This window comes from Panthera uncia, chromosome X (assembly GCF_023721935.1).
Source record: "Panthera uncia isolate 11264 chromosome X, Puncia_PCG_1.0, whole genome shotgun sequence".
NCBI classification, from domain to species: domain Eukaryota; kingdom Metazoa; phylum Chordata; class Mammalia; order Carnivora; family Felidae; genus Panthera; species Panthera uncia.
This window is the reverse complement of record NC_064817.1, coordinates 41,537,488-41,677,116: the sequence shown is the minus strand read 5'-3', so window position 1 is coordinate 41,677,116 and position 139,629 is coordinate 41,537,488. Positions and strand designations below refer to the sequence as shown.

Sequence of the window (139,629 nt, the reverse complement as noted above, 5' to 3'; positions counted from 1 at the left end):
AAAAAAAAAAAAAAAAAAAAAAAAAAAAAAAAAAAAAAAAAAACTGGAAACACCACAAATACTTGGAGGTTAAAGAACACCCTACTAAGGAAAGAATGGATCAACCAAGAAATTAAAGAATAAATAAAAAAATACATGGAAGTAAATTAAAATGAAAACATGATAGTACAAAACCTTTGGGATGCAGCAAAGGTCATCCTAAGAGGGAAGTAAATTACAATACAGGCCTACCTCAAGAAGCAAGAAAGATCTCAAGTATACAACCTAAACGTACACCTAAAGGAGCTCAAGAAGGAACAGCAAATAAAGCCTAAAGCTAGCAGAAGAAGGGAAATGATAAAGATTACAGCAGAAATAAATGATATAGAAACCAAAAAAAAAAAAATCCCAATAGATCAGATCAACAAAACTAAGAGCTGGTTGTTCAAAAGAATTAACAAAATTGATAAACTCCTAACAAGAGTTATCAAAAAGAGAAAGGACCCAAATAAATAAAATCACAAATGAAAGAGGAAAGATCACAACCAACACCACAGAAATACAAACAATTATAAGATAAAATTATATGTCAACAAACTGGGTAATCTGGAAGAAATAAATTTCTAGAAACTTGCAAACTATCAAGACTGAAACAGAAAGAAATAGAAAATTTGAACAGACCCATAACCAGAAAAGAAATTGAAACAGTAATAAAAAATCTCCAAACAAACAAAAGTCCAGGGCCAGATGGCTTCCCAGGGGAATTCTACCAGACCTTTAAAGAAGAGTTAATACCTATTCTTCTCAAACTGTTCCAAAAAATAGAAATGGGAGGAAATCCCCCAAACTCTTTCTATGAGGCCAGCATTACCTTGATTCCAAGACCAGACAAAGGCCCGACTAAAAAGAATTATAGGCCAATATCCCTGATGAACATGAATGCAAAAATTCTCAAAAAGATACTAGCAAACTGAATCCAATGGTACATTAAAAGAATTATTCACCATAATCAAGTGAGATTTATTCCTGGGATGCAGGGCTGGTTCAATATTCACAAATCAATCAACGTGATACACCACATTAATAAAAGAAAGGATAAGATGTAGGAAATAGATGTAGGAAAAGAATTTAACAAAATATATGTAGGAAAAGCATCTGACAAAATACAGCATACTTTCCTGATAAAAAGCCCTCAACAAAGTAAGGATTAGTTGAACATACCTCAAGATCATAAAGGACATACACAAAAAACCCACAGCTAATATCATCCTCAATGGGGAAAAACTGAGAGCCTTTTCCTTACTGTCAGGAACAAGACAAGAATGTCCACTCTCACCATTACTATTTAACATAGGACTGGAAGTCTTAGCCTCAAGAATCAGAAAACAAAAAGAAATGAAAGGCATCCAAATTGGCCAGAAAGATGTCAAACTTTCACTATTTGCAGATGACATGATACTCTATATAGAAAACTGGAAAGGCTCCGCCAAAATTGCCAAAACTACAACATGAATTTAGCAAGGTTGCAGGATATAAAGTTAATGTCCAGAAATCTGTTGCATTTCTATAATGAAGCAGCAGAAAAAGAAATGAAGGAGTTGATCCCATTTGCAATTGCACCAAAAACAATTAGATACCTAGGAATAAACCTAACACCAAAGAGGTAAAAGATCTGTACTCTGAAAACTATAGAACACTTATGAAAGAAATTGAAGAGGACACAAAGGAATGGAGAAGCATTCCATGCTCATGAATTGGAAGAACAAACATTGTTAAAATGTCTATATTACCCAAAGCAATCTACACATTTAATGCATACCCATAAAATACCACCAGCATTTGTCACAGAACTAGAAGAAACAATCATAAAATTTGTATGCAACCATAAAAGACTCCAAATAACCAAAGCAGTCTTGAAAAAGAAAAACAAAACTGGAGGCATCACAGTTTCAGATGTCAAGATATACTATAAAGCTGTAGTCAAGACAGCATGGTACCAGCAGAAAAACAGACACATAGATTAAAGATACAGAATAGAAAACTCAGAAATGGACCCACTATTATATGGTCAACTAATCTTCAATAAAGCAGGAAAGAATATCCAATAGAAAAAAGTCTCTTCAACAAATGGCGCTGGGAAAACTGGACAGCAATATTCAGAAGAATTAAACTGGACCACTTTCTGACTCCATACACAAAAATAAATTCAAAATGGATGAATGTGAGACAGAAAACCATCAAACTCCTAGAGAAGAACACAGGCAGCAACCTCTCTGACCGCAGCCATAGCAACTTCTTTCTAGACATGTTGCTGGAGATGAGGGAAACAAAAGCAAAAATGAACTGTTGGGACTTCCTCAAGATAAAAAATTTCTGCTCAGCAAAGGAAACAACAAAATTAAAAGGCAACCTATGGAATGAGAGAAGATACTTACAAATGACATATCTGATAAAGGGTTAGTATCCAAAATATATAAAGAACTTATAAAACTCAACATGCAAAAAATGATCCAGTTATAAAATGGGCCGAAGACATCCAGATGGCCAATAGACACATGAAGAAATACTCAACATCACTTATCATCAGGGAAATGCAAATCAAAACTATAATGAGATATCACCTCACTCCTGTCAGAATGGCTAAAATTAACAACTCTGGAAACAATAGGTGTTGGTGAGAATGTGGTGAAAAAAAGGAACCCTCTTGCACTGTTGATTGAAATGCAAACAGGTGCAGCCACTCTGGAAAACAGTATGGAGTTTCCTCAAAAAGTTAAAAATATTTTCCCCTTCCCTTCCCCCATTGTCTTCTGTTAAGTTTCTCAACTTTCTTTTTTATTTTATTTTATTTTTTTAATATGAAATTTATTGTCAGAGAGGGAGGGAGACAAACCATAAGAAACTCTTAAATACAGAGAACAAACTGTGTGGATGGAGAGGTGGGGGAGAGGGGAAAGTGGGTGATGGGCATTTAGGAGGGCGCTTGTTGGGATGTGCACTGGGTGTTGTATATAAGTGATGAACCATGGGAATATACCCCCAAAACCAAGAGCACACTGTACACACTGTATGTTAGCCAATCTGACAATAAATTATATTATAAATTTTAAAAAGTTAAAAATAGAACTACTCTATGATCCAGCAATTACACTCCTAGGTATTTATCCAAAGCGTACAAAAATACTAATTCAAAGGGATACATGCACACTGATGTTCACCAGCAGCAATATCTACAATAGCCAAATTATGGAAACAGCCCAACTGTCCAGCAACTGATGAATGGATAAAGAAGATATGAGATATAGATAGATGATATATAGATATATATCTCATACACACAAGAATATTACTCATCGATAAAAGAATGAAATGTTACCATTTGCAATGACATGGATGGAGATAGAATATTATGCTAAGTAAAATAGATCAGTCAGGAAAGACAAATATCATATGAGTTCACACCTATGTGGAATTTAAGAAACAAAAGAAACAAGCAAAGGGGAAAAAAAGAGAGAGGCGAACCAAAAACAGCTTCTTAACTATAGAGAACTGGTGGTTACCAGAAGGAAGGTGCATGGGTAGATGGGTTAAATAGGTGATGGGGATTAAGCAGCACACTTGTGATGAGCACCAGGGGATGTATGGAATTGTTGAATCACTATATTGTACACCTCAAACTACTATTACACTGTATGTTGATCAACTGGAATTTAAATAAAAACTTGGGGAGAAAGGCTTCTTTTATGACCTACTAAATAGTCTGTCTTGGTGAATGTCCCACATGCACTTGAGAAGAATGTGTATTCCTGCTGTCATTGGGTGTAGTATTCTATAAATGTCAGTTGGAGTCAGTCAGTTGATGGTGCTGTTCAAATATCCTTTCTGGGGCACTTGGGTGACTCAGTTAAGTGTCAGACTTCAGCTCAGGTCATGATCTCACCGTCCGCGTGTTTGAGCCCTATGTCAGGTTCTGTGCTGACAGCTCATAGCCTGGGACCTGCTTCAGATTCTGTCTCACTCTCTCTCTGCCCCTCCCCCAACTCACGCTCTGTGTCTCTCAAAAATAAAACATTAAAAAAATTTAACCTATAAAAAATCCTTTTTGATTTTGTCTGCTACTTTCCATCAATTACTGAAACTATAATTATAGATTTGTTTCTTCTTTCAACTATGTCAAGTTTTGCCTCTTGTATTTTAAACTTGTTATTAAGAGTAAACATAATTTGGGTCATTATGTCTTCTTGGTGAATTGACATTTTTATCAATATATAATATCCCTCTTCATCCTAGGCAATTTCTTTGTTCTGAAGTCACCTTTGATGTTAACAAAACACTCTAACTTTATTTTGATTAGTTTTTTGAATGCCATCCGTTTTCATCCTTTTGCTTTTAACCTATCCATGTAATTAACTATTTTTGAAGTGAGTTTCTGTAGGTACCATATGGTTGGGTCTTGTTTTTTAATCCATTCTGACAATCTATTAATTGATGTGTTTACCATTTAATATAATTATTGATATGACTGGATTAAGATTTGCCATTTTACCTTTTGTTTTGTTTGGTCTCTCTGATTTTTAATCCTGTTTCCCTTTTCATGCCTTCTTTTAGATTATTTGAATATTTTTTGTATCTCATTTTAATATATTTATTGTAACTTTAACATCTCTTTTTATAATTTTTAGTAGTTGCTCTAAGGATTACAAAATACAAACCTTTCACAGTTTACTTAGAATCAATATTTTACCACTTCAATTACAATGTAAAATCCTTATCAGCATATTGGGTCCTTTACCGTCTCCACTTTATACTGTCATTGTCTTACATACTACATCTACATACACTGAATATCCTATCAGAAAATGTTGATAAGTTTTACTTTCAATCAAAACTCAAGAGAAAAAAAATAGTTGATTACATTTACCTAGGTATTTACTACTTCTGTTGCTCCTCAATTCCCAATGTTCCAATTTCCCTTTTGGTATCATTTCATTTCTGTATGAAGAAATTCCTTTAACAATTCTTTTTCACCAGGTCTGTTTATTACAAATTTTCTTAAGTTTTTCTTCATCTGAAATTTGTTTTAAATTTAATATTCATTCCTAAAAAATATTTTTCCTGGATGTTGAATTCTGGGATGACAAATTTTTCAATACTTGAAATATTTTGTGTTGCTTCCTTCTGATCTAGAGTTTCTGATGAGAAATCTGCAGCCATTCAAATCACCATTCCCCTATACATAAACCATCATTTCTCTCTTGATGTTTTCAAGATTTTTCTGTCTTTATTTTTCAGCAAGTTAATTATGATGTATCTATCTATGAATTTCTTTTAGTTTATCCTGGTTGTAATTTACTCATTTTCTTGAATCTATAAATTTGTGTCTTTCACCAAAGTTGGCAATTTTTCAGACACTATTTCTTCAAAGATTTTTTTCAGCACTTCTTTCTGTCTTTCTGGGACTCCAGTGCTGCAACTGATACATTTTTTATTAAACAGTCCCATATGTCCTTGAGACTACTCTTTTTTCACTCTGTTGTTTATATTGCATAATTTTTATCTACCTTCAAGTTTACTCTTTCCTCTGACATCTCATTTTTTAATTTTTTTAATTTTTATTTACATACAAATTAGTTAGCATATACTGCAACAATGATTTCAGGAGTAGATTCCTTAGTGCCCCTTACTCATTTATCCCATCCCCCCTCCCACAACCCCTCCTGTAACCCTCAGTTTGTTCTCCATATTTATGAGTCTCTTGTTTTGTCCCCCTCCCTGTTTTTATATTATTTTTGTTTCCCTTCCCTTATGTTCATCTCTTAAAGCCCTCATATGAGTGAAGTCATATGATTTTGTCTTTCTCTGACTAATTTCACTTAGCATAATACCCTCCAGTTCCATCCACGTAGTTGCAAATGGCAAGATTTCATTCTTTTTGATTGCCGAGTAATACTCCATTGTGTGTGTGTGTGTGTGTGTGTGTGTGTGTGTGTGTGTGTATATATATATATATGCCACATCTTCTTTATCCATTCATCCATTGAGGAACATTTGGGCTCTTTCCATACTTCGGCTATTGTTGATAGTGCTGCTATAAACATGGGGGTGCATGTGTCCCTTCAAAACAGCACACCTGTATCCCTTGGATAAATGCCTAGTAGTGCAATTGCTGGGTCGTAGGGTAGTTCTATTTTTAGTTTTTTGAGGACCTCCATACTGTTTTCCAGAGTGGCTGCACCAGCTTGCATTCCCACCAACAATGCAAAAGAGATCCTCTTTCTCCGCATCCTCGCCAACATCTATTGTTTCCTGAGTTGTTAATGTTAGCCATTCTGACAGGTGGAAGGTGGTATCTCATTGTGGTTTTGATTTGTGTTTGCCTGATGATGAGTGATATTGAGCATTTTTTCATGTGTCAGTTGGCCATCTGGATGTCTTCTTTGGAGAAGTGTCTATTCATGTCTTTTGCCCATTTCTTCACTGGATTCTTTGTTTTCTGGGTGTTGAATTTGATAAGTTCTCTATAGATTTTGGATACTAACCCTTTATCTGATATGTCATTTGCAAATATCTTCTCCCATTCTGTCGGTTGCCTTTTAGTTTTGCTGATTGTTTCCTTCGCTGTGCAGAAGATTTTCCTTTTGATGAGGTCCCAGTAGTTCATTTTTGCTTTTGTTTCCCTTGCCTCTGGAGATGTGTTGAGTAAGAAGTTGCTGCAGGCAAGATCAAAGAGGTTTTTGCCTACTTTCTCCTCGAGGATTTTGATGGCTTCCTGTCTTACATTGAGGTCTTTCATCCACTTTGAGTTTATTTTTGGGTATGGTGAAAGAAAGTGGTTTAGGTTCATTCTTCTGCATGTCGCTGTCCAGTTTTCCCAGCACCATTTGCTGAAGAGACTATCTTTATTCCATTGGATATTCTTTCCTGCTTTGTCAAAGATTAGTTGACCATATGTTTGTGGGTCCATTTCTGGGTTCTCTATTCTGTTCCATTGACCTGAATGTCTGGTCTTGTGCCAGTATCATACTGTCTTGATGATTACAGCTTTGTGGTATAGCTTGACATCTGGGATGGTGATGTTTCCTGCTTTGGTTTTCTTTTTCAAGATCACTTTGGGTATTCAGGGTCCTTTCTTGTTCCATAAAAATTTTAGGATTACTTGTTCTAGCTCTGTGAAGACGGCTGGTGTTATTTTGATAGGGATTACATTGAATATGTAGATTGCTTTGGGTAGTATCAACATTTTATCAATATTTGTTCTTTCTATCCAGGAGCATGGGATCTTTTTCCATTTTTTTGTGTCTTCTTCAATTTCTTTCATAAGCTTTCTATAGTTTTCAGTGTATAGATTTTTCACCTTTCTGGTTAGATTTATTCCTAGGTATTTTATGGGTTTTGGTGCAACTGTAAATGGGATCAATCCCTTGATTTCTCTGTCACTTCATTGTTGGTGTATATGAATGCAACTGATTTCTGTGTGTTGATTTTATATCCTGCCACTTTGCTGAATTCATGAATCAATTCTAGCAGTTTTTTGGTAGAATCTTTTGGGTTTTCCATATAGAGTATCATGTCATCTGCAAAGGGTGAAAGTTTGACCTCCTTCTGCCTGATTTGGAGGCCTTTTATTTCTTTGTGTTGTCTGATCGCAGAGGCTAAAACTTCCAATACTATGTTGATTAACAGTGGCAAGAGTGGACATCCCTGTCTCATTCCTGACCTTAGGGGGAAAGTTTTCAGTTTTTCCCCATTGAGGATGATATTAGCATTGGGTCATACATATATGGCTTTTATGATCTCGAGGTATGCTCCTTCTATCCCTACTTTCTTGAAGGTTTTTATCGAGAAAGGATGCTGTATTTTGCCAAATGCTTTCTCTGCATCTATTGAGAGGATCATATGATTCTTGTCCTTTCTTTTATTGATGTGATAAATCACATTAATTGTTTTCCGGATACTGAACCAGCCCTGCATCCCAGGTATAAATCCCACTTGGTCGTGGTGAATAATTCTTTTAATGTATTGTTGGAGCCAGTTGGCTAATATCTTGTTGAGGATTTTTGCATTCATGTTTGTCAGGGAAATTGGTCTATAGTTCTCCTTTTTAGTGGGGTCTCTGTCTGGTTTTGGAATCAAGGTAATGCTGGCTTCATAGAATGAGTTTGGAAGTTTTCTTTCCATTTCTATTTTTTAGAACACCTTCAAGAAAATAGGTGTTAACTCTTCCTTAAATGTTTGGTAGAATTCCCCTGGAAAGCCATCTGGCCCTGGACTTTTGTATTTTGGCAGATTTTTTATTATGAATTCGATTTCCTTACTGGTTATGGGACTGTTCCCATAGAAATTTTCTATTTCTTCCCGTTTCAGTTTTGGTAGTGTATATGTTTCTAGGAATTTGTCCATTTCTTCCAGATTGCCCATTTTATTGGCATATAATTGCTCATAATATTCTCTTATTATTGTTTTTATTTATGCTGTGTTGGTTGTGATCTCTACTCTTTCATTCTTGATTTTATTTATTTGGGTCCTTTCCTTTTTCTTTTTGATCAAAGTGGCTAGTGGTTTATCAATTTTATTAATTCTTTCAAAGAACCAGCTTCTGGTTTCATTGATCTGTTCTACTGGTTTTTTTGGTTTCGATAGCATTAATTTCTGCTCTAATCTTTATTATTTCCTGTCTTCTGCTGGTTTTGGGTTTTATTTGCTGTTCTTTTTCCAGCTCCTTAAGGCATAAGGTTAGGTTGTGTATCTGAGATCTTTCTTCCTTCTTTAGGAAGGCCTGGATTGCTATATACTTTCCTCTTATGACCGCCTTTGCTGCCTCCCAGAGGTTTTGGGTTGTGGTGTTATCATTTTCATTGACTTCCATATACTTTTTAATTTCCTCTTTAACTTCTTGGTTAGCCCACTCATTCATTCTTAGTATGTTAGTCTCCAAGTATTTGTTACCTTTCCAAATTTTTTCTTGTGGTTGATTTTGAGTTTCATAGCATTGTGGTCTGAAAATATGCACGGTATGATCTCGATCTTTTTGTACTTAGGGATGATTTGTGTTCCAGTATATGGTCTATTCTGGAGAACATTCTATGTGCACTGGAGAAGAATGTACATTCTTGTGCTTTAGGATGAAATGTTCTGAATCTATCTGTTAAGTCCATCTGGTCCAGCATGTCATTCAAAGCCATTGTTTCCTTGTTGATTTTTTGATTAGATGATCTGTCCATTGTTGTGAGTGGGGTGTTGAAGTCTCCTACTATTATGGTATTACTATCAATGAGTTTCTTTATGTTTGTGATTAACTGATTTATATATTTGGGTGCTATCACATTTGGCATATAAATGTTTACAATTGTTAGGTCTTCTTGGTGGATAGACCCCTTGATTATGATATAATGACCTTCTGCATCTCTTGTTACATTCTTTATTTTAAAGTCTATATTGTCTAAGTATGGCTACTACGGCTTTCTTTTGTTGACCATTAGCATGAAAGATGGGTCTCCATCCCCTTATTTTCAATCTGAATGTGTCTTTAGGTCTAAAGTGGGTCTCTTGTAAACAGCATATAGATGGATCTTGTTTTCTCATCCATTCTGTTACCCTATGTCTTTTGATTGGAGCATTGAGTCCATTGATGTTTAGAGTGAGTAGTGAAAGATATGAATTTTTTGCCATTATGATGCTTGTAGAGTTGGAGTTTCTGGTGGTGTTCTCTGGTCCTTTCTAATCTTTGTTGCTTTTGGTATTTATTTATTGTTTATTTATTTCTATATACAAATATATTTTTTTTCATCTTTTCTCCCCTCAGAGAGTCCCTGTTAAAATTTCTTGCAGGGCTGGTTTAGTGGTCACAAACTCCTTTAATTTTTGTTTGTCTGGGAAACTTTTTATCTCTCCTTCTATGTTGAATAACAGCCTTGCTGGATAAAGAATTCTTGGCTGCATATTTTTCTGATTCAGCACACTGAATATATCCTGCCACTCCTTTCTGACCTACCAAGTTTCTGTAGATAGGTCTGCTGCAAACTTGATCTATCTTCCCTTGTAGGTTAGGGACTTTTTTTCCTTTGGCTTTCATGATTCTCTCCTTGCCTGAGTATTTTGTGAATTTGACTATGATATGCCTTGTTGATTGTCAGTTTTTATTGAATCTAATGGGGGTCCTCTGTGCTTCCTGGATTTTGATGTCTCTGTCTTTCCCCAGGTTAGGAAAGTTTTCCACTATGACTTGCTCACATAACCCTTCTACCCCTATTTCTCTCTCTTCCTCTTCTGAGACCCCTATGATTCTGATGTTGTTCCTTTTTAATGAGTCACTTATTTCTCTAATTCTTAAATCGTGCTCTTTTACCTTAATCTCCCTTTTTTTCTGCTTCATTATTGTCTATAAGTTTGTCCTCTATATCACTGATTGTCTGTTCTGCCTCGTCCATCCTTGCCGCTGCTGCATCCATCCATGATTGCAGCTCAGTTATAGCATTTTTAATTTCATTCTGGCTATTTTTTACTTCTTTCATCTCTGCAGAAAGGGATTCTAATATATTTTTGACTCCAGATAGTATTCTTATTATCATGATTCTAAATTCTGCTTCAGACATCTTGCTTGTATCTGTATTGGCTAAATCCCTGTTGTTTTTTCCTGCTCTTTCTTTTGGGGTGAATTCCTTGGTTTTGTCATTTTGAAGGAGAAAAGGAATTCATGAGGTAGAAAAATTAAACTTAAAAAATAAAATTAAAGAAATTTTAAAATTAAAAACACACACACACACAAATTGAATAAATGATGCTAGATTCTAGGTGTGTTTTGTCTGGGTGTTGAAAGTGGTTTGACAGGTTAGAGAAAAAAAGGGGGGGAAGAAAAAAAGGAAATCGTTTGAGAATTTGAAAAAATGAATACACTGAAGTAAACTAAAATGAGATGATGGGAATAAAATAGAATTCGAAAAAAAGATACACAAAAGTAAAGAATAAAGTAGAGGGGCACCTGGGTGGCTCAGTCGGTTAAGCGTCCGACTTCAGCTCAGGTCACTATCTCACGGTCCGTGAGTTCGAGCCCCGTGTCAGGCTCTGGGCTGATGGCTCAGAGCCTGGAGCCTGCTTCCGATTCTGTGTCTCCCTCTCTCTCTGCCCCTCCCCCGTTCATGCTCTGTCTCTCTCTGTCTCAAAAATAAATAAACGTTAAAAAAAAAGAATAAAGTAAAAACAAATTTTAAAAATTAATAAAAATAAAAATAAATATGAATCTTTTCCTGTATTCAGGAAGGAGAAAAATGAAAAAGAAAAAAATATTAAAAAAAAGAAAAAAAAGGAAATCGTTTGAAAATTTGCAAAAGTGAATACACTGTATTAGACTAAAATAAAATGATAGAAGTAAATAGAATTTGAAAAAATTTACATAAGAAAAATATAGTAAAAAAACAAAAATATTTTTAATAGAAATTGAAAGTAAAAATGAAGTTTTTCTCTTTCTGCATTCAAGATAAAGAAATGAAAAAGAGAAAAAAAAAGAAAAAGAAAGGAAAAAAAGGAAATTGTTTGAAAATTTAAAAAGATGAATACACTGAAGCCGACTAAAATAAAACGATGGAAGTAAAATAGAATTTGAAAAACTTACACAAAAGTAAAAATTATAGTAATAAAAATTAAAGAAAAATATTTTTAATAAAAATAGAAAATAAAAATGTTTTTTCTCTTTCTGTATTCAAGAAAAAGTGTAAAAGAGAAAAAAAAAGAAAGAAAGAAAATTGAATAGATGGACCTGCTAACACATTGAAGTAGGACTGAAATTATTTCGTTTTCCCCTAGAAGTCAGTGTGTGTAGTGCTTTATAGTCCGTAAACTAAGCCGGTGGTGAGACTTGTGTTCTTGAGAGCGAAGTTGGCCCAGTTGGGCGGGGCTCGTGTATCGGCTCTGTTCTCCACTCGATGGAGCTGCTAGCCTACTGGGGTGGATTGTTGCAGCGCTAGTAGGTGCATATGCGCATGTGCAGTAATAATGAGGACACCCAGCTACCCAGTCTGTTCTCCCAGATCAGCAATTGCACACCTGTCCTCTATCTTCAGCTTTTGTCCACTCCCTGCTTTTTCACTCTCTGTGACCAGGCCCCAGGCAGTACCTCTCTCCTGAGTTTTGTCTCAGATGTGGCTGTCTTCCCCGGCCCCTGACTTCTGAAGGACTGCGGCTTTGACCTTTTCCGTCCCTCTGCGGAAGGGTCTCACCGAGCAATGCCTGAATGAGCAATGACCAAATGTTGGCTGCACCCAGGAATGCTTTCTGGACCCTCCTGCTGCCGGTGCCCCAAGACTGCGGCCAGGTGGCAGCCCGCCCTAGAAAATGTCCGCGAGATAATGTAGCAGCAGCGTTTCAGGGATTATGGAAAATCACAACACACACCTGGCACCAGGCTTCACCCTTAACGACCCTGTTCCAGCACCAGCGAATGTGGCCATTTTCCAGGGTCTGCTGGGACCAGGTGGCTTCAACAGTTTCTACTAAATGTCCTTCTAGCAGTGGAACTGCTTCTCCCCGTGTGGCCCAAGAACCTCCCGGACCCCACTCTGCTCCTGGGGATTCACTCTGCCCACCAAAGCACCACCAGGTATTACGCTGTGGAGTTGCAGACTGCGCTCCCCTTGTTTACAGTCTTAATGGAATTTAAACCCTCTCCTTTTTCCTTTCTCCCTTTTTAGTTTAGTCCCTTCAGCTGTTTCCAATTTTCCACTTTGTCTCCAGCTGCTTTTGGGGAGGGGTGCTTTTTCCATATTCTCCCCCCCCCACCAGTCTCCATCCTCCCTCCGCTCGCAAAAGCACCTCCCTTCCTGTGCCTTCTCACTCCCCAAGTTCACTTCTCCGTGCCGCGTACCTGCTGAATTCTGTGGTTCAGGTTGTGCAGATTGTTGTGTTAATCCTCCAGTCAGTTTTCTAGGTGTGCAGGATGGTTTGGGGTTGATCTGGTTGTATTTCATGGACGCAAGATGCACAAAAAACTTCCATGCTCTTCTGCCATCTTGGCTCCTCCTATGACATCTCATTTCTGCTATTAAGTCTATTCATGATGGGATTTTTTAATGTTATTTTTAATGTTTATTTAATTTTGAGAGACAGACCACAAACAGGGGAGGGGCAGAGAGAGAGAGAGACACAGAATTAGAAGCAGGCTGCAGGCTCCAGGCCAGCACAGAACGTCACATGGGGCTTGAACACACAAACCATGAGATCATGACCTGAGCCGAAATTGGACGCTTAACTGGCCGAGCCACCCAGGTGCCCCCATGAGGTGTTTTTAAGTTTCAGTTATTGTATTCTTCAATTCTGAAGTTTCCACTTAATTTCCACTTCCTTATATATTCTATTTATTGGATGAAACTTTGTATTTTAACATTTGTTCCAGGAGCATTTGCAATTGTTTTTTAATAGTAGCTGATTTAAAGTCTTTGTCACATAATTGCTATATCCATATCCTCTTGTAATTGATATCTTTTGTCCTTTTCCATACAAGTTCAGACGTTCATGGTTCTTTGTATGCCTGTTAATTCTGGAGTATCTCCTGGATATTTTGAGTATGACATTATAAAACTCTAAGTCTTGCCTAAATTGTATGGAAAACACATTTTTGTTTTAACAATTTGACTACGTTCAGGCCATATGCTTCCATCAGCCTTCTGTGGGCTGATGGTCCAATGTCAATTCAGTTTTCAATTGCAGTGTTCTTCAGATCTGTCTAGTGTGCATCAGTCTGGAACCTAGATGGATGTCCATTAACTCAGTTCTCAAATTCTTTGGTATGCTAATTAGGACCTAATCAACACATACACAGGTTAGTGGTGCATAGCCAGAAGCACATAAAAAAAAAACTTTGAGGTCACTTTCCTGAGTTCCAATCTCTCCATGTTCTCCCCAATACTGTCTAATTCCTGGGACTTCCTTTCAGTCCTGTGGTTGGAAATTGTTCATTTCTGCAATTGTGTCACCTCTGAAGACAAACAGTGGAAGGACAGAGATATAAAAAAGCAACAGTGTGTGTGGCTCTATTCACTGTGGCCACAGATCCATCAAATAAAAATGAAAGGTCCTTTGTCTAAGAGTATTGGTTCCAGAAAGTTCCCATTGCCACTACATAATTGCCTGGGGATCGAGATGTGAGGGAAGAGACAAATAAAGAAAAAAATGGGGAATTTTTGTCCCCCTCACTTTTCTAACCAGAACTAGAGCACTCTCCTGGAGTTCTCCGTGTCTGTACACACTTCCAGGTTTTAAGCTGCATTAAGTTCAGGATGGAGCTTTTGAGAGGGGGGGTAAGAGTAGGAAACTCTCCACTGGTTTGCTGGTTCCTCAAATTTTGGTGTTCTCCAATCTGCCTTAAGCTGTTTACTTTTCAGAATTCTCAAATAGCTGGGCCATGTACTCTGTCCAGGTCTTATGATTGTGTTCAGTGAGAGACAAAGAGTGGCAGGCACTTAATGGTTTTAACCAGAACTGTACTCAAGAAGTGAATTAAAAAAAAAAATCATTCTGGTCATTGTATGGAGGGTGAATTTGAAGGGAACAAAATTTAAGATAGGGAGACCAGTTAGGAAAGTCTCGTAAGTAATCCACAGAAAAGACAAGATCTCAAGCCTGGGCGGTGGTAGCAGATATTATGATGAAAATGTCAATTCAAGAAATAGTTGGGAGGTGAAATTGGCAAGACTTAATGAGGTCATCCTTTTATAAGGGCATAATCAAAATATGTAAGCAAGAAATTCAAAGTGATCAGGACTGATGGATCCATTAAAAAAATACTTAGGAATGGGGCACCTGGGTGGCTCAGTCAGTTGAGCATCCGACTTCAGCTCAGGTCAAGATCTCACAGTCTGTTAGTTCGAGCCTCACGTCAGGCTCTGTGCTGACAGCTCAGAGCCTGGATTCTGCTTTGGATTCTCTCTACCCCTCCCCTGCTCGCACTCTATCTCTGTCTCTCAAAAATAAAGATTTTTTAAAAATTTAAAAAATACTTAGGAACAAATAGAATAGAAATAAAAAAACTTATACTTTGATAACTATAAAACATTGTTGAAAAGAATTAAAGTCCTAAATAAAAGACATACCATGTTGTAATGCAATCCCTAACAGTTGGGTTGTTGTGGTTTTGTTTTTCATAATGCAAGTGCCTGACTTAAACACACTGCTAGTCCCACCCCCTCACCTCTCAATGGTTGATTTTGATAACTGATCATTTCATCCAATTGTTTTTCTTTTTTTTAATCTTTTTTTGATGTTTATTTATTATTATTGAGACAACAGGAGAGACAGAGCATGAGCATGGGAGGGGCAGAGAGAGTAGGAGACACATAATCTGAAGCAGGCTCCAGGCTGTGAGCTGTCAGCATAGAGCCCAACGTGGGGCTCAAACTCACAAACTGCAAGATCATGACCTGAGCCAAAGTTGGACGCTTAACCGACTGAGCCACCAAGGCACCCCAGCAAAATGTTTTTCTCTTTCCATAATTTAAATTCTTGCTCTTAGGTTTTAAATTCGCCAATAAAGAATGAGCTCACAATACCCTAGGTCCCCACCCTGACCCCATCAACCTAAATAGAAGCAGAACCCTAGTCCTGTGCACACAAGTGCTCTCCCTTTGCCCCTCCCTCTTCCCCCAGCATCCCTAGACCTTGCTGTGTGACTCTACATGTGCTGTGTAATTTCCAAGTAATAAACCTTGTCTCTTTTGGAGTTTCTTGATGGTTACTGCTAAGGGTGTATTGTAATCATAATAAGAACCACAAGGATCAGAGCAGGTCCAAACACAACACTGGTTATCAAAAGGCTGAGACTGGCACAAAATACACATTCATAGATTAGAAGATGTAATATGGATAAGATGGAAATACTCACTAAATTGGCCCACAAATTCAATGCAATCTTTATCAAAATCCCAGCTTTCTTTTCAGAAATTGACAAACTGATGCTAAAATTCATTTAGAAATGCATAGCCAAAACAATACGGAAAAAGAGGAGCAAAGTGTGAGAACTCACAATTTCCCAATCCCAAAACTTATTAGAAAGCTACAATAATCAAGATGGTATGGTACTGGTATAAGGATAAACATATAGGCAAACAGGATAGAATCAAGAGCCCAGAAAAAAGTGGAGAAAATATTAGTCTTTTAAAGAAATGGTGCTAGAACAACTGAATATCTACATGTAAGAAAATGAAGTTGGCTACCTACATTACAACATATAGAAAAATTAATTCAAAATAGATTTAAGAATTAAATGTAAGAGTAAAACTGTAAAACTCCTAGAAGAAAACATGGGGATAAATCTTCATGGTCTTGGACTAGGCAATGGTTTCTGAGATGTGACACAAAAGCCAAAATATCAAAAAAAAATGGATAAATTTGACCACCAAAATAAAAAACTTTTACGTTTCATTTTTTAAATTTTTTAATGTTCATTTTTTTGAGAGAGACAGAGTACAAGCCAGGGGAGGGACAGAGAGACAGGGAGACGGATTCTGAAGCAGGCTCTAGGGCCTGAGCTCTCAGCACAGAGCCCGACTCAGGGCTCAAACTCACGAGCTGTGAGATCATGACCTGAGCCAAAGTCAGACGCTTAACTGACTGAGCCACCCAGGTGCCCCAAAAACTTTTACGTTTCAAATAGAACTCTCAAGACTGTCTTGATAATGACAATATCAAGACAATATCAATTGTGAAAAGACAATCCACACAATCAGAGAAAATATTTGCAAATCATCTATATGATCCAGAATATATAAAGAATTCTTACCACTCAGTAATAGACAAATAACCCAAGTAAAGATCAGTGAAGAATTTGAATAGACATCTCTCCAAAGAGGATAAACAAATGGCAAATAAGCACATGAAAAAAAAAATGCTCAACATCATTAGCTGTCAGGGAAATGCAAATCAAAACCATAATCACATACCACTTTACACCCAGTAGGATAGCTATAATTAAAAAGACAAACAACAAGTGTTCAAAAGAATGTAGAGAAATTGAAACCCTCATATACCGCTCATGGGGATGTAAAATAGTGCATAATCCAGCAATTCCACTTCTAAATATATTGACAAGAGAAATGAAAACGTACATCCACACAAAAACTTGTTCATGAGTGCTCATAGAATTACTCATAATAGCCAAAAGTGTGGGACAAGATAAAACAAAATGTGGTATATTCATACAATGGAATATCACTCAGCAATACAAAGAAGTGAAATACTAACACCTGCTGCAACACAGATGAACTTTGAAAACATGCTAAGAGAAAGAAGCCAGACACAAAGGGCTACACATTGTATTTAGTTTATATGAAATGTCCAGAATAGGCAAATCAATAGAGACAGAAAAATTAGTGGTTGCTTGGTGCTGGGAGTGGGGGAGTCGGGGGTGGGGGGGACTGGGATTAACTCCAAGTAGGTATGGGTTATTTTTGGGGGGGTGATGAAAGTGTTCCAAAATTAGATTATGGCTATAGATGTACAACTCTGAATATGCTGAAAACTATTGAATTGCATACTTTAAATGGGTGAATTGTGCAGCATGTGAATCGTATCTCAATAAAACTTTTACAAATACCTAAGGTTACAAAGAAAACTAGTTACACAGATGTAGGTTCATCAAAATTAAAAACAAAATTCTTGGGGTGCCTGGGTGGCTCAGTTGGTTGAGCGTCTGACTTTGGCTCAGGGTCATGACCTTGCAGTTCGTAAGTTCAAGCCCCACATTGGGCTCTGTGCTGACAGCTCAGAACCTGGAGCTTGCTTTGGATTCTGTGTCTCCTTCTCTCTCTGCCCCTCTCCCACTCACGTGTGAGCGCTCACTTGCTCTCTCTCTCAAAAATAAACATTAAAAAATTTAAAAAGACAAATTCTTGATAAAGAATTAGATGTGCTTCTTTAAAAAAGAACTAAATAACAAGATCCAGGTCTCATAGCTATCTTCATTTTGATGTAATAAGTATAAATTTTGAGACATGTGCAAGGACAACACCACAAATGATTGATGGTTTCATTATCACCTCTAAAGAACAGAGTTGAAAACAGGTGTGGGGCAGGGTGGGGGGTGGAGGGCAGAATAATCAAACCAGTTCATGTTTTCCTCTGATGAAGCTCCAGCATTAAAAAGCAGGTATAAGACACTTCCTTTTAGTGAGGCTGGAATTTGCAAGAGGGATTCCAGCCTAGTGCTTTCAGCATGTTTATGCCAAGTTGGCTATGCAAGCTGAATCACTGCCAAGCTGCTTAGATCTCTAGCTGTGCCCTGTAGTCACCTTGAATACAAGTGGAACAGGGCAGGTGGGAACCCAGTGATGTCTGGTTGCCAGGGAAAAGCAGGTTTAGAGGGGGAATGGAAAACTGACACAAAGAGAAAAGAAAGCACTAAGACATCTAAGGGCTCCGAATGCCCTCCCTCCTGTCCCCAACCACAAAAGGTGATGCGACCAGAATAGCATGGGGCATCTGGGGCTAGAATTGGTGTGGTATTTCCCCCCAAATTTCTCCACTGATTGTCCCCTCTACCAGATTCCTACCCTCAGGACTGATATTCAAACATTTGACAAGTGGTAACAAATGAGCACAGACCAAGACTGGCAAATGCCAGTCATAGTACTAGAATAGGGTCCTAGAGGTCTTCCGCTGTGACACACATTACTTAACTGCAGTCACCAGATTGTGGGGGGGTCCCAGAGGTCTTAGAGGCAGGATTAAGGCAGTGGCTCTTTGTCATCTGGCATGAAGTAGATTCAACTCCTCTGCTAACAACTAAGATAGCTGTACTAATACACATCACCCCAAAGGTAGGATGGATAGGGAGAGAGAGGTGGACCTCCTTAAGGCTTTATAAATTAACGTTGTGCAAACAGTTGATGCTTGCATTCATAGGACATCTCACTGATTGAACAGGTGGAAATTTTCCCTCTTGACAGAAGATAAGGTCCAAAAGAGGTTCTGGTGTGCCACTCCAAGCAGCTTTTCAAATTTAGACTCGAGAAAGCTGCTTAACTATGAAAGTAGGGTTATATTTGGGTTAAAAATCTGTTCCCCACCTTTTCATCATCTAGGAAGAAACAAAGCAAGCAACTTGAGATGGGGACCAAAGATTACTGGCTCACACTCCCAGCTTCCCCAGATCTGAACACTGAGACCTGTGTGTCCAGTAGGGCTCTCTCTCCTTGGACTGGGCGCTAACCCCCCTAGGATCCTCCTTCCACAGACTCATCCTTCAATTCATACCCTAGGTTCAATTCTTCTTCCCATAAAGAGCAAGTCTCCAACAGAGAAGGAAATTGGATAAGCTAGATCCTTTAGGCACAGGGAAAACACATCCCTGGACTATGCATGGAGCTCCTGAGCAGTAAGAGAGGAGGTGAGCCATTTTAATGATAAACATTAATTTTTTATTAAATTTCTAATCAAATACAACAATAATTTCTTTTCCTTCATTAAAAAAACAACTATTTACAACATTACCAATTTGGGAAAAGATAAACAAAAGAGTAAAAAGAAAGAAAAGTGATTAAAAGACAAATTCCAAGACAGAATAAATAACAGCTTACTTAAATGCCTGCCTGGCCCTGGCTGCTGCCAGAGTGCCAGATCCTCAGCCTCAGAATTAGCAGTAGTTCAAAATATCCTCCAGGTTCAATGTGTCCAAGGGGGGGATTTGGGTGACTTCAAAGAAGACCCTGCAAAAGGAAGAGGGGCCTGCTCAGTGTAAAATGGGCCAAAGCAAACAGGGTCCATGGACTAAGTGGGACATAGGGCTCTTGGTTCCCTATCTTGCTTTAACCCTAAACCAAAAAGTAAAGTGAACAGTACTAAATCTTTTTCCTTAAGTGAGGCTAGCCTGCCTCCCAATGGCTAAGCACAAACCCATCCTCACTGGAGCTTGGTACTTACCGGTGAGAATACTTGGAATGCACAGTCTTGAGCCTACTGCAAGGATGCAAAGTCAGCAGGATGTTTAGCTGCTTGACCAAGGGGTGAAGATCAGAGGTCTTGTAGCCACTGCAATACTCCAGGGCAGGAGCCTGGAAGAAGCAACATGAACAGTGACTTTTACCACAGGAAGTAGACCCTTCCTCTCTCTCTACTACACCAAGTCCAAACTTCCTATACATGGTATAGGTAGGGAAGATAGTCAAACATTTCAAAAATGCATACAGTGCAGACACTGACCAACAATTATAGAGTACTTCCTAGAAGACTAGGTTCCAGCTGTGAACTAGTGGTATGGCTATCCATAGTACGTATGTATCATATACCTATACTTACCAGTTGAACATTAGCCCCGTGGTAGGTATTCATGTAAGTCAAAGTCCACTAAAGAATCTAAGGAACATGACTGGCTTTGTAATGTACTTGCTCTCAGGTGAAGAGCGGGTGGCCAGGCAAACCTCAGAATAAACTTAAGGTCCCAAATCAACAGACCACAGGAATTTAAGGCAGCTCCTCTTCCCTGGCTCTAAGAGCTATCATTCCATGCATTTATTTTCTCATTCAATTTTAAGGCTTCCCATTATGTGGCAGAAGTAATATAGCAGAGCATTTGAGAGCAAAGGTTCCAGAGGCAAACTGCTTGGGTTCAAATTCTAGCTCTACCAACAGCAGGAACTTGAGCCAGTTATTAATTTCTTGGCGCCCCAGTTTCCCACCATGCCAAATGGTGATCATTACAGTAATTACATCATAGGATTAAATGAGTTAATATACACAGTGCATACGGAACAGAGTCTAGCACACCGTAAGTGCCTGAGACATGCTAGCTAGGATTAATATTACCAAGTCCTGCATAGGCTGCTGTGAATGCAAAGATAACCCAGGTTCCTGCCCCTAAGGAACCTGTAGTGGGGGAGACAGACATGCATGCAGAGAATTACAGAACATGTGGGAAAGGCTATAATGGAAGTGAGAATGGGACACTGGAGGAGCAGAGCAGCAGGACCCATGAACTTTCTCCAGGAGTCACAGAAAGCTTTGTGGAGGAAGGCACACCTGCAATGGGTGTTGAAAGTCAAGTGGGACCTCCACAGGTAGAGAAAAAAAGGTTTATTCTGTAAGGCAGTGGTTTTCTAAAAAATGTCTTAAATTATTTTCCCTGAACTCCTTTTTTTTCAAACATCTTATCTGGAAGCCCAAATATCTTACCTGCAATTAGGGGTGGGAGCTGACAAACCCACCAGTTTGTATCCCTTTACCTTTTACATGGCCCCTGAGACACTTCTAAAGGAATCCCAGGGCTCTGCTGAATACTGTTTAGAAACAACTGCCACAGGGAAAGGGGAATCATTGGCATGCTGAGCAGGGTAGTAACACATAGGGGTAACACATTATATTGAGTGTGTCAAATAAGATCAATGGCCCCATTGTCACTGCACAGGCTCAGACCCCAATGCTTCATCTTGACTATTATGAAAGCCTACTCACTAGTGTTCCCACTTTTGCACTCTCTCATTTAATTCACTTTCTATACTGCTATACCGGTGCTGTTTCCAAAACACAGAAACAGGAGTAGGTCACTCCTCTGCATAAAAACTTTCCAACGCCTTAGTATAGAGTGGGTCTCAGCTTGGTATCAAAGGTCTCTCACAATCTGATGACACCCTATTATTCTGGTCTCATCTCTCACTATTCCCTATTAATATATCCTCTGCTCTATCTATAGAAAGTGCCTTATTCTACCCTGAAAACATCATACTTTTTTCTTATTGCCTTCACATCTTTTCAATTCTCATTCCCTCTACCAAGAATGTCTTCTCTCACACGTTCCTACGAATCTTTCAAGACCCAACTTAAAAGTACCCTCCTCTGTGAAGCCTTTCTTATCTATAGAAGCAGTATACACAGCACAGAGGACTGTGGAGCCATACTACCTGGATTCAGATCAGGGTTGACATTTAGCCAATACTCACTGGTAGAGACATGCCAAGTATTAAAACACTGATATATTTCTGTAGTGGTTAGCAAGCAGTTTGCTTCCCTGAGCCCCTCAACTGTCTCCCTCAGCACCTATCACATTTTCCCAGGATCCAAAGGTCAAAGCCTGGCATAGCATGGGGCATCTGGGGCCACAGTTCCAAAGCTATGGCCACATCACCTCTGATTACACAGTAGGTATACAATGTGAACACTGCTCCTAATCCCCAAAGACTAGCTCTGCCCCTCATTAGCAAAATCTGGGAAGTTATTTCTTATCTGTAAAGTAGGGATAATTGTACTGATTTTGTGAGGATTAAACATTAATAAACAAAGTACTCACATCACTGTGTAAGCACTCAATAAATGCTAGCCATTTTTTTCTTTTTCATCAACATCACTGCCATTTGTTGAATGCTTTCTCTGTCCCAAGAAATTTCAGTATGACTTGTCGAGTTCACACAACTGTTTATAAGATTCTTTCTCAGTACACATAGCTTTTCCCAACAGTAGTAGTTCCAGGATTTCTAGGTTGGAAGAGCTTAGGAGTTTCATTTTGTACTGGAGAAGAAGGCTTTAGGCACCTTCCTCTTCAGAGAAGAGCACCATACTGTACCTCTGAGTCCCCCATTAGACACATGGACAGTTGCTTTCACAACTCTGTTTTCTGGGTCTGTGCCTCTCAAATTCTGTTCGAATAAGCTCCCTCAGGGAAGTGGAGAGCAACCTTGCTGAGGGGACTGCATGGGGCAGGGATAAAATGGGGCTAGGTGAGAAGGGGGCCCATCCTACCCTCTGCGGCAACCAAAATAACTTCAAACGAGTCTGTTTTGTGAAATTGGGCTTTCTTTGGAACAAGGGGTACTGTGACTAAGAAAATAAAATAAAAATTTAAAACCATTGCTGTAAAAGCCCTTTAGGCAGCAAGCTCCTAACACATTGAGATGTCAAAGAATTTATAACCATGGGTATGCAGCGGTTTTGTCACTGAGTTTCCCATGACCCTAATTTACACCTTCCTCCTGAATGGACCCTGTGTTTTTTTTTTCTTTTTAATTGAAGTACAGGCAACATACAATACTACATTAGTTTCAGGTGTATAACATAGTGATTCAACATTTACATACATTATGAAATGTTCACCAGGATAAGTGTAGCTACCATCTGCCCCCATACAACATTATTACAATATGACTGACAATATTCCCTATGCTGTACTATACATCCTATGACTTATTTATTTTGTAACTGGAAATTTGTACCTTTTAATACCCCTCACCTATTTCATCCATCCCCTCACCCCTCTCCCCTCACCAGTTTGTTCTCCATATTTATGAATGTTTGTTTCATTTTTTTTAGATCCCACATATAAGTGAAATAATACAGTATTTGTCTTTCTCTTAATTCACTTAGTATAATATCCTCTAGGTGTATCCATGTTGTCACAAATGGGAAGATTTTATTCTTTTTTACAGCTAAGTAACATTCCAGTGTGTGTGTGTGTGTGTGTGTGTGTGTGTGTGTGTGTGTGTACACACCACATCTTCTTTATTCATTCATCCATCAAAGGGCACTTAGGTTGCTGACTCTGTGCTTTTAAATCTCAACCCCTTGCCCCCAGCAAGTGTTTGTTTACCCAATGTCCGAGCTTCTTCATGTAGAGGGCCAGGAGGAAGGAGCCAGCAGCTAGCTTGGAAGCCCTCTCCTGGATATAGTCGTATTCCTGCAGAGTCAACTCACAGATGAAGCGGGACAAAGTCAGCGTCTTCATGCTGGCATGGAGGCACTAAAGGCAGCAAGAACACTGGCTCAGCAACCAATTCAGAAAACCAGCACCAAGCAGAAGACCCCCTGTACCCATTCTCTCTAGTTATCCGAACTCAGGCCTAAATGGCTCTCTGCCTGAACAAGTTACCTCTCCTGCTACCATGACTTATATGAAGGACCCTACCTCCCAAAGTACAGAATCTTTAGTAGGGGTGGGATTCTGAAATTGGCAATGGGATTTGCTCCCTTTAGGGTTTTTAGCCAATTTATCAATTTATCCAACTGTAACTCTGCACCTGGCTCCACCCTAGAAATATTCCATGCCTCAAAAGAACTTCTCTTTTCTTGTTTGACTCTTTTTAAAAATATATATAACCAATAACACACAGACAAAAGTACACACGTGTACTTGTATAATACAATAAATAATTACAAAGTGGCCTCCCCTGTAACTAATACTCAGATGAAGAGAGCTTTACCAGCATCTCCCCCAAATATCCCACATATTCCTTCCTGATCAAGGAATCTTCTTCCCCTCCCCTACGCTGCCTTTACCTAAACTTAAGGGCACGCCACGAAAATCTGCAATTTTGTTACCCCCAAACTTCATAAAGATTGCCAATCTAGGAGGACAGATTGAAGAAGAAATTCCCTAGCACCCCCCCACCACCACAGCCCCTTTCCCTTTTCCTGCCACTCAGGCGGCCACTCTGGGTATGGAAAAGACTAACCCAGTAGTGGGGAGAATGCAGATGTGCCCCCTCCCTCTTACCCTAGCATATCTTCGCAGAAAATGATAGGCAATGGGAATGTTGATATCAAATTTGAGGGTCTGCAGGATGCTGATTTCCATGGTGAGCATCTCATCTCGCTGATAAATATCATCACAGATGTACAGGAAGTCATCCACACAAGGTGGGCAAGATTCCTATGGGTGGAGAGGAGAGACAGTCATAACCAGGCAAAGACAGCTCACTCCTCTCTGCTTTGAGGTAAAAGGCAGTGGGGGAGAGAAGTGAAGGAGAGGAGGCAATAACATGTCCCAGCATAAACCTTCAGGGTAGCTCTGAGAGCAAACTTCTGTTGACTTCAGTAGCCCATCTGAAAAACAAAATCAGAGACATAGGAGAAGTCTGCCCCCAAACTGTACTACTGGAGAGAGAACAGGGCCTCTTGGGGTATATTCTTACTGTTAGAAGTGGTATAATATGACACAGGAACTGGGAGCAATGATCTCTCTATTAATGAGTGAAAACCTGGAATGGAAATCTAAGACTTGCTCTGGGGGAAGGGAGGGAAGGGAGGAAAGGAGACCATGGAAAGTGGAGCTAGAGAGAGAAAATAAGCCCATACTTTGTTTCCTAGTCTAAGAAATTAACATGGCTATTTGGGAGGGGCACTACTAGGGTAGTAGGCAGTGAGAGGCAGGCAGCCACAGAGAGAGCCTAAACAGAGACTGAGGAAGGACTGCAGGGGGTGAGAGGATGTGCTTGGGGGCTAGACTGGGAAGATCCAGACCAGGCCAAGGGTGAGAAGAACCCAGATCCAGGAGCACCTTAACATGTTCTGCCCTCTGCACGTTGAAACTTGGTTGTGGGGAGAAGACTAGGAGGCAGGAAGACCCCCTGAATCTTTTATGCAGCTACACCTAACTGCCCACCCCAGTGTTCTTCCCACATCTTTCTCTATTTTTAATTTTTTTTTTTTCAACGTTTTTAATTTATTTTTGGGACAGAGAGAGACAGGGCATGAACGGGGGAGGGGCAGAGAGAGAGGGAGACACAGAATCGGAAACAGGCTCCAGGCTCCGAGCCGTCAGCCCAGAGCCTGACGCGGGGCTCGAACTCACGGACCGCGAGATCGTGACCTGGCTGAAGTCGGACGCTTAACCGACTGCGCCACCCAGGCGCCCCCTCTATTTTTAGATCTCAGACTAGACCAAGCCTCTAGTCTGCAGACAAGGAAATTGAGGCACAGAAAGAGTATGCAAATAGCTCAAGTTAACACAGCACCTAGCACCAACACCAGGGCAAGAAACTCTCCCTTTCTTTGCTCTACTCACCAGTGGTTCCTTCCTTTCTTCTCTTCTCATACCATTTCCACACCTCCCCTTGCAAAAGTCTTTCTGTATTTCCCTACCCCCCACAGGAGGGGAACACACCCCTTCTCCAAAAACATAGTGGGGCCCTTCGTCCTGATAACCAGAAGAGGAGTGCTCCTGGTTCCAAGATTTGCTAAGTAGTGCCTCTTTGCACTCTGCTCCTCCTTCTGCTGTTGGCCAGTGACTCCCAACTTCTTTTTAACCCCCTTGGGGCTGAGGCATGGAGCACTTGCTAAGCCATAAAGATGGCCCTAGGTAGGGGAAGGAAGGAGGAGGGTGAGGAGGGAAGGAGAGAGGGAAGGAGAGCAAAGAATGAACCAGGGAGTGAGTGAACAGGGAAGGAAATAAGCCACACAGGGAAGCAATAAACGAGAAAGAAAGAGACACAGTGAGGGAGGAAAAAAGGAGAGAGGGAGAAGGGAAAGGAGGCTAGGGATAAAGGAAGGGATGGAGGGAGGAAGTGAGTCAGAGAAGGTGGGAAGGAAGGAGAGACCTAGAGAGGGAGGGAAAGAGGATGAAGGGAGCATGGGTGGGAGGAAGTGAACATGTTAGAGGGAGCTATCAAGAGGTAGAGCTTAGAGGGAGCAGACAGTGAGGGGGAACAAGAGAACCAGGGAGCAAGTGAGTAGGGAAGGAAGTGAACCAGAGAGGGAAGTAGGAAAAGAGTAAGGGAGGGCAGGAGAAAAGAGTGGAGAAGCAAGGGAAGAAGATGGGAGGAGGATGGGAAATAGCTAGAATTAGAGACAGTCATGGTGCCAGAGTACCAGGGAGCAAGGGTGGGAGATAGGGTGGGAAGGAGCCCTCAAGGAAGGGAGAGAAGGCATTTACAGAAAAGGGAGGAAGAGAGGATGGGAGGGGGAAGCAAAAGAGGAGGAGGGAGGAAGCCTGAAAGGAATGAGGTGGGGACTAAGGAGAAATGGGACAGGGGAAGAGAGCAAGGGAAGGGAAAAGAAAAGGAGGGAAGAAGTAAGGGAGGGTGGGAAGAAGATTGAGTGGAACAGAGTAAGGGGTTATGGCAGAAAGAGAGACACAGAAGGAGGGATGGATGGAATTAGGTTGGGAGGAAGGGAGAGAGGGAACTAGGGAAGGAGAGAAACAGTGATAGAAGAAGTGATGCAGGAAGGAAACCCAGTTTGGAGTGGATGAGTGCATAAGGCAGGGATGGAGGAATGAGGGAGGGATAGACAGAAGGCTGGAAAAAGGAAGGGAGCTAGAGAGCAAGGGCAGAAGTGAAACAAGGAGGGAAGTGAAGCAAGAGCTGTAAGAAAGGGAAGGAGAGAGGAAGCAAGGAGCAAAAAAGGGAGGACTGAAATGAGGGAGGGAGGTCCGTGATCACGGTAGGGAGTGAAGGAGTGAAGGAGGGAGGGAAGCATGAAGCAAGTTAGGGATAAAGTTGGAGAGGGAGTGAGCGAGGGATCACAAAAACAAACCTACAGCTCTAAAGCTCTTTGAATGCAGTAAAAGTCACTATCTCTCTGCTTCTAAACCCAAGGTTTCACACAACTAGCCTATCTATAGAAAAATAAGTTGAACAAGATCATTTAGCATCTAAAGAAGAGGAAAGAACCAGATAAATGAGATGGATTATGGTTATAAAGGAAAGGCCTGCTACTTGCTTTTATAATGCTACTTCAAAAATAACTATTTTACCTGGACTCATTACCATCTACATGAGGTCATTTTCTCTTAAATGTCTCCAGCACTCAGGTTTGGAACTGCTTTCTTATACATGAAGTTCAAGACTCCACTAGGTAGAGATGGAGTTGGCAGAAGAAAAAAAGGGTGTGGTAGGAGGGCACAGAATTATGGATCAACAGGAAGATTTACAAAGAACAACCTATTTACCTAGGCACATAACCACATACACACGTCTTCAAAGAGGAAATGAAAGAACTCTGTGGACGCCAGGAAACAAACACACCGCGACTGCCACCTAACACAAGCTTCATTGCTAAGAAAGAGACCAAAAAAGGTAGGCAATATTATTTGTGTTTGTATGTATGTATCTGTACACACACACACACACACACACACACACACAGGCACACGTATATGCAAGTATAAACATGTATGTGTTTGTGTGCATATACATGTATATGATACATGCACACATATGCATACATACATACTGATTTTTGTAAACATACACGTACATACACATCTGACTCAGACAGAAACTTGATTAATTTTCTCCAGGCTCTATGAACTCGGGCTCACCTCAAATTTTGCTGCAATCAGAAACGCAGTGGAACCAAGGAGTTGGAGCTTGTCCCTCTTGCATATTACCTCCATAAGGTAGTGATCCACCAGTTTCACTGCCAAGTACAGGGTCTCATGACTCATCTCAAAGGTCATCTGGAGTAATACACAAACAGGAATCTGCATATTGTCCCACCCCAAAGCCACACCCAGCAGATCTAACCACCTGGTCTGCAGCATGGTGGACAGTGGAGCTACCAGGCCTGGCCAGCCTACACTCTACTATGAATGTGGGCATTCCTTCAGCTAGGTGCCTGGCCATATCTCCTGTGCCTTTGAGGACCTGGATAATTCTCGCCTTACACAATGAGGTAGATGATCAGTCTTACAAAAGAGATGCTCTGTCTTCTCTATGAGCACCTCGAGTGAACACACCCTCTTGCCTTGGTCTCCAATACCTAGAGTCTTGCTTTCCCCACTTGCTACTACATTATATGGTGAACTCCCCCAAAGAGATCATGTTTATTTAGCTCTAAAGTACAGAGACCTGTTTATTATTCGTTCATTAGTGTTTCTTCCCAATTAGATATACTATTAGAATATATGAATTGGGAACAAGTACCAATAGCACCATTTGGAAGTGAGCTGAGGGACTAGAGAAGCCAAGATGAGATTAAAGCATTAGTACTATAATCCTCCTTCCCCTTTTTCTCTTATCTATCCTTGTCTTGCCTTCACCAGCTCGAGGAAACCACCTCCTATAACTCTAGACCCAGTGTTAGTGCTGGCCCATATGGCTTACCTCACAGAGGTATCATCCTCAGAGAACTGCTACTTTCCATTATTACCTTTTTTTCTTTCAGTAATTATTTGACCTCAATTTCTTAATACTTAAGGTGGTAGTCATTACCTACTTCATTTGCATGAACTCTGTCCATCTCTTTCTTATGACATTGCTTTGGAAAATGTGGTAGGCAGAATAAAATGTTCACATTCCAATCCCCAGGACCTATGAATATGTTACTTTACATGGCAAAGGGAAATTAAAATAGAATATGGAATTAAGATTGTAGTCAACCAAATTTAAAATAGGGTGATTATCCTGGATCATCTGCATGGACCCAATGAAATCACAAGGGCTCTTAAAAGTGGAAGAGGCCGGAGAGAGTAATGCAGCTTGAGAAAGACTCTTCTGGCCATTGCTGGCCTTGAGTTACCTCTGTGAGTAAATGACAAAGCCAATGGGTGCATAGCCTCTTTCCAGTACCTCACATAGGCACATGGTTACCCATGTGGCACACTGTTACAACATGGTAACATCTAAAGTGTAGGTAATATCTGAATGAATGGTTGAAATTTGGAGTCAAATATTCAAATGAGCAGCAGTGTCAGTTATAGTAATCCTCCTTCCTTGAATGTAAGACAGTACTCTTCTAAAATAATTCTACCACCTGGGACTACATAGAACAAGTCTAATTGTTCTTGTGACAGCCCTTCAGCTACTGAAGAAACTTATCACGTCTCCTATAAATTTCCATTCTAGACCAAATAACTTGATTTCCTCTATTCTTCACATGATATGGTTTTCTGTCCCTCAGCATCAGGCTCAAAATGAGGAGCCTAACTTTGTGCCAGTTAGAGAAAAGTGGCAGTGCTTTGGATAATTCAAGTAGCTACAATAAACAAAGACAAGAAGCCTATAGCAAGGTTCTCTCCCTCACAACTGCCTTTGGCTAGCACACCCTTCTAATTAATTGTTCATAAATGATTATGCTCCTTATCTGGGGATAAGCAAGAAACAAGAGGGAAGTAATAAATTAAAAAACCTATAAAAAATATAAAGATTACTCTTAGTCTCAAACTAGGAGACAAATCTGACAAAATTTATCACAAATTCCAAAACTCAAAGACCATCCTCTGCAAAGATAAATAAATGGAGAAAATTGCCCAAATATATGGAAAAGACCAACTAATTTTTCAAGGGGAAATGTTCTGAGAAAACCAGAGCAAGTGTCTATTTATGAAGCCTTTTCATTGCAAAGAACTGAAATAAACTTTTTAAAAGCATATCCTCGACAAGATCTGAGAGGACACTGAATCTAAGAAGAGAACACTCTGGGATCCGGAAAGACTAGTTTCTGATGAAAAATCACTTAATTAAAAAAAAATGTAATAGAGAAAGCGAACAGTACATTCAGTTATGACAAAAATCAAATCAATTATTCTAAAGGCTGCTTTAAGAAATTCTCCCAGAAATGAGAGACGAGAGAGTTGAAAATATGAAAGAAAAGTTGAGATACAAAAACAAATTATGGAATTACACATGCACACATGCACATACACACACAGAATGAGAGAAGAGGCAGAAGAGAAATAATAAGTAACAGATAGATAGATAGATAGATAGATAGATACAAATTTCTCTGAGCCAGTCTCTCCTCTACCCATCCAAGATGCCAAAAGGCAAGAAGACTAAGGGGAAGAAGGTGGCCCTGTCCCCTGCTGTGGCAAAACAGCAGGAGGTCAAGAAGATGGTCAATCCCGTTTGAGAAAAGGCCCAAGAATTTTGGCATCAGATAGGACACCCATCCCAAAAGGGACCTCATTCACTTGTCTAATAGCCCTGCTACATCCGGCTGCAGCAGGAAAGGGCTATTCTCTCTATATAAATATCTAAAAGTACCTCCTGTGATTTACCAGTTCACCTAGGCCTTGCACCACCAAACAGCTACTCAACTGGTTAAGCTGGCCCAACAAATATAGACCAGAGACAAAGCAAGAGAAGCAGCAGAGATTGTTGGCCCAGGCTCAGAAGAAAGCTGCCAGCAAAGGGGATGTCCCCACTAAGAGGCCACCTGTCCTTTGAGCTGGGGTTAATACTGTCACCACCTTGGTGGAAAACAAGAAGGCTCAGCATGATGTGGCTCCGATTGAGATGGTTGTTTTCCTGCCTGCCCTGTGTTATAAGATGAGGGTTCCCTACTGCATCAAAGAGAAGGCCAGGCTGGGCGTCTGGTCCACAGGAAGACCTACATCACTGTCGCCTTCACACAAGTTAACTCCAAAGACAAAGGAGCTCTGACTAAGCTGGTGGAAGTAATTAGGACCAATCACAATGACAGATACGATGGGATCCGTCGACGCTGGGGAGGCAACATCCTGGGTTCAAAGTTGGTGGCTGCATTGCCAAGCTGGAAAAGGCAAAGGCTAAAGAACTGGCCACTACACTGGCTAAGTGTATGCTGTTGAATTTTATGTACACCAAAGTAATGAAAATTCTATTATGTCAAAGTAATGAATTTTATGTACATCAAAGTAATGAAAAAAACTCTTTTTCAAAGAAAATTTCTCTGAAGCAAAGACAGATTTATTCTTCAGACTGAAAGGACTCACAATATAATGGACAAAGTTAAGGAAAACAGAAATGTCAAAAATAATTCTTTGTAGGGAAGGTGATGCATTAAACAACAATAATATGGATCTAAGTCTCAATTATATTGACTACACATAGAAGCAAAAATAAACTACAAGTGTGCAAATTATCTTACTTGAGAGGCAATTAACAGATCAGGTTCACTAAAGGAGTTGATTTTTTTTAATGTTTATCAATTTCTGAGAGAGAAAGAGAGAGAGAGTGAACAGGAGAGGAGCAGACAAATAGGGAGACAAAATCAGAACCAGGCTCCAGGCTCTGAGCTGTCAGCACACAGCCTGACCCGGGGCTTGAACTCACAGGCCAAGAGGTCATGACCTGAGCTGAAATCGGCTGCTTAACTGACTGAGCCACCCAAGCACCCTAAAGAGTTGATTAAATAATAGACTCTATCCGTATAATAGAATATTATGCAACAGCTGGAAAAATTGCTAAGACGTTCTAAAAGAGCAAGTTGCAGAGCAATGTGTACAGCATGACCTATTCATGTAACAAAAATATCACAAAACCCACACTCAATAAAAAGTGGTATTTTTAGGGACGCCTGGGTGGCTCAGTTGGTTAAGTGTCCGACTTCATCTCAGGTCATGATCTCACAGATTGTGGGTTCAAGCCCCGTGGTGGGCTCTGCTGACAGCTCAGAGCTTGGATTCTGCTTCAAATTCTGTGTCTCCCTCTCTCTCTGTCCCTCCCCCACTTACACTCTGTCTCTATCAAAAATAAACATTTAAAAAAAATTTTAAGATAAAAATTTAAATAAATTTCAAAATGGTATTTTTATATGTATACATATGTCTATATATGTGTGCATTCATGTATTCCTCATAAAATGTAAGATTTTTAAAGAAAGATAGGGTGAGCTCGAGCCCCCCATCTGGGCAGCTCGAGCCTCTCTGCCAGTAAGCACAAGCCCCGCTTCAGTTTGCAGAGAAGATGGTGGCATAGGAGGACGCTTGGCTCACCTCGTCCTGCTGATTGCTTAGATTCCACCCACATCTGCCTAAATAACCCAGAAAACCGCCAGAATACTAGCAGAATGGACTCTCCAGAGCCAAGTGTAGACAAGGGGCCCAGGGAAGAGGGTAGGAAGGGTGGAGAGGGGGCGCATGCTACAGGGACTGGCAGGAGGGAGCTGGGGCAGTGGAGGGGCAGCCCAATGGGCGAGGCAGAACCCCCGAGTCTGACTTGCAAAAGCGGAGGAGCCAGACGGAGTGAGTTCTGACAGCCAGCAGGACTTAACATCTGGAATATTAAAAGTCAACAGCTCTGCTCTCAGAGAGCAGGGAGGGCGGGAGGATACCAGGACGGAAAGTTGTTGAGCCCCAGAAGACAGAGCTCAGTTCGGCGGGGAATAAAGGCGCTGGCCAGCGCCATCTCCCTCTCCCATCCCCCAGCCAAAATCCCAAACGGAACCAGTTCCCATCACCGAACTTGCTTGCACCATGCAAACTCCCAATGCTGTGATTCTGTGGATCCATCCCTCTGACGGGTCTGCCTCCCTCCCAGGGCTGCAGGGACCCTCCCGAAGCAGTCCAATGATGGCAAAGTGAGCTAAGCCTGCCCCTCCCGCCCCTGTGCACCTTGCGGATCCACCCATCCACCCCGGCTAATATGCCAGAAGCCATCAAAGCAGCACCACAAGCCTGGCAGTGTGCAAGTAGCCCAGACAGGGGCCACACCACTCCACAGTCAGTCCTGCCCCTGGGAGAGGGGAGATAAGCTACACACCAGTCTGACTGTGGCCCCAGCGGTGGGCTGGGGGCAGACATCCGGTCTGACTGCAGCCCCGCCCACCAACACAAGTTACTCCAGATAGCACAGGGGAAGTGCCCTGCAGTTCCACGCCACCCCAGGGACTATCCAAAATGATGAAACGGAAGAATTCTTCTCAAAAGAAACCCCAGGAAGTAGCAACAGCTAACGAATTGATCAAAAACGATTTAAGCAATATAATGGAACAAGAATTTAGAATAATAGTCATAAAATTAATCACTAGGCTTGAAAAAAGTATACAGGACAGCAGAGAATCTATTGCTACAGAGATTAGGGGACTAAGAAACAGTCATGAGGAGCTAAAAATGCTATAAATGAGGTGCAAAATAAAATAGAAAGGAGCACAGCTCGGATTGAAGAGGCAGAGGAGAGAATAGGTGAATTAGAAGATAAAATTATGGAAACAGAGGAAGCTAAGAAAAAGAGAGATAAAAAAAAATCCAGGAGCATGAGGGGAGAATTAGAGAACTAAGTGATGCAATGAAACGGAACAATAGCTGTATCATAGGAATTCCAGAAAAGGAAGAAAGAGAGAAAGGGGCTGAAGATATACTTCAACAAATCATAGCTGAGAAGTTCCCTGATCTGGGGAAGGAAAAAGGCATTGAAATCTAAGAGGCACAGAGAACTCCCTTCAGATATAACTTGAATCAATCTTCTGCACAACATATCATAGCGAAACTGGCAAAATACAAGGATAAAGAGAAAATTCTGAAGGCAGCTAGGGATAAGCACGCTCTAACATGTAAGGGGAGACCAATAAGTCTAGTGGCAGATCTATCTACTGAAACTTGGCAGGCCAGAAAGGAACCACAGGAAATCTTCAATGTGTTGAACAGAAAAAATATGCAGCCGAGAATCCTTTATCCACCAAGTCTGTCAATCAGAATAGGAGAGATAAATGTCTTCCCAAACAAACAAAAACTGAAGGAATTCATCACCACTAAACCAGCCCTACAAGAGATCCTAAGGGGGATTCTGTGAGTGAAATGTTGCAAGGACCACAAAGTACCAGAGACATCACTACAAGCATGAAACCTACAGACATCACAATGACTCTAAACCTATATCTTTCTATAATAACACTGAATGTAAATGGACTAAATGCTCCAACCAAAAGACATAGGGTGTCAGAATGGATAAAAAAACAAGACCCATCTATTTTCTGTCTACAAGACACTCATTTTAGACCTGAGGATACCTTCAGATTGAAAATGAGGGGATGGAGAACTATCTATCATGCTATTGGAAGTCAAAAGAAAGCTGGAGTAGCCATACTTATATCAGACAAACTAGACTTTCAATTAAAAGCCGTAACAAGAGGTGAAGAAGGGCATTATATAATAATCACAGGGTCTATCTATCAGGAAGAGCTAACAATTATAAATGTCTATGTGCCGAATACGGGAGCCCCCAAATGTATAAAACAATTAATCACAAACATAAGCAATCTTATTGATAAGAATGTGGTAATTGCAAGGGACTTTAATACTCCACTTACAGCAAAGGATAGATCATCCAGACACAGGATCAATAAAGAAACAAGGGCCCTGAATGATACATTGGATCAGATGGACCTGACAGATATATTTACAACTCTGCATCAAAAAGCAACAGAATATACTTTCTTCTCGAGTGCACATGGAACATTCTCCAAGATCGATCACATACTGGGTCACAAAACAGCCCTTCATAAGTATAAAAGAAGTGAGATCATACCATGCACACTTGCAGACCACAGTGCTATGAAGCTTGAACTCAACCACAGGAAAAAGTATAGAAAACCTCCAAAAGCATGGAGGTTAAAGAACACCCTACTAAAGAATGAATGGGTCAACCAGGCAATTAGAGAAGAAACTTAAAAATATATGGAAAATGAAAATGAAAATACAACAATCCAAACGCTTTGGGATGCAGCAAAGGCAGTCCTCAGAGGAAAATTCATTGCAATCCAGGCCTATCTCAAGAAACAAGAAAAATCCCAAATACAAAATCTAACAGCACACTTAAGGAAATAGAAGCAGAACAGCAAAGACACCCCAAACCCAGCAGAAGAGAAATAATAAAGATCAGAGAAGAAATAAACAATATAGAATCTAAAAATATTGGAGAGCAGATCAATGAAACCAAGAGTTGGTTTTTTGAAAAAATAAACAAAAGTGATAAACCTCTAGCCAGGCTTCTCAAAAAGAAAAGGGAGATGACCCAAACAGATAAAATCATGAATGAAAATGGAATTATTACAACCAATCTCTCAGAAATACAAGAAATTATCAGGGAATACTATGAAAAATTGTATGCCAACAAAATGGACAACCTGGAAGAAATGGACAAATTCCTAAGCACCCACACACTTCCAAAACTCAAACAGGAAGAAACAGAAAACTTGAACAGACCCATAACCAGGGAAGAAATTGAATCAGTTATCAAAAATCTCCCAACAAATAAGAGTTCAGGACCACATGGCTTCCCTGGGGAATTCTACCAGACATTTAAATCAGAGATAATACTTATCCTTCTCAAGCTGTTCCAAAAAATAGAAAGGGAAGGAAAACCTCCAGACTCATTCTATAAAGCCAGTATTACTTTGATTCCTAAACCAGACAGAGACCCAGCAAAAAAAGAAAACTACAGGCCAATATCCCTGATGAATATGGATGCAAAAATTCTCAATAAGATACTAGCAAATCAAATTCAACAGCATATAAAAAGAATTATACACCATGATCAAGTGGGATTCATTCCTGGGCTGGAGGGCTGATTCAACATTCACAAATCAATGTGATACATCACATTAATAAAAGAAAATATAAGAACCATATGATCCTGTCAATCGATGCAAAGAAAGCATTTGACAAAATTCAGCATCCTTTCTTAATAAAAACCCTCGAGAAAGTTGGGATAGAAGGAACATACTTAAACATCATCAAAGCCACTTATGAAAAGCCCACAGCTAATATCATCCTCAATGGGGAAAAACTGAGAGCTTTCTCCCTGAGATCAGGAACACGACAGGGATGTCCACTCTCACCGCTGTTGTTTCACACAGTGTTGGAAGTTCTAGCATCAGCAATCAGGACAACAAAAGGAAATCAAAGGCATCCAAATTGGCAAAGATGAAGTCAAGCTTTCACTTTTTGCAGATGACATGATCTTATACATGGAAAACCCGATAGACTCCACCAAAAGTCTGCTAGAACTGATACATGAATTCAGCAAAGTCGCAGGATACAAAATCAATGTACAGAAATCAGTTGCATTCTTATACACTTAATAATGAAGCAACAGAAAGACAAATAAAGAAACTGATCCCATTCACCATTGCACCAAGAAGCATGAAATACCTAGGAATAAATTAACCAAAGATGTAAAAGATCTGTATGCTGAAAACTATAGAAATCTTATGAAAGAAATTGAAGAAGATATAAAGAAATGGAAAAACATTCCATGCTCATGGATTGGAAGAATAAATATTGTTAAAATGTCAATACTACCCAAAGCTATCTACACATTCAATGCAATCCCAATCAAAATTGCACCAGAATTCGTCTCGAAGCTAGAACAAGCAATCCTAAAATTTGTATGGAACCACAAAAGGCCCCGAATAGCCAAAGTAATTTTGAAGAAGAAGTCCAAAGCAGGACGCATCACAATCCCAGACTTTAGCCTCTACTACAAAGCTGTCATCATCAAGACAGCATGATATTGGCACAAAAACAGACACATAGACCAATGGAATAGAATAGAAACCCCAGAACTAGACCCACAAAAGTATGGCCAACTAATCTTTGACAAAGCAGGAAAGAATATCCAATGGAAAAAAAGACAGTTTCTTTAACAAATGGTGCTGGGAGAACTGGACAGCAACATGCAGAAGGATGAAACTAGACCACTCTCTAACACCATTCACAAAAATAAACTCAAAATGGATAAAGGACCTGAATGTGAGACAGGAAACCATCAAAACCCTAGAGGAGAAAGCAGGAAAAAACCTCTCTGACCTCAGCCTCAGCAATTTCTTACTTGACACATCCCCAAAGGCAAGGGAATTAAAAGCAAAAATGACCTATTGGGACCTCGTGAAGATAAAACCTGCTGCACTGTAAAGGAAACAATCAACAGAACTAAAAGGCAACCAACGGAATGGGAAAAGATATTTGCAAATGACATATCAGACAAAGGGCTAGTATCCAAAATCTAAAGAGCTCACCAAACTCCACACCTGAAAAACAAATAATCCAGTGAAGAAATGGGCAGAAAACATGAATAGACTCTTCTCTAAAGAAGACATCCAGATGGCCAACAGGCACATGAAAAGATGCTCAATGTCACTCCTCATCAGGGAAATACAAATCTAAACCACACTCAGATATCACCTCATGCCAGTCAGCGTGGCTAAAATGAACAAATCAGGAGACTACAGGTGCTGGAGAGGATGTGGAGAAACGGGAACCCTCTTGCACTGTTGGTGGGAATGCAAACTGGTGCAGCCACTCTGGAAAACAGTGTGGAGGTTCCTCAAAAAATTAAAAGTAGATCTAACCTATGACCCAGCAATAGCACTGTTAGGAATTTACCCAAGGGATGCAGGAGTGCTGATGTAGAGGGGCACTTGTACCACATTATTTATAGCAGCACTTTCAACAATAGCCAAATTATGGAAGGAGCCTAAATGTCCATCAACTGATGAATCTGTGAAGAAATTGTGGTTTATATGCACAATGGAATACTACATGGCAAAAAGAAAGAATGAAACATGGCCTTTTGTAGCAACATGACTGGAACTGGAGAGTGTTATGCTAAGTGAAGTAAGTCATACAGAGAAAGACAGATACCATATGCTTTCACTCTTATGAGGATCCTGAGAAACTTAACAGAAGACCATGGGGGAGGGGAAGGAAAAAAAAAAGAGGTTAGAGATGGAGGGAGCCAAAACATAAGAGATGCTTAAAAAACTGAAAACAAACTGAGGGTTGATGGGGGGTGGGAGGGAGGTGAGGGTGGGTGATGGATATTGAGGAGGGCACCTTTTGGGATGAGCACTGGGTGTTGTATGGAAACCAATTTGACAATAAATTTCATATTTAAAAAAATATAATAATACAAAAAATAAAAAATATCTGGAATGATACACACTAATTTATTGTTGTTACCTCTGAGGAATAAAAGCGTTGTTGATTTTATTCATATATATATACACAAATATATATGAAAACATACACACATATTATAAACATTTATTAATTTTGCAGTTAAAAAATTGTATAGGGCAGAGTTTAAAGTGAGAAGGAGGGGTTGAAGAAATGTCAGGAGAAATGAACCAAACAATGATTGTCAATGGTTATCACACTTCCCTTAGACTTTGATAATATAAGCAGAAAAATAAGTTAGCATATAAATTATATAATAAAGTCAAAAATAATTGATACAATGATCTATGTATTCTAAAGAGAATCCTATTTTCTACAAACATCAGTGAATCATTTATAAAAACCCATTATATTTAAATCCATGAAGAAAATCTCATTAAGAAAAACAGAAATTATTCAAGTCACTTTCTCAATATACAATACAATAAATCTAGAAATTGGCAATAAAAGAATAAACCAAATAAAGAAAAGCAAAGCATTTGAAAAAAATGGTAAGAACTATTTTTGACAATATAGAAAGAAACAAATCCTAGGTCAACAAAGAAATAAAAATTGCACTTGCAGATTATTGAGGGAAAAAAACTAAGATAGCTACAATGCTACTTTTCAAAATTAATGGAATGTAATCAGAACTGCTACTCAGAAGAAAACGTATGCCTTTAAAGCTTTTATCATGAAGTCAGAAACAATTACAACAGACTAAGCACTCATTTCAAGAAGATAGGGAAAACATAAATTTTAATAAACTAAGAGTAAAATAAAGATGAAAGCAAATGTCAAAAATTTTTAAAAAGGAGAAGTTATACATATATCCATGAGCTGGTTCTTTGACCAGAAAACTGAATGAAACTTTTGCAGGAACACTAAAGACAGCATGCACATGCATGCAAACACATGAAAGCAAGCTAACACAACACACATTTTTAATGAGAAAAGAAATAATTACAAAGGATTAATTAAAAATACCATAGATAGACTATGATAATGACTGTCAAAATATCTAGAAAATAGATTATTTTGGGGGGTACCTGGTGGCTTAGTCAGTTAAGCATCCAACTCTTGATTTCAGCTCAGGTCATGATCTCGTGGTTTGTGGGTTCAAGCCCTACACTGGGCTCTGCACTGACAGTATGGAGCCTGCTTGGGATTCTCTCTATCTCCTTCTCTCTCTCTCTGCCTCCCCAACTCTCTCTCTCTCTAAATAAACTTAAAACTTTTTTTTCAAAAATAGATGATTTTTTAAAGAAAATATAAAGTACAAAAATGACTCATGAGGAATAATAAAACCTTAATAGGCCAGGGGCACCTGGGTGGCTCAGTTGGTTAAGTGTCCTACTTGGGCTCAGGTCATGATCTCGCGGTTCATGAGTTCAAGCCCCATGTCAGGCTCTGTGCTGACAGCTCTGAGCCTGGAGTCTGCTTTAGATTCTATGTCTCCCTCTCTCTGTCCTTACCCTGCATGTGCTCGCTCTCTCTCTCCCTAAGAATAAACATTAAAAAAATTTACAGAAAAAAACCTTAGTAGGCCAATAACCATCAGTGTTATTAGAAAGAAAGGGTTATCCGAGAATGACTATTATCCGAGAATGACTAAACGGTACCTTGCATCAATAAATTCATGGGCAAGTTCATAAAGGAAAATAATTATCATGTTAAACTTAGTACTGTAGGAAAATTTCTCCAATTATGTTAAGCTAGAGTAGGTCTGGCACCACAACTTAACAAACACAGCACCCTTGATCAAACATTTACAAAGGAATCTTATTTGTGAATATAGAAGCAAAAATTCTAAATAAAGTAAAAGCATATCCAATCCAAGAGTAAAGTCAATAAACCATGACCAAGTTCAGAAAAGTAGATGAATGCAAAATAAATACAGAAAACATACTGCTTTCCCAATATATGAATAAATTTAAAAATTAAAAGGATAGCACGCATAACATTAAAAAAATTCCTCAGTACCCAAGAAAAACCTTTTCACATCAGTGAGACCAATACGAAGACGACTTTTTTAAAACTTAAAATTGTAAAAGAAGACCTGGTAACTAAACAGACACAACATAACTGACTTGGAAAATTTGGTACCGTAAAATTTGTGAATCTCCGTAAATTAATCTGAACAGGCTATTTCTGAAAAGTTGACAAAACTACTCTACAGCCCACCTGGAAGAATTAATGTGTAAGAACAATGATGAATATTTTGTAAAGTAAGTAAAGAGGTAATAAATGTATTACAAAGCCATAATAATAAAAACAGCATACTACTGATATTAGCATAGACAAATGTACCAAAGAATAGAAATGGAAACACCATAAACAAACCCAAGTATATGTGATTAAACATTAAGAGGTCCAAACTTCCAGTTATAAAATAAGTTAAGTTACAGAGATGAGAAGTACAGCATAGGGAATATAGTCAATAATATTGTAATAATGCTGTATGGTAAGAGATGGTGAGTACACTCATTGTAGTGAGTGCAGAGTAATGTACAGAATTGTTGAATCACTGTGTTGTACACATGAAACTAATATAACATTGTTTGCCAACTGTACTTCAATAATAAAAAATATATCATTTCAAACTGCTAGATAATGAAAACAAATAAATGGTGTTAGAATGACCGGATAATCACTGGGGGGAAGTGTATAGGTGCTAACACCAAAACCAAAATAAATTCCAATTAAAGATTTAAATGTGAACATGAAACTATAAATGTTCTAGAAAAAAATTCAGAGAAATATTTATATAATTGTGACTGGATAAGACTTTTCTAGGCAAGAAACAAATCTTAAAACCATAAAAAAAAAAAAAAAACTGATGGGCCTGACTACTTAAAATGCCAATGCATCAACCTAAAGAAACACACTAAGTGAGGGGAAGGTGGGTGATGGGTATTAAAGAGGGCATCTTTTGGGATGAGCACTGGGTGTTGTATGGAAACCAATTTGACAATAAATTTCATATATTTAAAAAAAATAACAAAAAAAAGAAACACTAAAATTTTTCATTCATCAGATGGCAAAAAAACATAACACCCTATGTTGGTAAGATTGTGAGAAAACAATCACTTTCATTCAGTAAAAGTACTATGGGCATGATATTTCAGAAGGACAGTGCCTATATGTATAAAACTCTAAATGTGTACTGCTTTGGCCTAATACTTCTATTCCAAGTAATTTATTACAGAAAAACAACAGTACAATTGTCTACAATGTAAGCATATGCATGTTCACTACAGGGTTATTTCTAAGAGCAAATTTTAGAAATAACCTAAATGTCCATTAATAGGGGGTTGGATAAATAATGACAGTTGAAGAACAGAATACTATATAGTCAACAAAACTGATATAAAAATACATCAATTTAACTGGAAAGATGTCACAATTACATGAACACTGTTACATGAGAAAAAAAGCAAGTCACAAAACACTATAAAGAGGATATAACAATCTTCAATGTGTATGTTCCTAATGTATTTTCAAAATACACAAACCAACCAATGACAGAACTGGAAAAAGAAATATACAAGTTCACAATTACAATTGAAAATTTCAGTACTATTCTCAGCAACAGAATTAGTACACAGAAAAACAACAAGGATAATTATGAAACTAACAACATTAACCAGCTGGACCCAACTGACATTTATAGAACACTTCCAACATCAACAGCATACGCATTTTCTCAAGTGCACGTGGAACAATCACCAAGACAGATCATATCCTGGGTGATAACCCTTGAAATTTTTTAAAGAATTAAAATCATAGTATTTTCCTTGATCACAATGGAATTAAACTAGAACTGATAACAGAAAAATAACAGTGAACCCTCCAAACACTTGGAAATTAAAAAAAAAACAAAAAACACTTCTAAATAGTCCAAGGATCAAAGAGGATGTCTCCCAGGGTGCCTGGGTGGCTCAGTTGGCTAAGCATCTGACTTTGGCTCAGGTCATGATCTCGCAGTTCGTGAGTTGGAGCTCCACATCAGACTCTGCACTGACAGTGCAGAACCTGCTTGGGATTCGCTCTCTCTCCCTTCTCTCCCTGTCCCTCCCCCACTTGTGCGCGCGCTCTCTCTCTCTCTCTCTCTCTCAAAACAAATAAATTTAAACAAAAGATAATAAAATTTCCTTAACAAAACAAAAAAAGAGGATGTCTCCCAAATTTTGTGGCATGCAGCTAAAGCAGTGCTTAGGGAGAAATTTATAGCATTAACTGCTTCTATTTAAAAAGAAGAAAAGTCTTAAATCAATAACCTAAGCTTCCACTTAGAAACAAGAAACTTCCACTCAGAAACTAGAAAAAGAAGTACAAACTAAACCCAAAGTAAGAGAAAAGGAAACTATATAAATTGGAGCAGATGCCAACAAAACTGAAAACAGAGGGGCACCTGCGTGGTTCAGTTGGTTAAGTGTCTGACTTTGGCTCAGGGAATGATCTCACCCTTCATGAGTTCGACCCCAAGTCGGGCTCTGTGCTGACAGCTCACAGCCTAGATGAAGTCTGCTTCGGATTCTGTGTATCCCTCCCTCCCTCTAAGCTTCCCCAATTTGTGCTCTCTCTCTCTCAAAAGTAAATAAACATTTTTTAAAAATTTAAAAAACTAAAAACAGAAAAACAGTAAGAAAACGAATGGAATGAAAACCTGGTTCATTGAGATCAATAAAATTGATAAACTTCTAGCAAGATTGATAAACAAAAAGAGAGAAGACACAAATTACCACATATCAGGAATGAAATAGTGAATAATAATAGAACACATGAAGAACTCTATGCATATAAATTCGACTTAGATGAAATAGAACAATTCCTTGACACCCACAAACTACCAAAAGTCACCTGAAACAAAATAGGTAACTTGAATCATCTTATAACCATTAAAGAAATTATATTCCTAGTTAAAATCTTTCAGGAAAATGAAAATAGAAAACTTCAGTCCCAAATAGCTTCACTTGTGAATTCTACAGAACATTTAGAGAATAAATAACATCAATTCTACACATCTCTTCCAGAAAATAGAAGAGGGGGATACTCTCAAATTATTTTATGAAGTATCATTCTCATACCAAACCAGACAAAGACAGTACAAAAAGAGAACACTAGAGAGAAATGTCCATCATAAACATAGATACAAATATCCTCAACAAAATATTAGAAAATAAAATCCAGCAATATATAAAAAGAATAACATACCAGGACCAAATGGGGTTTATCCCAGGAATAAGACTGCTTCAATATTTGAAAATCAATCAATGTAATCTACCATATTAATAGTCTAAAACAAATAAAATTATATCAGTAGATATCGGAAAAAAACATTTGACAAAATTCAACATCTATTAATGATAAATATACATCAGCAGACTAGGAATGGAAAGTCAATTTCTCAACCTGGTCAAGGGTGTCTACAAACACTCTATAGTTAAGATCATACTAGTGGTGAAAGACTACCTGCTTTCTTCCTAAGATCAGGAACAAGGTAAGGTTGTCCACTCTTACTGCTCCTATTCAACATTATAATGGAAGTCCTATGCAATGCAATAAAATCCAAAAATGAAATTGAAAGCATGAATATTGGAAAGGAAGAAATAAATCTGTCCCAATTGCAAATTACATGATCATCTATGTAGCTAATTTCAAGAAATCTATAAAAAAAAAAAAAGAGCTCCTAAGAATTAACAAGTGGTCCAGGTTCGATCTTCTGCATGTCACTGTTCTTACACCATACACAAAAATACTCAAAATGGATGAAATAGCTAAACATAAGACAGGAAGCCATCAAAATCCTAAAGGAGAAAGCAGGCAAAAACCTCTTTGACCTTGGCTGCCGCAACTTTTTACTCAACACATCTCAAGAGGCAAGGGAAACAAAAGCAAAAATGAACTATTGGGACCTCATCAAGATAAAAAGCTTCTGCATGGTGAAGGAAAAATCAATAAAACTAAAAGGCGACTGACAGGATAGGAGAAGATATTTGCAAATGACATTACTAGATAAAGGGTTAGTATCCAAAATCTATAAAGAACTTATCAAAGTCAACACCCAAAAGCAAATAATCTAGTGAAGAAATGGGCAAAAGACATGAATAGACAACTTTCCAAAGAAGACATCCATATGGTTAACAGACACGTGAAAAAATGTTTAACATTACTCATAATCATGGAAATACAAATCAAAACCACAATGAGATATCACCTCACACCTGTCAGAATGGCTAAAATTAACAACTCAGGCAATAGATGTTGGCGAGAATACAGAGAAAGAGGAAACTTTTGCACTGCTGGTGCGAACACAAACTGGTGCAGCCACTCTGGAAAACAGTATGGAGGTTCCTCAAAAAATTAAAAATAGAATTACTCTATGACCCAGCAATTGCACTGCTAGGTATTTATCCAAAGGATAAAGGTGTGCTGCTTCAAAGGGGCACATAAACCCCAATGTTTATAATAGCACTATTGATAATAGCCAAAGTATGGAAAGAGCCCAAAATGTCCATCAATGGACGAATGGATAAAGAAGATGTGGTACACACACACACACACACACACACACACACACACAATGGAGTATTACTCGGCAATCAAAAAGAAGGAAATATTGTCATTTGCAACAACATGGATAGAACTAGAGTGTATTATGCTGAGTGAAATTAGTCAGAGAAAGACAAATATCATATGACTTCACTCATGTGTGGAATTTAAAATACAAAAGAGATGAACATAAGGGAAGGGAAGCAAAAATAATATAAAAACAGAGAGGGAGAAAACATAAGAGACTCTTAAATATAAACAACAACCTGAGGGTTGCTGGAGGCACTTTCGGTGGGGGGATGGGCTAAATGGGCAAGAAGCATTAAGGAGGACACCTGTTGGGATGAGCACTGAATGTTATATGCAGGGGATGAATCACTGTATTTTACTCCTGAAATCATTATTGCACTATATGCTAACTAACTTGGATGTAAGTTAAAATAACAATCATTATCATCATAATATAAATAAATAAGAAAATAAATAAATAAATAAAAAGAATTAACAAGTGAATTGTAGCAAGGTCATAGAATACAAAGTCAACATATAAATACCAATATTTCATACTGGCAGTATACAAATGGAAAACTAAATTTTTAAAAATATCATTTATAATAGCTATAAGAAAAGAAAATATTTTGGCATAAATCTAACAAAACATCTATGGGATCTATATGGTAAAAAGACAGAGATGAAAGAAAACCTAAATAAATGAGACACATACCACATTCATGGATTGGAAGATTCAACACAGAAAAGAGTCAATTCTTTTCAAATCAACCTACAGATGTGTATCAGTGGTCCTCAAGACCACCCCATGGTAAAGTGATTCCTAGCCACAGGACTTGGCATATAGTCATACTCATGGCTATGATTCATTATAACAAAAGACAGAAAGTAAAATCAAAAAAGGTTAAAGGAACATATACAAAGCTTGCCAAAAGCCAGAAATAAGCTTCTAAGAGTCTTATCCCAATAGAGTCACTCAGGATGCACTTAATTCCTCCAGGAATGAGATGTGACAATACATGTAAAGTATTGTCTATCAGGGAAGCTCATTAATGACCCAATGCCTAAGATTTTATTGGGAGCTAGTCACATAAGCACTCTCTGCCTAGCATATGCCAAAGTTTCAGACTCACAAAAGGTAAGGTGTTCACAATAAATCACATTGTTTATATAAAGAGTTTAGGCACAGTTATCATTAAGGGAGGGTTTTATAGCAGTGTAGGGAACTTTTTACCACTCAAGTTCTCAGATGCCCAGACAAGGGCCAACTCTGCAAACAGGACTTTTTAAGGAGAGCAGTATTTGGCCTGTTAACTCTTTTTTGCACAAGATATGTCACTTCTAATCAAACATTCAGCACGATTTTTTTTTGTAGAAACAAAGTGATTCTAAAATATATAAAGATAAAGGAACTATAATAGCTAAAACAATTTTGAAAAAAAAGAACAGAGTTGGAAGGATCATACTACCTAGTTTTAAGACTTAACTATAAAACTACAGGAATAAAGACAGTGTAATATTGGCAAAGTGACATGGAAATCAATAAAAAAGAATAAAGTATAGAAGAATAGAAATAGATCCTCACAAATAAAGTCAATAGATTTTTGACAAAGGCGCAAAAGCAATTTAATGGAAAAACCCTATTTTCCCACAAATGGTGTTAGAACAATTGAACATCCATATGCAAAAATATGAACTTTGACCTCAAAAACCTCATACTATACAAAAATTCACTCAAAATGGATTACAACTTTAATGTTAAGCCTATAAAACTTTTAGATAAAATATAAGAAAATATTCATGACCTACATTTAGGTAGAGAATTCTTAAAAAGCACAAACCACAATAGAAAACATTGAAAAACTAGACTTTATCAAAATCGAAAACTTTTGCTCTCCTTAAGACTCAAATAAGAGAATAAAAAGGCTAGAGACTGGTAGGATGTATTTTTAAATAACATCCAACACAAGATTTGTATCCAGAATACGTAAAGAACTCTCATAACTTGACACAATGAAAATAAACTACTAAATTTAAAAAGTAAGTAAGACTTAAAATACTTCACCAAAGAGAATATCTAGATAACAAGTATTATATTCAACATTATTAGCCCTTGAGGAAATAAATGCGAATTAAAACTATGATGAGAGGAGAGGAGTTAAGATGGCAGAATAGTATAGGGACCCTGTACTTGTCTCATCCCTAAAACACAGCTAGATAAACATGAAACCATTTTGAACACCTAGGAAATAGAACGGAGGATTAATGCAACAATCTGCATAATTTGAGCTACAGATCTTGACAAGTATGAAATGCAGAGAGATGAATTGAGGGAGAGAAGTTTCAGTGCCAGGTAAGGGTAGGTGTGGGGAATAAGTTCAGGAATTCCCTGAGCTTGCACCAATGGGTTAACAAGGCTTAGGATGAAAGCATCCAAGATTAGGTAAACAGGGTGAAAATGCCCCTAGCATAGTACAAAAGCAGAACACTGCTTTCACAGGATGAAGGTCCAGAAAAGGTAAATAGGTAAATAGGGCTATAGGCTACCGCAGCAGGATGAAATTGCCCAAAGCAGAGCTAATTAGCAAAAGAATAGTGCCTTGTTGACCCTGAGGTACCATGCTCTATCTGCCTTATCCCCTAGGCAAGTTAAGATAAACAGACCCATGATTTTGTTTTGTATTGACCCAAACCCCTAATACTGCATATCTTCAAAACTCCCTTTTTCTCACACACATGAATTGATGTTCCCTGTTTCATTGTCTCTGCAAATGTATCACGTTTGTAAGCCTTCTGATGCTAAGAACAAGGACCCTTACTCAGGGCTCTTGTCTCCTCCCAGACATTAGCCTCTCTAGCATTTAATTCTGCATCTGCTCTCTTGCTGGACAAGAGAGAACTCCAGACTCAAATTCTGCAACAGGTAGGGAGCTGTTTTTGTGGGAGAGAGGATAGAGAGAGAAAGAGAAAGGGGGACAGAGTATGGCGAGTCAGGAATGTGCAAGAAAAGCACTCTCCCAGAAAGCTAGAGAGAAAGAAAGAGTGAAAACACTTGAAAACAAGAAATCTATTCCCCAAAACCACTGAAGGGGAAAAAAGAAGAGGGTTCAATACTGTCAGTTTTATATAAATAGCGGAGCACAGAGTCTGAAGTTTTGGAGCTCAGTGCCTGGCAGTGCTCTAATGAGGGGGCAGAATGAATCCCCAGGAACAGGTAGCACAGTCTGAGGGGGCCTGTTTGCCACAGGGGGAGAAGCAGTTCCCCTGCTTAGAGTGCATTTGGTATAGGAGAGATTGCCTCTCCACAGGCAGAAGTCTCAGTGGGACCCAGAGAGTTGCCACTTTTACTGGTATAGGAACAAAGACACCTGCTGAGGGCAACAAAACCTGATGCTGGCTGTGTTGCAATTTACCATAAACTCTGAGCCTCTGCCACTCCACGGTCTTGTGTATGCTTTCTGGAACAAACCAGAGTCTCTCCATTGCTTGGACAGACTCTCTCCCAGAGGATCAGCACAGGTCTGAGGTGGGGGTCAAGGGGGTTTCTGAAGTGTGGAGTTTTGAAACACAGTGCCATCTGAGATAAAACTCTGGAAGAAGGCACTGCCTGGGAGGCAGACAGCTTGGACACAGGGTAAAGGCAGGGAGCAGATGGAACCCTGAGACAAAGGAGGCGTGATTGATCATGCATCTGTGAGGGTGTGAAATTCCCACTCCAGAGACTAGAGGGTGGGGTGAAGCAATTTTCATCTCTAGCACGCCCATACTGGTCGACCCCAGTGAGCTAAGCATAGCACCAAGGGGAAAATGGAGCTGTTACATTATGCCCCGCCCACCTGTGCCATCCAGACACATCCCCCAGAAGACCAACACAAATCCCTTCCACCCACTTAGTCTATAGATCATAGTGTGCTACCCAGATTCAGTTCCAGGGGAAACTAGATCTAGCTTCATTTGTGTTTTTGTTTGCTTGTTTGCTCATTTTCTTTGCTTCTCTTTTTATGTTGTTTTTTTTCTTTCTTTTCATTCTTGAATATAGAAAGCTCAAATTTTTTATTTCATCCTATTTTATTTAAAAATTTTTAAATTTTTGGTTTTTTTAAGTGTTTTTTTCTTTTCTCTGTTTTCTCTTTTCTATCAAGCTTCTCTTAATAAGCAGACCAAAACACACCTAGGATCTAGATTCCCTCATTCTAATTTTTTGTTTTGTTTTTCATTTTTCATTTTTATTTATTTTATTTTATTAATTTTTTTTTCATCCAACAAAATGACAAGATGGAGGAATTCACCCCAAAAGAAAGAACAGGAAGGAAAGACAGCCAGAGATTTAATCAATACAGATACAATACTAGCCAGGGTTGAAAAAAGCATGGAAGACACCAGAGAGTCCCTTTCTGCAGAGATAAAAGAACTAAAATCTAGTCAGGCCAAAATTAAAAATGCTATAACTGAGATGCAATCTCAAATGGATGCCATGATGGTGAGGATGGACCAAGCAGAGAAGCGAATAGGTGATATAGAAGATAAAATTATGGAAAATAATGAGGCTGCAAAAAAGAGGGAAACAAAGGCAAAAGATTACGATACAAAACTTTGTGACTTATTAAGAGTAATAACATTCCTATCGCAGGAGTCCCAGAAGTTGAAGAGAGAGAAAAAGGGGCAGAAGGTTTATGTGAGCAAACTATAGCTAAAAACATCACTAATCTGGGGAAGGACACAGATATCAAAATCCAAGAATGACAGAGAACTCCCATTAAATTCAACAAAACCGACCATCACCAAAGCATATCATAGTCAAATTCACAAAATGCACAGACAAGGAAAGAATCATGAGAGCAGTAAGGAAAAACAGTCCTTCACCTACAAGGGAAGACAGATCAGGTTTGTAGCATTTCTGTCCACAGAAACTTGGCATGCCAGAAAGGAATGGCAGGATATATTCAACATGATGAATGGGAAAAATACGCAGCCAAGAATTTTTTATCCAGCAAGTCTGTCATTCAGAATAGAAGGAGAAGGGAGCCTGGGTGGCTCAGTCAGTTAAGCATCGGACTTTGGCTCAGGTCATGATCACACGATTCATGAGTTTGAGCCCTGCATTGGGCTCTGCGCTGATAGTTCAGAGCCTGGAGCCTGCTTTTGGTTTCTGTGTCTCCCTCTCTCTCTGCCCATCCCCCACTTGTGGTCTGTCTTTCAAAAATGAATAAACGTTTTTAAAATTTTTAAATAAAAAAAGGAGAGATAAAGAGCTTCCCAGACAAACAAAAACAAAAGGAATTTGTGACCACTAAAGCAGCCCTGCAAGAAATTTTAAGGAAGACTCTTTGAGTGTAAGAAAAACAAAACAAAAAATGACCAAAAGCAACAAAGACCAGAAAGGACCAGAGAACATCACCAGAATCTCCAACTCTACAGGCAACACAATGGTAAAAAGTTCATATCTTTCAGTACTCACTCTAAATGTCAATTGACTAAATGCTCCAATCAAAAGACACAGGGTATCAGAATGGATTAAAAAAACAAGATCCATCTATACGCTGCCTACAAGAGACTCATTTTAGATCTAAAGACACATGCAGGTTGAAAGTGAGGGGATGAAGAACCATCTATCATGCTAATGGATGTCAAATTAAAGCTGGAGAAGCCATATGTATATCCAACAAACTAGATTTTAAAACAAAGACGGTTAACTAGGGATGAAGAAGGGCATTATATCATAATGAAGGAGTCTATCCACAAAGAAGATCTAACAACTGTAAATATTTATGCACCCAACATGAGAGCACCCAAATATATAAATCAATTATAACAAAAACAAAGGAACTCATTGATAATAATACAATAATAGTAGGAAACTTTAATAACCCACTTACAGCAACGGACAGATCATCTAAGGAGAAAATCAACAAGGAAACAATGGCTTTGAATGACACACTGGACCAGATGGACTTAACAGATATATTCAGAACATTTCATTCTAAAACAGGAAAATACACATTTTTTTGAGTGCACATGGAACACTCTCCAGAACAGATCACATAGTGAGTCACAAATCAGCCCTCAACAAGTACAAAAAGATTGAGAGTATACCTTGCATAGTTTCAGACCACAACACTATAAAACTTGAAGTCAAACCGTAAGAAAAAATTTGGAAAGACCACAAACACTTATAAAGAACATCCTACTAAGGAATGATTGGGTTAACCAAGAAATTAAAAGAGGAAATAAAACAGTACATGGAAGCCAATGAAAATGAAAACACGACAGTCCAAACCCTTTGGGATGTGGCAAAGGTAGTCATAAGTGGGAAGTATATAGCAATCCAGGCCTTCCTAAAGAAGGAAGAAATATCTCAAATATACAACCTAACCTTACACCTAAGGAACTGGAAAAAGAACAGCAAATAAAGCCGAAAACCAGCAGAAAAAGGGAAATAATAAAGACTACAGCAGAAATCAATGACATCGAAATAAATAACAACAGAACAGATCACTGAAAATACAAGCAGGTTCCTTGAAAGACTAAATGAAATTGATAAACCTCTAACCAGACATATCAAAAAGAAAAAGGACCCAAACAAATAAAATCACAAATGAATGAGGAATGATCATAACCAACACTGCAGAAATATAATTATAAGAGAATATTATGAGCAATTATATGCCAACAAATTGGGCAATCTGGAAGAAATCATTAAATTCCTAGAAACATATAAATTACAAAAACTGAAACATGAAGAAATAAAAAATTTGAACACACCCATAACCAGTAAACAAATTGAATGGGTAATCACAAATCTCCAAATAAATAAGAGTCCAGGGCTAGATGGCTTCCTGGGGGGAGTTCTGCCAAACATTTAAAGAAGAGTTAATACCTATTGTTTTGAAACTGTTGAAAGCAATAGAAATGGCAGGAAAACTTCCAAACTCATTCTATGAGGCCAGCATTATTACCTTGATTCCAAAATCAGGCAAAGACCCCACTAAAAAGAAATACAGACCAATTTCCCTGATGAACATGGGTGCAAAAATTCTCAACAAGATACTAGCAAATCGAATCCAACAATACATTAAAAAAAATTATTCACCACAATCAAGTGGGATTTATTCCTGAGCAGCAGGGGTGGTTCAATATCCACAACTCAATCAACATGATATACCATGTTAATAAAACAACAGATGAGAACCACATGATCCTCTCAATAGATGCAGAAAAAGCATTTGACAAAATACAACATCCTTTCTTGATAAAAACCCTCAAGAAAGTAGGGATAGAAGGAACATACCTTATCATCATAGAAGCCATATACAAAAGGCCCACAGCTAATATCATCCTCAAGGGGGGAAACTGGAACCATTCGCCCTAATGTTAGGAACATGACAGGAATGTCCACTCTCACTACTGTTGTTCAACATAGTACTGGATATCCTAGCCTCAGCAATCAGACAACAAAAAGAAAATAAAAGGCATACAAATTGTCAAGGAAGAAGTCAAACTTTCATGCTTTACAGATGACATGATACTCTACATGGAAAACTTAAAAGACTCCACCAAAAAAACTGCTAGAACTGATAAATGAATTCATCAAAATCACAGGATATAAAATTAACATACAGAAATTGGTTGCATTTCTATACACCAATAACGAAGTAGCAGAAAGAGAAATCAAGGAATCAATCCCATTTACAATTGCACAAAAGACCATAAGATACCTAGGAATAAACCTAACCAAAGAGGTAAAAGATCTATTGGCTTAAAATTATACAATGCTTATGAAAGAAACTGAAGATGACACAAAGAAATGGAAGAACATTCCATGTTCATGGAATGGAAGAACATTGTTAAAATGTCTATACTACTACCCAAAGCAATCTACACGTTCAATGCAATCCCTATCAAAATAACACCAGTATTCTTCACAGAGCTAGAACAAACAATCCTAAAATTTGTATGGGACCAGAAAAGACCCCAAATAGCCAAAGTAATGTTGAAAAAGAAAACTGAAGCTAGAGGGATCACAATTCTGGACTTCAAGCTGTATTACAAAGCTGTAATAATCAAGACAACATGGTACTGGCACAAAAACAGACAAATAGATCAATGGAACAGAATAGAAAACCCGGAAATGGACCCAGAAATGGCCAACTAATTTTTGACAAAGCAGGAAAGAATGTCCAATGGAAAAATGACAGTCTCTTCAGCAAATGATGTTGGGAAAACTGGATAGTGACAGGCAGGAGAATGAAACTGGGCCACTTTCTTACACCATACACAAAAATAAATTCAAAATGGATGAAAGACATAAATAGAGACAGAAAACCATCAAAACCCTAGAGGAGAAAACAGGCAACAACCTCAGCCACAGTAACTTCTCGCTAGACTGTCTCTAGAAGCAAGGGAAACAAAAGCAAAAGTGAACTACTGGGACCTCATCAAGATAAAATGTATCTGCACAACAAAGGAAACAATCAACAAAACTAAAAGGCAACTGATGGAATGGGAGAAGATATTTGCAAATGACATATCAGATAAAGGGTTAGTATCCAAAATCTATAAAGAACTTATCAAACTCAACACCCAAAAACAAAATAATCCAGTGAAGAAATGAGAAGACATGAACAGACACTTTTCCAAAGAAGACATCCAGATGGTAACAGACACATGAAAAGATACTTATCATCACTCATCATCAAAACCACAATGAGATACCACCTCACACTTGGTAGAATGGCTAAAATTAACAACTCAGGAAACAACAGATGTTGGAGAGGATGTGGAGAAAGGGAAACACTTTTGCACTGTTGGTGGGAACGCAAACTGGTGCAGCCACTTTGGAAAACATTATGGAGTTTCCTCAAAAAATTAAAAACAGAACTACCCTACAATCCAGCAATTGGACTACTAGGTATTTATCCAAAGGATATAGGAATGCTGATTTGAAGGGGTATATGCACCTCAATGTTTATAGAAGCACTATCAACAACAGCCAAAGTATGGAAAGAGCCCAAATGTCCATCGATGGATGAATGGATAAAGAAAACATAGTATGTACACACACACACACAATGCAATATTACTCAGTGATGGAAAATAATGAAATCTTGCCTTTTGAAACAATGAAGATGGAACTAGAGAGTATTATGCTAAGCAAAATAAGTCAGTCAGAGAAAGACAAATATCATATGATTTCAAATATATTATTTCACCCATACGTGGAATTTAAGAAACAAAACAGATGAATATAGGGGAAGGGAAGGAAAAACAAAATAAGATAAAAACAGGGAGGCAAACTATAAGAGACTCTTAAATACAGAGAATAAACTGAGGGTTGCTGGAGGGGAGGGAGATGGGGGGATGGGCAAAAGGGCGATAGGCATTAAGGAGGGCACTTGTTGGGATGAGCACTGGGTGTTATATATAAGTGATGGATCACTAAATTCTACTCCTGAAACCAATACTATGCTATCTGTTAACTAACTTGAATTTAATTTTTTAAAAAGTCAACAAACAAAATTAAAAATAAAACTATGGTGAGATTCCTCTACCCATCTGTTACATGGCTAAAATAAAAAAAAATACTAATACCAAGTGCTGACAAGGATATCTGTAGATATCCTTGTGTAGAACTCTTACACACTACAGATGGATCTCAAGGGAATTATGGTGAATAACAAAAGTCAATCTCAGAAAGTTATGTACTGTATGATTCCATCCATATAACATTTATGAAACTACAAATTATAGACACGAACAAATTAGGAGTTTCCAGGGACAGGAAGGTGAGGGGAGGATGATGGATATTGATATAAAAGGGTAACATGAAAGATCTTTGTGGTAATGGAACAGTTCTATATCTCAACTTTGGCGGTCATGCTTACAAAATTTACATGTGCGATAAAACTATATAGACTAAACACACACAACAAATAAGTACAGGCAAAATTGATGAAATTTAAATAAATTTAATTATGACACTGTATTATAGTTCTGCAAAATGTTATCATTGAGAAAAAGTAGGTGAAGGGTACACAGAACCTCCCTATATGGTTTTTAACAACTTCTTGCGAATCTTATTTCATATCAAATGTTAAATTTTCATATAACTATATACCTAAAAGTCCACTTTACTGTTTACTTAAAAATGCAAAAATTAAAGTTATAAAAACACTACGTATATTTTCTAGAACTGTGATTCTCTATCAAAAGGTGTACATTAATATCACTTGTGGAGCTTTATAAAAATATGTGTGCCCCTTTACCCAAAACATACAAAAACACTAATTCAAAGGAATACATATACCCTGTGTGTGTGTGTGTGTGTGTGTGTGTGTGTATATACACACACACACACACATATACATGCCTGAGCCACACCCCCACAATTCAATTCTGATTTGACAGTATATGGGACTTGGGCATCTATGATTATATGATTCGTGCACTAGAGGTACACCCCTAAAGTGGATGACCACCACTTTAAAAGTGGAGGGATAGGGTCGCCTGGGTGGCTCAGTCGGTTAAGCGTCTGACTTCAGCTCAGGTCATGATCACACGGTTCATGGGTTCAAGCCCCTCCTCAGGCTCTGTGCCGATAGCTCAGAGCCTGGAGTCTGCTTCGGATTCTGTGTCTCCCTCTCTCTCTACCCCTCCCCCGACTTGCACTCTTGTCTCTCTCTCAAAAATAAACATTAAAAAAATTAAAAGTGGAAGGATAATATACACACACAAATATGAACAGTAGCTGTGAGTTGTGTGATCACAGGTAATTATAATTTATTACTTTGCTATAACAAATGTGAATTTTTGTGCAATTAAAATAACAAAAGCTTTTTAAAATTTTTTTTAATGTTTATTTATTTCTGAGACAGACAGAGACAGAGCATGAGTGGGGGAGGAGCCGAGAGAGAGATGGAGACACAGAATCCGAAGCAGGCTCCAGGCTCCAAGCTGTCAGCGCGGACCCCGACGCAGGGCTTGAACTCACAAACCGTGAGATCATGACCTAAGCCAAAGTTGGTTGCTCAACCGACTGAGCCACCCAGGCGCCCCACAACAAAAGCTTTTTAAAAAAAAAAAAGATTCAGTTCATCATTCCAGCTAGTATAGATATTTTATCTCTGATATCCATTTATGTGCTATCTCTATTCCCAGTTTCATTGCATGCAATATCTGATGAGTAGATCTTTTCTGTTCTCATCTACATCACGACTAAATATCAATTAGAACAAAGTCCACTGGCAGTCCTTCTACCTTAATAATGATCAGCAACCTTTGGGATCACTTTTACTTACATAAGATCTACCCAAATTCTACTTTTACCTAATTTACTATTCTTCATCATTTCCATAAGACGAGAGGTATTTTCGTGCTCTGCTGATATCTAAATATACCACATCATCCACATTTTCCTGGTCTGTTACTTTGAAGTGACCCTGAACCACTCCTCTGGTACTCAATAAAGGATATTAAACTATATTACCTTTTCATATTACCCAATTACATAGTCAAGACTCTTCTGGGAATAACCTATACCTTGTAATTCCTCACAAACTCCATAGCAAGTCATTCATTTCCATTAATTCAAGAAATACTTACTGATATTCCACTATGTGCCAGGTACTTCTCTGGACTATCCTTCCTTAAAGTGGTAATTAAGTATTCATGGCAGTATTGCCTCAACATCCAACCCTGCACAAACAGCTACCTGCCATGTCTAGTTCTGCCATGTCTGCCACACTGTCCTTCCTGATCCCACCCGAAGCTTGAAAGGCTTTCTCACTGACCTCTACCCAAATTACTAGATAGACTTTTACAAAATTTTGAGAATGATTAAACTACCATACCATCATTGCCTTTTCTAGAAATAGTCTCTCCTTCTACTGGGTTCTCACAGTATCTTATATATAACATTCTTATAGTACTTAGGGTATTCTACTTTTTATAATACTTATCTGTCTGCATATCTTATCTTGTCCCCTAGATCATAAGCTCCCTGAAGGCAGGAACCATGGTTTACTCAGCTCTGTACACCCAGAAAAGTTTTACCATGCTTGGCATCTGGTGATGTTGAATGATCAATAAAGAGAAGAGCAGCCCCTTAAAGCAGCAGTTGTCAGGCTTACCTGCACCTCTACCAACCAGTCCACAAGAATGGCCCTCATGCAACTGCTGATGTCAGTCTGCCTGTGCATGTATTTTGTAAGTATGAACTTTTCCTGGCAGCAATAAAAAAGAAATATTAACAAATAAGCACTTCTTTTGTTCAAAAATGGTAACTTAGAAAAAAATACTGCAACTAATTTCTCAGAAAAATAAATTATAATAACATAATTAATTTCTTCACAGTTCTACCTCATTATTTTCAGCTGGTATCAGATAGGGGAAGATCAAAGTATCTTTTTCCAGATGAGTTCTAGTTATCCTTGGGAAATGGATGCACATTATATTCAAGTGTCAGGGTGGACAATGAGGAGTCCAGGATGTATATGGAATATGGGCAGGAATAGGCCTATGACTATAGAAAAATACCAAAGAGGTTTTGCCCCTTCTTTGCAATTCAATCCAATGCACAATCCCACACTATGTAGAGCAGTGCTTCTCAAACTTTAACATGTGTACCATTTGGGATCTTTAAAATTCCCATGCCAATTTAGAAGGTCTGGGGTGGGGCTAGGTTTCTGCATTTCTAACAAGATCCCAAGTGAAACTGACAGTGCTGAGCTAAGGCCCACACTTGTAGTATAACAAAGTTATCTCTTACTTCCTCCAAGATATACTAGAAAAAGTGAAGGATCTGGAGTCAGTTAATCAAACATTACGTCTCTAGAGAAAAGACAAGATATTCATCCTCCCTTTTATGTATGGCCTGCTAAAATTGTTAGCTGGTTGGTAGATAATCTTGGCCCCATCTGTTCCATTGAGAGAGAGAGAGAAGAAAATTGGGAAATCAATGAATTTTAGTGGTCAAGGAGACTGGCAGATTTCAAAGGAGGAAGAAAACTTCACCAGGCTGGAGAGTGATTTTACATATGATGCCAGAAACTTGGATAGAGAAGGGAAAAGATTGCTAAGAGCAGCCGCCCAGAAAGAGACTACTATTTCTGTGTCTGAGACTGTCTCCTCAACAATTACAGGTGCAGGCTTATGGTCTTCAAAGTAATCAGACTTTAGCCCATATCCCAGCTCTACCATATACTAGTTATGTGATTCTGAGCAGTTTCTACAATCTACAAAAAGGGGGTAATAATACCTACTATCATGGAGTTACTGGGACAATTAAACAAGATAATGTGTATAAATCCCTTAGCATAATGTCTAACTTATAATAAATTACTAGTAAATGTCAGTTGCTGTTGTTGTTATTTTAATCATCATTACTTCCCCTTCAACTTGCATTTTAAGGATGGAGTGATGAGAAAATGAGACCTAGAAATCATTCTTCTCCAACAGCCACCTACATACCTCTCTCTCCTTCATGTAACTGAAGATATCCTTGGCATATATTGAGTTGAAAAATGGATCATTATGGTTCTTGTCAATATCCTCCAATGGGGTCATCTGCTTGGAAATCACCAAAAAGACATTAGGGAGAGAAAGATTCCAAGGAAGGCTTAGCACATACACATAAATGATACACTCCTTTCTTCCCACTGTCTTCTGCTAAGTTTCCTAAAGCCTTATATATCCTGGGCCATAACAGAGCACTGCTTGGTCCTTCAATACTCATACTGCTAACTGACCAAGAAATGTTTAGTCCTCCTTGTACATGTCTGCTCTGCCCTAGCAAATAGACACCATTTTTATAAAATGGTAAGTTCAAGACTCTCCAAGAAAAACACTTTTATTTTACTATTTCAACTTATGTTGCCTGTCTTCTTAGGTCACTTGTTTTGTCCCAATGCTTTGATCTAACCCAATTCATTTTCTTGGTAGCCTTTTCCTCCCATCTACACATTTACCCAGGTTGTTTTGCCTACAAGAAAGGTATTTCTCCTCCTGCTTGCCAAATCTCATCCCTTCATCCTTCCAATTTACAACTTAAATACCATTTTCCTTGGGAAATACCTCTGTGGACTTTACCCATCTTTGACTGGAGCCCACTACAAATGCAGATTGCAATTACTAAGAAAGGCAATTTCCTGAAGGAAATTGGCTAACCACTACTGTAAAGACCAATTTTATACATACACACACACATACATTCCAGATCCTTGTGGGTATTCTTGGAATAAATACTTTCTGTTTGGGTGTATTTCTATGTCAGTTGGAAAGTCAAGAGATCCCACAAGGCTAACTTTATTTACTATAGCTTACTATATACAGATCAATTGCTTAGGAAGGCAAAAAAAATCTCTTTACTGACAGCCACCTACAGGATAACAAAGAACACATTATCTAATTTAAGAAGGAAGAGAACACAATACCTCCTTCTGTGAACTCTTGCTCCAAGGTGAGAAAGGTCTATTAGAACTGGATTGACAAGCACTGGACTTGTTTGTAGTACTGAACTTGCCCACACTGGACATGGTAGCATTGCTGGACATGCCTATTCTGGATTCGGGGGCAGTGCTGGACACATGTGAGCTGGTTTCAACTTGGAGGATCAAGAAATCTTCAAGAAAGGTGTCTTCCTTGTGGATGGGATTCTCTTGCAAGGCCAGTGGCTCCTTCAGGGACAACTCCTTATCAGTGGTGGATTTCTCATTCAAGGCACATATATCCTTGAAATGGAATGTCTCATTGAGAGTAGGCTTCTCCTGTATGGCCAAGGACTCCCTTAGGATGGTCTTCTTCTCAATGCTGGGCTTCTCCTGCAAGGCCGAGGGCTCCCTCAGGGTAGCTTCTTCCTCAATTGTGGGATTATCCTGCAAGGCCAAGGACTCCCTTAGGATGGTCTCCTCAATTCTGGGCTCCTGAAAATCCAGTGGATGCTTAATAAGGGATTCTTCTTTGGTGATATTCTCTTGCAAGGCCAACTCCTTCTTCAAGAGGAACACCTCCCCCTGAGCAGTGAGTTTCTTCTTTAAAGATAATTGCTTCTCAATGCTTATTGTTGCCACCTCAGTAGAGAGCTCCTTCTTCAGAACCAATGTTTTATTTAAAAGGGATGCCTCTTCAGTAGTGCTTTTCTCCTGCAAAGCAAACAGCTTCTTCAAAGAGTAATCTTTGGTATCAGTCTTCTTCTGCAAGCCCAAAGCCTTCCAGAAGAGGGACTCATCTTTGTTGGTAGGTTTAACATGCAGTGAAAATGGATCCTGAGAGAGGAATCCCCCCTCAGTTGTAGGCTTCTCCTCTAAGGCCAATGGTTCATTAATATAGGATTCTTCTTCAGTGGTGGTCTTTTCTGCCAAGGCCAATGGCTTAGTTGAGAGCGACACCTCCTGCAGAGTGGTGTGCTTCTCTTTCAGTGCAGATGGATCCTGGAAGAGGAACTCCTCTTCAGTTATAGACTTTCTATGAAAGGTCAATAGATTCTTAAAGGATGACTCTTCTTCAGAGGTGGTATTCTCTGAGACCAGTGGCTTCTTTAAGAGGAACACCTTCCCCTGAGTGATTTGCTTTTTCTTTAAAGATAAAGGTGTCTTGGTAAGGACTGCCTCCTCAGTTGAAGACTTATTCCTAAATGACACTGGCCTCATACAGAAGGAATCTTTATCTTTGCCAATCATATTCGGCAAGTCCAACAGTTCTTTGCACATGGACATCGTTATATGAGTGGCACACTTTTTCTTCTTTAAAGATAAAGGCTCCTTGGTGGAGACTGCCTCATTTATGCTATGTTTCTTCCTAAAGGAAACTGGTTGCATAAGAAATTCATCTTCACCATCGATATTCTCCTGCAATGACCATGGCTTCTTCAAGAGAGCCACCTCCCCCTGAGTGGTGTGCTTCTCTTGCAAGACAGAGGATTCCTTGAAGGGAGACTCCTCCTCAGTGGTAGGCTTCTTTTTAAAGGGCAATGGCTCCTTAATCAGTGACTTCTCTCCAGAGGTGGTCTGCAATACTAGTGGCTTCTTCAAGCAGGACATCTTAACCTGAGTAGTACATTTTTTCTTCTTTAAAGAAAATAGCTTCTTGGTGGGGGTTGCCTCCTTGATGGTACATTTCTTCCTAAAAGCCAAAGTCTCCTTTAAAAGTGATTCCTCCTCAGTTGGAGTCTTTTGCAAGGTCAATGGCTTCTTCAAGAGGGACATCTCCTCCTGAGAGGTGTGCTTCTCTTGCAACATGGACGGGTCTTGGAAAAGGGACTTATCAGTGGTAGGCTTCTTCTTGAAAGACAGTGGCTCTTTAATAAATGACTTTTCTCCAGAGGTGGTCTTTTGCGATTTTAGTGGCTTCCTCAAGTGGTACATCTTCCTCTGAATGGTGCACTTCTTTACAGGTAATGGCTTCTTAGTGGAGTTTGCCTCCTCAGTAGTATGTTTCTTCCTAAGAGACATTGGCTCCATAAGAAGTGTATCCTTACTGTCTTTTTTCTCCTGCAATGCTTGTGGCTTTTTCAAGAGGACCTCCTTCTCATCAGTGGTGTGCTTCTCTTGCAATACAAAGGGCTCCTGGAAGAGAGACTCCTCCCTACTGGTAGGTTTCTCTTTAAAATACAATGGCTCCTTAATGAGTGCCTTCTCTCCAGAGGTGGCCTTCTGCAATTCTAGTGGCTTTTTCGAGTGAGTCATCTTCCCCAAAGTAGTACACTTCTTCTTTAAAGATAATGGCCTCAAGGTGAGGAATGCCTCCTTGACAGGTTTCTTCTTGAAAGCCAGTGTCTCCTTAATGAGTGACTCCTCTTCAGAGTTGGTCTCCTGCAATACTAGTGGTTTCTTCATATGGGATATCTTCCCCTGAGTGGTATACTTCTTCTTCCTTGAAGATATCACCTTCTTGGTGGGGGTTGCCTCCTCTGTTCTAGGCTTCTTTCTAAAGTTCATTGGCTCCATAAAGAAGGAATCCTCTTCAACACTGATGTCCTGCAAAACCAAGTCCCCCTGATATATGCACATCTTCTTTAAGGATAATGTTCCTTTGGTGATGGCTTCCTCCTCAGTTTTATTCTTCTTCCCAAAATTCATTAGCTCTACAGCAAATTCATCACTACTATCAGCCTCCTCCTGTAAAGACGGTGGCTTCTTCATGAGGGATACCTCCCCCTGATTTGTGGACTTCTTTAAAGATAATGACCTCTTGATGAGGGTTGTGTCCTCAGTACTGGGTTCCTCTTCTAAAATTATTTGCTTTTTGAAAAATGATGCCTCTTCAGTAGTGGTTGTTTTGGAGATGGTCGATATCTCCACATTTGGTACCAAGGTAGTAGAGACCACTACTGGCAAAGGTTCCAGCTTATAACTGTAAAAGACACAATGTCTGGGTAAGAAGAATGTAGTTCCTAGAATCTTCACCTACCATCTCATTTTGTTGCTGCAGTTACAAAAGGTATAGAAGGGGAAAGGGCTTCAACATCAAGAGACAGATTAAAAGGTAAAAATCAATGGGTACCATACTGAACCAACTAGGTAGCATATTGTATAGTTCTATGGCCTAGGTTCTCACACTTTTCTGAAAAATTTCTCCGAAAATCCATGTTATGTTTTCCTATATATGACTTATTTACTTTATTTATATACAAAGCCTTTATTATAATACTACCACATTGTACGAGTTATATGCTATATAGTATCAGTCTCCCTCACTAGCTGCATTTATTTTTGTCTATCAGCATCAGGCATCTGGCAAAATGCAGGCTGAAATTAATATTGTTTGAAGGCTTATGAGAGAATTATAAGAGAGAAGCTTATGAGAGGTTTATGAAGGCTTATAAGAGAAAGGTGGGCTGGCACTTAATATTGGTGGTGTCTTTTTTTTTAAGTTTGAACTACAGAATATTTTATTTTACATTATGTTTTTATTAATTTTTTTCAAGTTAGTTAACATACAGTGTTGTCTTCACTTCAGGAGCAGAAGCCAGTGATTGTACTACTAGGAATTTATCCAAAGGATACAAAAATGCTGATTCACAGGGGCAAATGCACCCCAATTTTTACAGAAGCACTATCAACAATAGCCAAATTATGGAAAGAGCCCAAATGTCCATTAACTAACATTGGTGGTATTTAACCACATCCCCTTCAACCTAGGCTATTCATGAGATACTTTCCCAGTGGAGATAATAAAAAAACCAAAATAGACATTTGTTCACAAGTGTCAGACTCAAAACTTTGTTCTAAACAGGATTTCATGACCAAATCACTGGAAGACTCGAAATCAGAATAAAAGAGAATTGCAGAATGCAATCATCAATCTGAACAAAAATAAGTCTCTCCAAAAGACTAGGTACCATATGATTCCACTTATATGAAATGTCCAGAATAGACATACCCATAGAGGTATATCCATAAAAGAAAGCATATTTGCGGTTGACTATGGCTGGAAAGGGGTAGAGAGGAGACTAGAAAGGGGAACTGGCAAAGGAAAGGGACTGCTAATGGGTTCAAGTTTCTTTGGGGTGGGGGTGTTGAAAAGTTCTAAAATTAGATAGTGGTGATGGCTGTACAACTCTATGCTTATAATTTAAAAACCACTATATTGTTTTAAAAAAGAAAGTGTTTTGAGAGGTTCCACATGGCCAGATAGATTCCAGGTCCCTCCTGATGAGAATTTTTAAATGTAGTCTTCAGATAATCTAGTTATGATTAAAAGTATGCATTCTGGCTAGACTGCCTGAATTCAAATCCTGGCTCCTCCACTTACTAGCTGGGTGACCTTGGGCAAGCTGATTGTCTGTGCTTCACTTTTTTAACCCATACCATGAGAATCATATTACCTCCTTTGTAGGGTTGCTGTGAAGATCTACTTAATATGCAATAAAAACATGTAAAACAAAAAACTGTTTGAAACAACTGTATGCCAACAAATCAGGTAGTTTAGATGAAATGGACAAATTCCTAAGAAGACACAAACCAGCAAAACTGGCTTAAAAAGAAAATAGGAAGTATGAATAGACCTATAACAAGTAAAAACACTGAATTAATAGGGGTGCCTGGGTGGCTCAGTCAGTTAAGTGTCCAACTTTGTCTCAGGTCATGATCTCATGGTTTGTGATTTTGAGCCCCGCATGGGGCTCTGTGCTGACAGCTCAGAGCCTGGAGCCTGCTTCGGATTCTGTGTCCCTCTCTCACTCTCTCACTTCCCTGGCTCATGCTCGCTCGCTCACTCTCTCTCTATTTCTCTCAAGAATAAAACATTAAAATTTTTTTAAAAAAAACACTGAATTAATAATTGAAAACTACCCACAAAGTAAAGTCCAGACCCAGATGGTTTCACTGGTGAATTCTACCAAACATCTAAAGAAGAATACCAGTTCTTCATGAACAACCCCAAGAAATAGAAGATATGAGAACAGTTCCCAACTCATTCTAGGAAGCTAATATTACTCTGATACCAAAAACAAAGACATCTCAAGAAAAGTATAGTCTGATATCTCTTATAAATATAGGTGCAAAAACATCCACAAAATACTAGCAAACTAAATCCAGCAACACGTAAAAGGATTATACACCAAATCGGATTTGTCCCAGGAGTGCAATATTAGTTTAACATCCAGAAATCAATTCATGGATTAAGCCATATTAACAGAATAAAAAACAAAAGCCACATGATAATCTCAATAGATCCAGAAAAATCATTTGACAAAATACAACACCCTTTCATGATAAAAGTACTGAACAGACTAGGAATATAAAGGAGATTCCTCAACTTGATAAAGGGCATCTACGAAAAACCCAAAGCTAACATCAGACTTAATGGTGAGAGACTGATGCTTTCCCCTTAAGATCAAGCAAAAGACAAGGATATCCAACTCTTCTTTAGGGGATGGGGGATTGGTCAGGTAGCAGTAGATAACTCATATAGCACTGCTGACACTTTAGGACTAAACCCCTCTATTCTCTGAATAAATTCCAAACTCTTTGCCATGATCTGCAAGGTCCTGGTGACCTGGCTCTTATCTGCCTCTCCAAGTCCATTTCTTAAGAAACATTGGCATGGGAAATAAATATTGAGTATCTACGATATCGTAGATCAGAGTAGGGTGATCAGAGTAGGGGTGATCAGAGTAGGCTTTCTTGATAGAGTGAACAATGGTCTTTGTGACTGAGAGGGTTCCTGGGATGCAAGACTTTCAGTATTAAAATTGGGCAAATCCTATGAAAACCAGAATAAGTTGGTCACCCAATTATTAGAAGACAAGAATGTCCACTATTGACATTTCTATTCAACAAAGTACTAGAGGTCCTAGTCAGGGCAAGAAAATAAAAGGCAACCAGATTGGAAAGGAAGAAGTAAAACTATATTAGCAGATGACATGATTTATACAGAGAAAATCCTAGGAATCCACATAAAAACTATTAGAACTAATATATAAGTTCAGCAAGGTTCCATGATACAAGATCAATATACCAAAATCATACATATATCTATATCCTTGCAATGAACAATATGAAAATGAAATTAGGAAAATAATTCTATTTGCAATAATGTCAAGAAGAATAAAATGCTTACAAATAAATTTAACAAAAGAAGTACAAAACTTATACTCTGAAAACTACAAAAATGTTGAAAGAAATTAAAGATCTAAATAAGTGAAAACACATCCCACGTTTGTGGGTTGGAGGACTTAGTATTATTAAGATGGTAATACTCCCCAAATTGATTTACAAGTTCAAGGCAACTTCTATTAGAATCCCAGCTGGCTTATTAGTGGAAATGGACAAGCTGATTCTAAAATTTATAAGTAATTGCAAGGAACCCAGAATAATAAAACAATCTTGAAAAAGAAGAACAAAGTTAGAGGAATCACACTTCCCAATTTCAAAACGTACTACAGAACAACAAGAATCAAGACAGTGTGATACTGGCATAATGATAGACATGTAGATCGATGGAATAAAACAGAGTTCAGAAATAAACACTAATATTTACAGTCATTTGATTTTTGACAAGGATGCCAAGATAATTAGGTGAAGAAAGAGTAGTCTTTTTAACAAACAGTGCTGGGACAACTGGACATCCACATGCAAAAAAATAAAGTTAGATCCCTAACATACACTACCAACAAAAATTAACTCAAAAAGGAATAAAAATCCTAAGAGCTAAAGCTTGAAAACTCTGAAAAGATAATCTTAAATCTTTGTAACCTCAGATTTGGCAATGAGCTCTTAGATAGGACACCAAAAGCATAAGTAACAAAGGAGAAAATAAACTGGACTTCATCAAAATTAAAAATTTTTGTGCATCAAAGGATATGAACAAGAAAGTAAAAAGACAACCCATAGAATAAATGAAAATATTTGTAAATTACGTATCTCATCAGGGACTTGCATCTAGAAAATATAAAGAACTCTTACAACTCAATAACGAAAAGCTCAACAACCAATTTTTTTTTAATGGGCAAAGAATCAGGGGCACCTGTATGGCTCAGTCGGTTAAGTATCCGATTTCAGTTCATGTCATGATTTCATGGTTCATGGGTTCGAGTCCCACATCGGGCTCTGTGCTGTCAGCTCAGAGCCTGGAGCCTGCTTCAGATTCTGTGTCTCCCTCACTCTCTGCCCCTCCCCCACTCGTGCTCTGTGTGTGTGTCTCTCTCTCAAAAATAAACATTAAAAAAATCTAAAAAAAATAAATGGGCAGAGGATCTGAATAGACAAGCCTCCAAAAAAGTATACAAGTGGCCAATAAGTACATGAAAGATGCTCAACATCAATCATCATCAGAAAAATGCAAATCTAAACCACAGTGAGGTATCACTTCACACCTACCAGGACAGCCATAATTAAAAAAAATAGTAAGGGTTGGCAAAGATGTGGAAAATTGGAAACCCTCATACAGTGCTGGTAGGAATGTAAACTAATGCAACCACAATGGAATACAGTTTGGCAGTTCCTCACTGAGTTCACCATAGAATTACCATATGACCCAACAATTACATTCCTAGGTATATACACAAAATAACTGAAAATAGGTGTTCAAACAAAAACTTGTATACAAATGCTCATAACCACACTATTCACAATAACCAAAAGGTCAAAGCAACCCAATGCCCATCAACTGAAGAATGGATAAGAAAAGTACAGTATATTCATACAATGGAATATTGCTGGTCCATAAAAGGAATGAAGTACTGACACCCGAAACAACATGGATAAACCTTGAAAACACTATGCTAAATGAAAAAAGGTAGACACATAATACCACACGTTGTATAATTCCATTTATACAAAATTTCCAGAATAAACAAATCTATGGAAATGGAAAGTAGATTAGTGATTACCTAGATCTGGGGAGGATGGGGGAACTGAGAGGTGACAGCTAAAGATACAGGGTTTTGGGGTGTTTTTTTTGGATTGATTAAAATGTTCTAAAATTCACTGCAGTGATGGCTGCATAATTTCAAATATACTGAAAGCTTTTGAACCATATACATTAAATGGGTGAACTGTATAGTATGTAAATTATATCTCAATATAGAAGTTAGCAAAAAAAAAAAACCTCACTTAGAATAAAATGTGATTATAGTGAGCTCTCAATAAATGTCAGCTACTAGCTCTAGTGCTATTATTAAGGTCCATTCCACTGAATCCTAAGTGAAGGCAAGAATGTTTACGGTATTTTGTCAGGATTTCTCTGCTAAAGTTAGAATTATAAAAGAAATTCAGGAGAAAATAATGCAGGGAATTAAAGTCAAAATACACATAGAAATCCCAGGAATTCATTTCAGCAAGAAACTAAGTAGGGATAAATACTAATCTGGTTTGATTTCTTTCTGCTAGGTAATTAGAAAAAGTGACGCATGGACCTAACATGTTAATTGTCTAGAGTTACCCAAGCTTTTTCTCTTGCCCTTTGGAACTCATGCTTAGGCCTGCTGTATCTGTTCAGCTAATTTATTCTCTTCTTTCCTGAAAGTAATTCCCACTGGGATGAGGAGAGGTTATAAAAAGGCCTCACTCCACTTTCTAACTCTTCTTCTAATAAAAGTTTTTCTAGGGGTAAATCCTTTTTCTAACCCAAATAAGAATACTCATACCTACTTGCAAAACCTATGAACAGTTCCCTGTAACATCTGGAATACAAATGTTTTGGGCCTAGAGAGAGAGCAATTTCTCTCCAGTAACAAGGAACAAGCCTCTCCCAAAAGCTTCTAATGAGATAAGCAGATTGGCAAACTATCAACCAGCGGCTGAGTATCCCCTGAAAAGTTGCCACCATATTCTCAATAATAGACTAGCTCAAACAGGGACTGAATTACTAAAAGAGAGAAAAGATGAGCCCAAGATCTTTTGGCAAACTTCCCAATGACAACAGCTCTTTCAATACGCACACACCACGGAAGGAGAGAAGAGGCCTATAACACTTCAGCAACCACAGCTGGGCCTACCTCAGCACCCAGGGGTTAATGTATAATCACCACTGTGGCACACTAAACATGTCTCAATGGGGGACAAAAGGAGGTCAAATGATGTCACATACTCTCCTTTACCATCTAAAACAATGCCATCAGAGTCACTTCTTACTCACCTTTCCATGTCCATCTCATTGTTTTTGGTCAACCCAAGAGCAGGTGTGTTCCCTTTTATCTTCTTGGAAACATCTTTAACAAACTCCTTACTGGCTTCTTTCTTGATCTGGGCAGGTTGAATTTGAGAAGCCTGTGAAAAAAATGAGGTGGGGGTGGGCAGGGGAAGAAGGAAGCAAGGAAATCTAGAGAACCACAAATTATCTAATAGGTAGCTCTTATAGGAAAATTTTGACTCACATCCCCACCTTGTTTGGGTATTCCCAAGAGTAATAATAGAAACATCTCACAACCAGTGTGGTACTGGTGCCAACTAATCACAGCAGAAGCTAGCAGTACAATAGTACTGCTAAATATTAGCTAAATAGCAGCCTTAAATGATTCCAAGATACAAAAAAAATGTAGTTCTAATCTCCATGTCAGGTATACTGGCTGGCAAATTCCCAGAAAGATGTTTTGTTAATCTCACATTCCACTTTGACTCTATAAGATATTCAGAGGGAGAAAAAGGTAATATAACTGGCTTGGCTGCCTGGGTATACCAAAATCAACTAGCTTTTCAGGTAGACCTCTGCCACATCACTACCTGCAATACATCTATCCCATCTCATTGAGGGGAAATTTATTTAACATGGGGCTTTGGGGAGCTCTACCATAAACTCTAATCATGACTAATTGTATTAAACAAAAGAGATCATGAGACTGTGAATATTTTCAGTAAAAATAAATTTAAAAGTTGTGCCTTTAAAATGAAACAAACTGAACATAATTGTATTCCAAATAAATGCCATAACCACATTAAGGGAAAAAGAAAAAAGAAAACAGAAGAAAATACAACAACTAATCCAAATAAACACAGAATTAGACTATATACCCTTAAGATACACATCTTCAGTCAGGATGGGTTTGTGGGGTGGCAAAGAACATTGCAAATAAAGCTGGAACTATTTTTAACAGGTTTATTATGGTGGTATGAATGAAGTAATTTTGAAACCCTTTTAGATGGGTTATAGTATTGAGTAAATGTGTTGATGTCCTTGGTTACAAGAGTTCTCACTGTAGGAGAAAGAAAATACAAATATGGATTAGGGAATGCAAGAAAAATCCCTGAAAAATCCCTGTGTATTGGAATAGGAACTGTCCAAATCCATGATTTCTTAAATAGGTGTATGTATATACATCTGAGTATATAGGTATATGTATACATGTGTGTGCATCTGTGTATACAGATATATGTATATGTATGTTTAAGTACACATATGTGTGCATGCATAGGCATATGCAGATATTTCCTAGTTCTGTCTGCTGAAAGGGCAGAAAAAGTAGGTGCTCCAGTAGCACACTTAGCACTGAGATCTTGGTCTCTAATACCATTCCCCACTAAAAGGAACCAGAGTTCTTTGGAGAAATGGTTGACTCCAGGGCTGAGAAAAAACAGATGCAAGAGGAACCTAGAACATCTTGCTATGGTGGAAAGAAGAGGCTCAAAAAATTTCTGAGATGGGGTGCCTGGATGGCTCAGTCAGTTAATCATCTAACTCTTGATTTGAGCTCAGGCCATGATCTCATGGTTTGTGAGTTTGAGCCTTGCATTGGGCTCTGTGCTGGCAGCATGAAGCCTACTTGGTATTCTCTCTCTCTCTCCCCCTCTCTCTCTGCCCCTCCCCCACTCATTCTCATTCTCTCTCTCAAACATAAACATTAAGAAAATTTTTTAAAAATTTATGAGAATATGTCACAAAGACACAGCAGTCAGATTGAGGGGAACTCTACTGGCCAAATCTGGGACAATTTGAGCACCAAAATAATTAAGTACAATAACGAACAATAAACCACTGAAAAAATGGGAATTTATAAGTCCACACTAATAATAAATAAACAGGGAAGGAGAGAAGGCTCACACTTTAATAGAATACCAAGGGCAGACTGGTAAATGTGAAGTGAGTGCTATAGCTGGAAAAATCATCATAAAGATTTGGTTTAGACAAAAATCATCAATGGATGTTAAATCTAGGGGAAAATTTTTATGTAGAGCAGATTATTTGCAGGCTCTTAAGAGTGTGTCCCACAGACCACATATTAGTTGCAAGAGGAAAAATTATAAATAGTAATTACACAGTGGGAAGCCAGACAACATCTTGACTGGAGCTCCCCAAAGCCCCATGTTAAATAAATTTCCCCAGACAACATCTTGACTATCACCAGTGAGGGACAGATGGACATCATATGCCTCCAGATGTGATATCCTAAGGACAGAACATCACCTACACAGTACCCCAGCCAAGTATGTATAATATCAATCTAGTCACATAGAAGCATCAGACAAACACAAAATGAGGAATGTTCTATTTTTAAAAAGGTGTCTAGGTGGGACTGTATTCTTCAAAAAATGTCGATGAAAAACAAAGAAAGGCTATGGAAATGTTCCAGATTAAAAACAGCTAGAGACACAACAAGTAAATGATACTACACTGGATCTTTTACAGGAGGGTAAAAATACTTATAACATTGACCTTATAAGGTCAACTGAAAAAATTGGAATATGGATAATAGGTGACATAAAAATATATCAATGTAAATCTATAAAGTTGTTAATAGTACTGTGGTTATACAATACAATTTCTCTGAGGAACTATATACTAAAGTACTTAGGGGTAAAGGACCATGATGTATATAAGCAAATGGGATAAAATGTTAACTATAGGTTAAACCAGGTGAAGGGTATATGTATATTATTTGTACTACTTTGTATTTTTGCAACTTTTTGTAAACTTGAACTTATTTCCAAATGAAATATTAAAAAATATGCCTTTGTATCATCAGATCATAATAAGCAACCACAATTCAATAGGGAATTCTTTCCTAGGTCCCCAAGTCATCCAACTCTGCTCCTCAAATAGCTTGGCACTATTTTCATTTTAACTTCTTACCTAAAGTTTTACAAACTCCCTATATGTGCAACCGAGATTCAGTATTGGAAAAGAAATGTATTCTTGGCAGAAGAGAGGTGGAGACCCCAACACTTAGGGTGAAACTCTCTACTTGCCATATGTGAAAGTTAAAAGCACTAATATTCTCAGATTTCAGCTCAAGGGGACCTTAATCTGCACTTCCTTACAATTGTTTCATTAAAAAAAAATACGAAAATTGTGTCCTACTGACACAAAATCATTTAGGTAAATGTGGATACAGACCCTATCTCCTTGTCTACTAGCTTAGGATCAGTTCTTACATATCAAAAGTCCTTCCCATGCTTGAATGATAAAGAGGAAAAGAAAAATACAGCAGATTAATTACAACAGATAGATTCCTTTGGCAGGCCAGGACCTCACTGGTGAATGCTGAGGAAAAGATAGATGTGTGGACATGGAGACTTAGTAATACAGACAGAAAGAAGCAAATAATCATATAGGGAATCCCCAAAATTCTGAGAGAAAGGAGCCCTCACCCCTCAAATAGATGAGCTCAGACATAGGAATGATTTAGGCACATTGTAATGATGGAACTTTCTCTGGCAAGTACCAAAGACTATTCAGGGGGACCAAATTGAATCTTCAGAACTTATATGCAAAGGGGAATTCTGGTTTCTGAGTTTCTGGAAAGCTAGGGGTAGAGCTACTGCTGAGAGATGCCTTGCTTCTCCCACTCCAACCCTATATAAGGATGTGGCCTAATAGATAGTGCATTCAGTTGGAGAACCAGAAGGATTCTGCATGATTTCTTTTCTATTTATTTGTGTTTGTTCTTTATGAATTGCAGTATAAACTTCATGGAGGGAAAAAAAAACGACTTACACACAGCCAGAAATTTTCCCATATGCTGTGAGACCTTGCTTTGCACAGTGTCATAATTGCTCTCCCATCAGAGACTCTGGGGGTCAAGAGAAGCCACACTAACATGGGCTGCATCCGCTTCCTATTTGTGTAGCTATCTTATTTCAGCTAAGTTTCTAGATCCATGGCTAAATAAGTCAGGAAACAAATCTAACCCTATAGGTCTGTGTGGGAAGGGTCTCTTTCAACCAATCAACAGTCAATCTGAAATTATTCAGAAAGCCATAACCTAATTATATATGTTGCAATCTGCATGGGAAAAAGACTATACTAGTACAAAGGTGGTCACATAATACCTAAAGAGGAGAGATCCAAAAGAGAGAACTTTGCCAATACTTATCCAATCTTGCTCAAGGGAGTAAAATATTGTCTAGTAGATGTATTCTGGTAGTCACAGAAGGACACTCTATTATGGAGGGCAGGGTTCTCTGTATCCTAGATAAAACAGGCTTCAAAAGCAACATTGGGCAAATCCTAATCTGCATACATAATTATGGTATCTACCTCATAGAAATAAATGAGGATTAAGTGAGTTGATACTGGAAAAAGTGCTTAGACTAGTGCCTGGCACATGGTAAGCACTCACTTGTCATCAGTTATTATTTTCTAAGACCAAAGATTACCTTTGGCCCAATTCTACATTCAATTAGTAACATCTTAATTATCAATTCTGGGTTTTGCTGGTAACTTAATAACACCAGGAGGGAGGTAACTTGGAAGTGAACTCAACAATTCTCATCAAAATTGAGTTTCTCAATCTCCATAGTTGAAGACCAGATAGATCATGGAACTGCAGTCCTCAATGGTTCCGTACATCGGGGCACATTTTTTTGTGGTCACTATGAATGGGCTGCTGCTGGAATTTAATGCCAGGAGCCAAAGATGTTACGGCTGAGAACAGTTCTACACAACAGAAAAAAACTACTGTACTAACTGCCCATAGTATTTGAATTGATAAATACTTCCCCGAACGACAATGACTCCATCAAGATACTTACTTCCAAGGCCTAGGCAGCTAGCTGAGCCACCTCTGGATTTTATCTAAATGTAAGATCCCATAGTTCTTATATTTATCTACAATTTCACATCTGATAATCACTGTCTGCTGCTTCCAGACAGCTCAACCAATTAATCCAGATGGTATGCATCAACAGAAGAGCTCCTGAAGTTTCTGAAATTGGGTCATCCATTCCAAATAAAATTGGCTCTCGACACTCTAGAGAAGGTCAGGGTCTGGCAAACCAAAAAGGTCCCTTAAGGAAGAGGTTATCTAAGCCTTAGCAAACCACAGCAGAGGATTGAACTAGCATACTCACGTTGGTGAGATCTTCAAAAGCTGATCTCTTTTTGCGTGGTCTCTTAGGTGAAAATGAAGATATCTTTGCTTGGTAATTCTCCCTTCTCTAAAAAAGTAAAAGAGACAAATAAGTATATCAATCATGAACACTTTTCAGGGACTTTGGATCATCTTTAGAGCTCAGGGGGAAGCTCCAGAATCTCCAAGCAACCAAGGATATATAGAATAAACTACAACAAAATGAACTACACAAAATGAAATTTTGGCACTCGCTGATGCTTAGAGTCCCTGAAGGAGGTAATCACTGATGATAGGGACAAGGCTATTATGATGACCTTTAGTGTAACTCTTAGAATGAGTAAAATAGCTTAGTAAAGCTAGTTTTCCCTCTTAGTTCTCTGATTTTTACGGTTATCCAACCTAAGATTATCAATCACCACCAGCACCCAGCTACTCCCAGTCTTTCCTTTAATATGGATGCTCTCAAGCAAATTAGTTCAATAGTTTAACAAATAAGTGTCTCTTATGTTAAGTATTTAAGACATTCCCAATACAGACAATAACACATTATCTCTAGATCCTGGTCCAGGATCGCCTCTCTACTAGCTATTGACATTGGACAACTCATGTAATCTCTCAGCCTCAGTTTTCTTATCAGTATAACTGGAATGATAAACTTCCTTATTTGAAGATCAAATAAGAAAATACATGTTTTAAAAAGTCTGTATAAACTTAAGTGTACATAAATCATATCTTTAAATAATATAGCCCAATATGATTTTAAGCCTCATAAAGAAAATTCTGAATTTTTTAAGTATACATTTTCATGATTTAATTTTGTTATTTTTTAAGTAATCTCTGTACTCAACATGGGTTTCAAACTCACAACCCTGAGATCAAGAGTCAGATACCCTACCAGCTGAGCAGACCAAGCACTCCAAATTTTGTATTTTGAGAAAGGAGTTTGATAATCCATATTAACCTCTAATTTGTTAGTGTATATGAATGAGGGTTAGTAGAAGGAAGGAGAGGTGGATATTTTGGAGCAGAGGTGGCTTTCTTTCTAGCTATTGTTTACCATGCCTTACTCAACTCCCATGTGAATAAGGCCATCTCCATGGGGCTAGAGGTTAGGATGAATTATACCGTAGGACTCTTCTGCTCCCTAACAATTTTTATTTGGTAAAAGTCTCCTAAGTCTCAAATTTCCTTTATGAAATGAGAACCCTGCCCTACTTATATCAGAGAGCTGTTATAATGGGAAGCAGAACATTAGGGTAGTGCCATTTATTTGCTCTGTTCCTCATCTAGGCCATGAAAAGTTAGTACATGACACAATAAGTGATCAGAAGTTTAAAGAATTGGATAAACAATATAGACCCATCTAGTACAGCAAAGCAATCCTGAAAGAGAAGAATTACTTCTGCTTTCTAATTGATTAAGCTTGGAAATCAGAAAACTATTAGTCTTTTATCTAGTTCTTGATAAATAATCCTAGTGGAAATAATTAGCAAAACTAAAATATTTCGTGGTTACACAAATCTCACAAATTAGCTAAGAAATAAACTGTCCCAATTCCCATTTAATATTACCAGTAGAAACAATCAGCCCCAAATAAAATTCACAAGTGAAACTGAACTCAATAAAATGTAGATTTACAAAATGTGCCCCAAGAAAGTTGGATTTGGAAAAATAACCACCACAAAAGAAAACTCATTATGGCAGAGCTCTAATGTCTAATATTGACAAAAATCTGATCAATGTATCAAATACTTCTTACCAAATATACATAGGAAAAAAAAACATTTAGCCCCTCCATGAAAATCATTTTAGTAAACCAAAAAATGAAAATGATTGGAAAATGTTTATCTGTACTGCGAGAAAACCAATCAAGGAAATTAAATTGGCCTAATGATGTTTGCTCTAGGAAATACTCCCTTAATGACAATTCATCAGTGTTAGTAAAACTCTGATTAAAATATGTATGATGAGGAACAAAGAACATCACAGGGTTGGAATGACACTGTCAAACTATCCACAAGGTCAAAACAGCAAAAGCAAAATGGATGCATTATTCAAATTTAATAGCTGTAAAAAGCACGATAATCCATTTGTTGATCTAATCTTCATATTCTCCCCAGGAGGTACCAAGCAGCCTCCTGGCAAGGTGCTTTGAACATCTCCCAGAAACCAAGAGTATAGATGTGATCATTAATGAGAGCTCAGTACTGTTTACTTTTGAAGGTTGTGAAGGGTGTCCTTCATTTTAGCTATGCATTTATGGAAAAGTAGAATTCATGCTTAGAACCCAAGTTCTAATTTGCTGGTCTTCTTCAACTACAAGGGCTACCACGCCTTCCCAATTTCTCAGATTAAACAACACATATTCAGAAAGATTAGGGGTGGGGATAGGGCCTGAGCCAACACAGGAAGAAGCTACTCGAGACACTGTTGGGAGAGACGGCTTGCTCTAACCTTTCCATATTGGCCATGATCGCTGGGCACAACGTTGCTGGACTGAGATTTCTTCATCTCAGGTTTAGAGCCTCGGGATGGTAGTGGCAGTGGCATCTCTTACAGATTCAGCAGTGTCTATCCAAGATAGGGCTGCAAGCAGAAAGCGACTCTTTAAAACATCATTCACCAGAAACATCACAGCATTCTCTGAAAACCTGTGAGAATACCCAAGCTCTCTCTAGTATCTCTAGAAGAAAACATACTTTGAGGTAGGCAAATCTGGGTTCAAATACTGGTTTTACCATAATTAACCTTGGGCAGTCTAAAAGCCCAGCACAGTGCCTGCCATCCTGTGTGGGCACTGGAACTATGGCCTACCTCCTAGTTTAGGCCTGGGAATACTGGGAACAAATCACATGAATGTTTTGCATTAAAAACAATCAAGAACATGACAGATCACATAGTATGGAAGCCAGTTGGAAGGGTTAATGTTCTTTAAAAGGCACAGGGCCTTGGCACAGCAATTATAATGATGCTACAGAGAAGACACAAGAATATACTATACACACATATACATGATAGGCCAAAGTATTCAAACACTGCATTCCATCAGAAGAAACTGTAATCCAGTTCCAGACACCTGGCAAGAAAAAAATTCAAGATGAGATAATGATAGAAGGAACTAACTTATTGAAAAATCACTTGACATAAAAATTTAACTGTCATTACAGCCCTTGGGAGAGTCCTATCTTTGTCCCATCTCAGTGGTGGACCCCATTCTACATTCCTTAAAGTTCTTTGTGAGTCCTCAATAGTTGGGATACACTTAGGTGACTCACAAGCAAATGCATTGTCAGGAGGAACCAGTTTTTGGATATACAAGAGACCTTTCCCACTCAGATGCAACTGCCCTTCCAACCTCACCCACATTCAATCTCCAAGTTCAACTGCATTTGACAAATAATAGGCTCCTCTAAGAGAGACCCTAAAGGCAATGCAACAAACTTACCCGCCACTCTGTACCTAGTATTTCAGGCAATGGAGATACAAACACAAATCATTCATCTTATCCTGTAAGTATTCACATGCACAGCTCTAACAGTAACATAAAAATGTGGCAATGATTTAATAAGAGTAAATACAAAGTACTACAGCAACATAATAGAAAGTCAGTAATCTTGTAGGGGGGATAAAGGGGTGGAAGAAGCCTTCACAGAGGAAGTTATATATGATCTAGACTTAAGTGACAAAGGGGATCCCAAGCAGACTGGGGAGCTTTGCAGGCAAAGAAAGCCTGAGCGCAGGCAGAGGCTTGCACATGGCAAGCACAGCAGGTGCAGGGACTTCCCAGTTGTCTGGAGCATGGATACAAAGAGTGTATTGGGGAAGAGTCAGAAAGGGGCCGAATACTAGGCTAGGGCCAGGCTGCTAAGAAAGGGAAGCAGAAAAGACTGCAGCTTGAGAAGAAGGTTTAAGAAAGGAGAAAGGCTGATTTGGGTTTTGCTTTGGATAGAGAAGTATTAAACATTTTGTCAGGAAAAATCAGTACAAGTATGTGCCTCCGCATTTATTACCTCAGTTCGTCTCACAACAAAGCAGTAAGGGTACACAGTACAGATACAATTCTTTCCACTGTAGAGCCCCAGATGTGTTAAGTAACTTACCACCCAGGACAAAACTATTAAGCAGCATAGATCACCCAGCTCTTTCTAGGGCTCTTTTTAAAATACCATGAAGTCTCTCCAATCATACTCAAAAGCACTCTAAAGCAGTCCCTGGTCCAAAGCAAAAGGCTTTAATGTGGAAGTGTAAGGAGACAGAATGAGCCTACAGATTTTTTAAAGAAGCCACTGGGTTTTTAAACCAGCCAACTTAGCATCTTCGAGCCTTAATTTTCTCACTTGCAATAGAGCAATACCACCATTTATTTGTAGAAGCATCATATGGCTCAAAAGGAAATTTGTATGTGCAAAGCCTAACACATGGTAAGCCCTCAAAGTAAGTGGTGCATCTTATTTTCCTTTTCATCCCCCAAAATCCAAACCTATTTTCTATCTCATCTCTCAAAATTCAGCCAAGCAGGAATAAAGCTAAATTGGGTGCACCCACCCTTAACCACACTGTCTGAAAACCACTTACCTCACTATTATTATTATTCACACCTCATACAATTTTTTTTAATGGCTGACCAAAGATTCATGTTCTGAAACTTTTATCTTTCAAGGGGGAAAGAAAAAAATAGACTGGATTCAACAGGATAGAAAGCTTTCAGTTGATTACATCACAGAGTAACTAAGCCTGAGAGAATAAGTTTATTCAGATGATAATCACACACCACCTTCATTTTCCTGAACACTAATCACTTGCTTTGGGGGACACACACACTGACTTAAGTAATTTCTTTGCCATTAGGAGGGGGTAGGGACTTGGCACCACCAAAAACAGCTTTCATTAAAGGACATTCTGCAGAACATTCTCGACTTCTACCACCTACAGAATGGAGCCTTGCTTGGACAAGAAAATCAGAATCCTTTCCACTTTCCAGACTTTCCATATTCTCTACATACACACTGATAAGTGTTGGAGATCCCCTGAGCATCCCAGGGCTGATGATAAAACCCAAACAGGGGCAAATTGGCTCATTTAGAAACCCAGATGCTTAGACTCCAAAACTGTAGATCAAGACAATCTATAGAAAACAACAGCAACTTCATTTTATATATAAATGCAGGTTATAGACAGCAAGACACTGGGGAGACAATGCAGCATGGTGTGCATGAAAGCAGTACCAGGCTGTGAAGGATGCCTAGGGTAGAACTCTGACCTTGCCCCTAGCTGGCTGGATGACACTACGCAAGTCTCTTTTCTTTAGGCCTTGTCTCCCCACCTTAAAAAATGAGGCAATGTTCTGAAACTAGACCACTTTCTCACACCATTCACAAAAATAAACTCAAAATGGATAAAGGACCTGAATGTGAGACAGGAAACCATCAAAACCTTAGAGGAGAAAGCAGGAAAAGACCTCTCTGACCTCAGCCGTAGCAATCTCTTACTCGGCACATCCCCAAAGGCAAGGGAATTAAAAGCAAAAGTGAATTACTGGGACCTTATGAAGATAAAAAGCTTCTGCACAGCAAAGGAAACAACCAACAAAACTAAAAGGCAACCAACGGAATGGGAAAAGATATTTGCAAATGACATATCGGACAAAGGGCTAGTATCCAAAATGTATAAAGAGCTCACCAAACTCCACACCCGAAAAACAAATAACCCAGTGAAGAAATGGGCAGAAAACATGAATAGACACTTCTCTAAAGAAGACATCCGGATGGCCAACAGGCACATGAAAAGATGTTCAACGTCGCTCCTTATCAGGGAAATACAAATCAAAACCACACTCAGATACCACCTCACGCCAGTCAGAGTGGCCAAAATGAAGAAATCAGGAGACTATAGATGCTGGAGAGGATGTGGAGAAACAGGAACCCTCTTGCACTGTTGGTGGGAATGCAAATTGGTGCAGCCGCTCTGGAAAGCAGTGTGGAGGTTCCTCAGAAAATTAAAAATAGACCTACCCTATGACCCAGCAATAGCACTGCTAGGAATTTATCCAAGGGATACAGGAGTACTGATGCATAGGGGCACCTGTACCCCAATGTTTATAGCGGCACTCTCAACAATAGCCAAATTATGGAAAGAGCCTAAATGTCCATCAACGGATGAATGGATAAAGAAATTGTGGTTTATATACACAATGGAATACTACATGGCAATGAGAAAAAATGAAATATGGCCTTTTGTAGCAACATGGATGGAACTGGAGAGTGTGATGCTAAGTGAAATAAGCCATACAGAGAAAGACAGATACCATATGGTTTCACTCTTATGTGGATCCTGAAAAAAAAAAAAAAAACCCAAGGGGGAGGGGAAGAAAAAAAAAAAAAAAAAAGAGGTTAGAGTGGGAGAGAGCCAAAGCATAAGAGACTGTTAAAAACTGAGAACAAATTGAGGGTCGATGGGGGGTGGGAGGGAGGGCAGGGTGGGAGGGAGGGCAGGGGGGTGATGGGTATTGAGGAGGGCACCTTTTGGGATGAGCACTGGGTGTTGTATGGAAACCAATTTGACAGTAAATTTCATATATTAAAAAATAAAAAATAAAAAAATAAAAAAAATAAATAAATAAATAAATAAAGGTTTAAAAAACTAAAAAAAAAAAAAAAAAAAAAAAAAAGAATGAGGCAATGGGACCAGAACCTCCTAGCTATTCACCATGGTTTGAACAGACCAGCAACATTAGCATCACCTGCGAGCTTATTAGCAATTTAAAATCCCAGGTCCCAAACTAGACCTACCAAATCTGAAAGTGCAAGTTAACAATATCCCTAGGTGAGTTGCATGCACTTCAAAGTTTAAGAAGCACTGTTCTGGGTCCTTTGACTTCTGACATTCTAGGATCCTAAGTGGACCAAAGCGGAGAGCAGTGGGAAAGCCAGCTGCAGCGGTTGGAGTAGGGGATAGAAGACAGCCAGTGGAGATCAAAGGGAGAACAAGGTAGAGAGCACACATTTCCATCCTCCTTCATATCCTACCACCTGTAGTTCAAAAGACATCCTGCAAGTAGCATTCTCTGATTTAAATAAGGGTCAATGAAACTAATCCTCCACACTTCCACTTGTGAAAAGACGTTCTGTAAATGTACTCTGATTCAGGCATGTGTACTGCCTCTAGAGTACTGGTCACTCTATCTAAAAGCTAGGACCTAGTCTCACTCGTTTTGCCATCTCATCCTCTAAAACACACTCCTGGCCAACTTCGCTCAGACTGCTGACATCAGAACAAAACAAAGGTTTCAAGACAAGGATGCCGCGCTTGCGGGCGAGAGAAGAAAGCGTGTTAACCAGGAACAGGAGTGGTGCTGAGGCATCAACCCGCGTGCGACTGGGCCGGACATTCGAGCGGACAGTACAAGCCCAAAGGCGCCTACCTCACATCGAGACTGAGGGCAGAACAGGAAAGATCATGGACGCACTCCTAGACCAGGAGAGGCCCGGGAAATGAACGGAGCTCCGTGTTGTAGCGACCCGTGTCCTTCTCAACCTGGACTGTGCCGGCTCCAATCCGCCCAGTAGCGAATTTTGAAAATTACAGCCCCAGAAGGAAGCGCAGTGGTGATTGGCCAGAAGGAGCCAATCAGCGTGCACAGTTGGGACGCGTGCTCCCCCAGCCAGGAGAGGCGGGGCTGGGTATTTTTAAATTGAACTCTGCAGCTAATAGACTTCGCATTGGGGCGTGGTTTCAAATACAATTGGTTGAACTAGTTAGGCCTGACCAGCGGAGTACTGGGCTCTTTAAAGAGACGTTTCCTTTAAACAATCCTGCTTCTAGGATGGGAGGGAGTGGCTGCATAGTGCAGATTCAGACCAACTAAAACATTAATACTAATAACCCTTTGTAGAGTCAAATGTTAACTCCTGCTGGCTTCACAAATGGCCTTGTGAGGGAAGGGCAGTAATTATTGCCCCTATTTTATGAATAAGCACCCAAAGTGCAGAGAGCTAATAGTAGTTAGCATTAATTTACCAAGAGCTCTGTGCTAACTGCTACAAATTTTTGTTTTAAATCCTGTCCAAAAAGAGAGTTACCTTTATTATTGCCATTTTACAGATAACAAAATTGTAACTTGCTAACTGCTCAATGTCACAAACCTACATTGTGGCAAAGCAGGTATTACAACTCAGATATTCTTAATCATTTTACTCATTCATTCATTCATTCATTCGTTATTGAGCACCTGCTTTGTTCCAGGAGCTAGAAAAACTATAGATGAGTAATTGACAAAAGACTTGAAAAATTGATAGCCCTGCCCTATCCTCTAAGGATGCAAAGAGTAAATGGAGATACCAAAGATAAAATCCAGGACTTCCTGCATATACAGCAGATACCACTAAACTACATCCCTGCCTTTATTATCAGCCCATTCTCCTTTTAGTATCTCACAGCTTCTACATTAAAGGTGGATTATTCACATGATCCCAGGCCTTCTTCTCTTTTTAATCTCCTAGTTCATTTCATCCAGATCCACGGCTTTAAACATTATCTAAAAGCTGACCCTGAACTCCAGATTCATAAATCCAACTGACTACTCCACATCTGTACTTGGATGTCTGATAGATACCTCAAATTCAACATGTTCACAACACTCACCAAACCTGACCCTTCTTCTGATGGGTCCATTCCAATGGAATGGGTCCATTCCAAAAAATGGTACCACGTCAAAACTGTTAATCAAGCCAGAAACCTGGGTATCATCCTTGATTCAAACTCTCTTCCATAACCTTACCTTCCCGCATCCAATCCTTCAGCAAGTCCTATTGATTCTACCTTAAAACTGTACCTTACATCCATCCACTTCTTTTCATCTCCACTGCCACCACGGTCTCTCATTTGGACCACTGCCATGAGCCTCCAAGCTGCTCTCCCCCTTTACAATATTGATCTCCTTTAATGTGAATTAGAGATTACAAGACCACTCGTTTTTAAAAAGAAAAATTATATCCCCTTTCTCTCATGCTTTAGTGGTTTCCCACAGAACATAAAATCCAAACTCCTTACTCTGGTCTACAAGGTCCTGCCTATACCATTAACCTCATCTCATACCACTCTTTCTTGTTCACTACGTGATAGCCATATATGTCTTTCAAAAATTTGCATATAATAAAATCCCTCTTCTCAGGGTCTTTGCACATGATGTTCCCACTGCCTAGAACATTCTTCCCTCCATTCTTTAAATTGTTTTTTTCTGATGCTTCAAGTCTCAACTTAAATGCCCCCTCTTCAGAGAGGCCTCCCCTGACCATGTTATCTAAAGTAGGATTCTCCTCCCACTCCTTTATACTATCCCAGCCCCTTACATTTATTTTAGACTAAGTACTACTATTTGTAATTTTTTAACCTATCTCCTCACTCAAGAATGCAAGGTCCTTATTTAAAGACTATTACACTAAGTGAAATAAGTCTTAAAGAGAAAGACAAATACCATATGATTTCACTTATATGTGGAATCTAAAAACCATAAATGAACAAATAAAAAAAACAAACAGATTCATAAATAGAATGAACTGATAGTTGTGGGGGGTTTAGGGGAATGGGAAAATAAATGAAGGGATTTTAAGAAGTAAAAGTTTCCAGTTATAAAATAAATAAGTCATGAGGATGAAAAGTACAGCATAGGGAATATAGTCAATAATATTGTAATAACTTTGTATGGTGGCAGATGGTAACTACACTTATTGTGATAAGCACTTTGTGATATATATAACTGCCAAATAACTATGTCATGCACCTGAAACTAATATATGTCAACTATACTTTAATTGCAATTTTAAAAATTCCAAAAAATCAAAAATTAAAATGTATAATAAACAAAACAAAATGAATGCAAGGCCCATAACTATAAGGATCATATCCACTGTGCTCTATCTCCAGTCATTAGCATTGATAATAGTTCATATCTATCAATTGCTTACTATAAGATTGATGCTGTTCTGAGACTCACAATAATACAATGAGGTGTTAAAATCCCCATTTTGCAGAAGAGAAACTTGGAGTACAGAGAAGTTTAGTAACTTTCCCAAGATCACACAGCTAGTAAGTTACTGGACTGGGGTTTAAATTCAAGCAATATGATTCCAGAGGCAAACACATAATCATTACCCTATACCTGCCTCCTTGACAAATGATTTAAAAATATTTGTTAACTAAGCAAATTAGTATCTTCTTTTAAGGGTAATCACTGTGAACAAGTGCCTCGCTGGGATGCACTAAGGAAGAAATACAGTATTAACCCAAGTCACTGTAAGTCTTATTTTCTTTAATTTTTATTATTAAAGTATAGGTGGCATACAATGTGATATTAACTTCAGGTGTACAATATAGTGATTCAACAATTGCATACATCACACAATGATCACCATAATAACTGTAGCTACCCTCTGTCAATACACAACACGGTTATATTATTGACTATATTCCCTGTACTGTACTTTTGATTTCCCTGACTTTTTTATTTTAAAACTGGAATTTTGTACTTCTTAATCCCCTTCAACTATTTCACCCAGCCCATCCCTCCAGCAACCACCAATTTTTTCTCTTTATGAGTCTATTTCTGTTTTTTCATTTGCTCATTTGTATTGTTTTTAATATTCCACATATAAATGAAATGATATGGTATTTGTCTTTGACTTATTTCACTTAGCATTGTACCCTCTAGGTCCATTCATGTTGTCATAAATGGCAAGACCTCATTCTTTTTTATGGCTAACTAATATTCTGTTTTGTGTGTGTGTGTGTGTGTGTGTGTATACGAGATCTTCTTTATTTATCTATAGATGGACACTTAGGTTGCTTCCATATCTTGGCTATTGTAAATAACGCTGCAATAAACATAGGGGTATAAATCAGTGTATTCATATACTTTGGGTAAATACTCAGTAGTGGAATTATTGGATAATATAATATTTTTATTTTTAAGTTTTTGATGAACCTCAGTGGCTGTACCAATTTACATTCCCACAAATGGCACATGAGGGTTCCCCTTTCTCCACATTCTTACCAACACTTGTCATTTTTTTGACACTAGCCATTCTGACTGGTTGTGAAGTGAGATCTCAGTGTGGCTTTGATTTTCTTTTCCCTGATGATCAGTGATGTTGAACATATCTTGTCTGATTTCTATAGCTAAGACTTCAAGTACTATGTTAAATAAAAAATTGTAAGTCCTTCTTTTTAGTGAAGAGAGGAAAATTTCCATCCACTAAAATAATAGCAATATAAAAATTACAAAAGAAGCCATTTCATTTTTCCTATTTCTTCCCAGCTTTTCACAAAAACAAAAAGTTATTGACCAAAATTATGACATTTCCAAACTTTTTAAATTTGTTTTTCTCTCACCCTTCACACCTCCAGTTGACTTAACCTTTCCTTTACATTGCACTCAGAGAGAACACAGACAAAAGAGGAGATAGCCCTTTGAGTCTTCCATTTTCCAATATTTTCCTACTCTTAGGCATATAACATTCTCATAAACTCTTTCTCCTCCCCCTGTATTAATACATCCCTGTATTAAAACTTGATAGAAAATATCTGTTATTGCCTACTTTACTTTTACATGAAAATACATTCCAAATGGATCCAAGATTTAATTGTGAAAATGAAACCATGGAAATACTAGACAAAATATAAAAGGATATTTTTATAATCTTGTTTTCTAAACAGGACAAAAATTTAAAGATAGCAAAAGACTCCAAAAATTTTAATAGGTAAAAACTGAAAATTTATTTGGCAAATCAAACAAAAAACAAAAACAAGCTTAAAAACCTAAAAACAAACTAGCAAAAAAACATTGGCAATACAAATGATAAAAGAATAATTTCCAAAATATACAAACAGAATTTCATGATCAACAAGAAAAAGATGAGCCATGCAGCAAAAAAGCTGTCAAGAAAATGAACAATTAGGAAGAAATACAAATGATCAACATAAAAATATGCTTAATTTTACTAAAAATAAATACAAATTAAAACAGCAATGCATTGTTTTTGTTTAGGACATTGGCAAAGGTTTAGTAACTTAACAATAACTTCTGTTGATAAAGGGATGGGTAAACAGACACTTTAATTCACTGTCAGCAGGGGTAAAAATTGCTATAAACTTTGGGAGAGTTATTTGAAAATACCAATCAAATTTTAAACGCTTGAATCCTTTTACCCAGAGATTGTACTTCTAGTACGCTTGCCTACAAAAATACTTATTCCAAGTAATAAGGCTCAAATTTTTCCCAAATTTGAGAGAGACATAAACCTACATATTCAAGAAGCTAAGCCAACTCCAAATAGGATAAACCCAGGGAAATTCAAACAAAGACACATCATAATCAAACTCCTGAAAACTAAAAGACAAAAGAATCTTGAAATCAGCAAGAGAGAAATGACACCTTTCTAATTGGGCAAAATGTTTTTGAATGACATTGGATTTCTCAACAGAAACCATGGTGGCCAGAAAGATGTGACACAATATTTTCCAAGTACTAAAAGAAAAACATCTGTAAACTCAGAATTATTTTTTTTAATGTTTATTTATTTTTGAGAGAGAGAGACAGAGCACGAGCAGGGCAAGGGCAGAGAGAGAGAGGAAGACACAGAATCCAAAGCAGGCTCCAGGCTCCAGGCTCCGAGCTGTCCGCACAGAGCCCAATGCAGGGCTCAAACTCACAAACCGCAAGATCATGACCTGAGCTGAAGTTGGACACCCAACTGACTGAACCACCTAGGTGCCCCAACTCAGAATTCTATATCCAAGGAAAATATCTTTCAGGAGTGAGGGGGAAATCAAGTCATTCTCAAATGCTCACCTTAAAAGAACAGAAAATTCACAAAGTAGAAAAAATAGTAATAAAAGGAATCTTGTAACATTAAGGAGAAAGAATAGTGAAAAGAGCAAAAATATAGGTGGACATAATGTACTCTCCTGATGCTCTCTGTTCTCAATGTATGTGAAGGAAATGTTTAAAAAAACAATATAGATAGAGGATGGTAAAAGAATGCACAGTTTCTACACCTCCTTCAAATTGGTAAAATGTCAACTGTGATAATTTTACATATATATTGTAATACCTCAAACATGCACTAAAAACACTATAGATACATCAAAACTGAATTCAAAAGAATGTTCAAGTAACTGACTGGGTGGCAGGTAAAAGTAAATACATAAATGAGAAAGAGAAGCAATAATCAGAAAACAAAAAATAAATTGATGGATTTAAACCCAAACAGATCAATTATTACATTAAAATATAAATTGTTTAGAGGAATTAAAAAACAGAGATTCACAGTAGATTAAAAAAACATGATCCTATTCAGGTCCTAGGGTCATTTTTTAATTGAATTATTTGGGTTTTTTTTTACATTGAGTTATTTGAGTTCTTTATATATTTTGGAAATTAACCCCTTATCAATCATATCATTTGTAAATATCTTCTCCCATTCAGCACGTTGCCTTTTCATTTTGTTGATTGTTTCACTGTACAGAAGTTTTTATTTTGGTGTAGTTCCATTTGTTTATTTTTGCTTTAGTTGCCCTTGCCTAAGGAACAGATCCAAAAAAATACCGCTCACACCGATGTCCAAGAGTTCACTGCCTATTTCTTCTAGGAGTTTTATGTCTTTAAGTCTTTATCCATTTTACGTTTATTTTTGTATATGGTGTAAGAAAGTGCTCCTGTTTCATTCTTTTGCATGTATGTAGCTGTTCAGTTTTCCCAAGACCATCTATTGAAGAGACTGTCTTTTCTTCCCCACTGTATATTCTTGCCTCCTTTGTCATAGATTAATTGACCACATAAGTGTGGGTTTATTTTTTAATTCTCTACTTTGTTCCATTGATCTATTTTTGTGTCAGTACCATATTGTTTTGATGACTATAGCTTTGTAGTATAGTTTAAAATCAGGGAGCATGATACCTCCAGCTTTATTCTTTCTCAAGACTGCTTTGGCAATTTGGGGTCTTTTGTGGTTCCAAACAAATGGTCAACAGACCCACGAAAAGATGCTCAACATCACTAATCATTAGGGAAATGCAAATCAAAACCACAATGAGATAACACCTCACACATGTCAGAATGGCTAGTATCAAAAAGACAAGAAATAACAAGTGTTGGTAAGGAAGTGGAGAAAAGGGAACCCTCATATGCCATCAATCACTGTGGAAAATAGTATGGAAGTTCCTCAAAAAATTAAAAAGGGGGGGGTACCTGGGTGCCTCAGTCAGTTGAGCATCTGACTCTTGATTTTGGCCTCACATAATGATCTCATGGTTATGATATCAAGCCCCATGTGGGGCTCCATGCTGAGTGTGGATCCTGTGTGAGATTCTCTCTCTCCCTCTCTCTCTCTCTCTCTCTCTGCCCCTCTCTCCCCCTTGCTCACTCTCTCTCAAAAAAAAAATTAAACATAGGAATACCATATGACCCATAAGTCCACTTCTGGTTATTTATCCAAAGAAAATAAAAACACTAATTCGAAAAGATATATACACCACTATGTTCATTCACTGCAACATTATTTACAATAGCCAAGATATGGAAGCAACCAAAGTGTCCATCAACAAATGAATGGATAAAGAAAATGTGGTATATACATTTTTACAGTGTGAATACAGTGAAATATTACTCAGCCATAAAAAAGAATAAAATCTTGCCATTCATGACAAGAATGGATCTAAAGGGTATTATGCTAAGTGAAATAAGTCAGAGAAAGACAAATATCACATGATTTCACATATACATGGAATCTCAAAAATAAAACAAATCAACAAACAAAGCAAAACAGAAGCAGATTCATAGATACAGAAAACAATCTGGTAGTTTCCAGAGGTGGGAAGAGGGATGGTTGAAATAGAGGAAAAGAATTAAAAGGTACAAACTTTCAGTTATAAAATAAGACATGGAGATGCAATGTACAGCATAGGGAATATAATTAACAATATTGTAACAACTTCGTACATTGACAGATGGTAGCTAGATTTATCATGGTGATCACTTTGAAATCTATATAAATGTTAAAGCACTATGTTTTACACCTGAAACCAATATAATATTTTATGTTAACTACATTTCAATAAAAAAACCGATCCAATGATACACTGTCAACAAGAAATGCACTTCAAATATAATGATATAAGTAGGTTGATAATTTAAAAATGGAAAAAGATATACATAAATTTTTAAAAAGAAAAAGGCAAGAGTAGCTATATTAATATCAGATAAAATAAACTTCAGAACAAAGTAAATCAGTAGGGACAGAGTGGAATATTACATAATGATAAAAGGATCAATCCAAGAAGAAGATACAGCAACCCTAAATGTGTGTGCACCAACCAACAGAACTACAAAATACATGAAGCAAAATCTGATAGAACTGAAAGGAGAAGTAGACAAATCCACATTTATAGTGGGAGACTTCAACACCTCATCTCAATAATTGATAAAGAACTATATTAAAAAATCACCAGGGATATAGAAGTACTTAACAACACCATCAACAAACATATCCAGTCGACATTTATAGAGCACCTCTCACCCAATATCAGCAGAATACACATTCCTTTCAAGCTCTCATGGAACATAAGCCAATGACCATGCCCTCAATCATAAAACAAACCTCAGCAACTATAAAAGAATTGAAATCACAACTGTGTTCTCTAGCCACAATGGAATCAATAACAAAAATAACAGGAAAATTCCTAAACACTTAGAAACTAAGCAATACACCACACCAATCAAAGAGTAAGTCTTAAGGCAAATCAATAAATACACTGAATTGAATGCAAACGAAAATTCAATGTATCAAGATTTGTGGGATACAGCTAAAGCAGTGCTGAAAGGGAAATTTATAGCACTAACTGCTTATATTAGAGGAAAAATCTAAAAGTCAATAATTTAAGCTCCACCTCAAGACTAAAAAAAGAAGAGTAAAATAAAACCAAAGCAAGTATAAAGTATGAAATAATAAAGATAAAAGCAGAAATTGGTGAGATTTAAAACAGAAAAGCCAATAGTGAAAATCAATGAAACAAAAAGTGGGTTCTTTGAAAATATCAATAAAATTAACAAATTTCTAGTAAGACTGACCAGAAAAAATACACAAATTAACAATATCAGAAATAAAACAGAGGATATCACTACAGACCCTACTGACATCCAAAGGATACTAAGAGTATACTATGAGCTCTATACACATAAATTTGACAAATTAATTGAATCACAAACTACCACAATGCACACAATATGAAATACATCATTTGAATAGCTCCATACCTTTAAAAAAATTTAATTTATGATTTTAAAATTCTCAAAAAAAGAAGTCTCTAGGCCCAGATTATTTCACTGGGGAATGAAACTAAATGTTTAAAGAAAAGTTCACACTAATTCTACACCATCTCTTCCAGAAAATAGAAGAAGAGGGAACACTTCCCAACTCATATGAAAACACTTCTACCTTGATACCAAAACCATAAAAAGAAAGTACAGAAAAAGAAAACCACATACTAATCTTCTCTCATAAAAGAGATGCAAAATCTTTGGTAAGATATTAGCAAACAGAATTTAGCAATATATAAAAAGTATTATTTACCATGACCAAGTGGGGTTTGTTCCAAGGATGCAAGGCTGGTTCAAAAAATCAATCCATGTAATCTACCATATTAACAGGCTAAGGAATCCACAAAAAAAATAAGAAAGCTATTAGAGCTAATAAATGAGCTCAACGCTGTAACATACAAAATCAATATACAAGACTCAATTGTATTTCTATACACTTGCAAGGAACAATCTGAAAATAAAATTAAGAAAACAATTCCACTTATAATGGCATCAAAAGGAATAAAATACTTAAAAATAAATTTAACAAAAGAAGTACAAGACTTGTACACTGAAAACCACAAAACATAATTAAGAAAAACTAAAGACTTAACTATATGTAAATACATCCCATGTTCATCGATTGAAATACTTAAAATTGTTAAGATGGCATGCCCCTCAAATTGATCTACAGAATCAACGAAATCCCTATCAACATCTGTGTAGAAAAGAGTTAACATAGCTGACCAGAGAGTGTTATCATCCAAAAATCCTGCTGGCAAGGTTGGCCCTTGGCTAGGATCTGGAAACTTGGATTTGGGAAGGGTTCCCACCACCCTAATGGATAAAAGTCACTGTACTTTAACTGTGCAAACAATATGGCTTACAGTGATCACCAGATTTCCTCCTGGGACTTTAGAGTTCCAGTAGGTACTAGGTAGAGGGTGCCTGCACCACCAACCTCCAGAAAAAATCCTTGGCACTGAGTGTTGAAAGAGAGTCACTCGTAAACATTTCACACATGCTGTCACAATTCCATACTGGGGAAACTTATGCTAAGTGAAAGAAGTCAGTCACAAAAGACCCACCTACTACATGATTCCATTTATATGCAATGTCCAAAACAGGCAAATCTATACAGAAAGTAAATTAGTGATTGCCTAAGCCTGGGTAAGTATAGATTTAGGGGAAGAGCACCTGGGTGGCTCAGTTGGTTAAGCCTCTGACCTTGGCTAAGGGCATGATCTCCCTGTTTGTGAGTTCAAGCCCTGCTTTGGGCTCTGTGCTGACAGCTCAGAGCCTGGAGCCTCTTTGAATTCTGTAATTCTCTCTGTCCCTCCTCTGCTCACTTCCCTCTGTCTCTGTCCCTCCTCTGCTCATGCTCTGTCGCTCTCAAAAATAAGTAAACATTAAAGAAAAAAATTTTTAAAGCATAGGGTTAGGGGAGATGGGGTATGACTTCTTTTTTGGTGATGAAAAAGTTCTCAAATTGATTATGGTGATGGTTCCACAACTCTGAATATACTAAGAATCATTGATTTGTACACTTTAAATAGGTGAATTATGTGGTATGTGAGTTAGATTTCAATAAAGCTGTTTTAAAAATAACTAGCTAATAAAATATATTGATTCTTTCAAAAAATTCTGTTTAAGAGTAGCAAGGAAAGACTCAGAACCAGTTAGGAACTTACTGCAACAAGCCAGGCAATTTGGACAAAGGTGGCTCAACATTCTTGGCCATGGCAATTCTTGAACAACTGTTACCACTAATTTTCGTTATTTTTTAACTGATATATAATTAGTAGATAACATATTAGTTTCAGGTGTACATACTGATTTTTCAGTTATGTAAATATACTTAAGCATATCCTTAAGCATATACGAATCTAGTGCTATCCCTTGCAGGGTAAATGAAAATCAGTAAAACACAGTCATTCTCCTCAAGCATTACCCCGTCTGGAAAGATAAAGCTCATGATGAAATACAATAATCCCTGATTTCCTGGAACCTATAAACAACTTTTTTGAAGGAGATGCATCAATAAATATACACAAAAAGTGAGGTTTTTAGGATGGAGAGTGATTCTATGAGGGCAGGATCGCCAATTTCACCTTTAATTTGAGGAATGCCTTGGCAAAACAGGTTTCTCTAAGGGATGATCTCACACTGTGTGGAAACATGTTTTCCAAGTTGCTGCGACCTCCTAGTGGCCACATGAACTCATTACCCCCATTTTACCCTCTTGATTTGAGAGCAACAGGCACGGTCTCAGCCTGACACCCCCACGGGGCAAGTACAAAACAAAGCGGAAGGAAGACTAGGCCAGTCTTCACCCCATTTTAACATTCTTCAAATCAAGGAGAACCTTAAGAGAGTCTGGGGGTGGGGGACGGGAGGGGGTGCCCACCAATGCCTCGAGGTAACCGAAAAGCTTCACGCTTCCAGATCCCCTTCCTCTCCTCCAAGGGTCTTTGTTTAAAACGTTCATTCACTGACAAAGATACTATGGGGGGGGGGGTAGTAAAAACGTTATTGCCAGTTAATGCTATATTTAAGTACTTTCCATCAGACATTGGAGACAAGTTTGTCGGTTTGACAAGAAAAAAAAATCCTATTCACAGCCTAGCTCCCTCACCTAAATCTCCAGCTCTGACACAAAATATATGTTTATATATTTACACATATAAGGCAAAAGACCCGTTTAATGCCTAGAAAAACAAGTTTTACTTTTAACAAGCCATAGACGGGCTGGAACAAATGCTACGTATTGAAAATGGACTCCCCAAGTAGTAGGAAACGGAAACAAACAAAACAAAACACGGATGGGGTCAAAAGGGACTAACCACCTCAGAATAACTTCCTCAGAGCAATCGCCTCACAGCAACCCCCTCCAGAAAAAGTCGCCTCAGAAAATGGATCGCGGAGGCAGGCGGTCCGACCCCACCATTCTCACCAGCGGGGGGAGGGGGGGGTAACAGATGAGCACTTTGTTCAGACTTGAAACCACCAGATGGGGCCAAAAGATCAGAGGACATACCCCCTTATACTTTTCTTTTCCTCAAGAAATCTCTCTTGGGCGTTTTCAGACCCTTCAAAGAAAGAAAAGGCGTACCACTCTGGGCGCGCACACACATACACCCACCCAACCGTTAAATGATGTAATGGGTAGTGCCTCACCTAGCCTTACACCCAGCCAAATGGCTTCCCCCATTGATCCAGGCCCCCATTGAGATGAAATCGGGATTAAAATAGTACCCGTTTCTTAAGGCTGTGTGACAATTAAATGAGATGATGCATGTAAAACACAGTACCGGGCAAATTTTCAGGCCCCACTCCAGACCTGCAGAATTAAAACCTCTGGGACAGAGCCCAACTAGCTTCACAAGTCCTACAGGTGATTCTGAGCCGCACTAAAGTCTGAGAGTTACTTCTCTAAGAAGTATACTGCCCACTGAAATATTATTACAGATTCCCAGGACTCCGTGGCTTCTGAATTGTTTGCTACCTGAAATTCTAACACCATCATTTGTTCCCTGAGCCCAGCCGTGGGCTGTATTGCAGCGAATACAATGAGAGATGGGAAAAACTGGCTGCCTGCCTGGCTTTTGAAGCAGGTGATCCAGGAATAGAAAAAGTTAATTAACTCTACAAGGCCAGATCTAGTAAATGTCAGATGAATTATACAGACAAGAAGCAAATGTTCTAGGAAATCAGAGGAAGGAAATTTCCCAATTATAAGAGGGAGGAGCCTGACCAGAAATGGCAACTGTCAAGCCAAGCCCACCTTTCACAAATAGCTATTAAGTCATTATCTACAACAAGGCCACAGAACAGACCTTAGCTGCCTAATTAAGCCTCTGCCTAAAAGGAAACCCCAACATATCTAAGAACCTTCTTTTCTTTAACAGCTTCCCTCTGGAATAAAAAGAGAGAGAGAGAGAGAGAGAGAATATTTATAGCATTTTAAAGTCCTTTATTTTCTCCCTCCACTACTTCAATCACAAATAGGAAAGGCCAGGTATACCCAGTACAGATATAACATAAATACTTGATGGAAGTAATTATGCAGCACCGGTGCTGAGATGTTCAGAATAGCTATCTAATATTTCACTTTAGCATGGTTGTGAGAAGCTGCTGTAAATGACAGTGTGTATTCTCATGTCTGAAAAATAATTCAGGAGAACAGGAGTTACATTTATATTGCTCCACAATAAATAATGTCTGTAAATCACTGGTATCACTGCACATTTTCCAAATGGTCACAGTGCCGTCTCATAAACTAAATTAGGTAGCCTAATCTGAGACTGGAAGATACTTAGGCTAACAGGCAGACAGTGATTTCATGAAGGCTAATAGTTCAGCTCATTTAAATTTCATTTTGCCATTATTCAGAACAGTGACAAACACAGGTCCCGTTTTTACTATCTTAATAGCTGTTTCAAAAGAAATGTAGACTGAAAGCATATTTAAGGTGTTGATTTCTACAATTATTCACAAGTTTGTATGGAAGAGATGTTTGGTTAGAATAAACAAAGTTAGAAAATGGATGATGATGGTTTAAAAAAAAAAAAAGACAATCAAAGCTTCTTTGTTTAACATCTCTATGTTCGGCTCCTAAAGGCTGATCTAAGTACATGCCTTGTACCTTACAAATATTCACACACTGACACACCATATTCCTTCTTCTGACTCTTTGAACATCCCTTCTACCCCACCCATCTGTTGCCATCTCTAGTCAGTATCCGCTGGTCTGAGAATCTCAGGAGCTTAAGAGAAAGAAGAGGCAGAGGACATACCATAACCTATGACTGAGCCTCCTTACATTTTTGTTGTTGGTTTCCCATCCAAATGCTGTTCTTGTTTGCTCCTGGGTAGCCTCCAGGATGACAGGATTGGGGCGCTGTGAGACAGGGCTCTAATCATCCATAATAGTTCTCTTTTTGTCATTCAGGAGATTTAGTAAGACATTTTCCAGGCCCAGATCACAGTTGTTCCCTTCTGGGCTGATAAACATAGAGGTTTTTGGGGCGAGGGTTTTTTTGTTTTTTTAATCTTAGGGATATACATTCTTGTGCTTGGAGAATAAATACACAGTTTTATTCTTTGCTTCTTATTCCACAGACATGAGCCAGACACAGGAGCTCCAACTTTTTCTTTAATCAAAAGTCTTGACAAAAAAAAAATGATACAGGGAAAACAAGTCTTGTACTGTGGATTTAATTCATCACCACTGACTTACAAAGACTCCCTCCTTGACCAAAATGTATTTTTAATAAAAATTGTATATATTTAAAGTATACAACATGATGACTTGATATACTCAGGCCCCAGGAAATTTCTTCTCAACTAGGCCTCAACCATAGCTGATAAGAACTGCAACTTTGGGTACAAACAGTATCATCCATTCCATACATTAAGAGATTTGAACAAACACTAACATAGTTTCTATCAGCTCAAGGCCATATCCCTAGGATGATGACCCCAGCATCCTTAAAAGACCTGCCTACGGAAGTTCAACACTGCCAGAAGAATTTACTGTTTGTTTCAGCCAAAACCTGATTATAGGCCCCTGACCTCCCTTTTCTTAGAGCATTTCTTTAGAAAACCTATCATTGTAAATCCTTTCTCTGTTACTTTGAGATATATCTTCTACAACCCAGAAATATTTTTCTCAAGGACCTAGGAGCCATCCCTTTGAAAGGTAATTATCAAGAAAGATAGGACCCCTGTCTCCTAATCTCTGTGAAAGGATAGGAGCCTAACTTCGATAAGTACCAGTTAGCAAACACAGTTGCCCTAATCACATTGATCACCCCCCCCCCACACACACACACACACGTTTCCCTCAGCATTTTTTCCTTTAGCACACCCCAACATTTAAAAAGCCTTCTGCCTCTTGTTTCAGTGGAGTTGAGCTCTGTTCACTGGAAGATTCTATTCCTTACTGCAGTAGTCTGAATAAAATCTGTCTTGCCACTCTTAACAAATGTCCAGTTCTGTTTCTTTTTGATGTCATAAACTAACAAGATTGAAATTGTACATCAGGGTTAGGCAAGACATGCAGTCTCAGGGGTAACAAGAAGAAATTGAAGTAGAATCAAGAATACAAAACTCTATTATTTAGGGGATCATCTCGACTTATAATTAGTTCAGATGCATTTATTCACATGTATGAGGTTAAAGTGGAAACATATGGAGGAAGGAGAGGAAAAAAGATGAGACTTGGGCACAGTGTGAGCCATTTGGTTATGGACTAATGTTGTGAAACTGAGGCTAACCTAAAGGCACCTCAAAGTCTAATGGATAATCCTTTAAAGAATATGGTAGCCAGAAATCCAGCACGAGCCATATAATGAAAAAGAGTAAGTGGGGCTCAGGTCCTTTCATAACTTAAAAAGTCTGTGCAAGGCTGACCCTGTCCTAAGTAGACTAGCCTTTTTTTCTTAGAAAATTATGTCTCATGATGAAGGTTAGAGTTTGCTAGGCATGCATACTCCTAAGAATAAAGCTCCCATTTTTGTGCTGTCACTGTTCTCCATAGAAACAGTGATGTCATTAAGTAGGAGTTCTGGGGCCAGCTGGTGGGGAAGGCTTTAGGAGAGTATGGAGGGTTGAGGAAAGAAGCAACATCCTGTGTCAGACTAGAAGGGTCATCACAGCATCCAAATTAACAAGAAAAAAATCATCCCAAGGTCCTGTGAAACAGCCTACTCTAGTACTACCAAGGTAGGGGCATTTTCTAACTTCTCCTTGTTTTAATATAATTTATTGTCAAATTGGCTAACATACAGTGTATACAGTGTGCTCTTGGCTTTTGGGGTAGATTCTTGTGGTTCATCGCTTACATACAACACCTAGCACTCATCCCAACAAGTGCCATCCTCAATGCCCATCACCCATTTTTCCCTCTGACTTCTTTTTGACTAGCTAAGGGGGTGTCTTCGTGGTGAGGTGAAATCACAGAAGCTATTAAGGCAGCCTCCAACTTTCTATTTTTATACTTTTATTCAGGATATCCAGAAAGGACTTCAACATTTTTTTGTTTCTACATAAATCCAAAGATCTCTTGCCACATAACTCTGAATCTCTAGTGGGAAACCCAAAGAGAAATAAGCTAAGATGTGAAAATTAATAGTTTTTTATTCATTAAGGCTGGTGGTAATTCTCTATGTGAAAAATACAGACCCCCACCAAACAGGTAACTAATATGATTAGATTGTTCTGGAAACAAGAAGAGGAAAGAGAATGGAAGTCTCAAGGGATTGTGAGCTGGACAAAATGTGAAATAAATATGTGTACCTTCCTAGAGAGAACAGAAAAGGGTTGTTGTACAGCAGACAGCCTCATGTGCTTTTGATGTGAAGGGCTACTGAGTTTGCCAGATTGCCACACCTTTGCTGAGGTTGCTAGTCTCAGGCATTGTGACCCAACCAATTATGTTGTCACACCCCCGGGTCAAAGGCAGCAGGGAAAAGCCTGGCCCATCAGTCTCATCCAACAGCTGACTGGGGTGGCAGCCAGCCGCAAGTGCCCAAGAACTTGGCACTGCCCACTTCCATCTAAAGGGGCACATCTCCCTTCTGGGTGGCACAGTTTCAGCGAAAAGCCTAAAATAACTTCATTATCAAGGTAATGAGTTCACAAATTTTATTTTTTTACAATTCTTTTGGATTTGGACTAAGGCTATATCCAAATCATATGAGGGACCTCTATGACTTTCCTTCTTTTTTCCTATGCTAGTCATCTCTAGTTTTTTTAGAAAAGAAACTCCCTCTTATGAGTGGGTGTGGGAAGCCCTTTCCTAAAACTTTTTCAGGGGTGTGTAGACATTCTTGAAGTGAGAGCCCGAAAAGATCTGGGGGCGGGCAGTTGGGAATGGCAAAGGGTAGAAATGCAGTATCGTGTGAAAAGATAACCATCAGAGGATAGCTGTTATAAAAATGTTGAGAGAGAGAGAGAGGGAAGGAAGGAGGAAAGAGGAGGGCAAGGGAGGGAGGGAAGAAGGAGAGAGGAGGGCAGGGGAGAGAGGGGAGGGAGGGAAGAGAGGGGATGGCAGGGGAGGGAGGGAGGGAAGGAGAGAGGAGAGGAGGGAAGGAGAGAGGAAGGGAGGGGAGGGAAGGACAAAGGAGGGGAGGGAAGGAGAGAGAAGGGGAGGGAAGGAGAGAGAAGGGGAGGTAAGGGAGGGGAAGGAAGGAGGAGAGAGGAGGGCAGGGGTGAGGGAGGGAAGGATGGAGAAAGAGAGGAAGATAAGTAGGGAAGGAGGGAGAGGAAAGGAAGAAGGGAGGGGGGGAAGAAGAGTAAAGAGAGGGAGGGGAGGGAGGTAGAGGTTAAAAGGTTCTAAGTTTTTAAGGGAGTTGGGGAAAAGGAATTCAACTGCCCTCTAATAACTTGGCAAAAAGGCTTCTCTTGTTAAATTTTAAAAAGAAATCAAATTCAAGCTCCAGAAACCAAAACAATTCTACTGAGCTCTTAACTGTGTCTTCCTGAACATAGATCTGAGGTCTTACATAGCAAAAATCAATCAGTGGCCTCTGCCATTTCCTTTTTACTTTTAGTTCCAGGCCAGGGTGGGAGGTGGTGGGAGGTGGGGGGTTGGAAGAAGTTGGCAGAGATTCTTTTTTCTTTCAAAAATAAAATTAAACTTGGCCTATGGGATCAGGGTCTGGTCTTCCCTCAGACATCTGTCTTTTGGTTATACTTACAGCTATTAGGAAGTTTTCTCAGCATTCATAAACTTGTTTTATGTTGGAATCTTCTATGTTGTTTTGATTAAAAGGGCTATTTATTTACTCTACTGGTGTTGACCCTAATCTTTTCCAATGGCCCTATGTAATAAGTATTACAGCTATTTACCTAATTTCATTTTCTTTGATGTAATGAGAAAGACTCTGGTTGAACTGGAGTTAGCTAAAATTCAGTTAAAGAGGATGAGATGAGCTTTATTCTTTGAGGTAACCTAGAGTGGGTAAACAGAAGTGGAGACACATGAGATCTAGTAGAGTTGGGTAGAAGTAAATCATTAAATTTAATTCCTAAAGTCCCTAGACCTCCTTTAAATTTGCTTCTCAGACTGCCATTTTTCCTGACTTGTTTCTCACAAATTAATATGATACTCCCATGATTCCAAATACTTGATGTAGGAAGTCTAAATTAAAGGAGACTATGGACTGTGCTAAATGATCCTGATTATCAAGTTCAAACATTTCATAGTTCCTTCCCCCATTGCTCACCCTTCCAGTTCCTAGTCTAAACCTAATTGAAACATACAGATGGGTTTCAGGAAGCCCTTCAGAGATTCTTACCCAAACTCAGCCAGTTTCTAAAAGCATATATATAGTTATATAGTTATATAGCTTAGATAGTTATATAGTTATATATGGCTTTTAGAAACTGGCTGAGTATATATATATACATATATATATATATAGTTATATAGTTATATAGCTATATAGTTATATAGTTATATATTCAGATTTCTTTCCCTTCTCTTTACAGATGTCTGATGATATTGACTGGTTACATAGCCGCAGGGGCGTGTGCAAGGTTGATCTCTACAGCCCAAAAGGACAGCAAGATCAGGACCGGAAAGTCGTAAGTATAAAATTACCCCTACCAAGGAGTGGAAAGGATCAGTGTAGGAATATAGATATATTGGAGCCCAGGATAGACTAATGGACAGTGATACTGTGATGTCTCCAAGCAACCAAGCTCAACGACACAAGGACAAAGGGAGAGTCAGGACCAGGAGTGATGTAAAGGACCTGGGGCTGGAAGGTTAGGGGGGAGTCTGAGGGGGAGGGAGAAGTGGTGGTTGCCTAGTTACCAGCCCTTATTACCTAACACTTCTGAAGTCACAATGTCATCTAGCTACCAGTCAGTTACACTAAAGTGGGACTCCCTCAGGAGGGCAAAATACTTCATGCTCTGTTTCCCAAACTTCAAGTGATTTGCATAGTACTTCACATTTTTTTATCTTGTTCCAGCACCACTCATACTATTATTTACTTAATACATATTTCTGCTATGTTTTTAAAAATTAATTTAAAATTCAAATACATTTAAAAATTACCATCACCCTAAGCATTATTGTCTGTAATACCACAGGTTCGATGTTTTAGTATGTATTTTCCAAATAAACAACAGCAAGTACACCTATTACATACAAACATCTATTTACGTACCACCTAAAATATTCTATATCATCAGTAGTAAAAATACCACATTTGGGGAACACTATAGCAGAAAGTGCTGTAAACTGGGAATCAATTAGAATCAACTTCTAATGAAAGTTCCACCTTTGAGTTTGTGTCGGTTGGGCAAGCCACCTCTCTTCTCAGTTTTCTTAATAAATGTGGATATTATATTTTGGGCTTCTGTCTGACAGGTAGGTATTCTCATTTATGAACTACAGGAATGCTTAGATTCTGTCTGCCTAGTAATAATCATATTAACATCTATGGAGTACTTACTGTGTACCGGCACTCTGCTAAAAGCTTTACATTCAGTATCTTAATTAGTCCTCACAAGAATCCTATAAGGTAAGTGCTATTGTCATCTCTCAGAAAGAAATTACAGTCTTTAGAGTTTTTCTAAATTCACCCTCCTAATTTGATACAGATATGCTTTGTCGATGTGTCTACCTTGAATGTGGAAGGTAAAGATCCTAAGGTGGGTATTCTCTGCTCCCCTCCCTTGGAATGGGTGGGAAACTGCTGAGTGGGTTTTATCAGCCACAGCATGAGAAAAGCGAAAGGCTATAGCAGAGCGTGGAAAGGTGGAGGAGATTCAAATGGAAGGTCATTGTTCTTGTGAGCTCAGGATCCCTGGTTCAGAATTTACTGTCACTCTAGATACCAAATCTCATTTTAGAAGCCACTTAAGTTGTTGGTAGGGCTGAAAGAATTAACACATAGAAAATAGCATGTCAGAAGCGAAATTAAAAAAAAAACCTGTCCAAAAGTTTGATGATTAACAGAATATGATTCCTGAGACTGACAGCTTTGTGAATACCTTCTGTGGGGCTTGGGAAAGGGGAGTAGTAATTTGTGGAGGGAACTTTATCATTCTTCAAAGACTAGAGAGCACTACAGTCCTACCTCTCCTTCAGAAAGAAAAGCATAATAGGAGACATAACATTCATACTTTGAAGTGGTAGCCTAGGAGGGCAGCCTAGAGAAGTCTCAAAAACCAACTGTTCATAAAAATCTTATCCCTTAATTCCATAGGATACTGCTGGTTCCAGTTCAGAAGGTGACTTAAACCTGGGGAATCTAGAAGAAAAAGAGATTATTGTCATCAAGGATACTGAGAAGCAAGACCAGTCTAAGGTATACTTAGTCTCTGAGCTCACCCTTTCTAATTCTTAGGTCTAATTCTTAGACCTGAATGCTGAGTCTGAGGACTCTGGTTCACAGATAGTAAGATAATTATTGTCAAACATGCCCATAAATTTGAATACTATGACATTCTAGAGAACACAGTCCTAAGTTCAGAGTAACGGTAAGTTCAATGCTCAGGTATCTAACAATGGCACTAATCACAAAGGCTCATAATGCCCTTTCCTGATTTCAGGTACGTACTCCAAACATAACTTTGCTATTCTTATCCTAATTAGGATGTGGGCTTATAAGCAAGATCCTTTGCATTATTCTTTGCTGGCTTGTAATAGACTTGTGTGCCCCACATTGCCCAGAGACCAAGAAGGAAGAATGAGGATATGGAGCAGAGAGAATCCACAACAACCAAGAACTGTAGTTGCCTTGTTCCTACCCTGTTGTCCAAGAGATTACCTAGGCTATTGGATAGCATAAAGTTAGAAACAATTAGAATTGTATGCCCCTGTCACATATAGAATCCTTTTGTTTTTGTGTAAGGATTATATCTGTTGGGCCTCTGGTTTGGGGTAGGCATTAGAGTACATGACAAGTCATCCCCACAGTCCTACAAGCTCAGAGCGGCTGGTATTGGCACAGGATATTTGGCTTTAGTGCAAAACAGTCAAATATTTCTTGTTCTATGTTCCTAGGCTCATGTTATAATGAGAAACATCATTTCTGGCCCCCCAGGCACCTTTTGAATGATGAGTGTAACCCCTAAGGAAGGAAAAGCCAGTTGCAAAATATTCTCTAAATAGTTTTGAGTTCAGTTGGGGGTGGCCAACTCAATTTTGGAGCCTCAAGAAAGGGATAAATTATACCTGGTGTTTATTTTTAAAAGAGCAGCCCATATTTCCTACACACAAGGCAGATACCCTTGATTGTATCAAGCCCATTTGCAAAAATTGAACTTATCATGACCTCACGTTTCCAGGAATTCCATGAAAAGACAGGAGATGAAGCAATCAAAGGGGCAAAGAGGGCCATGGCACTTAGCACTGAGTAGAAAAAGTATATAATACATATACACATACCCAGACATGGGCATACACAGTCACAAGCATATAAATCTACACAAAGTGACATATACATTGATACATACATCTATATACATTAACAAAAAGGAATTTATACAAGCAATGACATACTCATGCCTGGCTACCTGTGACATTGACAAACACACATAAGCACTAATCTAACAAATTTATGTATTTGACCTATTCATAAACAGTGATATACAGTCATACAGAGTCAGATACCTTGGCACGCCCACATGTGACACACATAAACATCCACATATATATATATATCCATGCACACTATGCATAAACATATACTCACACACATTAACACCCATAACCCTTGATCAAAACATTGGTGACCATACAGACTCAGGTATAAGCATACACACCTATAAATATACTTCATGTTGATACACACCCATACAAACTTAAACAAAATGATACATAGTCACTAACTCTCTTTGAATGCATTGATACACACATCCATACAAATGCAATAACATCCCCACTCATGTATTCACACACAAACGCAAATGCGAGGGTGTGTGTACTAATACACACTCTCACGCACTGACTTAGCATATAAATAGAGCATAAGTGATACCCAATTTATTGACAGACTACATAGTCATTATTCAATCACCTATTTCCACACAGTCATATTTTAACATACACATATTAATATAGTATGCATTAATTATACATGAATATATTAATGAGTGTGTATGTTACTATGTGAATGTATGCAGTAATATACACAAATGCATTTATGGCTGCATGATACATGCTACTGGATTTATATCATAAATATATGCATATCATTCAAATTGGCACTTGCTTATTTACATATTCTCAGATACACTGACATACACACTCTCATGTTTACATTCCCACACATGTACAACATATACACAGTAACATGCACATGTGGCAGTGGGTATCGATGTCAACATATTACACATCCTTATACCTACTCAAACATGTGCACTGACATACACATATACACACACATATACACACGCACATCTTCACACACAATACAGTCTGACACATTCTCACATCTATTGAAATGTTCACACTTATGAATTGCTATATTAATATGCATATGCACACAATGGATACATGGATACATTTTTGACACATATTGAGATAAGCACACATACACAGATGAAATTGGCAAATATATTGCTAACAATCAGGTGTAGTTAAGTGTACCAATGTATATACTCTGATCTTTTGTGGCTGCCACTTGTGTTTGAACATGTATTAATGGTTATAATTGTATGTTAAGTTCCCATGCAAATTCTAAAGGCCAAATCCCTAATCTGTGTGGTTTAGAAGATATATCTTCTAAATAAAATGAGCGAAAGAAGTACCCTACCCAAACTCTTATGGATAGGTGTTCTTCTTTTTTTAGACGGAGGGATCTGTGTGTCTTTTCAAACAAGCTCCCTCTGATCCCATATGTGTCCTCAATTGGCTTCTGAATGACCTCCAGAAGTATGCCTTGGGCTTCCAGCATGCACTGAGCCCCTCAGCCTCTAGCTGTAAACACAAAGTAGGAGACACAGAAGACAAAAATCACAAATTACCCTCTGAGAACTGCTACAGCGTCTATGCCGACCAACTAAACATAGATTATTTGGCCAACGGACCTCAACGGCTATGTCTAGAAACTACAGCAGCCAAAAACACCAACAATAACCAGAGTCCTTCCACTCCTCCAGCCAAATCTCCTAGCAATCAGAGGGCAGTTATTTCCCCTGATGGCGAATGTTCTATGGATGACCTTTCCTTCTATGTCAACCGACTATCTTCTCTGGTAATCCAGATGGCTCGTAAGGAAATCAAGGAGAAGTTGGAAGGTGGAAGCAAGTGCCTTCATCATTCTATCTATTCATCCCCCGGGGAAAAGGGTAAAAACAGCCCTCGAAGTGCTGTGAGGAAGATCGCTTCTGAAATGGCCCATGATGCTGTGGAACTGACCTCTGAAGAAATGCGGGGCACTGGGGAGGAGTGCAGGGAAGGTGGCCAGAAAACCTTTCTGTATAGTGAATTGTCCAACAAGAACAAGGGTGGTGACAAACAGATGTGTCAAAGAGACAGCAAAGAATTTGCAGATTCTATCAGCAAAGGGCTCATGGTTTATGCAAATCAGGTGGCATCTGACATGATTGTCTCTGTTATGAAGACCTTGAAAATACATAGCTCTGGGAAGCAAGTTCCAGCCTGTGTGGTCCTGAAGAGGGTGTTGTTAAAACACACCAAAGAAATTGTGTCTGATTTGATTGATTCCTGCATGAAGAACCTGCATAATATCACTGGGGTCCTGATGACTGACTCAGACTTTGTCTCAGCGGTCAAGAGGAATCTGTTCAACCACGGAAAACAAAATGCTGCAGATATCATGGAAGCCATGCTGAAGCGTCTGGTCAGTGCTCTTCTTGGGGAGAAGAAGGAGACTAAATCACAGAGTCTGTCATATGCATCCTTGAAAGCTGGGTCCCATGATCCCAAATGCAAAAACCAAAGTCTTGAATTCTCAGCTATGAAAGCTGAGATGAAGGGGAAGGACAAAGGCAAGATGAAACCAGAGCAGTGCAAGTCATTGACCAGTGCCGAGAAAGTCGGTGAACACATCCTCAAGGAGGGCCTGACCATGTGGAACCAAAAGCAAGGAAACCAAGGCAAGATGCCTGGCAAAGCATGTGCCAATATGGAGGAAAATAGAGAAAAGATCAGCCCTTCCACAGATTCGCTGGCAGAGGACTTGATTGTGTCTGCCCTTATGTTGATCCAGTACCATCTGACCCAGCAGGCCAAAGGCAAAGATGCATTAGAAGACGAGTGTCCTAGTTCCACCATGGGCTATATGACTCAGAGTGCCCAATATGAAAAGTGTGCAAGTGGCCAAAGCGCCAAGGCACTTCCAATGAAACGTCTAGAATCTCGTGAAGCTCCTGGACCATCCACCTCTCTAAAGGAAAATCAACAGCTGGACTCCCAGAAGCTCGATATGTCAAACATTGTTTTAACGCTGATCCAGAAACTGCTTAGTGAAAGCCCCTTCAACTGTGATGACCCATGTGAAGGTGAGAACAAGCGTTCTGAGCCCAGAACAAGCAAAGCAGTTTCCATGTCTAAGAGACCTGACAGACGGGAAGAAAAATACCAGGACAATCAAGAACTTGACTCTACCACTGGCATGAAGCAAGTGAACCGCCAATTTATAGATCAACTGGTAGAATCTGTGATGAAGCTGTGCCTTATCATGGCTAAGTATAGTAATAACAGGGCAGCCCTTGCTGAGTTGGAAGAACAAGCAGCCTTGGCAAACAACCCCAATTACCAGGTTGGTGGCTCCAGATACAGTCATGATGGTGCGATGCCACAGACCCATCAACACTCAACTGGGCCTGAAGTCATAGTTAATAATCAGTGCTCAACCAGTAACTTGCAGAAACAGCTCCAGGCTGTCCTGCAGTGGATTGCAGCCTCCCAATTTAACGTGCCCATGTTGTACTTCATGGGAGATGATGATGGACAACTGGAGAAGGTAAGCAATGCAATAGACACAAGAAGAAAAGAGGGTTGGGATTGGCAGGGGCAGGGAGGCAGCATTGTACTTAGAACCCAAGAGCAGCCCAATTTTTTTCCAAGCCTGTTCTTTACTGTGCACTTCATGAATTACTTTCATTTTGTAAAAAGACAGAAGTGGTGAATCATTAAGTGGGGCTCTGGATATCTCAAGGCCTGTGCACTTCTACAAGAGGAGGAGAGTAAAATTAGCTCATTTTATCAGTGATCCTTTCAACAAACTATTTGGTAACACATCGGGGAACAATTTTTGAGTCATGTTTTGAGTTTGAAGGCCCTCAAAGGATTAGAGACAGAAAAAAAAAAGAAAAAGGGAGCTACGGAGCTCCTTCCCAAACTCACGGGTCCTGCATGTGTCCCAAGAGTACTTGCCTCCTTAAATTTTTTGCCCTACGCACCTCACTTACTTCATCCTAGTCTTGGTCTTGCCTTCCAGTCTCATACCAGCATTCATACACATACTGCTTCTCTCTCCTCTCTCTCTCTCTCACACACACACACACACACACACACACACATCTCACAGCTGTGTTTCCTACATTAGATGGGTTCAAGAGAAATAAAACACTGAACCAAAATTATTTTCAGTCCAAGACCAGGAGATTGTCTCTACTTCCAATCACATACTTTTTCAGGGAAGCTGGGGAATGGCAACCCCTAACACTGACCTAGCAATCATCACAGACTAATTGAAGGATCTAGCACCTATCAGAAGTATTTGGTGAACACAATTGATTCCAGAGTTTGTTTTCTGAAGCTCAAAAAGAAAGTCCTGTGGCATTTTGATCTATGTCATTAGAGGAGGGCTGAGGTAAAAGGAAAGCCATGTCAGAAGCCTCCAGTCCTGCATCTGTGTCAGACTTTAATCCTAGAATCATGGCTCACTTTATCCATCTAGGTCCCTTCTCCAAAAGCATCATGTGACTCAAGCTACCTCTGCTCTCTCCACAGCTTCCCGAAGTTTCAGCTAAGGCAGCAGAGAAGGGGTACAGTGTAGGAGATCTTCTTCACGAGGTCATGAAGTTTGCCAAGGAACGACAACTGGATGAAGCCGTGGGAAACATGGCTAAGAAACAACTGCTAGACTGGTTGCTCACTAACCTGTGAGCTAACAACTCCTTTGACTCCTCTCCTTTACTCCCCTAGCAGCATTCCATCCCAGCCTGAACATCTCCACCATCAGGCCAGTGAACTGCACACCACATGATTGTATTTCCTAATACATCCGAGCAGTTGGACTGTGCAAATACAGGGTGTCCAAAAGCTGGGCAATAACATGAATAAAAAAAATTTAAAAAAACGTGTAATTGTTTTCTTGATCAGATAGACCTGACGCAAGGTAGGAGAATGGGTTTAATTCCAAGGACCTGGTGATACAGTGTTGGACATGTGTCCAGTTCTCACCCTGGCTTCTTTTCTGAGCACCCAAGACCCAGGGCTATAACATATGTCCCAAGTCCCCAAGCAACCTGGTTTGTCCAAATCTCAGTATACAATCTCTTTAGAGTTTCTTCACCTGTGGTCTCCCTATTTCTCTCAGAATTTCATAACTAACTTGATAATTCCTCTTCTAATCCCAAGGATGCAACCTTCTTGGGTTTTGTTAAGATTTTGAAGATGGGCTATCTTACATGAAATCTAACTGAAGAAAGAAAGTATATTACCCATGGACATTGCTCCCCCTTGCCTCACACACACCCTCACTGTTTACTGCACATGGATAGATACTATCCAGAACTACAATGGGATCTGATCCTCCCCTACATGTGAATAAAGCTTTCTTAGAAGTCATTTACTTCAATTGATGAGATTTCCTGGTCTTCCATCAGTCTGAGAGAAAATCTTTCTGAGAATAAAGCTACAGGATGGTAAATTCATAGCCACCCTATGTGAATCCCAACGTCTCTTTTGAGACCAGCGCTAAATCCTCAGATTGGCTGCATGCTTCTCAGAGGTCAATCATAATGCTAGAATTCATTACAAGTAAGATCAAGACTGGGGTTTCGGTTCTGTGGTCCTCTGTTAGCTAGTTTGCTGTGGCACGCTCTGGTGCCTTTGAGATGCTGTGGCTTACTTACAAGTGCAGGATGTGACATCCTTCGGATTCAGAAGTCAATACTTTTGCCTCTTACTAGTCACATGGCTTTATAGAGTCACCTAGACCCAGCTTGTTTATCTGTAAAGTATAGCTAAAAATTACCTTCACTGTTTAGAGGTTCAAGTAGAGAAATGGATGGGAAGATGCTTTGCACAGGAGAATCTTGTTACAAGTGTAGCTATATGAAGGAAGTTGTACCCTGCAAAGCCCATCTAACACGGTTTCAAGTGCTATTGATATGCTTTCAAACTGAAAGCAAGGTTCTCTGAGTAGGGGACCCACAGAGGCACTTTTTAGGGGAGGTAAGAGGCACAGAGGCAAACATTGCCAACTTCTCCACAATGTCTGGACCAGTTAGAAGTAAAGACAGGCCTCTTCAAAGCAGGACTTTTGAAACTCCCCAATTCATACGAAAGCTAATCAAACCTTTTCCAGTCACACCCGCCCCATGAAAAAGCTTTGGAGTTGAGCTACCACAGATCCTTCTCCTTCTCCTTGAAGAAAATCCTTAATAAACAAATCCTGGGACCAGGGCTGGATTTCTGATGACTCAATCCTCCTTGAGCACAGCTGGGTCCTATAGTAGTTTACTTCCTTGATTAGCTTGGCTCTTCACTTGCTCCTGATTTTTATTATCAGCCGGCCTTGGGGATTCCTTGGAACATGGAAATAGAGCAAAGGAAGTTATATGTTCTGCTAAATGAGGGGAGTTGGGGCAAACAGTCTCTAAGGACCCTTCCAGTTCTGACATTTGAGGATTCTAAGAAAGTGTTTCTCTTCCATAATTTCTCAAGGAAACTTGTGTGGATGAGGTAAGATTAGGGTGAGGAAACTTGATTTTTGCCAGAGCTGACAGACTCCAGCAGAAAGAAATGCTTTGGACCACAGAGGGCCCTGACAAGGGTCTGGAGGAGCTCAACAGTCCTTGGGATTTATTCCTGGAGGGTGAGGCCCTGGCCTTTCACCTCTAAATGGAGAAGTGATCCCAGGCACCCTATTGGCAATGTGGCCATGCTCAATGGCAGCAGTTGAAAATAGACAAGGACTTTGGCTGAGCAGAGAGCCCCACATGTAGTAGTAAAGGGATGATAGAAGCAGAAGGAGGATTACCTGAGCATCTCCTGGTGGGTGATGAACTGGCTTGAAATATCTGACAGTTGTAGTGTCTCTGAACATCAGGCTTTCATTTCAAATGGAAGTTGTGAGCAAACATCATCCGGAAAGTTATAGCAGGGCCAAGACTAGGTTGAGGTGAGGTGAGCGAGGCACTTGCCTCAGGGACAAAATTTAAGGGGGAAACCAAAATCTCAGTAATCAAAATAAACGTTTTAATGCACTATTTTGAAAAATTGAAATTAATGACCCCCAAATCCATGCTGAACAAAATATCAAAAATTGTAACAGGGAGGATCAGTAACAGTGCCATACCAAACGATAATGGAGCATGAGGTAAAAGGAAAAATTGGTAAGACTGACTTTACGGGAGTAACACTTCCTGGGAGATTTCCAAGGCAATAGAGAATGTATTGCCCCAAAACCCATATCAGTACAAAAAAGCAACAAGGAATTAAGTCCCTGCTTTAAAAACTCAGGAAGAGAACAAACAACAGATCAAACAAGTTTGGGAAAAGAGAAATAAAATTTGGATCAAGGAGGACTAAACAAAGAAAACAAAGTTTCACTTAAACCTTAAAAAATTCAGGGGTGAGGAGAGGGGTGTTTCAGGGTTTTCTCCCTTGCTTAACCTGAGAGTACATTGTTGCAAACAAAAGCTCGTATTATTTTAATTCTGGTTAAAGACAGGAATCACATAAGATTTTCCCTGTTAAAATTCTATAAAATAGTTCTATAATGAAGGAAGAAAAATAAGTAAAAAGTACAAATATAAGAGAGGGAGAAATAAAAATGCCACTTCTCCATAAGATATATTTATTCATCCATGAAAAGCATATTCCCAAATACCAGAGGTAATGAATGAGTTTTGCAAAGGTATAGGATAAAAGATACTTGTGAGTTGTAAGAATCTGCTATCAACTAAAATAATTCCAGCTGCTTTCTCCCCAGGCACTTAGAGACATGTTCCCCAGCAATAAAGTGTCTGTGTTGTCAGAACATGAAAAAAAATCTGAAAGAATCTGTCAAATTTCTATATCCTAGAGCCACCCAGCCGAAAAGGGGAGAGTCTAATTGCCACCGTGACAATAATATTAAACACTTGGTAATTAAGGAAGGCAAGAAATGACATTTACAGAGCACTTACTGAGTGCCAGACAGGCCTAGTGCTTTAATTTGTTCAAACACCTCATAAAACGGTTTCCTATTAGACGTTTTTACAGATGAGAAATTAGGGACTCAGGTTTAAAGCCCTCCTTCTAGGCCATATGACCAGTAAGTGGGAGAGTTGGGATTCAAATCCAGGCTTGCCTCATGTAAAATACAATGTTGTTTCCATTCTATCACACTCTCAGAGTCCATGTTTACTAAAAAACAAACTATAAAACATGAATGAGAAAAACTAATGGAAAACAGATAAATAGGAAAATAGACCACGCTCCTGACTAGTTAAAAAACTAAATAAAGCATCACTCTTTAATTCAACATATAAGTCTCCTATAAGGCCAATTTAAATCTTCATGGGATAGTCTCAAAGCACCTCCCCCAAGATATTTATTTATTGCAAAGGCAAAAATCGTAACTTTACAACAGATGAGGCCATCAGTGACACCTTAATTAGGTGATCAAAGTTGACATCATCAGTAAAGATATATTGATATCGTGTACCTCCTGATAAGATGTCATGAGAAGGATGCATACCTCTGTGCCATTCTTGCCAAAAACCCCTAACCCCAGTCTACTCATGAGAAACCATCAGATAAACCCAAACTGAGGGACCTTTGTAAATACCTGACCAGAACTGACTGCAAAGGATCACAAGAAAACATTTTAGGGTTATGGAAATGTTAACTGTATACCTTGATAGGAAAGATGTTTAACATGGGTATGTGTATACATTTCTCAAGACTCATCACTTAAAGCTAGTGAATGTTATTTTATCTAAATTATATTTCAATAAACTTTATTTTTAAATATATTTAAATGTCATACCTATAAGGATAATATCCCCTTCCACTGTTCACAAGTTTACTGCTCTTCTGCCTCTTTCCAGAAAGTCTCCAATTTATTTTTTTAATGTTTTATTATTTTGAGAGAGAGAGCACAAGCTGGGAAAGGGCAGAGATAATGAGGGACAGAGGCTCCAAAGTAGGTTCTGTGCTGACAGCAGACAGCCTGATGTGGGGCTCAAACTCACAAGCCATGAGATCATGACCTGAGCTGATGTCTAACGTTTAACCAACTGAGCCACCCAGGGGCCCCCAGAAAGTCTCCCATTTAGTAAGTCTTTCTGACTTTGGGCTGAGTCACCGTTAACTTACAGCCCTCCCTCCTGCTCCTTCCACTTGTCTGTGGTGTCCCCCCATCTCTGAGCAGGACTTGGAAGCTCCCTTTTTAGGAGAATTTTCCTCCCAGATCCCAGTTATGTATTCAAGGTGAGAAGGTTTCAAGGTCAGCTCCTCTGTGTTAAGAAAGTCCCCTCCTCAGAAAAACCTTCCTTCACCACCCTATCTCCTACAGTTACTCTTTATCACATCACCCTGCGTTATTTTCATCACCAAAACTGATGCATCCTTTGTGTTATTATGTACTTGCTTATTAATGATGCATCCTTTGTGTTATTATGTACTTGCTTATTAACTATCTTTTCCCACTTTTCCCAGGAGCACAGGGACCTGTCTTGTTCACTATTATATCCTCAGTACCCAGCACAGTGCCTGATACATAGTAGCCATTCAATAAATGTTTATTGAATGAATAGTGATCCACCTACTTCGGTTTTCCCTGGTCAGAAAAGATAACATTAAATGGGGAGTCAGAGAATTCATCATTTACCATGGCCATTTAATATCACTTAATCCCTTGATATAGCCAAGCGTCAGTTTTCTCACCTTAAAAATCGGGATGCTGATCAATACCTTTCGTATCTACTTCTCTGGAGGTGTTGTGCAGATCAAAGAAGAAAACAAGGTAAAAATGTCTGAAAATATGCCTAATGGTGCCCATTAAATATTCAAAGCAAAAGACTAATTAAAATAAGATTAATTAAATTAATTTTTAATTAAATTAAAAAATAATAATTTTTCCTGAGCTTTTACTATGTGTCAGGCATTCTTTTAAGTGCTTTCCACTACTATGTCCTCTATTCCTCCCAGTACCTCCGAGGTAGGTACTATTAGTATCCCATTTTGCAGATGAGGCAATTGAGGCCCAGAGAGGCAGAGTAACTTTCTCAAATTCACACAATTAGGAAGTAGTAGAGTTGGGAATCAAACACAGATAGTCCTGGATCTGAAAGTTCCATTTTGTACTGCTTCATAGAACACCCAGACTTTGTCCATAATGTCATGTCAGGATAAGACCTGGCACAGTGCAGATAATACTGATAGAGTTGAGTAGGCATGTCTCAGAGGCAACAGGAACCTCTGGAGTGATGTGGATGGTTTCCTGGAAGGAATCCAGGCTGGAGGATAGGCACAGGTTTCCAAAGGTCATTGTTGGCATAGGCCACACCCTGCCCCGAAGGCCAAAAACTACCCCAAGGCAGCAGGCAGCTGGGACAGCTCCTGGGACTCATGGAGCAGGCCATATCCCCAAGTGCAAGCAGAGGTGGTACTTAAAATGCATCCTCGTGGAGCAACATGGTAATTCACATTTGCTCATGGTGCCCAGGGCCTCTACCATTGGCTGGGCAACCAGAGCCAAAGAACAATGCCAGACAAGCTAGCACATGTGAGCTCTGGCAGGGAACAAGGGCAGCCCCTGATGGTATCCAATCAGTGCTCCTGAGAGCCAAACTACACAAGGCACAGGGAGGGTGGGAGAGAGGTTAAGGACCACTTGGGGGTACTCAGGGCACTTGCCAATCAGTATCAAAGTATTTCAACATTTTAACAGCCAGTAGCCCTATACCAGTGCCTAAAGTCTGAATACCAGCCCTAGGTTGGAAATTCTCTACTTTTTCCTATCTTCCTAGAACCTCAGGGTCTGGCTAAAAATTGAATTTGAGGTAACAAATCTGAGGTGAATCTGGCTGAGGAAAAGGTGGAAGTGAGGGAACCCACAAGTTGCTCCGCACAGCTCACACAGCTCTATCCTTGCTTTGATCACACTGTATGACAATATCCTATTTCTGTATCTCCCTTCCCTCTACACTGTAAGTAGCATGAAGCAGTTGGATATAAAGGGCCTCCCACCTACTGGGCAGCCAGCTAATCAATGTTTGTTGAATAATAGCTAACATGTACTATGGGCTCACTTTGTGCCAGGCCTCCCACTTGATCCTTGCTGCACCCCTATCGGTCGCCCCATTTTTCAACTGAAGAAACAAAGGCAGAGAGGATCAGAAACTTGCCCATAGCAGGGATTAAGTGCTGGCAGCAGGATCAGGATTCTGGAGTCTGTACTCTGAAATACTATGCTTGATTTAAGCGGCTGGTGGGTGGCCATACATGTGCAAAAGTTCAGAGATGAATAAAGCATGACTTGTTTAGGAACTTTGAGAGACATACGGTAGCTGGAGTGTAGACTGTGTAAAAGGAAATTCATGGGTGACAAAGCTAGAAAAGTCAACTGGCATCAGATTGTGAAGGGCCTTATGCATCATATTTAAAATTTTGGACTCATTTCTAAGGTCAGCAAAAAACCATTTCAAGGTTTGAGCCTGGCAGTTTTAGGTGAGATCTATATTCTGGAATGCTCTATCAGTCCATTGTGGGAAGGATAAATTGGAGGGAGTGTTCTGCTGCTCAACTGTTGTTTATTTCCATTGTTTATTTAGTTTTCCCCTTCATTTTCCATTTTTAAAATCCCCATCTCACTGGACTTTACTGAAGGGTGAAAATATTTAGGGGACACCTGGGTGGCTCAGTCGGTTGAGTGTCCAACACTTGGTTTTTGGCTCAGGTCGTGATCTCATGTTTCATGGGACTGAGCTTGGGATTCTGTCTTCCCTCTCTCTCTGCCCCTTCCCTGCTCTCTCTCTCTCTCTCTCTCTCTCTCTCTCTCTCTCTCTCTCAATAAATAAGCTTAAAAAAAAAAAAAGAAAGGATTTATCCACATCTGGGCCAACATATCTCTGGGGGACACGGGGAGGTAATGGGTACCCCTTATGACTGACTGGACACCCCAGCTGTGGTGGGGCCACCTGGTGAAGGAGAGAATGCAGGTTTCTACTTCCCTTCCCTAAGGCTGCACTTTGTCCAACAGCCTATACTGACACTCTCACTCCCATCAGATACTAGGAGCAGTGGACACCAGACTCCATGTTCCCTCCATCCCCAAATAACAAATGGGTTTATTTTCTCTGACCCTGGAGTGTTTTCACACAACACCTCCCAGAAACTATAAGTCCTGTCCCAGAACTCAGCAGGAGAAGCAAAGGTAAACACCCTGACCTTCTGACCTTCCTCTCAAGGGTTTGATAGCATCTGTCTCCCAGAGACCTTGCTTTTGGTAAAGAAATCTCTCCTGAGATTTCAGGTGCCCTTGTCAGCCAGCCCTGTGGCACAGACTGTCTGCTGGAGGGAACAGAGGGCTGGCCAAGAAACTCTCCTCCAGCACCAAATGGTCCCCTTCTGAACTGATACAGCAACTTAGCTCTCCTCATCCTGACGGAATCTCTAGACCAGGCACACCTAGAATGACTCATCATCTATCTCCATTCTCCTTCAAGTATATTCTTGAGGTTTCCATCCTACTCCCTTGGCCCTTCCTTCTCAGTCTCTCATGGAATATTCTTTCTTTGCCCATCTGATAAATGTTGAAGGGCCCCCAGGATCTATCCTCAGCTCACTACTCTTCTTACCAGCCCAACCCCTAGCTGCATCTGCTTTGAAAAGGGTTGGAGGAAGGCCCAGCTGCAACATTTCCAGAAAGAGCCAGTGCCAAGGTTTGGGTCCTGAGAGAAACAAAGAACCAGAGGAAGCAGAAGTGGGTCTGAGATGAAGCTCTCACAGTGATGCTTCTTTGTTGGGGGTGGGGGAGAGGTAACCTAGAGCTATTAAAATGCAGATCCCCAGGCCCCATCCAGGAGAGGTTCCTTAGTTTGGGGCTGCAATAAAGGGCATGTGTATTTTGAAAAACCTTTTCTAAGTGATGTTCTATTACTAACCCTTTACATTTGGAAACATCAAAGCCTACAAAAAGTTGTAAGATTAGTACAATAGGTACCCATATACCCTTCATCCAGTTTCACCAATTATTAATATTTTTCCATCTTGCTTTATCTACCTACCTAGCACACAACTAAAATCATGCGTATAATTATTATTTTAAAATTTTTAAAAATATTGTTTTAATATTTAAAATTTTTAAAAAAATAATCATTACTTTGCTGAACCATTTGGAAGTTAGTTGCAGACATCATTATACTCACCCCCACATACTTCAGTGTGTGTCTCCTAGGAACAAGAACATTCTTCCACATCCAATTCCTATTCAATTTCCCTTAAATATCCCAATAATGGCCTCTATAGACATTCCCTTCAATCCTATCCAAAATTCATATAGTGTGTTTAGTTATCCATTAGACTCCTGTAATCTACAACAGTTCTTCAGCCTTTCTGCTGGTCTTTCATGACACTGACATTTTTTTAGTAGTTTTTTTTTTTTTCAGTAGTTTTGCAGAATGTCTGAGAGACTTTGATTGACAGCCACATTTGAGAACAGCTTATGGAGTACTTTAATTTTAAAAGGTCATACCCAGTAATGAACTGAAAGGCAGGCCTAAGGCCAAAATGGTTAGGAGCTGTACAAAAACTAGAAGGAGGTCAGGAGTAAAGCGAGGAAGGGTGATGGCTGGGCAGGTTGGATGGCTCAAAAATATAAGTCCACAGCAGCTATTCTTCCTCTGGTTACAAATATTGAAATCCATCCAGCAGTGACTCACATGGTGATTCCTTCTGACCTCTAATTTGTCTCCCGTGAACAGAGGGGGGGGGTTAACTTTTTCAGGGTCACACAGCTAGTAAGTGGGGCATCAGAATTTGAACCCAGGCAGTTCTGGCTCCAAAGCCCTTGTTTTTTAAAACAATTATATTTTTTAAAATTATTATTCAATCAAATTGACTTTTTTCTTTTGGTTTACAGTTCTATGAATTTTGACCCATGTATGGATTCATGCAACCACCACAGCAATCAGGATACAGAACAGGTCCATCACCCCAAAAGACTTCCCTCTTGGTATCCCTTTATAGCCACCCCCATTTCCTTCCCCCACCTACAGAGAATGCTGCTATTTTAATTTTGTGCCTTCTGTGGGCTGTGTTTCCAACATCAGCTAGGGTTTTTAACATTTTGCACCGTTAAGCGGATCTTGCCTAACATTGGCCAACCAGGAGTGTCAGTTGGGTCTCGCGAGACAGAGGAAGACCGTTTCTCTCAGTTCTAAGTCTTCGTTATGCTAATTAGAATCAGTTCAACGCACACAGCGGTCAAGGGTAAGCCCTACAGTCCATAAACAGCTTTACCGGGTGGCTTTCCTGTGCTCCTCACTCCCTTGTTTTTCCAGTACTTCCTCATTCCCTGGGCTAGTAATAACCCAAGTTCCAGACTGCACTAAAGCTCAGGCCAAGTGAGAGGGGACAAAGAAAGGAGGAGATAGAGACAAAAACAAAGCAATGGGTTTGGCCCATTGCTGCAGATCCATTGAACGGAGGGGAAGGTTCGCATTCAGAGTTTTGGCTCCTGCCATTTTCCATTCCTTGGTGCTCTTTGCTCCTGCCGTCATCCCCACTGTGGGCCTACCTGGTGGCAGGGGTGAGAGGGATGAGAAAAATGAGGAGAAAAAAAGTAATCATGTATTTCCTTACAACTGCCTTGAACCCCAGGGAGAGGAAAACGTTTGACATTAAAGAAAAAAAAATCTTGGATGAAACAAAGTGAAAAAGATTTTCCCAGATTGAAAAAGAGATTCCCCTAATATAAGGGGAGAAGAGAAAGAATGGCAGAGCCTGCCCTGGCTTCTGGGAAGTGTGCAGAGAAGGCCCCAAAGAGAAGTAGTGAGGTGGCGGTGAGGGGTCTAGGAAGTTGAGACCAGAAGCAAAAGTTTTCCACAAAAGCATCAGAGTGCTGCCACACATGAAGGGCCCTGCAGAGGGGCCAACAGATATCTCAGCATTAACCAGAGTGAGCTAGGCTTGATGACCACCATTCCAAAGTGCATGCCCTGGTGTGTATATAATACCAGAAGTCATGCACAATTCTGAGTGAGGAGTTCCAAAATAACTAACATTGAGTTTCTCTCCAGACTTAACTCTGGATGGAATTAACTTTGATTTATAAAGAGATGCAATAGTTCTTATCCATCTGAGTTGTGGACTGAGGCTCAGACCTCCCACACTGGTCTGGTATTCTCCAGGGCTCCTGGAGCATCTTTGTGAAAATGAGAAAAACAGGCACTGCCTCTGAGCTGACCAATTAGGGAAAGGCCCACCTTTCCCTGAGCTGGCAGTGTTGGGCCAGAGTGCTTGGCTTGATAAGTGGAATGCGGGCTAGATTTTAGCCTGCATTCATGCTCCCTGTACCATATACAACCTGCACTACTATGCATAGCAATCCTAAGTGGCCCCTGTCCCAATCCACCTTTCCCATAACCACCAGCGGTCTTGCTCTGACACACACCAGCCCCTGGCACTGCCCTGCTTACAGCCCTCCGTGGCTCCCTATTGCCTAGATCTGCACTGACAAATACAGTAGCTACTAGTCACATGTGGCTCTTGAGCACCTGAGATGTGACTAGTTTGAATTGAAATGTGCTATATACGTAAAATACATGACATTTCAATGACTTTGTATTCAGAAAATAATGTGAAGTATGTCATTAATAATTGTATTAATAACAAAATTTATTTCACCTGTTCCTTTCTTTTTTAACATAGTTTTCCTTCTGTTTTATTATTATTTTTTAATATTTATTTTGAGAGCGAGATTGAGTGCAAGCAGGGGAGGGACAGAGAGAGAGAATCCCAAGCAGTCTTCACACTGTCAGCACAGAGCCCAATGTGGGGCTCAAACTCACAAACCATGAGAGCATGACATGAGCTGAAACCAAGAGTTGGATGCTTAACCAACTGAGCCACCCAGGTGCCCCTATTATTTTTTATTTGAGAGAGAGAGAGAGTGAGAGAGAGAGAGCATGAGTCAGGGAGAGGGGCAGAGGGAGACAGAGAGAAAGAAAGAATCTTAAGCAGGCTCCAGCATGGAGCCTGACGTGGGGCTCCATCCCATGACCCTGGGATCATGACCTGAGCTGAAATCAAGAGTTAGATGCTCAACCAAATGAGCCACCCAGGTGTCCCTATTTCTTTTTTTTTTTTTAATGTAGTTACTAGACTATTTAAAATTGCATATATGGGGCGTCTGGGTGGCTCAGTTGGTTAAGCGTCTGACTTCAGCTCAGGTCATGATCTCACTGTTCATGAGTTGGAGTCCTGTTTCAGGTGGGCACGAGCCCCAATTCAGGTGAGCCCTGCTTTTCTTCTCTCTCTCTGTCTCTCTCTCTGCCCCTCCTGGGATTCTCTCTCTCCCTCTCTCTCTCCCTCTGCCCCTCACTCACTTGCACCTTCTCTCTCTCTAAAAAATAAATAAATAAAAAAAAATAAAATTGCATATGTGGCTCACATTATATCTTCAATGGGCAGTGCTGGTCTAGGTAAAAGTCAAACTCCTGATTTTCACATGAAAGCACATTATATTCGTGTCTCTGCTTCTTCCATAGCCTTATCTACTCTCCACTCCTCCATTCTCCCCACCACCCCCAACACATACATACACACACTCCTTCACCTGGCACTGTAGCCATTCTAAATCCCTTAGCATTCTCTTTTTACCTTTTGCATGTGCACAACCTTTTTCCTTTCCTCAAATGCACTTGTCTCCCTTGAGTCTTAGGTTCCTCATGTGTAAACTTAAGAAAGAACTACAGAAAACCTAGCATTCCTTCCAGGCCAGTGGTTCTATAATTTGGCCCCAGAGAAGCATACAGTGGCATGGACAGTCCAACAGTCATTTACCTTTGCTTTCAATGTGAGAAAATGATATATACCATGCACTGCTGGCCTTACTGCATGCCGGGCTCTGTTCCAATTGCTCTCTGTTACTTAATCTCATCAGCAAATCCTATGAGATGGATACTATTGTTATCCCTATTTACAGATGGGAGAACCGAGGTTCAGAGAGGTTAAGTGATTTGCCAAGGTTACTTGGGGCTTCAGAGCTCATGCTGTTAACATCTATACTATGTCCGAGAAGCTGGGAATTGATGACACTTTCAACTGAAGGAATCCACACAGTGAAATAATGACTCAGGGAAAGATGGCAAGCTCCCCAGGCCTCTTATCCTGTTCTTGCTCTTTCAACATTCAGCTGACTTGTCTCTCTCTGACACTGGCAGACAGCAGTCTTCCTCTGTCACTGTCTGACCTTCCTTCCAGGTTCATATTCCCATAAAAGCTCAATTATGAAGCATCAGCCTACAACTCAGGACCACTGCCTCTGGACACTATTGGATGCTTTCTCTTCACCCTTGCTCAGCTGTCCCAAGAGTCCAAAGGCTCTGGCCAACAGGGGATCCTCAGTATTCCTCAAGGATCTCTCTTCAGGTTTAGCGACTTCCTGATTCTTCAGGTTTAGGGACTTCCTGAATTAGGTTGCCTTACCAGCAAGTAATACATTTTTCTAATAATCCCACCAAGTTATAGGTAAATGTGGAGGAAATATGCAAATAAAAGGACAGAAGCATATGGGGCACCTGGGTGGCTCAGTCGGTTAAGCATCCGACTCTTGATTTCAGCTCAGGTCATACTCACGGTTTGTGAGTTTGAGCCCCACATCAGGCTCTCTGCTGGCAGTACACAGCTTACTTGGGATTCTCTGCCTCACTGTCTCCCTCTCTCTCAATCTCTCTCTCAAAAATAAATAAATAAGCATTTTTTAAAAAGGAACAGAAGCATATCCATGCTAATTTGTTCTCTCAACACACACTCACACTCTTCTCTCTCACATACACACTCACGCTTTTAAAAACATTCTAGAAACAACAGCAACATTAAAGAGGAGTTGTGGGAAAAAATCATCTTAGGCAATTTAATAGAAAGGCTGTGGGATCTGTCACAGCTGGGTTCCACACTCAGCTTTGCCATGTGACCTTGAGCAAGATACCTTCTCTGTCTGAGCCTTCCAATAAAATGTTAAGTCCCCTTCACCCCTTCAATTCCCCACAATGTCTCTAACCATCTAGCCTCTCTACTTTGAATTCTTCTGCAAACCCAGGTATTCAGCTTGCTTTTGCTCCTTTGCTCTTTGCCTTGGGGTTCAGCTTCCCCAAGATTGAATGAGGTGTGGGATCCAGGCTGGCAGGCTCCCCTTCTTTGCTGCCCCCTAAGACAAGGGGCCATGGCCTGGCACCTGGACATTTTTATTAATCTAGTGCTTTCCATATTTTTCTTTCAAAGGCTTTGCTATCAGCCCCTTTGGGGAAACAGAGAAGGATTAACAAGAGTCACTAACACTGGGATATTGACAACATTTCCAGAATCTTAGAAAGTTCTGAGTCCCTGTCTCTGTTGTTTTGTCCCTGGGTCTCTTGCTGGATGCTACTTTGAAGCTCCAGAAGCCTTCTGTTCAATTTTCTCTCTCAGGATGGAGCTCATTATTTCTCTCATTTTGTCGCTGACTAGCTGTATAATCTTGCACAAGTAATTTACCTTGAGTCTCTGTGAACATAATATCTCCTATTGCCTATTTCCCCTCATGCTTTCTTCTTCTTCTTTTCAAGCTTTCTCTCTTTCATTGCTCCCCTCACGTGACGCACTCTCCCCAGCTGTCACCCCAGTCTTAGTACTGCTGGCAACATAGGCTTTAGGCGTCAGCTTAAGTATCCTCTCCTCAGAGAAGCTTCTTTGTATACCAAGTCTAAAGTAAACCCTCTGCCCTCTTGCTTTTTCTTGGTATGTATTCTTCCTAGCATTTATCACAAATTGCGATTATGGATTTACTTGTTTGCTTAGTTGTTATCTGTCTCAGCCCCAGACTGGGGGCCTCTAGGGCTGGCACCATACGTCTTTTTCCCTATCTGGGCACCTACACAGAGATAGAAGTCATTGACACAAAACTGCTGTGGCTGAACCCCGGTCAGTGGGGGCACATTTATTTTGTATTACATGGGTTTTCACTGGTTCCCATGTACAGTCCAATTTACATCAAAGATTTTATTTAAAAAAATTAGAGGCCGGGGGTAGAATCTACTGAGGATGTGGAGTGACTGGGGGAAGGGTCATGCTTTCCTATCTCTCCCATATTGCTTTTCTTCCAGTCCTATGAATCGTGTCCTATGTTTTCCCCACACTCCAAATGCCTCTTTCTCTACTATCAGAATTGTCCCTCTCCTCACTTTTGCCTCAATTTTATGCCATTGGGAGCCTTTTATCCTTTTTCTCCAGATAATTACATATTAAAGAACATTACTGACAAAGGTCAAACAAAGCCTCCTTTGTTGTCTCCCCCTGTACCATTTTCCTTACCCCCACCAGAGGCAAATAGTATTGTTAATTTGGTGTGTAAAGTTTGTATCCAAGATTGGCTTCCTAAGGACAATGACTCTACTCTTTCATCCACCAGATCCTTCGCCCCAAGCATGCACCTCAGTAAATCTGTGATGAATGAAGGGAGGAATGGACTTTCTATTCTGTCTTGAACACTGATTATTGCTTCACTTCCCATGGAGAGGCTGTCCTGTGTGGGGTACATGGGCAGTGTGTGCCCTGGAAGTACTTCTGGTATGAAAGAGGAGATTAAAAAAAAAAGTGCAGAAGACAGCATGTTCTCTTGGCCACATGAAGGAACCAGCTAGCAGTGTCTGAGTTCAGAGGAAAGACTGCAGCAGGCGCAAGAGGCCTCATAGCTGAGGTAGGATTTAAGTTGGGTGTTAAAGAAATAAAGGTCTTAATTAGTCAGAGAGTGAGTGGGGAAAGCATTGGAAGAAGTAAGCAATCCAAGCGAATATGAGGAGGAAGGAATACATATGCTGCCCAGGGCACACCAGTGTCTAGTAGGTTGCTCCCTGACATACCATCATCTATAATTAGCTGATAGTCTACTTCTTGTGTCCCCAAAGCAGCCTGTTATACTAAAGCAGCTTTGCTGGTCACCTTTTTGGGACGTTGACAGTTTCATAAATAGCCCTAAATTATATTCTGGATGTATTTATTATATGAACCCAATGGATGTGCATGGAGGTATATGATGGGCTGTTGCATAAGTAGGGCCTATCCAGCACTTTTTGTAGCAATATTACTTTATATTTTATTTAACAAACACTTAAATAACATTTACTAGTGCTGGGCATTGTTAAGACTTTAAAATATTAACTCAGTAACAAATACCAATCTCATTAACAAATGACCTACGAGGTAAGTGGTATTATTATCCTCATTTTAGAGCTGAGTAAACTGAGGCACAGAGGAGTTAAATAATTTACTTATGGTCACACAGCTAATAAGCAGCAAACTGGGACCCAATCAACTCCTTTTTATTATCTTATTTTATTTTTTTAATTTAAATTTTTGTTAGTTAACATACAGCACAATATTGGCCTCAGGAGTAGAATTTAGTGATTCATCACTTACGTACAACACCCAGTGCTCATCCCAGCAAGTGCCCTCCTTAATACCCATCACCCATCTAGCCTATCTCCAACCCATCTCCCTCCAGCAACCCTCAGTGTGTTCTCTACCATTTAAGAGTCTCTTGTGGTTTGTTTCCCTCTCTTCTCTCCCCCCTGCCCTTCACATGTTCATCTGTTTTGTTTCTTAAATTCCACATATGAGTGAAATCGTATAGTATTTGTCTTTCTCTGATTGACTTATTTCACTTAGCATAATACATTCTTGCTCCATTCACGTCATTGCAAATGGCAAAAATTTCATTCTTTTTGATGGCTGAGTAATATTCCAGTGTGTGTGTGTGTGTGTGTGTGTGTGTGTGTGTGTATACCACATCTTCTTTATCCATTCATCAGTCGATGGACATTTGAGCTTTCTGCATAGTTTGGCTATTGTTGTTCTGAGGCACAGAAGAGTTAAGTATTTACTCATGGTCACACAGCTAATAAGCTGCACAACTGGGACCCAATCAACTCTTAAGCATTATTCTCTAGTGCCTCTCTCTACAAAAGTCCAGGATAGATGGTTGAATTAAGATCCTTTAGATCCTGTTCAAGGAATCTTAAGACTATTCTTTTTATTTTTTATTTTTTTTAAGTTTTATTTATTTAAGTAATCTGTATACCCCACATGGTCATACTCATGACCCCACGATTGAGTCACATGCTTCTCTAACTGAGCCAGCCAGGCACCTTTGCTCTTTTTTTTAATTTTTTTAAAGTTTACTTATTGAGAGAGAGAGAGAGAAGCAGAGAGAGAGAGGGAGAGAGAGAATCCCAAGCAGCCTCTGAGCTGTCATCATGGAGCTTGATGTGGGGCTTGATCTCACAAACTGTAAGATCATGACCTGAGCTAAAATCCAGAGCTGGCTGCTTAACTGAGTCACCCAGGTACCCCCTCTTTTTATTTTTTAATAAACTCTTTATTTTGGAATAATTTTAGATTTATAAAAAAGTTGCAAAGATAGTACTAAGAACTCATGTATACTCTTCACCCAGTTTCCCCTTATTTTTTTTAAATCAAATTTATTTAAACTAAAAATAAATAAATAAAACCAGTTCACTCATTTCTCCTATCCCCCAACCCCTGCCTCTGGCAACCACCAATCTTTTCTCTATCTATGAGCTTGGTTTTACATATGTATGTATGTATGCATGCATTTATGTATTTTATAGATTCCTGGGGCACCTGGATGGCTCAGTCAGTTAAGCATCTAACTTCAGCTCAGGTCATGATCTCGCAGTTCATGGGTTCGAGCCCCATTTAGGGCTCTGTGCTGACAGCTCAGAGCCTGGAGCCTGCTTCAGATTCTGTGTCTGCCTCTCTTTCTGCCCTTCCCCTGTTCACACTGTCTGTCTCTGTCTCTCTCTAAGATAAACATTAAAAAAATTATAGATTCCACATATAAGAGAGATCATATGGTATTTGTCTTTCTCTGTCTGACTTGTTTCACTTAGCATAATGCCCTTGATGTCCATCCATGTTGTTGCAAATGGCAAGATTACACTTTTCTTTTAAGTAGATTTCACTTTTTTTTTAAGTAGGTTTCATGCCTTAGTGCAGAGCCCAATGCAGGGCCTGAATTCATGACCCTGAGATCAAGATCTGAGCTAAGATCAAGAGTGGGACACTCAACTGACTGAGCCACCCAGGTGGCCCAAGATTTCACTCTTTTACATGGCTAAATAATAGTCCATTGTATATACCACTGTGGAAAACAGTATGGAGTTTCCACCCAAAATGAAAATTCAGCCATTAAAAAAGAATGAAATCTTGCTATTTGCAATGACATGAATGGAGCTAGAGAGTATAATTCTAAGTTAAATAAGTTAATCAGACAGAGAAAGACAAATACCATGATTTCACTTATACATGGAATTTAAGAAACAACAAATGAGCAAAGAAAAAGAGAGAGGGGGGAGACAAGCTAAGAAACAGACTCTTAACTATAGAGAACAAATTGATGGTTACCAGAGGGGAGGTGGGTGGGGGGAAGGGGTGAAATAGGTGAGGGGGATCAAGGAGTACATTTGTCATGATGAGCACTTGGTAATGTACAGAATTGTTGAATCACTATATTCTACACCTGAAACTAATATAACACTGTATGTAAACTATACTAGAATTAAAATTTGTTTAAAGATTTTCAAAAATTAAAATTAGAACTACCATATGATCCTGAAATTCCACTTCTGGATATTTATCTGAAGAAAATGAAAACACTAACTCAAAAAGATATATTCACCCTCCATGTTCATTGTAGCATTATCTCCAATAGCCAAGATATGGAAGCAAACTAAGTGTCCATTATTGGCTGAACAAATAAAAAAAAAATTGTGGTAACCATAGCAATCAATTTTAGAGCATTTTCATCACCTCAAGGAGAAACCATTTAACTATCATCCCTCCATTCCCTCATCTCTTTATCCAGCCATAAGCAACCATTAATCTATTTTCTGCCTCAATATAATTTCCATTTTATGAACTTTCATATGAATGGAACCATATAGTATGCAGTCTTCTGTGACTGGCTTCTTTCACTTGGTTGTAGCATATATATCAGTACTTCGTTCCTTTTTACAGGTGAATAATATTCCATTGTATGGATATGCCACTTTTGTTTATCCATTTGTCTATTGATGGATATTTAGGTTGTTTCCACCTATGCTATTGTAAATAATGCTGTTATAAATATTTACACAAAAGTTTCTATATGGGCACATGCTTTCATTTCTCTTGGATATATACCTGGGAGTGGAATTGCTGGTTAATAATAGTAATTCTATGTTTAATCATTTGAGGAACCACCAGACTATTTTCCAAAGTGACTGTACCATTTTCTGCTCCCACCAGCAGTGTATGAGGGTTCCTATTTCTCCACATCTTCCATGTCAACATTGTTATCTGAATTTTTGGTTCTAGCCATCCTAGTAGATGTGAAGTAGTATCTCATTGTGAATTTCACTGGTAGCATTTCCTTGATAATTAATGATGTTTGAGTATGTTTTCATTTGCTTATTGGCCATTTGTGTATCTCATTTAGGGAATTATACATTCAAATTCTTTGCACTTGTTTTGATTGGGTTATTTTTTATTATTACTGAGCTGAAAGAGTTATTTACATTTTCTAGACACAAATGCCTTATTATTTTCCTTATCATTTGACTAGGATCCATATCTAGTAGGAAAGTACACAGGGTGGACCTTGCATTCAAGATGATGGTGTAATAGGCCAAAAAGAGCCTCAAAGAGTAAGAGCTGGATATGTGGATAAAAGATCCAGCCTGGTTTCTGGATTTTCAAGAAGTCTGGCAGCCCATGGAAGGATTCCAAGGAGAGCTGGCTCTATGTAGCTAGCTGGCCAGCAATGCTTCTCCAGGTAGTTGTTAAAATTATTTTACCATATATAAACTTTTATTGAATGGTGTTTTTTGTGAGGAAAGCCTCACTTTGTGCCTGGAAATTTCAGCTCTTCATCCTGAAACAATCATGCCACTGTTGAAGAAAAAGTATTCATGACACTTATTAAAGACAGTGAGGCAGACTTTATGCGGGGGACTGCTACAATAGGGTTTTACAGTAGAAGAAAGATATTGGGTTCAACTTGTAATACAATTAGGAAAAGTGGGAATTTGTAGCCCAGAAATGGGATTGGTGGGGTGGTGGTGGTGACGGAAACATCAGGGGTAAAGAGGAGATTCTGGCTAAACTGGCCTAACAGGATCCTTTAATTTTTTTTTAATTGAAGTACAGTTGATATACAATATTATATCAGTTTCAGGTGTATAACATAGTGATTTGATGATTATATACATTACAAAATGCTTATCATCATAAAAAGTTATTATAATATTATTGACTATATTTCTTATTCTATATATCTTACCCTCATGACTTATTTATTTTAAAACTAGAAACAGTGTTCTTCCTGAAGGTAGGCCAGAATGATAACACATCACCTGAGGGATGGTGGAGGATGAGAAACCCAATCAGATATCAAGGGTGATGAGACAGCAAAAATTGGGGATTCTGGCCAAGTGGACTTAAATTTTTGCTAAAATTGTACAATGCAGAGACAAACACAAGCTCAAAAATCAGAAACTAGTTGAAAAGATAGTTGAGAAGAGCCTGACTACAGATTGATCAAGGAGAGACTGTCACCAGTCTTCTTCCCCCACCCCCTTCATTTTCCCTTTCTACTTTTGTGTCAGGAGTAGACCAACGGAGAGGACACATACTCCTTGGGCCTACTGTGCCATATTAGGGTTGCTAGGCAACAACCCCCTCCTGGCCAGTGTGCCTCTACTTCCGCCTATGGTGGCTGACTGCCAGAAACATTATGGGTCCCACAGCAAAGACTCATCTGCTTACAAGCTGGATACTGCCAAAGGCCAGGAAGAGGAAGCTTTGAGGCCTGGTGGAGGAGGGAGGGCAAAGTTGTGCCATTCCATAGGATTCACCTCAGTGACCAAAGTTATTTTGGTGCTGCAGGTTGCCTTTGCCACCTGCCTGTTTATCTATTTTGCAACATCTATTTTCTAGGTAAAGGGGGCTGGAAGTCCTGGAGTGTGGATCCCTGGAGGCCCTGAGGAGGGTCTGGCACAGGCAGAGGTTAATCTTTGCATTCCTGAGGCTCATTAGCCCCAGGCATAACCTAACTCCTTATGTGATTTCCTCCCAAAGGACCTGGATTTCAGAGGACCCCTCCCCATGACCCAAATGTGAATTTGGGAAGGTCCAGGGCCCAGACCTTGTCTTAGCTGTGGCCTAGCTAAGGATATCAGTAGAAAGGCGCTAAGCATGTTTGCCTTGCCCAGAAAGGACCATCAGGAAAAGGGGGCCTCTGAGCAGTCCTTATGCTCCCACTCCCGTGGTGGGAATGTTATGTGCTGCCACATCCTGGGAATGAATTGTGCAGACATGGGTGAAATCAGGAGGTACATTCAGCACAGGATCCTTCCAGAGAACACACACTGCAGCCGGACTACTTGTGTTCAAATAGCGATTCCAGGATCCTGGGAAGATGGCGGCGTAGGAGGACGCTGGGCTCACCGAGTGTCCTGCTGATCACTTAGATTCCACCTACACCGCCTAAATAACCCAGAAAACCACCAGAAGACTAACAGAATGGAGTCTCCGGGGCCAAGGGCAGACAAGAGGCCCACGGAAGAGGGTAGGAAGGGCGGAGAGGCGGTGCACGCTAGGCGGACTGGTGAGGGGGAGCCGGGGCAGAGGGGCGGTCCACCAGCCAAGCAGAGCCCCCGAGTCTGGCTTGCAAAAGCGGAGGGGCCGGATGGAGTGTGTTCCGACAGCAAGCGAGACTTGACATCTGGAAGGTTATAAGCTAACAGCTCTGCTCGGAGAACAGGTGAGCTGGAGGACAACGGGAGGGAGAGTTGTTGAGCCCCGGACAACAGAGCTCAGATTGGCGGGGAACAAAGGCGCTCACCAGCGCCATCTCCCTCGCCCATCCCCCAGCCAAAATCCCAAAGGGAACCAGTTCCTGCCAGGGAACTTGCACCACAGAAACACCCAACGCTGTGCTTCTGCAGATCCAACCCTCCGGCGGGTCTGACTCCCTCCCGGTGCCGCAGGGCCCCTCCCGAAGTGGATCTCCGAAGGAAAAGCTAGCTGAGCCTGCCCCTCCTGCCCCTGTGCACCTTGGCGATCCACCCCAGCTAATACGCCACATCCCCAGCACCACAAGCCTGGCAGTGTGCAAGTAGCCCAGACAGGCCACGCCACCCCACAGTGAATCCCGCCCCCAGGAGAGGGGAAGAGAAGGCACACACCAGTCTGACTGTGGCCCCACCAGTGGGCTGGAGGCAGACATCAGGTCTGACTGCGGCCCCACCCACCAACGCAAGTTATTCAAGATAGCACAGGGGAAGTGCCCCGCAGTCCCGCACCACTCCAGGGACTATCCAAAATGACGAAATGGAAGAATTCCCCTCAGAAAAACGTCCAGGAAATAACAACAGCTAACGAACTGATCAAAAATGACTTAAACAATATAACAGAAAGTGAATTTAGAATAATAGTCATAAAATTAATCGCTGGGCTTGAAAACAGTATAAAGGACAGCAGAGAATCTCTTGCTACAGAGATCAAGGGACTAAGGAACAGTCAGGAGGAGCTGAAAAAGGCTATCGAGCTGCAAAATAAAATGGAGACAACTACGGCTCAGATTAAATGGCAGAGGAGAGAATAGGTGAACTAGAAGATAAAATTATGGAAAAAGAAGCAGCTGAGAAAAAGAGAAAAAAATCCAGGAGTATGAGGGGAAAATTAGAGAACTAAGTGATGCACTAAAGAGAAATAATCTACGCATAATTGGTATTCCAGAGGAGGAAGAGAGAGGGAAAGGTGCTGAAGGTGTGCTTGAAGAAATAATAGCGGGGAACTTCCCAGATCTGGGGAAGGAAAAAAGCATTGAAATCCAAGAGGCACAGAGAACTCCCTTCAGATGTAATTTGAATCGATCTTCTGCACGACATATAGTGAAACTGGCAAAATACAAGGATAAAGAGAAAATTCTAAAAGCAGCTAGAGATAAACGTGCTCTAACATATAAAGGGAGACCTATAAGACTTGTGACCGATCTCTCTACTGAAACTTGGCAGGCCAGAAAGGATTGGCAGGAGATCTTCAATGTGAAGAACAGAAAAAAATATGCAGCCGAGAATACTTTATCCAGCAAGTCTGTCATTTAGAATAGAAGGAGAGATAAAGGTCTTCCCAAACAAACAAAAACTGAAAGAATTCGTCACCACTAAACAAGCCTTACAAGAAATCCTAAGGGGGATCCTGTGAGACAAAGTACCAGAGACATCGATACAAGCATGAAACCTACGGACATTACAATGACTCTAAACCCATATCTTTCTATAATAACACTGAATGTAAATGGACTAAATGCGCCAACCAAAAGGCATAAGGTATCAGAATGGATAAAAAAACAAGACCCATCTATTTGCAGTCTACAAGAGACTCATTTTAGACCTGAGGACACCTTCAGATTGAGAGTGAGGGGATGGAGAACTATTTATCATGCCACTGGAAGTCAAAAGAAAGTTGGAGTAGCCATACTTCTACCAGACAAACTAGACTTTAAATTAAAGGCTGTAACAAGGGATGAAGAAGGGCATTATATAATAATTACAGGGTCTCTCCATCAGGAAGAGCTAACAATTATAAATGTCTATGCGCCGAATACCGGAGCCCCCAAATATATAAAACAATTACTCATAAACATAAGCAAACTTATTGATAAGAATGTGGTAATTGCAGGGGACTTTAACACCCCACTTACAGAAATGGATAGATCATCTAGACACACGGTCAATAAAGAAACAAGGGCCCTGAATGATACATTGGATCAGATGGACTTGACAGATATATTTAGAACTCTGTATCCCAAAGCAACAGAATATACTTTCTTCTCGAGTGCCATTGGAACATTCTCCAAGATAGATCACATACTGGGTCACAAAACAGCCCTTCATAAGTATACAAGAATTGAAATCATACCATGCATACTTTCAGACCACAACGCTATGAAGCTTGAAATCAACCACAGGAAAAAGTCTGGAAAACCTCCAAAAGCATGGAGGTTAAAGAACACCTTACTAACGAATGAGTGGGTCAACCAGGCAATTAGAGAAGAAATTAAAAAATATATGGAAACAAACAAAAATGAAAATACAACAATCCAAATGCTCTGGGATGCAGCGAAGGCAGTCCTGAGAGGAAAATACATTGCAATCCAGGCCTATCTCAAGAGACAAGAAAAATTCCAAATACAAAATCTAACAGCACACCTAAAGGAAATAGAAGCAGAACAGCAAAGGCAGCCTAAACCCAGCAGAAGAAGAGAAATAATAAAGATCAGAGCAGAAATAAACAATATAGAATCTAAAAAAACTGTAGAGCAGATCAACGAAACCAAGAGTTGGTTTTTTGAAAAAATAAACAAAATTGACAAACCTCTAGCCAGGCTTCTCAAAAAGAAAAGGGAGATGACCCAAATCGATAAAATCATGAATGAAAATGGAATTATTACAACCAATCCCTCAGAGATACAAACAATTATCAGGGAATACTATGAAAAATTATATGCCAACAAATTGGACAACCTAGAAGAAATGGACAAATTCCTAAACACCCACACTCTTCCAAAACTCAATCAGGAGGAAATAGAAAGCTTGAACAGACCCATAACCAGCGAAGAAATTGAATCGGTTATCAAAAATCTCCCAACAAATAAGAGTCCAGGACCAGATGGCTTCCCAGGGGAGTTCTACCAGACGTTTAAAGCAGAGATAATACCTATCCTTCTCAAGCTATTCCAAGAAATAGAAAGGGAAGGAAAACTTCCAGACTCATTCTATGAAGCCAGTATTACTTTGATTCCTAAACCAGACAGAGACCCAGCAAAAAAAGAGAACTACAGGCCAATATCCCTGATGAATATGGATGCAAAAATTCTCAATAAGATACTAGCAAATCGAATTCAACGGCATATAAAAAGAATTATTCACCATGATCAAGTGGGATTCATTCCTGGGATGCAGGGCTGGTTCAATATTCACAAATCAATCAACATGGTTCATCACATTAATAAAAGAAAAGATAAGAACCATATGATCCCGTCAATCGATGCAGAAAAGGCATTTGACAAAATCCAGCACCCTTTCTTAATAAAAACCCTTGAGAAAGTCGGGATAGAAGGAACATACTTAAACATCATAAAAGCCATTTATGAAAAGCCCAAAGCTAACATCATCCTCAATGGGGAAAAACTGAGAGCTTTCTCCCTGAGATCAGGAACACGACAGGGATGTCCACTCTCACCGCTGTTGTTTCACATAGTGTTGGAAGTTCTAGCATCAGCAATCAGACAACAAAAGGAAATCAAAGGCATCAAAATTGGCAAAGATGAAGTTAAGCTTTCACTTTTTGCAGATGACATGATATTATACATGGAAAATCCGATAGACTCCACCAGAAGTCTGCTGGAACTGATACATGAATTTAGCAAAGTCGCAGGATACAAAATCAATGTACAGAAATCAGTTGCATTCTTATACACTAATAATGAAGCAACAGAAAGACAAATAAAGAAACTGATCCCATTCACAATTGCACCAAGAAGCATAAAATACCTAGGAATAAATCTAACCAAAGATGTAAAAGATCTGTATGCTGAAAACTATAGAAAGCTTATGAAGGAAATTGAAGAAGATATAAAGTAATGGAAAAACATTCCATGCTCATGGATTGGAAGAATAAATATTGTTAAAATGTCAATACTACCCAAAGCTATCTACACATTGAATGCAATCCCAATCAAAATTGCACCAGCATTCTTCTCGAAACTAGAACAAGCCATCCTAAAATTCATATGGAACCACAAAAGGCCCCGAATAGCCAAAGTAATTTTGAAGAAGACCAAAGCAGGAGGCATCACAATCCCAGACTTTAGCCTCTACTACAAAGCTGGAATCCTCAAGACAGCATGGTATTGGCACAAAAACAGACACATAGACCAATGGAATAGAATAGAAACCCCAAAACTAGACCCACAAACATATGGCCAACTAATCTGTGACAAAGCAGGAAAGAATATCCAATGGAAAAAAGACAGTCTCTTTAACAAATGGTGCTGGGAGAACTGAACAGCAACATGCAGAAGGTTGAAACTGGACCACTTTCTCACACCATTCACAAAAATAAAGTCAAAATGGATGCAGGACCTGAATGTGAGACAGGAAACCATCAAAACCCTAGAGGAGAAAGCAGGAAAAGACCTCTCTGACCTCAGCCGTAGCAATCTCTTACTCGACACATCCCCAAAGGCAAGGGAATTAAAAGCAAAAATGAATTACTGGGACCTTATGAAGATAAAAAGCTTCTGCACAGCAAAGGAAACAACCAACAAAACTAAAAGGCAACCAACGGAATGGGAAAAGATATTTGCAAGTGACATTTCGGACAAAGGGCTAGTATCCAAAATCTATAAAGAGCTCACCAAACTCCACACCCGAAAAACAAAGAACCCAGTGAAGAAATGAGCAGAAAACATGAATAGACACTTCTCTAAAGAAGACATCCAGATGGCCAACAGACACATGAAAAGATGCTCAACGTCACTCCTCATCAGGGAAATACAAATCAAAACCACACTCAGATATCACCTCACGCCAGTCAGAGTGGCCAAAATGAACAAATCAGGAGACTCTAGATGCTGGAGAGGATGTGGAGAAACGGGAACCCTCTTGCACTGTTGGTGGGAATGCAAATTGGTGCCGCCACTCTGGAAAACAGTGTGGAGGTTCCTCAAAAAATTAAAAATAGACCTACCCTATGACCCAGCAGTAGCACTGCTAGGAATTTACCCAAGGGATACAGGAGTACCGATGCATAGGGGCACTTGTACCCCAATGTTTATAGCAGCACTCTCAACAATAGCCAAATTATGGAACGAGCCTAAATGTCCATCAACTGATGAATGGATAAAAAAATTGTGGTTTATATACACAATGGAGTACTACGTGACAATGAGATAGAATGAAATATGGCCCTTTGTAGCAACATGGATGGAACTGAAGTGTGTGATGCTAAGTGAAATAAGCCATACAGAGAAAGACAGATACCATATGGTTTCACTCTTATGTGGATCCTGAGAAACTTAACAGAAACCCATGGGGGAGGGGAAGGAAAAAAAAAAAGGAGGTTAGAGTGGGAGAGAGCCAAAGCATAAGAGACTCTTAAAAACTGAGAACAAACTGAGGGTTGATAGGTGGGAGGGAGGGCAGGGTGGGTGATGGGTATTGAGGAGGGCACCTTTTGGGATGAGCACTGGGTGTTGTATGGAAACCAATTTGACAATAAACTTCATATATTGAAAAAAAAACAAATAGCGACTCCATCACTTACTAGCTGTGTGACTCTAGGAAAGTTACTTTACCTCTCTGTGTCTTGGGTTCCATATTACAGGTACCTCACAAAGGGGGATAATAGTTCCTAATTCATGAAGTCATTGTAAGGGTTAAAATGTGTTGCTATAAGTAAAGCGAGGCTTACTGTTGTTTACACTGTGGATGAAAAGGGAAGCAAACATCTTGGTTTTAAGAACCTGAGCCTGGCAACTGTTGATTCGCATAGAGCCAACAGGCATCAGGCATCTGGTGTGGAGGCGCTTCACTTACACTTGCAATCTTCCCGACAACCCAGTGAAGTAGGTATCATCAGCCCCATTTTGCAGATAGATCTCTTAGCAAGGCAGGGAAAAGAGTTGGGGTTAGGTGAGGAGTCAGTGAATAAAATGCCCAGTCTCCTGATTTCTTAGCTAGTGCCCCTCTCTACTTCATAGTCTGCAACAGAGAGCTGAAGAAAGAACAATTCCTGAGCAGCAGAATATCAAAAGTATTCTATTTGCCCCTTTCTATGGAGTCAAAGTACAACAGCTTGGAGGAAAGAACTGTTGGCAAGGAAGGGCCTGCATGGATCCAGAGCTGTGTTTTGACCCCTGGTTCCAAAGAGTTGTGGGCTTCCCCTGATGTTGGAATTTATTTCTGCCCTATGGGAAGAACCCAGGAAACTATCCTACTCTCCTATTAGCCTAACCTGAGTACTCATTGAAGAAATAAACTAGGTCCTCATTAATCACCAACTCCAACCACTTCATCCTTCCCACCACTTGCAGGCAAACACACACAAACACTTGGCCCCTTGCCCAATGAGAACTTTGATTTTTAAGGAGGAAAAAATCTCTCACCCCACTCCAGACTTGTTGAATAAACGTCCAGTTATTCTCAAAGCAGAAGAATTATTATTCCAGGAGGAAGAGGTCAAGATCAGTGGAGAGTGGTGACCTTGTTACTGCATCCCCATATTTTTCTACATTTCTGAGCCCTTGCTACTACTCTCAGACAGAAGTAAGGATATGCCTTTGACTAATATATAGGAACGGAATCCACAGAAGTTCAGAGGTTAGCTCAGAAGAAGAGTAGCAGAAGCCAAGGCTATGAATATTGATTCCCAGATCCAAGTTTTTCCCCTTGTAACTAGGACTTTCCCTAGAAAGAGGAATAAACTTGCCTCCTGAGATTACCAGTCAGAAAAATTTCAACACACACTTCACCCTCCACCTGTCACACTCTAGGTCAAAACCAAATTAAGACTTCTAGAGTATAAGGACTAAAACATTTGTTTTGATAAACCAGCTATTTGCCAATCGGGTCTCTGCCATCTTTAAATTCATATATAAGCTATCCATGTCTTAACATGCCAATCATTTTTAAAAGCTCTGAGGCAGATTAGATGTCATAAGTTAAACCTCTTTCTCACAGGAAAAATGGTTCTAAAGCACAAGGTAATTTGAACTTGTGAAATTGAAGTTGGATTCCAAAAAAAGTTAGTTTCATTTAAGAAGTAGAGAGGGTGAAGGGAGTTAAGAGGCACAAACTTCCAGTTATAAAATAATTAAGTCATGGAGATGAAAAGGACAGCATAGGAAATGCAGTCAATAATATTGTAATAATGTTATATGGTGAGAGATGGTGACTACACTTATCATGATGAGCACTGAGTAATGTATAGAATTGTTGAATCACTATATCGTACACCTGAAATTAATATAACATTGTATGTTAATTACACTTCAATTTGAAAAAAAGAAATGGAGGGGCACCTGGGTAGCTCAGTTGGTTGAGCATCCAACTCCCTGATTTCGGCTTAGGTCATGATCCCAGGGTGTGGAATCAAACCCCGCATTGGGCACCATGCTGAGCATGAAGCCTGCTTGGGATTCTCTCTTTTTCTCTCCCTCTGCCGCTCTCCCCTACTCTCTCTCTCTTTAAACAAAAACAAAAACCAACAGCCAAAAAAAGAAATGGAGAAAGTCCTGTTTAATGTGGCTGTGCTTTCCTGGTAACATTTTTTTTAAGTTCTGAAGTAGTCTTCTTTCAAAAAAATGAGGCAATTTTGCCATGTAAAATTTTGTTACAATGTACATTTAACATCCAACAGTGAAGGTGCAGTCAGTTCATCCTTTTCTAGGCTTCATATGACCTGTTCAAAGGTCTTCAAACAGTTTCAGAGAAACAGCAGATACATCTCTGTGTCATTATAATCTTTTTCTCCATTCACATTCTCCATGTATTTCCAAGTTAGGAAAGGACATTCTTCTTGTCCTGTACTTTGAAATTATGATTTTATAACAGGGTGACATTTTAACATTTTCTCCATGGCAAGCAACAATGATAGGCATCTTGTAGGCACATATCTAAGGAGGTGATCTACTTCCATTCTTATGAAGTAAAAATCTCATTATTTGCTGCTGTAAGTTTAAAAAAATTCAAGGTTTATTTATTTTTGAAGGAGAGAGGGAGTGCACACAAGCAGGGGAGGGGCAGAGAGGGAGACACAGAATCTGAAGCAGGCTCCAGGCTCCCAGCTGTCAGCACAGAGCCCGATGCCGAGCTCAAACTCACGAACCATGAGATCATGATCTGACCCGATGCTTACCGACTGAGCCACCCAGGTGCCCCTGTGCATCTGTAAGTTTTAAAGAAATTGAAAATGACCCAAAATTTTAATTATAAAAGCTTTAGTTTTACAGGCAAGCAAAACACACACCTTTTTTTTTTTTAATGATTATTTATTTTGGGTGTGTGTGTGAGAGAGAGCACATGCGTGAGGAATCCTAGGCAGACTCCAGGCTGTCAGCACAGAGCCCAATACGGGACTCAATTTCACAAACCGTGAGATCATGACCTGAGCCAAAATCAAGAGTCAGATGCTTAACTGACTGAGCCACCCAAGTGCCCCCGAAATGCACTCCTCTTAATCAGTGTTGTGTACAAGGTGTGCAGGACATTTCACAGGTAAGAGCTGTTACTTTTCATTAGTGTGAAGTTTATAGACTGACTGGAATTTTCAAAATTACATTTGTACTGTCTGCTGAATATGCATGTTTCATGTTTTCTGTAATTTCATTAATACATTCATGAAATCAAGAAGACAATATAAAACTGCATTTTATAAAAAATCAAAGTACATAATAGCTAGTGGGAACATTTTTTTTTTCGCACTGCAATCGGACATATGACCTGGTATACGGTAGAAAGCATGATCATTGGTAACATCTGACAGAATCAGCTATATGCTATAAGGGACCAGCATCTGTTTTCAAAATTTCCCCCTTTTGTTCACCTACAGGACATTTTAGTTGCAACCACTCAATCAGAAATATAACTTTAGTCAGTTTCTTGATGTAGTTAAGGGGAATAACATGGTAATGTATCTTCATTGGTGGTATGCCCAAGCTAAATGAGCAGACACTATTTTCAACTGAGTGTTGGCATCTTTGAGGAGACTTTTGATTGATTTAGAAGAACTTGCCAGTGTCATTCCAGGTTTACAAGATTCAGTTTCTGTATGTGTTTTCACATATCCTTTTCTACCATGCCTAATCACAAATTCTTTTCTCTGTGGTATTCAGTAGGTTCTGTTTGGGTTATTTACTTCCCTAATCTAGTAGTACATCGTCTTCACCTGTAATTAAAATAACACAGTACTTCAGCCTTCTTTTTCAGTGACTCTAGCCTTGGTATTGTAATGGTTCTCATTTTCTGTATCTGCATTCTCACAAAACATGGTGTTACGGACAACCTGTGTCCCTCAAAAATTCCTATGTCAAAGCCCTAACTCCCAGTAACTCAGAATGTGACTGTATTTGGAGATAGGGCCTTTAAAGAGGTGATTAAGTTAAAATGAGGCTGTTAGGATGGGCCTAATCCAATATGACTATGTCCTTATAAGAAGAGGACATTTGGACACCCAGGGGAATACCATGAATGTGTGCACACAAAGAAAAGGCCATTTGAGGACACAGCAAGAAGGCTTCCATTTACAAGCCAGGGAGAAAACCCTCAGAAGAGACCAAACATGCTTACAGCTTTCCAGCCTCCAGAACTGTGAGAAAATAAATTTCTGTTGTTTAAGCCATTCAGTCTGTAGTATTTTGTTATGGTAGCCCAAGCAGATTGAGCTATATGGTGGCAATATTCATGATGTTAAAAGTAAAACCAACGCTATTTTGATACAAATCACAATAGATACACAGGCAAAGTCAAAGACTGTTGATGCTCACAATTACAACACACTTAAATTACATAATCAAGTGGCATCATTCCAAGTGATACAACAATGAATGATCCATTACTGTGAACCAAAAAGCATGCTTGTCCACATCAGCAGTCAGGAGAAAAAACAGCCACAACTACAGAAGGCAGATAATCTGCACCATTATATATCCATCTCACACTAAAAACTGTGTTGTTTTCATCTCCTATTTGGGGGGGTTATCATATGGATTTTGTACTCTCCCCCTCCAATCTTCTGCATCCATCACTGAAAACTGAGACTTTTTACATCGAGGGAGGGGTTTTCTGGGATTCAGGATTTTCAGTGCTAAAAATGGAACACTCCAAGGCAGACCAGGCAGTTGGCTATCCCAAGTCATGTTCCTGGTATGTTGCTGGCAATGTTCTATTCCCTGTCTGAATGGTGGTCCCATAATGTTTACTTTATAATGACTTTTAGCTATACACGTATGTTTTATGGATTTTTATATGCATCTATTAGTTTTTATGATACATTTATTTAATTTATTTTTTTTTGAGGGAGAGAGAGAATGCATGAGTGGGGAAGGGGCAGAGAGAGAAGAAGAGGGACTCTTAAGCAGACTCCATGCCCAGCATGGAGCATGTGAGATCATGACCTGAGCTGAAATCAAGAGTCAGATGCTTAACCAACTGAGCCATCCAGGTGCCCTAATACATATATTTTAGAAAAAGTTATGCCCCTCACTTCCCATCCTATATATAATTCAAAGTAAAATGATACTAAATCATTAAATAAATGGAATAAAATATAAACAATTTCTGGTTTTTCTATGTTTTATATACAATGTAAAATTGATTTCAATTTTTGTGATGCCTGTGCTTTGCTGTTGTCCTAAGCACCTGCTTATATGGATAACCCATTATTGCCCTAGGTGAATGACATCACATTACTAGATTGGCAGGCCTTCTGGCTCAAACCCATGTCTTTTGACTTTTATCCCTCCTTCAGGTAGAGTTAATGGTTCTTTTCCACTGCACTTTGTGAGTCTCAGTGCTTATCACAATGAATTGGAATTATGTGTTCACTGTGTGTCTCCCAACATTGGATTGAACTCCTTGTGAAAAGAATAGTGCCTTGTGCGTTTCTGCATCATCAGTACTTTGTGGTTGACATTTGGTAAACATTTGTTGAATGAATGATGGGCTTTTATTGGGGCTATCAAAGTCATCCCTCCTTCATGTCCTTGTTCTTGCAACTGCCTTATAAGACTAACTATATTGGCTAAATCCATGGGCTGGCTCTGTCCGACTGAAATCATATGTTTTGAGCAGCCCCACCAACCTAGAATGTAGAGCTGGTATAAAATTCATTTATCTAAGATATGTTGTATTGACTGCCCACTGCGTTGTCTGACCTGGAGTACAAAGAAACAAAATCTAAATTGAAAGCATAATCAAATGCTGAGTTTCTGGCAGGGAAAATTGGTCTGTGTGAGTCATTTACTAAATCTTCTACACTGATGCTTCCTGTAAATAACTGTTTAGCATCATCTTTTCTAGCCAAGCAGAGCTGACATTTGTTGAGTCTGATCAATGTTTGAGAAGATTCAGATTCCAGAGGCATCCTCCTGGGTCCCTCTTCCTCTATAATTCTCTTTGCTGATAACTATGATGGATGTTCCTCAACCAAGGAGCCTGTTA

General features: G+C 39.3%; 2 protein-coding genes and 1 pseudogene across 5 annotated transcripts; 2 read left to right on the top strand and 1 right to left on the bottom strand.

Moving 5' to 3' along the window:
* Positions 1–19,362: 19,362 nt before the first annotated feature.
* CCNB3 (cyclin B3) lies at positions 19,363–81,168 on the bottom strand. 2 transcript variants are annotated; one of them, XM_049643844.1, is made up of 12 exons: positions 81,004–81,168; positions 76,038–76,169; positions 73,582–73,668; positions 68,435–68,565; positions 59,290–62,206; positions 58,328–58,423; positions 56,989–57,081; positions 27,983–28,120; positions 24,437–24,592; positions 23,534–23,683; positions 19,882–20,012; positions 19,363–19,667 (listed from the first exon to the last, which is right to left on the bottom strand). In XM_049643844.1, the coding sequence occupies exons 2-12, from the start codon at positions 76,131–76,133 to the stop codon at positions 19,595–19,597; spliced, it is 4,068 nt and encodes a 1,355-aa protein (XP_049499801.1). In that variant the 5' UTR covers positions 76,134–76,169; positions 81,004–81,168; the 3' UTR covers positions 19,363–19,594. The 2 variants fall into 2 exon arrangements, with proteins under 2 accessions (XP_049499801.1, XP_049499802.1); XM_049643845.1 differs by lacking the exons at positions 19,363–19,667; positions 19,882–20,012; positions 23,534–23,683; positions 24,437–24,592; positions 27,983–28,120 and adding an exon at positions 55,711–55,925.
* On the top strand, positions 30,418–31,347 carry LOC125932312 (60S ribosomal protein L7a-like; annotated as a pseudogene).
* A 15,349-nt stretch (positions 81,169–96,517) lies between the features above and the next one.
* Positions 96,518–107,219, top strand: AKAP4 (A-kinase anchoring protein 4). Of its 3 annotated transcripts, none has more exons than XM_049643847.1 (6): positions 96,518–96,657; positions 99,427–99,522; positions 100,549–100,599; positions 101,157–101,258; positions 103,746–105,884; positions 106,877–107,219. In XM_049643847.1, exons 2-6 carry the CDS (start codon positions 99,427–99,429, stop codon positions 107,030–107,032), a joined length of 2,544 nt encoding a protein of 847 aa, XP_049499804.1. In that variant the 5' UTR covers positions 96,518–96,657; the 3' UTR covers positions 107,033–107,219. The 3 variants fall into 3 exon arrangements, with proteins under 3 accessions (XP_049499804.1, XP_049499803.1, XP_049499805.1); XM_049643846.1 differs by lacking the exon at positions 96,518–96,657 and adding an exon at positions 97,417–97,560 and having other exon boundaries at positions 106,877–107,218; XM_049643848.1 differs by lacking the exons at positions 96,518–96,657; positions 100,549–100,599 and adding an exon at positions 97,417–97,560.
* The last annotated feature ends 32,410 nt before the right edge of the window (positions 107,220–139,629 follow it).

Coding starts and splice junctions, on each gene's coding strand:
- CCNB3 (XM_049643844.1), bottom strand. CDS start 76,133: ATGCCACTGCCACTACCATCCCGAGGCTCTAAACCTGAGATGAAGAAA. Junction 68,566..73,581: donor CTTTTGAAGATCTCACCAAC/GTGAGTATGCTA, acceptor TTTTTTTCACAG/GCTTCTCAAATTCAACCTGC. Junction 19,668..19,881: donor CATTCCAAGTATTCTCACCG/GTAAGTACCAAG, acceptor TTCCTTTTGCAG/GGTCTTCTTTGAAGTCACCC.
- AKAP4 (XM_049643847.1), top strand. CDS start 99,427: ATGTCTGATGATATTGACTGGTTACATAGCCGCAGGGGCGTGTGCAAG. Junction 99,523..100,548: donor AAGATCAGGACCGGAAAGTC/GTAAGTATAAAA, acceptor AATTTGATACAG/ATATGCTTTGTCGATGTGTC. Junction 101,259..103,745: donor AGAAGCAAGACCAGTCTAAG/GTATACTTAGTC, acceptor TTCTTTTTTTAG/ACGGAGGGATCTGTGTGTCT.